The sequence below is a fragment of the Diceros bicornis genome, chromosome 4 (genome assembly GCF_020826845.1).
Source record: "Diceros bicornis minor isolate mBicDic1 chromosome 4, mDicBic1.mat.cur, whole genome shotgun sequence".
Classification (NCBI taxonomy): Eukaryota; Metazoa; Chordata; class Mammalia; order Perissodactyla; family Rhinocerotidae; genus Diceros; species Diceros bicornis.
Genome location: NC_080743.1, coordinates 26150345 through 26272240, shown reverse-complemented (window position 1 = coordinate 26272240; position 121896 = coordinate 26150345). Strand labels below are relative to the sequence as shown.

Below are 121896 nucleotides of genomic sequence, written 5' to 3'. Positions count from 1 at the left end.
TGAGCTTCAGTCCAGGGGTATGTGGCAGGCAGAAAGCTACATTTTGCTATAATTGAAAGACTTCATTTCATCTTTCCGGAACAGGCCAAGCAAGAAAAACATACCACAACTCACAATTCTATGTTTACAGTACTCTTTACCCAGAGTTTTCCAGTTTTGTCTAGGAGCAGTTGATAGATTACTTCATAGTTACATCCCAAATGAGATGGCATCATAATGCCTAGACCCATTAGAGAAAAACACATTAAAAATGCACATTTCCCAAAAATGAGTCAGTTGATTTTATTCATTTCACAATATGCATGATAATAAAAGGCCAAACACAAAGCTCTTTATAAAAAAGAGCAAAACATATTCCAGAAAAGTTAGACAAAGGCATGAGATGAATTTCAGTTAAATGGATCTATTTCTTTGTGAGCTTTGAGAACTTGTCCTAAACAATGAAAAGAGGCTGTTTTACATTATAATCATATCTAGAGATCATGCAGATGGAGAAGAAAAGTATTTTGCTTTAACTCTTAATTTCTACGAAGTGTTTTACAATCAATTTTAAAGATCCAAATCTATCCCTCTCTCTTCCATCAGTTTTTGTAGTAATTAAGAATTGTACCCGTACAATAGCACAGCAATCAGGGAAGAGAGAGGTAGACAATGCAGCCATCCTCTTATAAGGAAACCCCCCAAATATTTTAGGGCATGAAACACAATCCTTTTGTTATCCAAAAGTAATTAGTTGCAGAGTACAAAAACATTTTGGAGCAGAATGCACACAAACGTGAAAATCATAAGCAGCCCAAACCGAGTATATTAAGTAATTTCTTAAAGAAATGCATGTGTTCTCTGTACTTTATAAAATTATTCTCACAGATTTTGAATCCAAGATTATACAATAGAAAATATTTAAATGTTTTACATTTAATATAAAAATTATTAGCAAATAAAAAAGACACGGAAGAAGAAATTGTAGAGAATACATTAATTTTCAGGATGCCCTGAGGGTGACATGTCCTAAGTACCCTGCTCCTGTTCTACGCAAAGGCCAAAGGCAGGCACTTTCTCAGGGTTCATCACTGTTGTTAAGAGAAAACCAGATGAAGGAAGACTCAAGCAAGCTGGGACAGGAAGTAAAAATTAAGCCAAGAAGGAATTCTGCCAAGCACAATGCACCCTGCCTAAAAATATTTAAGAACATAAAATGAAAGACAGTGCTGAATATACATCAAGGAAATTTACATGGATGAGTTGATGGTCTGGGCGCTAAATATCAAAACAGGAAGTTAGTTAAAACAAGTGTGCAAATAAGTAACGGGGACTGGGGGAGAGAGAAGAAAGGACATCTAATCTCCAAGGGAAAAACTACAAGGTAGAGAATCAATAATTTCATGTCCCCCATTCCACCCTCAAAGTGTACTTCTTACAACTCAATAAGTTAAAGACCAATTATTCACAAAACTTTAGTTCAGTGTCAACACTTTTTTACCTGTTTAACTCAGGGCTAAACACTGAGTTGCTTTATTTAATAAGACATTTGGTTATAGTTAGTCAAAATTATTACCCATTCTTCATCTTTATAACTTAGGAAATTTTAGTTCTTATTTAAAGCCCTGGGGCATACTTTTAAAATTATTTTCTCTTCAGGTCAACACTTATCTAAGCACGTCTGCAAACGTTCTGTAACAGGCACAGGGAGAGTACTGAGCAAATTTTCCTCAACAATGAGACAGCTCCGTTTTAAGGACTGACATCCTTCCAGCTCAGGAGGAAGTGTTTCCAGGTAATTACCAATGAGCTCCAGATGAGTAAGGTTCGACAGCTCACCCACGTGAGGGGACAAACTCATCAGGCTATTTTTCCCCAAAAGTAAACACTGCAGCTTTTTGCACTGAAACAGCCCATCTGGTAGCATCTCAATCTGGAAAGGGAAAAAAAGACGCCAGTCAAACTGGTTTTTGATGACCTATGATAATACATTTACTTCTTTATACCCCTACCTTTTTCCAAAATCATTTCTGGACATTTACAGGGATACATATAACAATGATGATAAATTTCAAGTAGACGGAAAAGATAAAGGAAAAATAAGGACATCCTGACGTGGAGTCAGGATTGAGGCTACCGTGAACTTCCAACCCTTGTTATATATGGGTGGGGAAAAAATTTGGCTCTAAACATTCTAAGGAGCAATTCTCAAAGAAAACCTAATCAGTTACATACTCACTGACCTAAAGATAAAAAACAAACCAGTAAGTCAGGAGAATCATAATTATTCTTGAATGCTAGATCAGAAATAAATTGCTCTCAAGAGTCCTCATAAAGAGTTTACTGTGTAATGTAATGAGCAACATCCTCAAAAAACATCCTGAGAACAGACGCAAGGCTATTTCTTAGGGTTTCACAGTGTACACTGAAAACTTCATTCTGTTGAAAAAAAAAGTTGAGAGAGCAGAGACAAGAAGATATGATAATATATACATGTACATTTCATTCTCCTCTACATACTCACTCATAAATATTCACACTTCTTGCTCTGTGACAGCTTTGATTAAATCATATAACAGAGAAATAATTTTAAATATGATAAATAGCCTACAATTAGGTCAACTTCTAGAGCTGCGCAACTGAACTGTCTGGTGGGTAGGTTGCATGTGAATTTCTCAGGGAGCCACAGTGCATATATGAAATAGGGTTTATTGGTGAAAGACATCCAGAGAAGAGTTGAACATGCGCAATGCCCTCAACTCTTATCATGCCACTGAGAGGTGAGCTTGAGCCAGGCAGAGCTCGACTGCACACACCCTACCCTATAATACTCCACATATTTATACAGGCCAGGACAGGGCATCTATGTAACTATAAAACAATGTAGGTTCCTTGGTTCAGGAAGTGCCCTTGTTAGAAACAGAGATGAAAGGGACACCCTGGAGCTCAGCCTGCTCCCTCTGATGGGCAGCCCCACCGAGACAGCTCTCTACTGAAACTTCCAGGGCCATCCAGAACTATCTCCTCAAAAGGATAAATATTCTCTATACAAACCAAAAAAATGGCCAAATTGCATTAAAAAATGCTCATTATGTTGGAAGCTCCGCTCTCCTCCATTACCCACACATATACTCAGTCCTGAATATCCTTGAAAATAAATCTAATGATCACTGTTAGTCAGATGGGCATTCAATATAGATCATCATTGTCCACCAAAATACTAGGTATAAGCAAAGGAAAAATATCTACCCTTTTATTTCATTCCCTTCTCAAGAATGCAGATGCAAAACCACACATATGTAGATTTCAATATAGTGATATGGCAGAGAGATGAGAAAAAGAAGAAATGTAACCCCTTTCTAAAGCGACTCATTCTAGTCAGAGACATCTGCAGCTAAGGAGTAGGGTCAGTGATGGACAAGTAGAGGAAACAATCAGTCCTGTGCAATGCACTCTGGGTTGAGGGTGCCTATTGGTGCCTAAGCAACAACTTAGGCAAACTGGCTGAAAAGACAGAAGGCTCGGCTCGTCTGTAGTCAGTAAAGGCATGCCGAGTGGCCCTTTTTGTTGCCAGGCTTCCAGCTAGGTGTTGGGGATAAAGTGCTGAGCAAGACAGACGGGTCTTTAAGAACTATAGTCTAACACAGGGTTTCTCAACCTTGGCACTGTTGACATTCTGGGTGGGATAATTCCTTTTGCTGGGGTGTCCTGTGCATTCTAGGATGTAGCAGCATCCCTGGCCTCTTACTAGATGCCAGTGCCACACCCCTCCCCAGCTGCGACAACTAACAATGTCTCCAGATAAATGTCTCCTAGGGGGCAAAACTGCCTCCATTTGAGAAGCACTGGTCTAACGGGAGAGAGAAATACGAAACAATTACACAAAGAATTAGTCTGGAATGGGTGCGTGAAGAAGAGTGTCCTGACCAGAGCTGCATTAGAGAATCCCTCCTCTCCCTTCTTCACTCAGCTTCCAGATCCCCAGCAAGTACCTTGCTTAATAGGATGGATTTTCTATTGGGTGAACACCCTGAAGCCATTGCCCTCACTCTCCTTCTGTCTGGCTATCAGCATTATCACGTTCTCACCAATCTTCTTTCAAATCTCTGAATTTGTGATTTTAGCAACCACTCAGCCCTTAGTGCAGGAGACGGATTCCACAAGGCAATGGGAGTGACCCTCTGGGGCCAGGCCCTGGGGCCAGAGGCTATATGGCCCCTCAACTGTCTTGCTGTCATGAAAGTGAGTCAAGGGCTGGGTTAGTGGTACCACTTCCTGAGTGCCAAGAGTCCATCTCAGGGGCCTTCTCTCAGCATCAGCACCCAGCTAAGGCACAGGACCCTAACTACCTACTTGAATTCAATTTTGCTAAAGGCAGCTGGGGAGCTATGTTAGCGACTCAAGACTTTCCTTCAACTCAGCAATTTTATCCTGAAAAATCTACTTACACCTTTAAAACTAGTTTGCCCTGAAGCTTACAAGAACACCAAACACATTTTGCCTGGACCAATAAATTTTACAAACGTGTTCAGATAGAATTTATTTATACTAAATTCATTTAGCATGCTCTTTCTCAGACTTTATAATGCGTGAGCCAGAAAGGAAAAAAATTACCCTGTGGACCACTGATTTCTTCTCAAAAATCAAAAGAAATGTTTATAGACTATCAAGGAGAGGATAAGCTTCATAAACAGAAAGGTTTTATAGAGTAAACCATAATATATAAATATAATAAACTACAAAACCTGAGAAAAAATAGAAAAACTAATGGCTACATTATTACTCTATCCTAAAATTCCCTGGGACCCAAATATCTTCAACAAAATGTACCGGACCCCAGAACATCCAAGGAAGGATGGTTCTTTTCCTATATCTAAGGCTGACACTAATAATTAAATGCTCCACTGTTTCCCAGAGGCTGGGATCTTACTTCAGATTCCTTCTCAACGCCAGATTGCCTTCATTTCTGGCCACTGATACATGCTATCTCAGGATATGCTAACCAAATCCATAAAATCCAATCACTTCAAGAAACAAAGGTGAATATTTCTATTTCTAAGTAGTGATGTCAAAAACAACAAGCACTGCCACATAAATGATCTTCAGAAGGAACGTCTACGTTATTCACCTTCTGGCTAGAAATCTTTGCGTTCATAAAAGAACTGCATTAAATGCAGACATGTAGCATTAAATGCAGAAATGTAGAAGTCTGAGGACCTTGGAGTGGCTTTTAAGATTTGAGTGAAGCTATTAAAATCTCCCCCTTTCCTTGGGCTTCTCCACCACATTCAATACCATCAGAATCTAAATACACTTTGGCACTGGGATAGAGATGGCTGCTGCCTCTTCCTCTCCCATCTTCCACACCCATCCACAGACACCACTGCATCCCATGTAACATCATTTGGATTGATGCATCTGAGATGCAGCAGAAAGAACACTAGCACAGGAGTTGGAACACTTGGGTTCCATCCCAGATCCATCAATAGGAAGCTTCAGATCTCATGTAAATCACTCTGAGCCTCAGTTTTAGTATCAGTAAAATGAGTGCAGTGGACTAGAGCAGAGGTTGGCAAAGTTTTTCTCTAAAGGAGCAGAATAGTAAATATTCTAGGCTTTGTGGGCCAAGAGGCAAAACTGAAAATATTATGTAGGTACTTATATAACAAGAGAGAAAAAATTTCACACATTTTTAAGTGATGAAATTCAAAATACAATAACAATTGAGTACAATTTTTTGTAGTATAGGCTCACTAATGAGAACAATGGAATTTATTCATGAACGCTGAGATTTGAATTTCATATAATTTTCATGTGTGACAAAATATTATTATTCTTTTGATTTTTTTTTTCCATCAACCATTTAAAAATTTAAAAACCATTCTTAGCTAAGACTGTGGGTGAATTTGGCTCCCAGGTTGTAGTTTGCCAATCTCTGGACTAGATGGCTCATAGTGTCCCTTTCAAATATAGGAGTCTTTGTCTCTTGTTTTTAATCTATATTCCTACTTCTAAATCATAACTGATTAAACCTTTCCATGGGGTTTTGTTTCTTGATTGTCCCCTCCCAACCCCTCTATGTGCTATAATCAGAGTCTCCTATGAAGGTACCAGTTCAGGCTAACTAGTACCTTCAAGCTCAAGTCTGTCTCATCCCAGCTACTAGTCAATGAATCAAACATGAACTTGACTGGCAGACTTCAAGGCAGTGTCCATTCTGACCCACCTTGCTAAACGCTCTCATCTCATTACATCTGGGCAGGCCTGCTGCAATCCTCTGCGCATGACCTCTCTCCTCTTCTATTTCCCTAATCCAGTGTTCTCAGGAACACTCCTTTCAAGAATTACTATGAAAAAGAGTGTCTTGTTCAAATACATCTGGCAAACGTTGCATACCATATCTCCCTCTTGGAAAAGCACGAGGTACATTCATATATTAAGGGCTCTGAGGAATCCTGCTGCAAAAATATGATAAAAAGAAATGTTTAATGTTTTTTATAATAACACCTAGTACTATTCTGGGGAAGAAACTCTGGAGTGCGCTCTCAGTGAAGGTCCGTCATTTAGGGGACTGTCCAATATCTTCGATGTCTAGAGAATTCCCTACCCTATCTTGGCGGGACTCTTGGTGGGAAGCAGAGCCCACTTCCCACTAGGGGAATTGACAACACCAGAGTCTTGTGTTCCCAGCTCCCTTACGGCTCCGGTGTGGGCATTCATGAGCTCTGCCAATCAGGTGCTCAGACTTGGACTTTGAATTGGGGCTAGGGTCACAAAGAAGCAGAAACTAGGAAGAGCCTATTTTGTGGGAGGGCAAGGGCTGCAGCAGCAGCAGCATCAAGTTTTCAGAGGCAGCATGGGTGCCCAGAGCTGTTTGGTCAGCTGCAGGGCATCCTCACCACTTTGCTTTTGTGCAATGATTTTCGCTCTGGCCCTCTTTGTTATGTAACTTTGTGCTTGATTGTTTCCCAGGCTTGATTCTGCATGCACCCTTTTCAGTGATACTACAGACGCACATGTCCTTTCAATCAATGTCTTTTCTGCTTAACCCCAGAGTCAGTATTTGTTGCCTCCATCTATGAACTCTGATACACTGCCCTAGCTTTTAGAAGAGTCTTTAAAACGTACTCTTTCGAAATCTTTACAAATCTCTATTCCAAATGGACAAATCAATTCACATTTCTGCACATATGCCTATCTAAATATGTATGCATCCAACTTTATGTTTTACTTTCTAATTTTTAAATATATTTTGGTGTACCTCATAGAATCATGAGCATCTCAAGGTTAGAAGGAACTTTGAAATTATTTAAATACCTACATGAAATATGAATTCCTGATTCCCTTTAACAACATTCCTACCAAGTGGTTGACAATCTATATCTGAACAGTTTTATTAATAAGAAAATCACTTCTCCCTTCTCAAATGTTCATTCAATCTTTGGATAGAGCTTTGGAAAAGATGAGAAATCTTCTGCTTATCCTAGTTCTAACACTTATGGCTACTCCCACTAAGCTTTCTGTTTTATTTAAGTCTTCCAAATATTTGAAGACCAATATCGTGGACTATTCTCTCTCCCTTCCCTTCCCAATACTTCCCATCATTAGGCTAAACTGTTGTATAGAGAGGAACTTTTCATTTCTCTGGTCACTGTCTTCTGAGTTAAGTTCCAGTTTCTCCATATCCTTATTAAATAAGTCTCTTTATAGTTCTGAGGATTCCTTACCCATTCAAAGGTATCATGGTCATCATTATGGCTCTGAGGATGCTTACCTACTTCTTATTATCAGATTTCTGAGACAACTCAGACAAAGATATCATTCTACTGTGGCCATAAACTACCTTCAGCATAAGACTTTTCACGTGCTACAAGAATCCTCCCTTATTCAAGGTAGGATGTATCTGATACTCACACCTAGTCTCTCTTTCAGACACAGTCAAGGAGTCAATAAACTTGGTGTCAAAAGTACCAATGGTCTTAAGGTTTCATTATATTAAAGTAGAAAAAAAATTAACCTGTTTATAAATTAAAATAATTCATGGCCAGCTAACAATTTAATAAGCTCTGACATTCAAAAATTCATGTAGTGATTTAACTGTATAACAACTTGGTGGAACCAATGCCTTTCAAAATAATTATTTATACTTTTTATTATAGATTTAACAATGGAAAAATGTCACCAAAATATTAGTATTAATCAACTGCATAACTAAACGACACTAATGATAAATCTCTAGACCTGTAGTTTTCAAAGCATGTCACCAGACCAGCAGCATCAGCTTCACGTGGGACGTTGTAGAACTGCAAACCATCAGATCCTACACCAGACTCAATCAATCAGAAACCTTAGGAATGGGGTCCAGAAATCTGGGTTTTAACAAGTCCTTCAGGTAATTCTGTTGTATACTGCTAATCTAGATCAATCCTAAAGGAGTTTTGAAACTTCATAATCTTTTAAGACCTGAAGACTTCTCATCTATCTTAGAATGACATCTATCCTTTTATATATGAGTATAGTCTTCAGAGTTCTACAAATCAGCATGAATTTTGCTCTCATTCCCCAACTTTCTGGTATTTCTCCAACAATCCACGGTTTTTGAAAACAATATCTGCAGATTAATATGTTTATTAGCCAACACCATGCTCATAGCTATATGCAGCATGAAATATAAATTACAAAAAGTCTAGAGGATAATACATTTTTGGGTGGGGTAGAAGAAAATAGTCCCCACGTTCAATTAAAGGAAGATCACTTTCATCTTTTAGCAGACCTGATTTCTGACAGGTTTCTTTTCTTTTTCCCATATGGACATTATCCTCACTCTCTTGCCCTTTCAGTTAGCATAAATTTTTCCTTTTTCCTTCTCCCTCACATTTTAACCTAGGAAACTACTCATTTATTTTGTTTTTTCTTGTTTCAGTGAAGTTAAGTTTTCCTTAACTTGGCTTTACTGTTGCAAATTATGGTTCATTTTTAAAGCATGGATGCTGGAAAAAGCTTCTAAGAAGACCTAGTGTTGCATTATAGAACCAGGCCTTTCATTTTGAATTGTCCTTCTAGACATGCATGCAGATTTCACGTCCTTCTTACCGCATCACAAAAAAGATTTATAAATAATTCATGATCCCACTATTTTTAACAAAAAGTTCTTCTCCTATGACAGATTTGGAAAGCTTAAAAGTTTTAAAAAACGTTCTAAGTACTTAAGCCCTCCCCCAAAATGAAAAGTAAGCTCTGTCACAACTAATTAACTAGTTTAAAACACTTCAACTGTGATGTTTCTGTAGAAAATGGGGAAAGAGACAAAGAAAACATTTGTTGAGCAACTACTGCGTGCCAGGAACTGTGCTAAATGCTTATATATTTTTTCATAAAATCTCCATGACAACTTGTAAGTTAGATGCTCAGTGTTTTGGTAATTTGTTCATGGTCACATGTCTAGTAAGCGGTGGTCAGGCTAGGCTCAGAGGATGCTTACTATGATTTAAGTACATTTTCTTTACCTACATTACACACTGCAACAGCAGATGTTCAAAGACTGGCTGAAAGGGAAGGGAAGAATGGATTTACTTACATTGTTGTTGGTCACAGCAAAGTACTGCAAATTACTCAGATACTGGATTTCTTCTGGAATGAAGGTCAGGTGGTTATAGCTTAGATCCAAATAATGTAGTTTGGTGCATAGGAAAAGCTGCAGGGGCAGATTCTCAATATTATTATGGTCCAAAGAGAGCTGCTCTAGATTAGATAATGCCCCAATTTGGGCAGGAATATAAGCAATGTTATTGTGCCACAACTTTAAGCAGGAAAGATTCTGAAGATGCTGAAAGCTAATGATCTCTTCCACAGTTTTAAGATTATTTTCTTTTAGGTCTAACTCATGCAAATTGTTCAGGCTGAAAATGGAGTGTGGAATGCGTTCCAGGTCGCAGCTGATCAGCTCTAGGCTTTTTAGATTGACCATCTTTTTCAAATTGTTCAACACAACCAGTTTGCTTCCCTCATTATCGAGGGACAACTTCTGCAGGGAAGGCAGGAGGTCTGTAATGACTTGTGGGATCCGGGAGAGGCTGCTCTTCAAGTAAAGGGTCCTCAGGTTTTTTAAGTTTTGAAAGCCCTCCAACTGCAGGGTACTCAACTGCTCAGGTAGAACACAGCCCGACAGATAAAGTTCCTTGAGATTCTTCAGGTGAAATACCCAGCGTGGAATTTTCCCCATTTCAGTAAATTTTAGGCAGAGGATTTTTAAATTCTCCTCTAGAAAGGCTAGTGCAGGATGGTCTACCACCAGAGATGAATGGTACACATGAAGCTCCTTGAGGTTGACCAGCTGGGAGACTGTTGGGGGCAGCTTGACCTCAGGGATAAGCTCCAGGCTTAGCACTTCGATTTCAGTTAGCTCAAAGACGTTGTCTGGAAGACCGTTTAGCATAAAAAGATGCAGTTCTATCTTGTCCTGGGAATTTTTCACAAGCTTACTTTTCAGTTTCTCAACCGTCCATTCGTTATTGAGGTTGATCTGTTTCAGTTTGTTCTCACTGACCTCTGACAGGAATATGGAGAAGCGTTTGGAATAAAGAGGATCATACTGATCAGCCAGATGGAGGATGAAGGCGAAGTCATTCTTGACGTCAGGAATATCACTGTAGTTGCTTTTTTCTCTCAACGCCTCAAAGGAATATTGCTTCAGGGAACTCCTGAGCATCCACCACAAGCTGTAGGAGGAGGTGAGACCATAAAGTATAACCAAAATGACATAAAACGAAGCCAGGACCTTAAAGATTTCTGCCAAGGAGTAGACACACTGGTAGCGTTTATATCCTGTAAAAGCCTGCACATCAACTGAACAGTCAATTTCAAGAGTGATGTAGGTTAAAAAATACGGAACATAAGTTATGATGAGGACAAACAAAATGACTTTGACTATAATCTGTTTCAGATACACTCTATAAATGATGTCCTTCTGCTCCACGTGCATGCGGAACCTTTTCACTTTTTCAAAGATGGCTTTGGCCTGTTCGCCCTCCTTCTTGTCCAGGACACTGGAAGTTGGGCTTTCTATGCCAGCTGACTCCAAGCCAGGCTGTGGGTAGGGTAAGGACTGCTTCCTGGAATCAACATCGGCTGAACACCCTGAGGAGGAAAGTAAAACCTTGGACTTGGAGAGTGTCAGGGGCCTCACGGACTGCTCGGCCACCGTTTCTGACAGGGCGCGGGTGGTCCATGGAGAATCGAAGCACTTGTGTAGGATGGCCACAAAATGCTCCAGCCTGGAACTGGTACTGGGGTAGTGAAGCCAAAAGTTGCTGCAGGCTGCAAAGATGAGCGTGTGCAAGAGCACCAGGTAGGGGAAAAACTTCGCAAACCAATGGAGCTGTTTCTCGTAACAGACAGCATCAATGTAGGAGTACTGCTGGCGGTGGAGGTCATTCTGGATTCTGACCGGCAGAGGAAGCGGTGTCCCAGGATCAGAGGACATGTTCACGCTGGCTTTCAGGATGTCCCAAGGCACGGCGCAGTGATTGTCGAATTCCACCTTACATGGAAGACAGCACAGAACCCTGCTCTGCGTCAGCTGGAGTGCTCCAGCCAGCACGGCCACCAGCAGCATGATCAGGGTGATATAATACCAGAAGACGTCCCACCACGGCTTGAGGATGTGATAAGATGACTGGGCGTCTGCTAAACATTTTAGCTCTGTTAGCGTAATCATGACTTTCCCTTATTGGAGTATAGAAACTGGAAGAGGAAAATAAAAGAAAAACCACTGAAGGAAGTACCCAAAGAAAGCATTAACTCGAATGCCTTACAAGCATAGCCTTCCAAGGATGACTTAGCTCAGGGGCCAGACCTGGGAGGTGGGGCTGAGCAAGGGATAGAAGTCTTCTGGTTCATTTATTCAGCCTTAAAGAAGTCAACTGTTTATAAAATTGTTAATTAGTAAAATCCAGACCACCTATAAGAAGGCACAGAGTAAGACAGATAAAAAGAAATATTTGGATCTAATAACATATCTGGTAAGAAAAAAGAAGAAAAAGAATCACAGTAGCATGGTCATTTTTTGCTGGTGATCCAGCTCCAACCTATCACCAAGGGCTTCTCTTGCACTTTCTTGAGCCTGAAATCTTATCATCTTTCCTGGGTCTGATATCCTAGCACAGGTAGCACCCCTAGAAAGACGTTTTTGCTCTCATTATTCCTCCTGGGGACTGGTATCCTGCCTTGCACCCTAGAATCCCATTATAGAGGCCCTGCTACCTGTTAATAAGTGTCTTCTTTCTGGCTGGTCAGCCCCAACATGTTCCTGACCATCTGACCCTGAACCCTATACCTTCATGCTCTCCCACTTGTTAGGGCATTCCATGATGCCTGGTTTTAACTGCTGGACTGGAGCACCACTTTCTGCCTGCATCCTCTCTGGGCATCACAATCATATAATATGGATTCAACTTCCTCTTAGGACCTGCAGGTTTGATTATATAATGCCTCAGGGCTTCCCTCCTTTACTTTAGTGGTCTACTTCTAACTCTCAACTCTTCCCTTCTGCCTCACCCCACTGCAGTTAACCATAATTGTGTGTCAAGACAAGACAAAAACCAAAAACAAGAGGACTAGATGAGACAAATAGAAACTCTTGGACTTAGACCTCTAAATACCATAAACATGATGGAAGGAGGGATGGTGGGAAACATTGCTGGATGAACACATGAAAAATACCTAGGGATCTTAGTTGACGTGAATATATCCTTTCAGCTAATTGTGTGATAGCTATTATATTAAGTATGGCTATAATATGACTATAATCTGTGGCCATCTTAATATATGAACCCAGATAAAGAGGCAACAGTCCTTTTGCGCCTGCCTGGTGAGATCACATCTGGAACCCAATGCTCAGCCACAGGTTAAAAACTCAGTGGGCAACAAAATAATCAGGAGCTACTTGTCTACAAACCATTTCCTATGGAAGAACACAGGTAATTGATGATGATATTCAGCTGAGATCAAAGATGACCAGGGGAACCTGAGACTTTAACTTTACGTTTTTGTGTGACTACTTCTTGGATGAAAGAATAAGTGGCTTTGTTCCAGAAGCAGAACTAGGTGGGTGAACATTTTAGAAAGTCATATTTTGATTCAATTTGTGGTGGAACATCCATAGAACTGGCCACTCTGTAAAACAGTTCAGGCTGTCTCCCTACCAGGGTCTAGATGAATAAGATGACCATCTGTTAGGGATGTTGCAAAGGAATTCCTCGTAATGAACAAAGAGCGTGAACCAGATCATCTCTAAGGGCTCTCCTAGTTCAAAGCTTATGGCTTCATTTGTCCTCTCAAATGTCTTGAGAATTAAATTCACTTAAGATATGCAACTGAAATTGTGGGAGAAGGTAAACTCAAACAGCTCTAACAATGATAAGTATGTTTGACAGAAAGTGAATATTTATTCAACAAAGAACACAAGTCAACTGTGACAAAAATAATGTACTTTAAATATTTATACTTACTATAATGAAAAAAATGATTCCAGTAAGTAGATTATGTTTCAATCAGGAGGCCTACACCTTTTGAAATTTCTTAGACACACCATCTCTGTGTTGGTCTTCATTCTATGAGAAAGCATAGGTATCTTGAAATAGCTGCAGTCATGTAAACAAACAAAAATTGGAGACACTGTCTTCAGAGACCCTCTCCATCATAAGACATGATACGACACACAGATTTTTATAAGATCAGTTCACTTTTCACACTGGGGCACATTCTGGCGAAGCTAATATACAGGACCCCACCCAGGTATCAGATCATACTCAGTCCCTGAACTCCCTTAAACTATAGAAAAATTTCTACAGAAATTTAGATGTAACATATTTTAAAATCCCGTATCTACAACACTTAGATGAACACTTAGCTTTTACATTTACATATGTTAATTTCTCTCATTTAGTCCTCATATACAGTTGGTCTAATTTGCATTTATCAGATGGCCTGTCAAACCATGTAATTTCTACACCCTAATTTAAAACCACACATCTATTCAAATAAGGCTCAGTGCTCTTAAAATTTAGCCTACCGATTTCACTAGAAATAGTTACAAGTTAATAACTTTTTAAGATGGCTCAGAAATATGGCTGAAAAATCTCTGAAATTATAGTATTATTGAATGTAGGTACCCTTTATGTTAGGTTTTTTTTTTTTACCTTGTAGGTTAATAAAAGCCATTCTTAGCATCTACTTCAAACAATCATTAGCAATAGTTTAAACTACACACATATCAATCAACTGGAAATGTGAGAACATTCTAAAACATAAAAAAAATTTTTAAATAGGGTGTGAAAAATTTTTAGTGCCTATGTAACCTCCGAAAAGTTGCTGGGAAGGTTTATATATTTGCCCTAAAGACATAATCCTGTTTTGGTTTATTAAGTACCTGAAATCCAGCTCAGAGTACCGACCCCAAATTGTATTTAAGATATTTTTAGCAATAATCTTGTGACCTTGTCATTTTCAAAGGTCAAAAAGTTGGGCATGTCTGAAATCTACTTTGGATTTACCAATCCATGTGTAAAGTCTCCTTTATAATTACTAAGCAGTATCAAGTTATTTTGCAGGCCAGAAAGCATAGTTAGTGTGTATGACAACTCAGCTGTATGCTAATTCACACTTAGTACCACTGGAGAATGAGTTTCTCACTCACATTTCATTTTTAAAAGGTTTATAACATATAATACACAACTGCATTTATGTTCAGCAAGCAGGATAAAGACATTTGACGTGCAGAACATTTTACATATTCTTCCACTACATTGCATCTGTAATGTGCCAGAAAAGAACTTATTGCATAATTCCAGAATGCTATTCAGCCATTGTGATACTTCTTGTATACAATAGTTTCCTTTAAATATTGCAAATACGTTTTCTACTTTAAATGCAGTATTTCTATGAAAGAAGAGAGACGCAAACCTCCAACTATAGTAATAACTAAAATAATCACAATGAGAAACTACTACAACTAATCTGTTAGAGAACCACAACTGACTACAGGTTTGTCATATTTATTTATTTATTTTTATTTATTTATTTTTTTGTGAGGAAGATCAGCCCTGTGCTAACATCCGCCAATCCTCCTCTTTTTTTTTGGCTGAGGAAGACTGGCCCTGGGCTAACATCCATGCCCATCTTCCTCCACTTTATATGGGATGCCGCCACAGCATGGCTTGCCAAGCGGTGCGTCGGTGTGCACCCGGGATCCAAACCAGCGAACCCTGGGCCGCCGTAGCGGAGCGCATGCACTTAACCGCTGGCGCCACCGGGCCGGCCCCGCGTCGTATTTATTTTAATTGAAAATTATTTGTAAAGAACTTTTCCTGTTTCCTTTCTTAAGAATTATAAACTTTTCCTCTAATCACCCAATTCAGATTTCCTTTGATGAGTTCCTTGTCAATAAAAGAGCAAATAAAAATCTATTATTATTAATAATCTAATATCTGTTTTCCTACTTTCAAAGCACTTTCAATTATATTAATTTGTTTCATACTTACAAATAGCCATTGGGATAAATATTATTCTTCACAGTTTATAAACATGAAAAATAAGGCAGGCCCAAAGAAATTACATTGTCTAAGGTGACAAAACCAGCAAGAAATAGTTATAACTAGAACCTAGGTCCTCAGACTCAAATCTCAAGGCTTGTCCCCACCAGACCACACTGTCTCATTCAAACTGTGGGAGATCAAGATTTGGCCACCCTGAAATCTATCTCTTTACCTTGGTTGTTTTCTCTGAGGACATTTGACCTCCCCCACTAACTGCCTAAAGAATTTGACATAGTAACTCCTTCCTGGAACAGATCTTCTATCTGATGGCTGTAATATAATGTAAAATAGATGTTACAATAGAAAAGGCACCAACAAGCCCATCTTATCAGAAGTTCTGTCTCCGGCCACATTCTCTGGATGGCCCTGCAAGGAGTTGTCAGACAGACATTTACATTTATAAGGGAAATCTCCATTTGTAAAGGTATCTCCCTCTCTGTATCGGGAAAAGGGGGGATGACCTCATTCCTAGAAACTTATCAATGTGGAAGGTGAGGCCTTAAATCTGCATAATAACCTTACTCTTGTTTACTGTGCTTTAGTGGTAATCTCCTGTAACTGACTCCCCCCACCCCCAACATCCTCCTTTGTCATTGGCTGAACATGGTATTTAAGACAAGAATTTCTGCTATTGTGTTGAGAAACGCAGTGTCCCTGCTTTCTCCCATGTATACATGTTATTAAACTTGGTATTATTTTCTCCTGCTAACCTGTCTTGTTAATTATTTGGCCAGCCATAAGAACCTTAAGGAAAAGGGCAGAGGGAGATTCTCCCTCTCTCCTGACAAATCCAATTAACTATACCAGTCTCAGTTCTCTCAAAAGCTAAAGAAAAAGCTGAATACTTAACTCTCTTCCCCAACTGCAATGGACTGAATGTTTGTGTCCCCTCAAAATACATATATTGAAACCTAACCCCCAATGTGATAGGGTTAGGAGGTGAGGCCTTTGGGAGGTAATGAGGCGATGAAGGTGGAGCCCTCGTGAATGGGATTGAAGGAAGTAAAAATTATATTAAAAATTAAAAAGTTACTACCTTAGAGACAGGCACCTCCACACCCTAAGGATTCCTGGTATAAGGGGGAACGTTTATCGATCCTGACTGACTCTATTCCTGGAAAACTCGCCCTAAACTGTTCGGGGAAAAATTGAGAACAAGAGAGTGCTCCAGAGGGATAAGTTTGGGAGGGTCGGGGTGGAGGGGGTCCAGATAGGGACGCGTGTGTGTAACCTGATAATCGCTTCGCGCCATAGCAATTCGCGCCATAAAATGTAACTGTTTAAATGTTTAAATTAACCAATCACATGGAACCGCGCCAGCTTTTCCCTCTTTGTGCTTCCGAACCCTATATAAGAATTTGCCCTTTAAGGTCCGGGGTCGACTCCTCTGTCTCCTGCGAGAGATACGTGTCGACCCGGAGCTCCGCTTAATAAACCTCTTGCGTTTGCATCAAGCTCGGTCTTCTGTGTCTGTGGGCCTGCGCCTTCCCGAGACTGGAGTTGGGGTTTCCTTTTTGGGATCCTACAGGATTAGTGCTTTTATAGAAGGGATTCCAGAGAACTCTCTTGTCCCCTTCCACCATGTGAGGATACAGCAAGAAGATGGCTGTCTACGAACTAGGAAGCGAGCACTCATCAGACACTGAATGAGCCTTGTTCTTGGACTTCCCAGCCTCTAGAACTGTGAGAAATAAATGTTTGTTAAGTCACTCAGTCTGTGGTAGTTTGTTATAGCAGCCCGAATGGACTAAGATATCAACTTACCCCAACATCTGCATTATAACTAGGTTCTATTATAATCTTTTGAAACACAAGGATGCAAATGTACAGTTTTCGGCAATGTCTCCAGTTACCTATTATATAATCTACATTCTCAGCTAAATATTTTTCTACTAAACATTTTCCACTAAACATGTCTAAGACAATATATAAATACAAAGCATCTGGATTTAATGATGTATGAAAAGTCTCAAGCATTCCTATATATTAAATGATGTTAATTTTTCTAATTGAAGTGTTTAACTGGAGAGCTAGAGCATAGCTGCCCTTTGTCATTACAAAATTTAATACTGTTTGTGTCTCTAGGAAATTTTTTCCAGACCACATTTTTGCAAACAATGAAGACTCAATCCAAATCAGATCTCTATTTCAAAATATACGAATGCACTAAATCAGTTCAAAGAAACAATGTTAAGAGTAAAGGATTTTATGGTCCTAATCCTATTCCTTTAGCTTTTCAACCTCATTAAAAAATCATAAAAGCTTTTCAAAACACATGAATTCATTTGACAATCTCACACCAAAGTCTCTAAGACTGGAACAACAATGCTCGGTTAGGCGTCTTTACTTCTCACTAGTCCTTATTTTACTTTGAAAGCATTTCCAAAACAACCAGTGAAAAAATAAACAAATGATGATCAGATGGTATTTAGAGTCATTATATGCTAAGAATTGGACATAACTTCAAAGATCCCTGTCTCTGACCCCAGGCAGGGATATAGCCAAACAATTCAAAATGGGGTTTCTCTACACTGCTTTAGCTGAAAATTGATCTCAAAAGTCACCTTATATCCAAAATGTTTAGTACTACTTCTCATCAAGATGTTTCTTGGGTCTAACGTATAACAAAATTTAAATTCATCTCTTTGAGTTCTCTCTCTGGGAAACAATGCATCAGTATCCCTGATTAATTTGCTCCTTTTCTTTATACTAAATAATCCCTTGAACCACTCTTCAGAGATCTGATGACCAGCATTTAGCATTTCTCAAGTACCTAAATGATCCCTAGCAAGACACTTGGTTTGCCAGTTTATGTCCGTTACCAGCTAAATCCAGGCCCCACTCCCACAGAGCAATTCAGTTGATCCAGGTGAAGCCAGAACTTTTGTTCTTCCAAATCTCCCCAGGAGGAGAAAGCTCACAACATACATTGGCAAAAAAATATCTGGGAAAGTGCCTACCGTTTAAGTCTTCTTGAAGTTTCACTGGATGTCTAGAGGGCTACCCACCTCCACAGATGACAAAGTAACAGCTACCATCTCCTACATGGACCCCTCAGAGATGCAGGTACGTGAGGCAATAGGACAGTGAGTCACTGAGCTACGTATAAAGATTTGCAGGATGGGGGGCCGGCCCCGTGGCTTAGCGGTTGAGTGCACGCGCTCTGCTACTGGCCGCCCGGGTTCGGATCCTGGGCACGCACCAATGCACCGCTTCTCCGGCCATGCTGAGGCCGCGTCCCACATACAGCAACTAGAAGGATGTGCAACTACGACATACAACTATCTACTGGGGCTTTGGGGAGAAAATGGGAAAAAAAGGAGGAGGATTGGCAATAGATGTTAGCTCAGGGCCGGTCCTCCTCAGCAAAAAGAGGAGGATTGGCATGGCTGTTAGCTCAGGGCTGACCTTCCTCATAACAACAACAACAACAACAACAACAACAAAAGATTTGCAGGATGGACTGAGGAGGAGGGATTAGAACCAAGTGGGCCAGTTGAAAGGCTATTTCAATCATGGGGGCCAGAAATAATAAGGGTAAATTTTAATGCATTTGAAAAGAAAGCAAAGAATAAAATAGTCACTATAAATGAAAATTCACACCACTGAGCAACATCAGATCGAGTCCATGGAGAAGCAGGAGTCAAATGGATTGAGAGTTTGATCCTTTGCTATTATAAATATCTTCCACAACTTCTAGCATATGGTGCACAATAAATATTTGTACAAGAAATAACTGAATGTACAAAAATGCATGAGGTAAAAAAAAGATGTTCAGATGTTTCAGCAGAGTGATCTAAGGTGATAGAGCCTTCCCCAGAGCAGGCTACAACTCAGCAGCATATAGATGGGAAGAATTTTGGCTAACTATTCTGCATACTCCAACCCCTAATGGCTTAAAAAAAATACACGTTTATTTCTCACGATTCTGTGGGTGGTTCTTTTACTTCATGGTGTTGGCTAACACAAAGATGACTGGAAGGTCCAAAATGTTCTCATTTATCAGGCTGGTAGTTGGTGCTGACTGCTGGCTGGTAACTTCCTGCGAGACTTCTTGTGGCTGTTTGAGCGTCCTCACAGAGCATAGTGGCTGGATTCTAAGATGGTGCCTTCTGAGCACAGAGGTGAAAACTGCAAACTGCAGCCCTTTAATGGCAGAGCCCTCAAAGCTATACAGTGTCACATCCATCACATTCTATCAGTCAAAGGAGTCATACAGCCAGCCCAGATTCAAGGTGGGGGATGCAAATGCTACCTCTCAACGGGAGAAGTAGAAAAGAATGTGCAGCCATGTTTAAGCCTCCACTGTCTACTCTCTGCCCACAAACAGTTTACATTCCTCCCACATGCAAAGCACACTCAGCCTCTCCCAAGCCTCCCAAAAGTTTCATCCCACTATGGCATCAAGTTCAGGCTGGAAGACCAGGATCTGGTCTTCTAAATCAGGTCCAGGATGCTGTGGGACACTATCTTTAAGATTCTTAGAAGCCTTTCTATCTAGTTGAGAAGATCTAGGAGGCACCGCCTTGAGTCTTTTTGAAGTCTTAATACAGGGTCTGACAGCTGTGTTTTGGCTTTTCTTTTTACCTTGAGATCAAATTTTACTGGCAGTAGTGCTCTGGATCTGATCTTTAGACCTGAGGCCATTTCTTACTTTGAGTACCTTTTGCTGGGTAGGAACGCTGGTAATGAGAAACGGTTTTATTTAAGACTCTAGAAAATTCTGGATTGGAAATATTTCCTCTAAAGCCTATTTAAAATTGGAACAGTTTCTTCTTTAATTCATGTTTCTCTTTTAAAACTTTGATCATAGGTGGTTAAAAAAAGAAGTCAATTGGCATTCCAATATTCTGCTGGAAAATCTCCTAAGCTAGATCCACAAATTCATTGGGTTCATTTTCTATCTTCCATGTTACTGCAGGTGTCAGTCTTGTCAATTTTTCTGTCAGTATATCCTCCAATAGCAATTTCCTCACTGCCCTTCCAGCCATATTAATAATCTTCTTACTACCCTTCAGGCCTTTACTACAACCTGGTCCCAAAGCCAATGCTAAATGTTATGTTACGGCAGCCCCTCACTTCTAGGTACCATTTTTTGTTTTGGTTCTTTATTGCTATGTAACAAACCATCCCAAAACTTAGCAGCTAAAAAATAACCATTCATCATTTTTCGTGATTCTGTGGGATAATGAGACAGTTCTGTTTCACATGGTGTTGGCTAGAAGATCCAAAATGCCTTAATCACAGGGCTGGCACTTGGGCTGGCTGCTGGCGTGGAGCTCAGCTTGGGCTAATGACCAGGGGCCTGCCACTCCTCCATATGGCTTTTAGGCTTCCTCACAGCAAGGTGGCTAAGTTCTAAGAAGGAACATTTCCACCACACGAAAAGCAGAAGCTAAAAATCTCTTTAAAGTCCAGCCTTAGAAAGTACTCCATGCCATTTCTGCCACATCTGATTGGTCAAAAAAGGTAACAGGGCCAGCCTAGATTCAAAGGGAAGGGGAACAGACTCCACTCCTTGATGGGAAGAATCACAAAGTATTTGCAGCCATCTTTAATCCCCCACAGGAAGTCATGAGCATCTAAGCAGTCAATAGTGCCATAGATATGAATCAATTCTTTGAGAGAATGAATTTAGTGAGTAAAAAATAGAATCTTTCTCCCCTAGATGATATATCAGATGAGGAAGGACTTTCCGACAAGGAAGAGTAAAGGGGGATAGAGAAGCAGGGTGAGTGAGGTAAAGCAGAAGCATGGTATTTCTGGAGCACAGAAATCAAAGAGTTTCAAGGAAAGAGTCTGACATCATAGTCAAATCACACAGAAAAACCAAAGGAGAACAGAGACATGCAACTACCATTCTGTGGCTTCTCACCTAAAGCTGCAGAGTGGTAATGGGTCTGTGAAACAATCATAAACAATGTTCTAAATATTAGGAAAATTACCCCAATCATCTGAAGCCCTAGGGGAAAGTTACTACATATGAAAATTAAAACCATGGGAACAAGTCTAGAAATCCTAATTAAATCTGAGTTGTTCTGAACTTTAAGGAACATTGCTTCACTTTTCTTTGTTTCTGACGGTTATGGAATACATCATGTATTCAATTTAGATGGTAATTGTCTTTTTAGGAAAAGACCTCTTAATTCTTTGATGCTTTTAGTAAGCTACCAAATTATCTAGAATACACTTAAAATAAAAGAAGTTGCAACCCTATTATTATAATATTAACACTCAAGCATAAGCCACCACTGATTGCATAATTTTTAGGGAAAATGTGTAAACAGAAGGCAACCTTAAACCCTTCTCCACCACCCTCATTATTTATAAAAATATTTTCCTGACTCCTTCCCACCACCCCACAGTAGGCAAGCCATAAAGTAGAGCCAAACTCAGTTCCTTTGCAGTCTCTCATGAATCACATGTGGTCTGCTTTCAAATGCCTGGCTGATAGCAAAGATCATCATTATATTTGTTTTTCCTAATTCTTCCATAAGTGATCTATCTTTCACAAGAGCAGAATCATATGGATTATTTAACCCAGGAAGAAACCATAGAGATCAGAGTCCAACTCTTTACAAATAAGGAAACTAAAGTTCAGAGGTGTTCAGTAGCTTCTCTAGGGTCACAGGGTAGTAGAGCATGGAATTATGGCCATGTTTCCTAATTTGAAAAGAACTGGAAAGTTTGTAGCCGTGATTCTGGTCAGCTAGCCTAATTAACAGGCCTTCCTAATAAAATAAAACTGAATTTTGGAACATGAAGTCGCAAATACAGTCCAGAACATTTCTATGTTATAATTTTTTAAAACTATAAATCAAAATGAGATTTTTTAGCTCTTGGACAGACAAACCACTGTACTCTAGAAATACTTAAAAAAATATGATTAAGCCACTAGTCTTAACTCTTTCTCTAAAGTTAACATTTATATGCACTCAGTTACGGAGGCTAGGACTACAAAGGCACACCAAGGAAATATGAAGCCTTGTCTCAGCTTTCACTGGATGTACAATCCTACTATGGAGAGAAGACATGCATAGCTGGAAGTTAGCACCAACATGTCATACTGTTACTTTAGTGCCAAAGTGAGCGGGATAATGGCTAAACCTAATAAATACTACATTTGGTTCTATGCAAACAAAATACTCAAAGAGAATGTACAGTAGCCATTTCTCAAAAAGAGGTCAGGATTTCCATCTGTTCATGCAACAAATATCTAGAATGCCTACTATGTGCCAAGTAGTTAGGGAAATATAAATGTGCAAGATAGACAAGATCCCTGCTCTCAGGAACCTCACTGGGTAGTAAGGGAAGAGAGATAATAACCAAATATACAAAGACAATAAAATCAGAAACGCTATGAAGAACATAAAGCTACTTTAGATTGGATAGTGAGGGAAGGCCTTGTTAGAGGCCTCCATTAGAATGAAGATATAAATGGAACCAGCCATGTGATGATCTTGGGAAAGATCATTTCAGGCAGAAGGAGCAAGAAGCTTAGGATGCATGAGGATCAGAAAGGAGGCCACTTGGCTGGAATGTCAGAAGCCTGGGGAAAGTAGAAGAGTGACAGAAGGCCTGTAGCCAAGATAAAGAATTTGGTCCAGGAATGATGGAAAAACCACTGAGGAGTCATAAGTAGAGGAGTAGCTGATGTGTTACTAGCTTTTAAGAATTACAGTCAACTCAATGAATCAGCAGGGAAATGTAGATATCCTCAAGGAGTCAAAGGATCTACGTCTTCATCTATAAAAAGAAGAGTGTTCAGAATACAGTAGGGAACAGATCCACTCTCCTCACCACTACTCCACATCGACTATAGGTTCAGAGCTGAGTGACACACGTAAAGACAAACATTGTATTCACAACACTAGAGAGTCATGCTACTTAATACATTAGTGTACAAAAAATCACTCATTACGTCAGTCAAAAGCTCTGCCACAGAGCTAACTTAAGATTAATTGTCCACAACTAAAAAAGAAGAATGATGTTAGCAGGAACCAAGCCCAATAGGGCTTGCTTATTCCTGACTTACCTACTCTAGGAAAGCACGGCCATCTTTTACTTATGGAAACATGGCAAACCAATTCTATGCATTAAAAATGCTAACTTAAACAAAAATCAGAAAAATAGACATGGAGTCATGAAGTCTAAGTCTCTCACAGACATTTCTTATATTCCTTAGATCTTTAATGTTAAAAAAAACTAAGTATCAAACATTTACACACATAATTTCCTACATACAAAACCAACAAAGGACCGGAAGATGAAATATACACAAATTTAATTTTCTGTTTAATGACTGGTTTAAAAACATCAAAAAGATTTTACTCAAAACATCTGTAAGAATATCAATCTCTTTTTACATACTAAATATTCAGTATTTATTTGCCCCAAGCTACCAATCTAATAGTAATTATCTTTACCATGTGTTCACAATTCAGAATGTTAATCTTACCCTATGAATGCTGGACAACCGGAAACTCTGCAATTAGTTTTTATTTGAAAAATTCCTAAAGAGAAATCATAAACATATTGTTATATTTTCTGCATCACAGGACTGCAAGACAATTTAGCCACTTTTGTGGTTCTAAAATTTCCAACATCTATGATAACTTTATGAAACATACAAAAAATATTTTAAAGTGAGTATTGTTTAACCAGACCACCTTGTGACCTCTCACAAAAGGTATTAGCTGATACCCAGGGTAAGAAACAAATCACTGTCACAGTTACACATTTAATCTCATCACCATGGTAATTTACAAGGCATAAAATATGAACATTAAGTTTTTGTGTTGTTTTTTTTTTTTTGGTGAGGAAGATCGGCCCTGAGCTAACATCTGTTGCCCATCTTCCTCTTTTTGCTGAGGAAGATTGGCTCTGAACGAACATCTGTGCCCATTTTCCTCTATTTTGTATATGGGACGCCGCCACAGCATGGCTTGATGAGCAGTGTGTTGGTCTGTGCCCAGGATTTGAACCTGCGAACCCTGGGCCGCTGAAGCTGAGTGCTCACATTTAACCACTACGCCACCGGGCTGGCCCCAAACATTAAATTTTAAATGATGAATAAGATCAGCACTACATCTGAGGCACCACTTGTTTTATAAATAAAAGACAGAAAAACCCACTGAAAATATCTATGCTTCTTATAGAAAATAGGGAAATGGGGAAAAAAAGACTTAATATTTGGGATTGTTTTCTCTTCCCAGTCTCTCCCGTCCCTGCACCCCTTTCTCTTGTGGTTTGTTAGTTTTACACAATTATGCCATTGTAAAATTCGATGGCATGATACTGAGATCTCCTTTTGCCTCATCATTCATCACAGGCTTTCTTGATGTTGTTATACTTTCTCTAAACATCTCTTTTGATGGAAGCATAACAGTTCATACATGGATATGTCATAGTTTACAAAATCATTTCCCTATTGAATTTTAGAATTTCCCTTTTCATTACTAATACTGCTGTAAACACCTCTGCACTCTGTTCATATGGTTTCCTTTGCATAGACTTCCAAAAGTGAGAGTAATGGGTCAAAGAGCATGAACAGTTTAAGGCTTCTGATATACAACATCAAATTATTTCCCAAGGTGGTTATACTAATTTTCTTTCCTATAAACAATATACGAGTAGCACCCTGGCCAGATGTAGAAATCATCATTAAAAAAAAAATCTTTGCTAATTCCATACATGAAAAATGATCTCATTGTTGCTTTGTTTTGCAATTGTTTGACTGAGTTGAGTTGAATGCTTTCCAACATGTTTTATTAAAGAGTTTCATTCCTCTTTCCTATTTAACATTTACCTAAACCAGAGGAATATTTTGCTGAGAAGTCATAAATGTAGAACTTAAGGAAAGCTCTCTCGTAATGACAACCTGTCATCTCAGAGTGAAGCCATTGCTGTCAAATTAAAAAACAACAAAATGTAGCTCAGTTTCTTTATCCAGGCTAAAACCAAATCTCTCAAACTAATATTAGAAACCACAGCAAAAGTTATCGCCTTTCTTCCACCCCAGCAGCAAACAAAACCACAGGTTGGAAGAATGCATTGTGACAATACTAAATAGTAACATTTCTTAGAATAAATAGTGCACATTAGGCAGGATAAAAACAGGACAGGATGGTCACAGCAATTCTGACAGACCCAGGGGCTGAGTTGGCGGCAGTGGGTTCTCCAGCTTGCTACGCTAATAAGTGTTATAAAACTGGCATTACCTACTCCCTCAAAAACATTTTCTTTCCCTGGCAGCAAAAGACAAGACGTGTATTTTCATTTAAAAAGTCAATTCCAAGTCAATACCTAAAAAAAATGTATTCTGGAAGATTTGGAGATGACAAGAGGAACAGAGAACAGAGAATTCCCTTTCTCAAATAAGAGCTCCTTTCAGAAGGTTCCCAGTGAGCGATTTATAAGGGAAAACTCCCAAGTGACTGTGGATTAAGGAACAATAAGGGGCAATCAGCTTTCTGATAGAAAAACAAAAGGCCCCAAGGCTTTTACTTTGAAAATTGAGAAATGTGTTATTTCCTTCTGGTCAGAAGAGATAGTGAATTGACAAAACAAACTCCTTTGTAGTAAAGCAAGAGCTACTGTAAAATTTTGGAGTCTGAGAATGGCTTTCCATTTGGGTGAATTTGTCTTTTAGAGATAGTTAATTAAATCTTAAAAGTTTCCTTCCTTCCAAGAAGTCAAGAACGTCAGCACAGTCACTTGATCTCATTTTGCAGGTCAGATACTGCAAGAACCACTACAAGATCACACTTACGCATCCTGTCTTGTGCAATTCCATAAGTTTTAGGCTTTAGGTTACATAAAATCAAAACATCCTATTCCATCAATTTGAAAAGTTCAAACTCTGAATACCAGATGTACTTAAAAGAGGGACATGTCACTTCACCATCTGTGTCACCCAGGATCACCTCCATGAATCACCTCCATGAGCCACCCTGACCTCCACAGGCTGAATTCACTGCTCTTCGATCTGTGTTCCTGCAACACTTTACTAACAGTTCTCTCAAATTATTTTATAGTATATAATAAGCTATTGCCTCAAGTTCCTTGAGGGCTGGGGCAGCATCTCATTTATTTATATCCCTGAGATTTATCCCAGTGTCTCTTTCTAGGGCTAGATTAAGATCTTGGATATTATGGCAGTTTCCATGTACTGATTCATCAAAGAGGTGTTTAAAACATCTCTGAAACTTAACCAGATTAAACAAAAATAGTCCTATCAGAACTTTTCTCAGGGAGAGCACAGAAAGTGGGTAGAGGGCAAGATGAGTCTGATTGCTATCTTTCTTCTGGTCAGCTGAGATCCTGGGACCTGGCAGAAGGGGGAAGTGGAGGGACTCTTTGGCTACCCACTTCTCTTGCATCGAGTGCTTGGCTTCTCCTCTTAAAAAAGTTGTGAACAAATATTTAAAGACTAACAGTCTGAAGTGACATCAAATCCTTAGCCTGCCTAGAGTAACAAGTTATAAGCCCACCTAGAGTGCCCCCATTTCTCATTCCTGCCCCTATCTGCACCATAAATATTTAGTAAATAATTATTGAGTGAACAGATAATATCAGAGTTAGGAACCAAGGGTATGGAGGGGGAGGCCTAGCTCTCTGAAAAATCTATGAACACAATTGGTGCACTCGAACGATGAGTTTGGAAGGGTGACAAAGCAAAGTGGTGGAGACAGAGCCTTAGGCATTTCCATCACCCCATGACAAGTGCAGAGATTCAGAAGCAGAGGCTAAGCCTTCATCCTTCAGGAAGAAAGAGGAAAAATTTATACTTGCCAACTTACCCACCAAACATGACATCTCACAAATCTCAATGGAGAACTGCTGTCAAATTCAGTATGACTGGCTGCATCATAAAGAGGGTGAGTCATTTTGAATCAGTGATGGATCACTGGATAAATGCCACAGCAGCCCTAAAAGACCTTAATATTTTATCAAATTATGATTTCACAATTCTTCTTTTGTACAAGTTAACAGTATAATGCAACAGGAATAATGCCAGGATCAGTGGAAGTATCAAGTTATCACTCAAATAAGGATGGTGTCTATCATGTCCTGTTCACCTTCCCCCAAGACCATGGGCTCTAGGAAGGCATGGACATTTCTTGTCTCCCCAGGGCCAGCCACATTTTAGATGCTCCATAAGGACTGTAATTCCACATCCTGTGAGCTATGATCAAGCTGACAACATTGCAAGTCCTTGGATGGTTTCAATCTCGTAAAATCAATAACTTCTGACAGTGAAGACTGTAAAGAGTGCTACATCTGGTATAACATATTCTTAATCCGGTGACAAAAATCCAATTAGCATGCATTGAAAACCAGCCTAGTGTTTAGATTCAGCTAATTTCTGATCATAAAATACAAAGGTTTAATGTTCACCAAGTATTAAATGATCATTAAACACAAAAGATGTTTAAAATGAACACTGCTACCCACTTGCCCCCAAATCAAGTAGTTGCTCCATACCTCGTGCTTCCTCAGCATTAAGAGAGTGCTGATGGTTCTATTATACTTCATTAAACTGCATCACAAATAGCTAGTTAGATGCCTCCCTGCCTCTCACTTCCAGCTCTTAGAAGAGTGCAGTGTACAGGACAGGATCTAACACAAAAGAGATTTCAATAATTATCTGTTGAATGGAAAACGGTGGTGGGAGATGGAAAGAAGGCTACCATTTACTGTGTGCTTAGTGAGGTACTCATTACGATCTCAACTCTAACGGTGAGAAAGCGGAGGATTAGAGAAACTAAGAAACTTGCTCAAGCTCACAAAGCAAACCCAGAATTCATACCAGCTCTGACTAAGAGCCATCTGCTATACCGCCTCTCCACTGAGCTATATAAAAAGGAGTTTTATATAGAATGTGACATCTCTCTTTACAAAAAAATCTACAATCTATTTTTTAGAGAAACGAAAAGATACAATCTAAAAAAATCAGATCTGTATTGTTTTTCTAGCTCATTGCTCAGTATTCCATCTAGTAAAACAGAATCAACAAGTGCTCCTCCATCCTGCCTGCCTTAATTACGTAATTAAGATGGACATGATAGATAGCCAGAGCATGGGTGCATCCTGCTGGCACAACCTCCTAGAGAAACATTTACCCACCAATTTAATGACATGAGGAATAACTGAAGTTTAATTTGTACTTAAATAATGTTTTACATGGCCTTTCTTCCTGCCTTCTTACTAAAATGTGGTTAAAATAAATTAATACCACGTCATCTAAATATGACCTTCTTTCTGAATGACTTAATAAACAAGTATCACATGCCTTCAATACGTTAGTTATTTTCAATATGTTAGTTACTTTGTTAGGCCTACTTCTCATCCTAAGACTCTTATCAATATTTGAGAGACCTGGAACGGAGTGCAGCATTTACCACATGCTTGATCTTAGATAAGCTAAGTATCAATTTTCTCATCTGTAAAATAGAGATAATAATGGAGTTATTTGTAACTACAAATCAAACGCTTAGCACAGCAGCAGGTACAAAGTCAGTGCTCAAAAATGGTGATTTATTAACAGAGTAGTAGCTTTATCTAAAATTAATCCTTTAAAGGTTGGCTTTCTCTTTTCTCTGTAAAGAGAAACCAGATTGGATGTTAGGAGGTTTGGTTCTCCACCTACGTTAGTGATTTCCATGCTAGATTTTGCCGTATATCACATAACTCCAGTTATGAGAACGTGTTATGAAATATAAATGTAACTTACCTTAATTATTTAATATATGGCCCACAGGGAAGATAAAGTATTTTGAAGCCAAAACAGTACACAGTGATGCAAAATTTACAAAAAGTTAACTTGTGCAAGTAACCTCCACTTTTTGATGCAACGCCTGTCTTCCCAATCAAGATTCATGCTGCAGACAAGACAGATACAGCCAGTCTCACTCAAGCAAAGGCCATGCTTTAAAATCTATAATCATAGTTGCATAACAATGCAAATGTACTTAATGCCACAGAAACGTGCACATAAAAATGGATGAAATGGTGAATTTTATGTTACGTATGTTTTACCACACAAAAACATCTATAATCGTGTGAAACAGGAAAACTGTTCTGACTGCCTTAAAATAAACATAAATGGATTACACAAATTAAATATACAGGGAACCCCAAGGTACTAGAAAACATGCCAACACACAAATATATAATTTTACTGTGACAAATTTGCTTTGTCCATAATTCTCAGGTTATTATAATAAATACTAAATATTTAATTATCAATTTTGTTTGTTACCTTGAGGCAGAGCAGCTATTTCTCTTACCAAATTAGCTCTCATTTGATACAGATTGCTATCTTTATCCACTTGTGCCTTGGATGGACATTTCCACCCCACATATCCAGAGACCAAGGAAGACTTTGAATTAGAAGGATTTGGGTGGGAGAGATATGATCCAACTAATTTGTTCAAAAAATGCATAGATCATCTTTTACACTAAATAAATAGCTATATATGAAGCTAACAATTCAAAAATCTTATATTGACTATCTAGGAAAGCACACATGTGAGATCTTTTTTTTTCTTCCTAAAGTAACCATTGAAGCACCCACATATTTACAAAAATCACTAATAACTTTAGATGGATTTGAAAAGTATTTGATCCTCCTGTTAATCTTCTTTTATTAAGAGGTCAATGTAGCAGAAGGCATCAAGCCTAATAGGGTACGTAACGAGGGCTGGAGAGACAGGGCAGAGTGGAGTGTAGGGTTGGGAGTGGAGGTTGGGGGAGGTGTTGGTGATAATGTGGAGGGATTTTGTGTGTGTGTGTATTGGAAAGTGGTTGAGAGAGCAGTTATAATCCTTTGTTGTGACCTGCTTGGTCTCTGGAAATGCCCATCCAAGGCACGAGTGGATAAAGATAGTGATCTATATCAAATGAGAGCTAATTTAATAAGAGAAGTAGATGCTCTGCCTCTCTACAGGGCTATAATAGAGGAGGATGAGAGGAATGTAATAATGTGATTGGATGCTTAAATGAAGAAAAGTAACCAACAAAGTGGCATAGAGAAGAGCCAAGCCCATGAGGCAGCATTGCCTAACAGAAAGAACCCCCAATTAGGTACCAGGAGACCCAATTTCTACTCCCTACTTTATATCTAACTGACAGTATAATGTTGGGCAAGTCATTTCATCTCACTTGACCTGACTTTGCTCACTTGTCATGTTAGAGAGAGAGCCAAATGATCGATAGACCCTCCACTTCCAGCATTCCTTTATCCTATGAGTTGATTAATTGCAGCTGAAGCTAGGGGATACCTAATCTGAAGACTCCTCTGGAGTGGTGAGAATTGAACAGAACTTGAAAAAAAAAAAGTGATAGGACCAGGAAAAGCATTAACTCAAAGATGATTGGTGTATGTTTTCTTAGAGAGCACACTGAGGGTCTACAATTGGCAACTAATAAATTGGTCTTGCTAAAAAGAGAGTAAAAGTGGATCATAGCAAGAAAAGGTGGTCATCAGGTCAAGCATATAATGAAAGCACTGATTTTAATTGAAGGTAGAAAGGTAACTGGGAACTGTGGAAGGGTCCTAATACTACCCACCCCTTAAGCACTGGGGTTCACCAGAATTCAGTGCCTGGCCAGTAGCTTCTCTGCTCATGCATATGCTCTCCTCGGGTGACATCTTCTATTCTTAAGATCATCTACCACCTCTCTGTAGATGATTCCCTACATGGCAAGCCCAGCACCCTAACCCTAAGCCTCAGAATAATCTCCCTAACATCTTCCCAGCTATACACTGAAATGTGTGGAAGCAACTCAAACTCAGCATGTCCCAAACTGAATCTGCCATTTCTTCTCACACCCACACCAAATCTGCTGTTCCTGGGACCCTGAATGTTGACAGCAATATTAAGACTGAAAGCTGAATGATGTTGAAGGTTGATAGCAACATCAAGAGCTCAGGCACCGACCCCCAAAACACTCTTTTCCTCTACTCCTCAAATCAACTGGTTCTTTTCTTAAACTACCCCCTTCTTCTGCATCCCTGCTACCTCTGCCTTGGGGTCGAGCCTGCCTCATCTTTAGGGAGGAGAACTGAAATCTCGTCCTCTCTTGCCCTCCTCAGTCCGTTTCCATATTGCAGCCAGAGAGCCGTTTCTAAAACGTATCACTTCCTGATTTGTTTTTTTGTTATTATGAAGACAAAATAATGTCTCAGGGATGGGTAGGGGAGGCTCGGCAATGGAACATGATGGAAATGAGTGCTATATAGCTTCTCTTGCTGTTTTACTGGCTCTTGCTATTCCCTTCCCAGGAGTGCTGGGGTCTGACCCTGAAAAGCTGGGCAGACTGGATTACCTACTCTGGGATCACTGTGATCATCACTCACTTGAGAGTAGCTGGAATAGCAAGAAAGGATGCTTCACCATGTGCCTCACTGCGGGCACTCACTCAGCCTCACGGGCTAGGCGATGGCCACTTCTAACTGAGCTCATGCTGCCTGTGTTACAGTTTGGACTACTGCTGCGAGGGGAAGGGAGTCTTAAAGCCTCTAGCTCTGTTTCTATCTACATTTTACTGGTGTCTGTGTTCTCAGATACCAGGCACTTTTACAGTTTTCTTCTACTTCCTGGTCAGCAGCAGTCATTGCTATGCCAGTCAATTCTGGGAATATGGAGTGATTGCTCCTCCTGCTAAAGTACTGCCCTGTAAATGTTCTGGAGCTGCTTTAGGTAAGTGCAAACTGCCCAGGTTTATTTATTTTTATATCTCTGTTCCCCTCACCCTAGGGGCCTTGTTGCTGAATATGAAGCCTTGTTGCTCCACTCACCCCACAGCATAAGAGGTTGTGGCTGGTTTTCCATGGTCTCAGCATGGATAATGTGCACTGAACCGAGTCTCAGGCCTGCCTCCACTACCATCTTCATGGGCTAAAGCAAATCACTCACTTAGTCCAGGCCTGTGTGTCCTCGGCTTTCAAATATGGACAATCACACTGGCCCTAAGAGTTGATATTAGTGGTAAAAGAAATATTGTGGAAGCACTTTGAAATCATTGAAGTGGCATGTAAATGTAAAGGGGAACTCATAAAATAAGCCAATTCTTTTGCCAGTATTTTAAGAGGATGCCTTTGGCCTTGGAACATTATCTTAAATTGAAACAAAACCACCCATGAAGTGAGCTTTATTTACACCACTTTGGTTCCAAGGAAACAAAACAGCAAGCGTTGCAAGGTCATTGACACCTCCTAACATTTAAGTCCTACTACAAAGTCAAAAGGAACTTTTCAAAGAGGCCCAGGGGTCCAGGTAGAAATACGTGGCCCAAACGCGGAACTGCAGTCATCTCTTTCACTGTGAGAAGACAACAACCTGAGTAGGAAATTCTTCTCTAAATCTACCTTGTAATAATGGACCAATAATGGACCATTTACATTCGACTGAGGATTAAAAGAAAAAAAACAACACCTGCGACCCCTGGCTCATGGTGCCAATGAAGCGCAGCCGTGCCTGTCTGCCCAACCTGGAGAAGGCCTTTTAAAACATTCCAGTCAGCCAACGCTGCTTAGCAATTCTGGCTCCTATTTTCTCTGGAATAAGGTGTGGGAGGTGAAGCATTGGGCAACAGCACTAAGAGAGAAATAGTCAGTTTTGAAAGAACAAGCTCTCATGTCATCTATGTTTCAGGTAAAAAGTCCACTTTTACCTTGGTGCTAAATCAATGCTTCATATTTGCAACTTGGTTAATGGCTGCTGCTGGTCAAAACCACGGATTTCCATTTGCTCCTCTGCCGGAGCAGAAAAATGTCTGGTTTACATTTAGGGTAAACATAATGAGATGTCTTTTGTCTGACACTACTTGCTCTGACATCAACTGGGTGTCCTATAATGCCATCCTGTTCTGACACTAACTACCGGAGTTCGCATCAGACTCCATAGGTTTAAGGGCTCAGTCCCACAAGACTGCCCCCACTTCAAACGCAGTTGCAAGTGTCAGGTACCCAGACTACCCACATTTCTGCCCAACTTGATTACAAATGCAGGGGCTCCCACAACCCCCTCCTCAAGTTCGATAATTCATTAGAACAGCTCACAGAACTCAGGAAAACACTTGACTTATGTTTAGTGGTTTATTGCAAAGGATACAACTCGGGAAGAGCCAAACGGAAGGGATGCATACGGCAAGGTATCTGGGGCATGGGAAGGCAGGTGTGGAACTTCCACGCCCTCTCTGAGTATGCCACTCTCCCAGAACCTGGACGTGTTCGCTAACATGTCCTAACACCTCTGTTGTTTAGGGATGTTTATGGAAGTTTCATTATATAGGCATGATTGATTAAATCACTGGCCATTGGAGATCGAAAATCTCTCACTCCTCTTCCCTTCACAGAGGTCAGGGGTAAACTGAAAGTTCCAGCTCTCTAATCACTTGATTGGTTCCTCTGGCCACCAGCCCCAGTCCTGAAGCTCTCTAGGGGCCCACCAAGAGTCACCTCATTAGTAGAAACTCAGGTATGGTTGAAAAGGGCTCAATTTGAGTAACCAAAGATGCTCCTATCAGGAAATTCCAAAGGTTTTAGGAACTCTGTGCCAGGAACCAGGGACAAAGACCAAACGTATATTTCTTATTATACCACACATAGCATCACACTGCATAAAAACAGTCTTATATGAGGGTTAATTCTTATACCAAATAGTTGCAATTTGAAACAGTGCGAAGTGGTTCACTTAGAAGGTCAAGCTCAACTTCAAGGCCCAAACAGGGCAATCATTGAAGCCACTGACATCCTGAGTCAATGACTTACAGAAGTTACTTCCTAAGGGACACCCTCCCCTGACCACTCTGACCAGGCCCTTCACAACATGTTCTTTTACTGCTCTCTCTCTTGTGTTCATAGCACTCACCACACACCTTCATGTATTTGTTCAATTAAAGATTTATTTCTCTCCCACTAAACCAGAAGCTCTAGGAGGTCTAGTCTATGTGTATCATGCTCATCATTGTATCCCCAGGGCTTAGCAGGCAGAAGCTATTAAATACTAAATGAACAGGTAAAAGAATTAAAATTAGACCCCCTTGTTTGGAGCAAAGACCACAGCAACTTCTTATAATCGCCACATCATCTTTCGTCACTTCACCAAATTCCACATGACATGCAAAGGCCCCTGAATCCTTTAGCAGATAAAACTCCATTTGAGCCCTATCAGCAGAGAAGAGAGATTTAGCTCAGCCACGCATTAAGAATAATTTGAGGCAGTTTTGGGTCTACTGAAGTGAGAGAGTAAGGTCAGGCTTCTAAAGCAATTTACAAGTAACTAACAGGAATTAGGTAGAATGCCCACATTCCAAAGAAAGTGACAGGTGGGGTTTCTGTACATTGGGTTGGTTTTGGGCTTCAGAATTCAGCAGGGTTCTACACCTTCACTTGGTATTACCAAAGGGGAGAAACAATGTTCTCTCTGGGAATTTTAGAGTTTTGATGGCTTCCCAGGAGACAAAAGCCACATTCTCCATCTGGAAGTTTAACACATGACTTCTAAATCAGGGTGGGGTTTTGTCTGGCTCAGTGACAAATTCAGCTACACAACATGCATAATCTCCAGTCAGTGACCTAAGTTTCTCCTTTGTGCACAGCAAATGAATCTATGGTTATTTCTTAGCTACCAAACTTGAAAGGCGGAAAGACTGCGCCAAGAAAGCTAACAGTGTATTTTTTTTCCTGTCTCCTTTTTTTTCTCTTACCCACATACAAGAAATAATGTTTTCTATTTATATATGACACCACCATCTGTTTTTGTTGTGGGAAGTTTTATCTACTCAAGGAAGGCAACAACTTAGTCACTGTTAGTTGAACAGAGGTAGAAATGAAGAGAGCCCTATGTGCCACCAACTTGTGTCATGGCTAGAGATGGGGCACCAAGGGAGACCATTTGAGGAATGTCATATCTTGCATACACTCTGATACTAGGTGTACTCGACAATCATGACCTTGCTTCTCCTGGGTGCAAAGCATTGTCCCAGATGCTGAAGAGGATAGAAAGGTGTCAAACTCAGACCTGACCCTCAAAAGGAGCTTATGCTTGGTGAAATAAAGCATGAATACAATTGTTATAAACCAGTGTGACCTCAACAAAATAAATAAAATAAAATTTAAAAAGCATGAATACAAGAAAGATCAAACAAATGCATCAAACAGCTGCATTTTAAGGCAGTATACACCAAAGAAATAATAGTCACTGCACAGCAGTTATGAGTTCAACTAATAAAGATACATAGGATTTATATAGGTGGAACGTGAAGGGATAAGGGGTAAAAGAGAGGAGGATTAACAATAGGGCATAAGGGGGCCGGCCCGGTGGCACAGCGGTTAAGTGCGCATGCTCTGCTACGGCGGCCTGGGGTTTGCAGGTTCGAATCCTGGGCCCGCACCGATGCACCGCTTGTCAAGCCATGCTCTGGCGGTGTCCCATATAAAGTAGAGGAAGATGGGCACGGATGTTAGCCCAGGGCGAATCTTCCTCAGCAAAAAAAGAGGATGATTGGCATCGGATGTTAGCTCCGGGCTGATCTTCCTCACATTAAAAAAAAAAAAAAAAAAATAGGACATAAGATATTTTATGTGGAGGAATGGAGGAACAAATAAAGAAGGGAGGAGGAAGCCAAGGTGAATTTAAGGAGTTACTGAAGAGACATATATGGATGGAGCGGAATTTTTGAGACAGAAATAACAGAGGATAAGAGTGGAAAGTAGATTAGGGTCAAATATTAAAGAAAGTCTCAAGTGCCAAGCTAAGAATTTTTCAACACATAGTTCAGGCCTAGCATATAACAGCCACCTGAGAAATGACTGGTTTGGGGTAAAAAATATCACTTTTAGAATTCAAAGCTAAATCTTTTTATGAGAGCAGAAAGGAATTTAGACTTAATCATATGAGCAGTAGGGAATCACTAACAGTATCTAAGCAGGAGAATGATGGAAAAAATACATTTAAGGGCATATTAGTGTACATTAGGAGAATTAATTTGAAAGCATCAGGCAGAGAAGAATTCATTGGAGGGGGTTTGAGAACGAGAACAGCAAGCTTAATGCTATATTAGGTTACGTATCAGATCACCTTGTAAAATAAAACATAAGTGGACTTCAAAATCAAAATCTCAAGTAGAAAAACAGGTATGCTTAAAAAAATTAAACTTTCAGATTAGTCAGTAAAATGATGCAACTGGACAAAACAATTAGATTTTGAGGTAGCAGACTTTTCCTGAAACTCTTAATTGATATTTTAAAAAGAGAAATGGATTTGATTAGTTTTCTTTACACTAGAGGTACCCAAATACTTTGGTGAAATTAGGTGCTTAGGAGTAAAGATATCACTTTTAGAATTAGTAGCCAAATATTTTGTGCAATGCTATAATGCACAAGAACAGTCACTTAAAACACACAATACGGTGCCAGATATACTAGTGGCATGTTAAACACACCCTAGACAACCCATCAGCTTAAGAATATACTGGGCCCTTCTTTTGGAAAAATCATTAGGCATTGTCCCTCACCATGCAATCAAATCTCTGTTAAAAAATTAAGTTACAATTACAGTACTGTAATTATGGACCAACATTTCATTTGTTTCGCAACCGGTACCTAATCAGTTTTGTAGATGATTTCCCCACAAGGTAACTTAATTAAATTCAGAGCCAAAGAATTTTTTTTTAAAGAGTTTTCCTTATGCAACTGATTTACCAGTTTAGGCATCAGAAATCTTATTTCCATAAAAATTATTACATGAGCTAAATCTAAATCAAACCAAAATGCTTTTATCCATTATAAAACAATATTTTTCTCTCATAAACACTTTATTTAAATATTTCTCAGCAACAGGCTTGTGTGGACAAACCAGGAAGTGAAACCAAATACAAGCACATTGTGAAAGCAGAGTAAAATGAAAGAATACATTTGGAATTAGCTGAGGCACTATTAAAATTTCATTTAAAAATCCATTCCCTTGGAAACATCAATTTAATTAAAGCAGTAATAAGAGAAATTTCAAAAGCATGAGTCTCCATTTTGTCGTTTGGCAATTTCTCCAATCTTCTATGCAAATATCTTTTCCTGTAGCCAGGCTGGCTCATCTGAAATGTGAGCACTCACCCAGCCTGCCTGGTGAATGAACAATAGGGTTAAGCTATCATTTTCATGCTAGTAAATCTACTCTGTAACAAAACAATCACAATCTTTAATGACTTGCTTTGGAGAAATGTTCCTTTTGCTTCTAAGGTAACAAGCAAATCCCATTTCTCCTAACTGTTTGCTGGGGTTACTGTCATTCCCTTTATTGACTGTAAACTATGAACTCCCTGAAAACAGGAACTGGGTTTTACTGTTTTAATCAAAAACTTGTTTGTTTTCTAACTGAGTTTGAAGACTCATTGACCCAGGCATAGTAAGAGTTATAAGTACCTAATGATAACTGTTATTGTCCAAGGACAGTGTTATCAAACAAGACTTGTTACAGTTTATATTTTCCTTCTAAGATGGATACTGAGCAGAATCATAATTCCTGCACTCCACCACCATATCCCTTATTCCTAGGAGGTGGCCTGGGGGAAAGGGGGTTAGAAGACACCCAGGCAAAAATAAAATCAATTTTCATTTACTGATTATTATTCTTTATTCTTTTTAATTTTAAGCAGAATTTGAGTAAACTTAATGTTATACATAATGCAATGTTTTTATGGACATTTCTTAGTAATCTAAGCAAATAAGGTAGTTCCTGATCTATGACTTCAGCAAGTGATCAGGCACCTCCCATCAGACACTGCACAAACACAATGCAAATGCGGAAATCAGGGCTACTCTGCAGACAAGCAGACACACTGCTGCTACACATGAGAATGAAATTTAAAAGCAAAAAAAATTACGAATAAATATAAGTAGTGACAGATAAATCCATTGGCATGTATATTCGTGTGTATAAACATATTGTGTGTGTGAATGTGTGCATAATAGTATGAAAATTATGTGGGTAGTGAATTTAATAAACATTTGAGAGCCTACTCTGTGCAAGACCTGAGTCACTACTAAGAAAGCGAGGCAATTCTATTGCCATTGCGTAAAAAGGTTGAAGAACCTGCCTAGGGGTCTAAGCTTGTCTTTGGACCCAAAGAAGAAGTCAGTACCGAGGGAGGCCAGTCCCCTAGTGAGTCTGCTTCTCTCTGGTCACCTCATTTTCTTCCTGTTACTCTCACTCCCTGTACCAAATGCTATAATTCACTACAGCACCTGATACTTTATACTTGTATTCATTGGATTCTCTTGATGGGGGAATTGACTGAACATTTGCTATGATGTGGGCTATATAGGACAAGAAAGAAAAATAATCAGTAAATGAGAATTCATTTTATTTTTGTATCTCATCTTATATCTACCCTTAAAACACTCATAAAAGGAAGATGGGAAAATATATACCAAGTGAATAGGGAACAAGAAAAAATATATATCAAGGATTAAACAGTATAGGTGAAACAACAATGAGATATCTGCATAATGCTTTAAAGTTTATGGAGCGCTTTTTCCCATAAGTTACTTAAATCAGGCACTTGACTTTATGATAAGGATACAAGCTCAGGGAGAAAAAATAAGCTGCCTAAGCCACATGTCTAGTGAAGAAGAGCTTGATCTCATAACTGATGCCAAACATTGTGTTCTCCCCACCATCCGCAGCTGCCTGTCACAGAGGTCAACAGTTATAGTTCAGGGAATGGAGAAAGCAGCGTGGGTGATGTACATCTGAGCCTTTAGGGATATGCAAGAGCTGAATCAGAAAGAACTCCAGTTGGGGAAGGGCAAGAGCAGAGAGGTCTGGAGTGAGGAAGAGCAATGAGGCAGCAGGTCCCAATGAGGAAAGAATCTTCATAGCCAGAGGGAGATGACTTCACTAATGGTGAGGTAGCGAGGACATTCAGGACTTAAGATTCCAGAATGAAGAGTATGGCTTGACTTGACTCATAAGAGAATCATTATAGATTCTAAAACAGAATTTCCTAAAACAAGCAATGTTTTAGGAAAGGTAAGCTGGTGGGACATGGGAGATACACTGGAGAAGGGAGGGGAGACAGAATGAAGGCAAGGGAACCAGGTAGGATCCTACTGCAGTAATTCAATAACTAAGCACATAGCGAAGACCCGAATAGGGGAGTGTCAGTGAAAATGACCAGGAATGAAGGAATTTAACTAGTACTAACAGGTAAAATCTGACAAGCATTGGCTGATGGGAGAGATGGGAAAAGGAAAGAGGAATTAAAGTTGAGCTGGTGAAAGACTTTATCATAAAGTGCTAGTTAATATTCCAATATTCATTGGAAGACCAATGAGCAATCCGGTGAATTCTGCTCTTTCACTTTGAACCAAGGGTAATTTATTAACATAATTAAGGTTTTATACCTTTATTAAGCATTTGGCATGGCTAAATTTTGACTGAGTATTGCTCTTGAGAGTGAACCCAGTGAGAAAGCTGAAGCAGATGAGGTGAAAAGGCCATTTAGGTTCAGATCATTAAGAGACTTGGGTACCACGCTACGGAATCAACGAAGATTTTATGCAAGCGAGTGACATGATCTGGTCGAATTTTAAATTTAGAAATTTAGAATTTGGTGTTTTGGTAGCAGCATGGAGAATTCTTTAGAAGGGGGAAATGTACACTGTGGGTAGTAGACCAGATTACCAGTCCAAGGGATAAAACAAGAAGGCTTGAACTAAGATGAGACCAGATGTGAGGAGAAATGGGGGCAAACACTTTTAAGTACCATCACTCGTAAGCACTTTCAAGCAGGAACTCTGCTAAATAGCTTGTGGATGTGGATTCTAGGATTACTCAGGTATGGATCAGAAGGACGTGGTGGCAGATTAGATGTAAATGACAGCCAAGGCTCAAGAACGAGTGACCACCCTAGTTTTGGGCAGAGGGTCAACGGTGAAAATTGGTCAGTGGAGGAGGCTGATGACACGTGGTCTTGAAAACACCTGAGTCCATCTCCTAGACAAAGGAATTCACTTAGTACCTTCCTTTCCAAGTATTTCCATTTAAAGATGAAACGATTTAATTTTTTATGAAGGCAATCAAGTTGACTAAGATATAAAGTCTTTATGTTATAAAACACACACTCACATACACACAAAACACCTCTTTGAATGGCTTCTACTTGTCTGCCCAACTGGAGGTAAACAGGTTTGGAAGCAAAGACATTTTGTTTTTAAATAACTTCCAGCCCCCATTGTAAGTGCTTATTGCCTTCCTGATCATGAACTGCCAACTCTCTAACAAAATATGAAAGGGCATATTCTTCATTTTACTTCAGTGTAAAGAAGCTGCTACCTCTTGCACACTACTTCACCTTTAATTTGTGCTCTAAACTTACTAGTTGTAGAACCAGTGAATATATTTAGCTTATCAACAGAGTCAATGGAAACATGAAGGACTTTCACATGTTGTATGTTTTGTATTTTTATAAATATCAATCTTTTCTTTCCTAGCTTTGATAGAGCTGGAAAACGTATCCTTGGGGAATTTAATTCTGAAGAATTCTTCCTGTTTTGTTTTTTCCTACATAATTTACCTCTGGTTAATGTACTATATAATTATTTTGTCTATTTTCTGTATCTACCCACTAGGCAGTAAGCTCCAAGAGCACAGGGCTTTTATCTGTAGGGTGCACTGATGTATCCCCAGCACTTAGTCCAGATAGTAGGGGCTTAATAAATAATTGTTGAGTGAATAAATCACAGTCCTGTGATTATTATACTTCAAAAACTTAACATGTGTTTTTCCTTAGCAATGATGACTCAATCTCCATGCTCCAACTTAACTTTGAACTAGGATTTCTATTTATATACCTTGAAGAAATGCTTTCAGGACCTACATCATAGTGGGATCCTGCAGGGCACTGACGGTTACTGGTGCAAAGGAATTAACACGGGGAAACTGCAGCCGAGCGTCAAAGCTTCCCAGGGGCCGGCCTGGTGGTGTAGTAGTTAAGTGAGTGTGCTCAGCTTCGGCAGCCCGGGGTTCGCAGGTTCAGATCCCAGGCGCCCACTGACGCACTGCTTGTCAAGCCATGCTGTGGCGGCGTCCCATATAAAGTAGAGGAAGATGGGCACGGATGTTAGCCCAGGGCCAGTCTTCCTCAGCAAAAAGAGGATTGGCATCGGAGGATGTTAGCTCAGGGCTAGCCTTCCTCACAAAAAAAACAAAAAAGAACAAAAGCTTCCCAGGGTCTCCATGTGACTTCTCTGTCTAGCTCTGCCTTATGAGGAGTCATGATGCTCCTCCTGCCCCTCCTATTCTGACTTCTGGTTTCCTGATCTCAATTCCTGTTTTTAGCATCTGTTTCAATTTAGACTTCCTTTTGGTATTCTGACCCCAGGTTACCTGAGTTTGACATCTGTTGTTTTCATTGCTTGACATTTTGATTTTTTTTTTTTTGTGGTTAAACCTAGAGGATGGTCTAAGTCTGTATTTTCACAGAGACCAGAGACTTACATAACTTAAAATTACAAGCCAGATATTACAGACTACTTTCCCCTCAAGGTTCTCAGTGTCCTTGCCTCTCTCCATTAGAAAACCTCATAATTTCCTCAACACCCTGTTTGATGGGATCATCACAACGACCACTTGCATTCCCTACTCAATATAAATTCTTTTTCTGGTCAACTGGATTTAGTTAGTATAAATCATTATACAAAGACAAGAAGAAACTATTACCATACTTCAAATTCACATTAAGAAGTAAATTAAAAGGGCGTCAAACATAGAAAAAAGAAATGTATTCTAAGTAATCCATGCTACAAACTTTCCATTTGATGTCTAGATATATGACAGGAAAAAATAGTGTGCGTGTGCACTCTGTGAAATGTAGTCAGTGTAGAATCCAGGCTATGCTTTTAGAGTCATTGGGTTGGGTCTCCTTTAATTCATGGGCCAACAATTCCAAATAAACCAATTGTATCAGCCAAGCGATGTTTAGAAAAGCCTCTTGTCATCTGCACAGGAGACAATTTACTTGACGGCACTCCTTTCTTGAGCAATGACTCAAATCAGCTAGACTGAACATAAATCTTAAGGGTACACAGCTGTCATATAACTCGAAGTAGCCCTCTGAGCAATAACTTGATTCATTTTTCCCTATTTGTACAACTGGTTCTGCAAAGAGGATTGTAATCCAACAAATGCATTTTCCCCCACTGTGACGAGAGAGCTTTTCAGTGTCCCAGGGAGGGCTCTTTTGGATTCCTTTGCCCTTACGGGTATGGCAAACTGCACATAGTGATTTCTTGATTTTATTTAATGAGAAACAGACATTTAAACTCAATAATCTCTGTGAATCAGTTACAAATAAGAGCTCTAAAATTAGTGAATAATATTTATTTATTTATTTTTTGGTGAGGAAGATTCTCCCTGAGCTAACATCTGTTGCCAATCTTTCTCTTTTTGCTTGGGGAAGATTGTTCCTGGGCTAACATCTGTGCCAATCTTCCTCTATTTTGTATGTGGGACGTCATCACAGCATGGCTTAATGAGTGGTGTGTAGGTCCACGCCAAGGACCTGAACCCGTGAACCCCGGGCCACCAAAGTGGAGTGCGCAAACTTAACCACTAGGCCACTGGGCCAGCCCCCAAAATCAGTGAATAATATTTTATCAAAGGGATTTTAGCATCACAGTTTGAGGGGCAGATAAGTACCAGACTGTCTACTGGGTATGGGCAACTTATTTATTTTCACTGTAACATTCCTTAATTATTGTTTTTAACTTTTTACTATGGAAAATTTAAAATATACACGAAGTAGAGAGTGGTATAATGAAGCCCATATGCCCATCACTCTGATACAATAATCATGATACCCACTCCCACTGGATAATTTGAAACAAATTCTAGATATATTTTGTCTTATTTCAGTATGTATCTCTAAAAGGTAAAGAGTTTTTAAAAAATATAACCCCAATATTATAATCATATCCAGTAGTGTGCTGGTAGAGATTTAACAGCCAGCTCTCTGGGGGGCAAAAACAAAGGCCCTGATTAGTAGTGTTTACCAATTTCCGTGGTGTAAATATTCCCACCATGACCAATTTCAAGCTACCAACACGAAGTCATTGAATACGGAGTTTTGAAGACACATGCAGCACACCATTATATAGTACTTTCACTATGCAGATACATTAGACATAACCTTAAGAGCAGAGATAATAGCAAATTATAGTAAAATAATTAGGAAATGATCAGTTTTGAGTATTTTAATACTTTAAAGTTTGTATAATTTAATTTAATGACTGTATTTAATAATTGGCTTGCAAAATTCCTGAAAATATAACAATTGGCTCTCATCAGCTCTAGCACACCACAGATTCACGTCCAAATAATTAATTTCTTAATATTACCAACTATCCAAATTTCTATGACATCTCTCTCTCTCCTTTTCTTCCTCCGCAAAAGAGATACATTTGAAGCAGGAAGGAAGAAGGAACTTTCCTTCAGAGCGCTACACCCAAGTGGTAGGCTTTCTAAATGGTTCAGTGCTGCTGTGTATAACTCAGTCTGCTGTTTCAGTCTGTTTCCAGGAGGTTAAATTAAATGCCATCATGGACATGTACCTTCATATTACCGGGGAATCACAGTAATGTCTGTTTTGCATTTACTGCCCATTCTCAGGCCCACAAGAGAAAGAGTTTGAAAAGAAGTAAGAGAGGGACTTGGCAGAAGGGGAAACATGTCCTTTCCAGTTAGACAATCATAAGTTGAAGGAGTGTTCCAGAAGGAGTTTCCTAAGATGTGAATACCCGTCTGTGCCTGATATGTCCCATCACTGAAATTCAGTTTGGAAAAAGCCCCCTTTAAATGTGCCTTCCAGAACTGAATGTCACACCAGATGTGGTAGGGCCTAAGTAGATGGTAAGGTGGGGTTGCTGCCATCTTTGATGGGGAAGCCAGGCTGCACTCGCATCTCCACCAGCTGACTATGCAGCTCATAGTCAAGTAAAACTCAAGTCCAGTCAATGAACCAGTGTCTACCAGTCCTCACCAGACTCCATAGTGTACATTTATGAACCCCCTCCCACCATCAAATCTGTTTCCAAATTGCCTTTCCAACATCATTTCCCATTATGCCTTTGAACAAACTCTTTATTCCAGAGATGCCAGCCTATCCACTGTCCAAAAAATGCATACAGTTTTAATATTTTAAACTTTTATTATGAAAAATTCCTAACACATACAAAAGTATAAATAATAGTACAAGGAACAAAAGTATAAATAATAGTACAAGGAAGCCCCATGTACCCTTCACCCAGCTTCAACAACTATCAATTCATATCACACCTATGCCCAGGATTATTTTGAAGCAAATCCTGGACATATCATTTCATCCACTATTATTTCAGTACTGCATACATTCTTTCCTGCACATCTCTGCTCAGACATTTCCCTTCCACCCCCTTCATCTTTCCAAATTCTATCTCATCCTGCAAGGCATGGCTCTCATTTCCTACATTTTTCCCACTGAACTTGTCACTTAGTCATATGTCTCCTTGGTCACCTCTCTTATTGCTATCCTGTTGTTCCTTACCTCTAAAATTGTACACTTATAAGGCCATTGGCCTAGAAAGCAGGAAACCTCTTTCACTACACATATAGTGCAATAATAAATGCTCAGTAGGGAAAGAACTAAAGAATAACAACTTGGTTTGTAAAGTTTACTAAAATTTGGTACAACAATTTTACATAGCATATTGACCAAATTCCTTGCATGGGAAATGTCTCATGGTATAGAACGGAGTATGCTGACACAGTATGACGGGGCAGAAAGAACACGACATGGAGTTAAAAGACCTGGCTTCTCGTCCTAGCCCTTCTGTTTGTGTGTTATTTTGGGTATACTGAGTGACTTCTCGGAGTTCAGTCATAAAATAGGGATTAACTGCAGCCATCCTCTCTCTTTCCCTCACTGGATAGTTAAATCAAATGTGATTATATATGTAAAGATGGCTTTGTAATTGATGTTTCTGATACACATCATTACCTGTAAAGGCAGAAATGATTGGCCATATGACTTGACAGCAAGGAAAACTATTGTTTTGGATCCTGAATCTAAGTGAAGAATAAATTTAAGCTCTCAACAGGGAAAATGAGAATGTGATAGACAGTATAGAGATGAAGTGGGATTCAGAAGCAACAAAACTAACCCTGGGAGGAATCTAAGAGCATACCTAGTTTCTTTCTGAGACCTCAAAAACCACTGCCTTATAATTAAAACAGAAAAATTGAAGGACCCCTAAAAAGAGATTGCAAAGGAAGCAAGGTACATTGTAAGCTATTTAAGAAAAAATGTTACATTAAGTAATTAAATGAAAAGGAAAATTCAACAACTGATTCCCTCCTTCAAATAAAACTGCAGAATTAGCCAATAAAATGGCTATAATTCTGAGTTTCTGCTCTCCTGGGACATTTTTAAAGCCTTTGCCTTCTCAACTTTGCATTCTGCTTTGCCAAAAACAAATCATTAATATCAAACTGCAAACATTTACCATATTACACTGAAAACTACTTAAATTACAATGGAATTGAAGTCTCTTCTTCTTCTAACAGAAAAGAGGATAGATGGCTTTATCAAGAAAATACTCTGCAAACCACACTGCAAGCTGTGTTAGTGTCCTGTGAGAGACAGGTTCAACCTATCTAAACGATCCATTGGAATATTAATATTATTATAAGTTTTCTTGCAAGTAAATGAAAATTACAAGGATTGGGGAAAAGGCTTAAATTTTATAAAACTGAATAGTCTAGGCCAACATAGAGAAAAGGGTTTTTCAACTTTGGACATTAATACAATTTAGCAATAGTTGGTAAAAACAACAGCTGCTAAATCTGGTAAATCCAAATGAGATTATTAGGTCAAAATCACAGAAATACACAGAGAACATTTCAAAATTCCCAGCACACTGACAACAAAGCACCAAAGCAGAATCTCATTAGGAAAGGAAACAGTTTGCTTAGAAAGAACTTTTTTAATAAGATTTCGCCATGTGTAACATCTCTGAGGACCTCACCAAAGAGAAAAAACAGGAATCAAAAGGGCAAACTGCAGAACAATAGTTTCCTTCCTCTATGCCCTTTCCCTCTCATCAACTCCCACTGCATACACCAGGCAACTCTGTGTATCCTCGCATCTCGTTCTCCACACACACACATAGACAGAGATTTTTAAAATCATGGCTTTTCAAAAATGAGATTATATTAGTAGAATAAACTTTGTCTTGTATAGATCGCTTTAAGACAAAGATTCTACCAGTCACTGATTCAGTTAGCTTCATGCACAACAGGAAAAGAAACAAAGGGGTTCTAAGACATCTAACGAATGAAAATGAGGATGTTAGACCATACAGACTTATGTTACTTTGAGTATTGTTACCCATGATGACCAATTATCATAAGAGGCTTTTCAAGGTTACAGTCTACATATCTCAAAATAAGCATTCAAATGTGAAGCACCATAATTTTTTTTACTTGTCTATTTGCTGAATAATTCAAGGTTGAATTTCATAGAATGTGAAGATTGAACAAATTCCAGGGTATAACAAAAACTTAGAGGCTTTTCTGATCTGGTCCTGGGACAGCTATAATTTCTTCTAATTTGTCTGTAGTGTCCCTATTCAATCAATAACTACACAAGCCTAATTTTTCAGCATTAAGTAATTTGCCTCTACTTTAAAAATAACAGGAAAAAGTCCATTTAAGCCTAGTTAACTGAAACAAATTAGAAATCATCAAAAGATAAATCAGGGGCCGGCCCCATGGCTTGGCGGTTAAGTGCGCGCGCTCCGCTACTGGCGGCCCGGGTTCGGATCCCGGGTGTGCACCGAGGCACCGCTTCTCCGGCCATGCTGAGGCCGCGTCCCACATACAGCAACTAGAAGGATGTGCAGCTATGACATACATATACTGGGGCTTTGGGGGGGAAAAATAAATAAATAAAATCTTTAAAAAAAAAAAAAGATAAATCAGGCGGAGCTTGCCCTAATAGTTCCTCCTAGGTAGAAAAGACAAGTCGAGGGTGAGGACACATAGGCCCTAATGAAATAGCTGATGTGAGGCTGAAGTAGTCAAATATGCTCAGTATATTATAACAGTCATGCAAGTTGATGCTCATCACAAGATAACCATATGTTAAATATTCTTCAAAGCCCTTTAAATCAATTAACTTATCTATGCTCCCAACAACTCCATGAAGTTATCTCCACTTCACAGATGAGGCAAGAGAGTTATGCGACTTACCTAAACCTGCACAACTAGTAAACTCTTAATAGTAAAACTAGCATGAATGTGAATAATCTTCAAAGAGATCTTTGAGGGGAATAAAAAGTAGCTTAGCTCAATGGAATGAACTGCAGACTAAACATGCATTCATTCATTCACTCACTCATTCAGTAATGAGTGCAGGGATAGAAGTCAACAAAACAACTGAGAATGAACTCTCATCCTACCTACCATCTGTCTTAACTTTAGCCAAGCTATGCAGTTGCTCAGAAAGCCAGCTTAGTTGTAAAAATGGAAATAATTCTACCTGGCCTACTTTCTACCTTCACATTGATGATAACATCAAATGCAATTGAAACTCCCTCTGCCCAGGAGGTATCAGAGAACAATCGCCCACGAAGGAGTAAACTCCTCACAAATACAACCTCTGTTCTCTCCACAAAACCTACTCAATGTGTTCACAGTTGTCAAGCCTTCTGGAAGACAATGAGCTGTCCTGAGTGGAGTGAATACCCGATTTCAGAAAATCTCTCCATTTGTTTTTCCCACAGAAATAAACACAACTTCTCCCAAGTCTTGCCTCATTTCCGGTCAGAAGACATTTATGTTTAAAAGCTGTCTTAGTTCATTTTAGCTGCTATAACAAACTACCATAGACTGGGTGGCATAATCAACAAACATTTCTCACAGTTCTAGAGGCTGAGAAGTCCAAATCAAAGTACCAGAAGATTCAGTGTCTTGTGAGAACTCGATTCCTGGTTCATAGATGGACCTCTTCCTGCTGTGTTCTCACGTGGCACAGCTGGAGGGGCAGGGGAGCTCTCTGGATTCTATTTTATAAGGGCATGAATTCCATTCATGAGGGCTTCACCCTCATGACCTAATTACCTCCCAAAGGCCCTGCCTCCTAATATCATCACCTTAGGGGTTAGGTTTCAACATATGAATTTTGGGGGGGGAAGACACAAATATTCAGTCTATAGCAGAAGCTATGATTTTTAAAGTTGTGCTAATATAATGTATATTCACTGGCCATCTGAAATTTGAGGATTTAGGGGACTCAATAAATAATCGGGAGAGAACTTAACCCATTCCTTCTGTGAAAAATGACTGAAAAGTTAGAAGATATAGTAAAACTTTTGGTAAGCATAGTTTGACTTAGGCAATTACCATGGGATCCTTGCAATGAAAGGAAATGGGAATATTTAATCCTATGACCTCTTTCTGAAATTTCTTTCATATTAGTCTCCTCTGCTCCATCCCCAATACCCTAGTTGGTCTCCCAATACGTTCTCCCTCATCTCTAATATATCTTCCATATAGCTGCTAGCGTCACTTCACAAAACAAATCTGATGTCACCTTCTGCTTCAAAACCTTCCTTGTGGCTCCTGGGATCCTCAGAATGGGAGGAGCTTCTCACACAGATGAAGCTGTGTGCTGTTTGTATGGTTAAAAATTTATCTCCAAGCCCACCCCAGGCAGAGAGCGAGCCAAAGTCAGCACTGGGCGTTCCAACTCCTACTCCAGGGCTCTTGGTCTTTCATTTATGCCACAAAAGGGAAAAGCTCACTCGTGGGAGGGCTACACTGAGTAGGTATTGAAAAAACTCAAAGTGCGAAGTTGATTCCAAGCATATTTTCACATCAGTTTAACAGTCATTACAGCAGATAATAAAACTGCCAAAATATGGGTTCATCAGGCAAAAAGAAAGGAGCTACGTGGCCAAAGAAACACGAATTCACAGGTAGAAGGAATTTCAGGCCCTCATGCCACAATGTAACAGGCACATGGAACATTCAGCTTCTTTAGCTCCAAAAATTTGATTCATGTCCCACGACTTTATATTCTACTTTTGTGTGTGTGAGGAAGATCAGCCCTGAGCTAACATCCACGCCAATCCTCCTTTTTTTTTTTTTTTTTGCTGAGGAAGACTGGCCCTGGGCTAACATCGAAGCCCATCTTCTTCCATTTTATATGGGATGCCACCACAGCATGGCCTGACGAGCGGTGCATCGGTGCAAGCCTGGGATCCGAACCCGGGTCGCCAGCAGCGGAGCGTGCGCACTTAACCACTATGCCATGGGGCCGGCCCGACGACTTTATATTCTAAAACATTGTACTAAACTATTTTACCCTGCATATGCCCCTTGACTATAAAAATATAAGCAATGCAAAACTTAAAATATAACAATAAACATAAAAATAGTTGTCTAGAAGATGGAATTGATTAACTGGAATATTTTATTTAATCTTTGATGATTTCATCAGGGGTGTCTAAGAATATGATACATAAAGATGTAATACACGAAAGAATGAACATGCATGTAGAAGGTTAGAAAACTACCTGTGGGCATCTTCTCCCAGATCTTATGGAAAACACTAATTTCCACAATATCTAGAAAATATTTCATTATAATTCTAAAACAAGCATAAAATAAGCATGTATTAGTATTTAACCACTTATTTAAAAAAATGTAATGGATGGGAGCAAATACTGCAAGCTATTAGTAATCAAGATAGATTTTTATTCAATTTTTAAAAAAATCTAATACAGGCTAAGCACCTTGAGGGAAGGAAAACCTAAGGTGGCAAATCTTCTCCACTGAAAAGTTAAGCTGAACAACACAAAATCAAGCAATAGGGTTAACGACTGGTAAAACTTAAAACTAGCCTAAGATTCTCTCCCATGTAATATGCTTTAGTAGATTTGTCTTTTGCAGTGGGTTGACTCTTTCTATGTCACTGATCTCTGTGCTACATCCTCTCCACCGGCTCCCACTACTCCTCCTTCACATCCACGACTCTGGGTAGTGAAAAGTCTGGTGAAGTGCAGGACAATGGGTACAGCAGAGCCGGAACCAGCCGGTAACTCTAGTGCCCACTCCCAGTTGGGCTGGTCCAGTTCTGCCACCAATAAAGAACAAGCCAAGCCTGAAAAACCTAGACCCCTTTTCAGCATTGTAAACCATGGAGGAGATGCTTATTATATCTGCTTTGTTCTCTATTTCTATGGTGCCCATCACTATAGTAACAAGGAACACAGATGGAAAAGTAGGCTAGAAATACCCCAAAATGGGGGTGGGGATAGGGAATATGGAGGAAAGGGCCTTTCACCGATTAAGAGAGACTAGGCTAGAATTTCTTCTATCAGAGGTGTCACGACATTAAGGGGCACTTCTAATGGAAAAAGTAGGTTTTCTTTGTCTTTAAGAGAGCAACAATAGAAAGCAGCCTAAAAATTCACTAAATATCGATATTTATAGGAGGTAGACTCGCTAGATTTTGGAGGTTTTAAAGCCAGATGTATTGTATTAGAAAATCTTGTATGCAAATAAAAACCATTACACAGCATCCAATTTTGGAAATCATGTGTGGATGATTACTACTTAAAATTTTGGGATTTTTATAGTACTAAAAGTTGAGACATTTGTTAAGGAAGTGTGGCTGGGAAGATAAGTTGATACACTGAATACTTTCCTGAAAGTGACAACTTTATCTTCCAAGTTTTGTATAAAATGTCCCAAGAGGAAATCACTGGGTGGGGTGATGGGAGTGACCGTTGTTTTACCCTAGGGAGTCACTGCCCCTGTTGAAATTGGGACAAAGTCTTTCCCATCTCCACCCCTCTGCTGTCTGTACATTCAGAGACCTTCAAAAGCACTATCAGTCCCTATCTGCCCTTTAAAGTCATGACACGCCCAAGTTTCATCGGTAAGAAAAATCTTGCCACTCCAAGATCTCCATTTTTTTTTCCTTTCCTGCTGTCAGCCTGAGTCCTCTTTGCTCATGATTTTCTAGGACATCTGGGATACTTGGGATGTTATTTATGTTGTTACTGGTCAGGAAATAGGAAAAGGAGCCATAGCAGCTACATAAGCTACTTGGGGAGGTTTTACTCGATGCAAATGAAAATGGTGCATATACACAAAAAGCAGATGCTTTATGGACTACAATTGTTTTAGAGAATTTAACACTCTAGCTACTTACAGATTTTAGTGGAAAAAAAAAATGGACAACTTTGTGGGAATCTTACGTCTCTGACTCAGCCACTAACTAATTGTGATACTGTGGACGATTTTTACTTTGCCTTTCTCAACTTTAATGTCTTATCAGAAAAAAGAAAGGAATGAAATAGAACAGGGATATGAACTTGAGGTGATCTAAGGATGATTTCAAGCCATGTTAAAATGTTATGCATATACGTATGTTATTATTATTATGGGAAAGACCTTCAATGATACCTATAATACAAAAAAGTTAAAAATCAATAGATACTCTCTAAGATCTCTTACACACAACTCTAGAATACCATGACTTGAATCAACTTACCCAAATAAACTCAAGGCCTTGAACTCAGACTCAGGTGAGTGTAATATTCAGGTCTTCTCAAAAGTCTCAGCCAGGGGATGCTGTCCCTGCCCATTCTATCTAATCCCCACCACCAACCTCTCTCTAGCCCTTTACCTTGTTTTATTTTTCCCATAGCACTTAGTACATGACATTATATCTTGCACTTGCTTATTGTCTATCTTCCCTCCTCTAGGATGTACGCTCCACATGAAAGGGTTTCATTTGTTTTCTTCTTTGTTGGATTTATTCCCAGTGCCTGGCACAAGGCCTGGCAAATATTAAGTGCTCAAAAAAAATCTGTTGAATGAATTAATTTTCTCTAACCCACAAAATGAAGCATGGCAGAACAAAAACTCAAATATATTATTTTTCTTTTTTAAAAATCTGGGGGCCTGCTGAGAGCCGTGCATTCTACTAAGCCCTTTACGAGCATATCTATCTTACCTAGTCTTCATCTGATCACTTTAAGGCAAGTTTTCCAATCCTTAGAGTTTTTTTATAAAATAACACATCTGGGAAAAGGCGCCAGGCTATACTGTAGAAAAAGTCACTTCATCAGATGCCAGATCAGCTGCTAATTTGTGAGGTTTGCTTAGACAAGCCACATATCCCCTCACAAACTGTCTCCACATTTGTGTCACGGGGATAATACTGGCCCCATCTACTGCAGGTCATCAGGAGAATAAATGTGAATGTAAATGCTTTAGTATGTTAGAAGTGATGTACAAACATATACTATAGTAAGTAATGCGGTAGGGGTCCAGATTTGCTATAAGCCCTTGGGAGAAGGCATGAGAGCAGGGGACATCTGTATGGTGTTCTTTCATTCAGGGCCAACAGCATCCAGGAACCAGAAGGACCCCAGTAAAGGTTCCCTGCTAACAGGATTGGTGGTCTAGTGATTACGATTTGGTGATCTCATTGTGGTGACCTGGGTTCGTTTTCTGGACAGGAAACCACACCACCCATCTGTCGGTTGTCATACTGTGGAGGCTGCCTATTGCTGTGATGCTGAAAGCTTTGCCACCAGTATTTCAAATACCAGCAGGGTCACCCATGGTGGACAGGTTTCAGTGGAGCTTCCAGACTAGACAGACGAGGAAGAAGGACCTGGCCATGCACTTCTGAAAAAATTGGCCACGAAAACCCCATGAAGAGCAGTGGAGAGTTGTCTGATATAGCACCAGAAGGTGAGATGATGGCACAAAAAGACGGGGCAGGGTTCCACTCTGACATAGGGTCACTAGGAGTTGGAATTAACTGGAAGGCACTAACAACAACAAACTCAATAGAATGATGGCCAGGCCCATCTCTTCTCCCTTCAGACTACATTACTCCGTAAAGAAAAAATGTCCCAAATCTAGCCTGGGACCAAACCTTTTTTGCATGCTGTAATTTACAACCTCCTCCTGGGAAGAAATTAGCTTTCTTGATAAAATGCTGAAGAAATTTTTTTCAATGGGATTAAAACTTGTTCTTAGAAACCAATCACCCACTGACACAGGTGACTGTCAGTCAAGCATCCAGTGATCTTTACTAACATTCTTTTTGTATCTAGTGTAACAATAGGTATAAAAAATTATGTAAAGTTTCTAACTGTTCTAGGAGAGTTTGATTGTGTGTTCTTAAAATGGATAATGGTATCAAATTAGCTTCCATTGGGTATATTTTAAAAAGTGATATGCTCTAACCATGCTCTTTCCCTTTTGAATATTCCCACCCACCAAGAGGAAATCTTTAAATTGGCCTATTAGGGGCCTTTTCTCTTAGAATTGATAGCTAATTTGACTGAAAAGTTTTCTTTAGCATCCAAACCAGTTGATCTTCAAACCAGGGTATGGGATTTGGGGACCCTTTTTTGGAGGGAGGGGTACTCTGGTAGAAGCTGTTTCCAGATCATCATTAACTCTTCTCTAAAAGTATCTGCTTCAAAACAGCTGATGTCCTGCTGATTCTTTCTAGCCATCTCCTTCTTTCCCTTTCACATTCATCCTTTTCCCACATTCCAAAAGAAAGGCAACCATCTCACTTCTCAGGAGTCTGCTTACAGTGCATTGCCTTGGGGAGTAGAAATCTCCAGGGCTTCAAGCAGAGGGCCATTTGAAACACCTGTAGGGTTATAGATGTTAAGATAGTAACTGACTTGCATGACTGAGAAATCCTTTTGAGAGTCAGGGGAAAGTATCCACTTTGCTTTGGACAACACTGGAGGAAGACCTTATCAAGTTGTTTTACAACAGAACACTGAAAATCATTTTTGTGATCAATCAGTAGGTAACTTTTGGCATATAACTCAGGAGTTTAAAAAATAAAGTGGAATTATATTGCCTTCGTTCCCAAATACTTATTTATATAGCAAGATTTCTTAAGCACTTACATTTAAAAAGAAGCATTTGATTTGATTATGAAGCCTATCTCATTTTAGCAATAAGTAATATTTATTTATGCATAAACTATTTTTAAGCCCCATGTATCTCACTGAGAGATGATTTTCTAACAAAATTTTACCTATGCTTAATAGTTATTCATCAAAATTCTAATATACTTGTTCTGGTCAACTGTATATTAGTAAAAATCATAATAAGTCAATCCAAAAGAAAGGTTATTTAACATTTAGAGCCTTACTGTCACAAGAACTTAAAAAAAATAGACAGATATAGTGTGTATATGTGTGTGTCACAAGAGTATGATAAGGTAATCAATGAGATTTTCAAACATAACAATGTTACACTGGGATTAAGTTTTATAGGCGAAGGGGAATGAAATGAATTCCACAAAGGAAACAACTATGTAAAATTCCCGGCTATTCTAGAAGAGCTTGTTCCTGTGTTTTTTAAATGGATGATATGGTAGATATGAAATCATATTGGTATTTAATTTAGCTCCCACTGGGTACACTAAAAAGAGTGATTTTTTTAAAAAATCAATATTTATATTATCAGAAATGTCATCTTTGCAACTATTTAAAATCATGCTGAAAAATTTTAGATAACTTTTAAAATGTATGGGGAGAGCACACGGTGTTTCAAAATCCTTTTTGGGGATACTGGAAGAAAAACATTCAGAGACACTGTTCTAAACTGCCTATAAGCCAAGAGCTTGTGTCGACCATCTAAAATTTTGACTTCTAGTAGAAAGACAAAGCCAGGATTATTTCAGAAAAGCGCAAAAGCTGTCTCAAGCATCCCCTGCAAGTTGCCAAATCCAGAACTCTGAACACAGTAAGTGTTCAATAAACACTAGCTCATTGACAAAATATTTTGGCCATTCAACTGATGTCTATTAACAGCATGTATACAATGTATCTTCCTGCTTCTAACCTTCAAGGAGATTGTTCAAATTTTAGTCAAATATCAGTCAAAAGTATGTTATTGAGGGGCCAGCCCGGTGGCGCAAGAGGTTAGGTGCACGTACTCCACTTCAGTGGCCCAGGGTTCACAGGTTCCGATCCTGGGCGCCCACTGACGCGCTGCTTGTCAAGCCATGCTGTGGCGGCATCCCATATAAAGTAGAGGAAGATGGGCATGGATGTTAGCTCAGGGCCAATCTTCTTCAGCAAAAAAAAAAAAAAAAAAAAGAGGATTGGCATCGGATGTTAGCTCAGGGCCAATCTTCCTCACACACAAAAAAAGTATGTTATTGAAACAAAGCCCTGGACTAGGTAATAAGTATGCTGAATTTTATTTGCTAATTCTCTCCCAGATATGTCTTTATTTAGTGCCCATAACATGCCAGATATGATGCCTGACCCAGGATGCCCAGGAGATGAACAAAATATTCTTTATCATGAAGGAGCACCTAGGGGGAGGCAGAGCCATTCTCCGGCATAGGTATTAAGATAGGTGTACAAGACTGGGAGGAGGGAATGAAGAGTCTTGGGGGTGGTAAGCAGAGGGAAAGCATCTGGAACGGTCTTTCAGAATAGGTATGCTTGAACTGAGTCTTGAGAGATGGGCAGGTGTTTGACAAGGGGATACAAGCACCCAGATAGAGAGAAGGAACAAAGCCATGGAGTGAAGCCACCTGGGTACCTAGTACCTTCCTCTCGGTATTGCAAATGGTTTAGGATGGCTGGTGTATGGGGGCGTGACTGCACGCTGTGTCCAGGTGCATGCATTGGTGATTTAGAAATGACAGGGTGGCGAGAGCTGAAGCTGGAGAGTTGTAGCAGCAGAGAAAGGAAGACTTTATTGTATGGCTCACCGAGGCATGCGGACTTGATCCTGTGTAAAGCAAGTCATTAAAGTCATGGGCAGAGATGACAGGAGATTTGCCTTTCAGAATGACTACTTTCCTGCAGTGTGGACAACAAATTTGGGGGTGGAACATAGGAAAGTCTACAAACTAAACTATAGGTGGAAAAGATTCAACACAGTAAAGAGGCTGTGGAGGGAGGGTGCTGATGGGAGGAACCTTGAGGATATGGCCGTTGGACAAATTGGATACCAATTATATAAGGAGCAGTTTGGGGGGAAGGAAGCGAAGAGAAGCCCAGAATGAATTCTAGGTTTCTCTGGGTTATGTTATTGGGTAAATACTATTGCTATTTGCAAAAATATGGAATCTAAAGATGAATAGTAAGTTTTGGGGAAAAGAAAGTATCTTCAGTCCACCAACTCGGGGCCTTGTTTGTTCTATGAGGCAGGTAGCACAGGTATTATCATTCCCATTTTATATTCAAAGGGGTAAAATTTTTTGCCCAATATCACATCAGCAGTTTGGGAAGCTTACTACACACCAGGCTTAAGAGCAGGTAAACAAGGGAGACATGGTTCATGCTTTCAGAGAACTTATATTCTGGTGGGGGCGAGGGGAATGGAAGATAAGCAAGCAAACAATGAACCAACTCTGAAAGGCTTTGATGGGGCAGGTGTGGAAGGCAAGGGTACTTTACCAAAGGTGGTCAGTTTCTAAACTCTGAGGTCACATTTGAGCTGAACTTTCATTGAGGAGAAGGAAGCAGTCCAGGCAGTCCAAATTCATAAGGGAAGAGCAGTCCAGGCAGAGAACAGCAATTGAGAAGTCCCTGAGGTAGGAACAAGGTTGGTGTGCCACTGAGGGAGGAATTCCAAAACCCAGAGCAAGTGGGAATGAGAGCCAGTCCCAGGTCCAGGGGCATTCCTGAGAAGGTGAAGATGAAAGACTTGTGGCACCTTAGGGCCATGCTGCATAGTAAATTCCCTTGGGGAAGCCTGGGAACCTGACCACCACGCACAACACTGTGCATCTGAGAAACTGCATCATGACTCACAAACACTTTTGGAAGACACATCATTGCTCAGTTGAGCACTGCCTATTTCGGCACTGAAAGAGGGCCAGGAACAAACTCATTTAGTTTTGCCTAGAGAGATGAACAGAATTCATCTTAAATTTATCCTCAGAGCAAGAAACAACCTGCAGTCCAACGGCAGGCAGCTCTGCCCCCAAGGCTCAGTCATGTCCTACCACGCTGCATAAAAGCAGGGCCTCCCCAGTTACCCTCCAAGGCTCTCAAAGGGATCAGAGAGGCAACATTTCCCCAAATGATCCCCCACTGGCTCAGCTGGACAGGACAAGGAGAAATGGCACCCCACTACCAGTGTGCTGAGCTGGGTTCCTGTCTATGCAAACCTGACAGCCTCAGAGGGACTGGATGTTGGGGCTGCCCAGTGGCCCTGAGATAGGGCATCTCGGGCACCTCAGTCCAGCCAGCATTCTGGAACACGCTGCCCACACCTCCCCTCCTATGGTCATTTCCTCTGCTGCTTTATGGGCTACATATTCTTCTGCCAGCAGTCTTTCATATGGCTCCCATTCAGCCAAATGGCTTCAAAGAGATCAGCCCTCCGACCCTCTCTGAAAACATCCTACTTTACAGCCAACTTTCTCAGATTCATCTGCTTGGTGTATCAAAAAAAGTATCTGTATTTAAAACTTGCCAAAATAGCATGAATAAATTATAAAAGAATTAAATTATTCCTGAATTATGTAGCCCCTTTCTGAATATCACTTTGATAAGTTATACATTATATACACTTATTTTAAAGATGGCTCCAAACATTACGAAATGCCTTCTTTGGAACGATGTTGGAAATCTATGGCATATTCTGATCCATGCCTAAGGGCAGGATCATCTCATGTCTGAGCTCATTTCAAACCACATTCCCACACTATCTCCTTACTTCAGCTCACTAGCCAATTTTTTGTTCCTAAGGTTGCCATTCAACCTCTGACCAGAAGACATCTGCACATGATTTCATAGCACCTGTGCGTCTCCTTCCTAACAACTTTCGCAGCAGCAATTTTTCATTTATTTGCAGTGATCAATTCACCTGTCTCCCTAGTAACCTGCAACCTCCATGGTGGCAGGGACCACATGCATTTTTGCTTACCATTATGTCCCCAGAACCTAGCACAGTGTCTGCCACACAGTAGGTGCTTAATAAATAGCTGCTGAAAAAATATATGATGAAATATATTCATTGGTGGAAATGTTTCAGCTTCTGAGAGTAGATCAGTCAAAAATCATTCAAATCAAGGCTGAAGAAGGTTAAGGCTGAGCTATTCTGTTTTTGATCAAAATACAGGAAAGGTTTTGCTGTTTTGGGGTTTAAACTGATTTTGGAGACAATTCTCAAAAAGTTTGACTAACAATTTAACAACACACATTTGGATATGTATGGGGATGACCAATTTTAAAACTTTTTTTAGGGCTGGCCCAGTGGCATAACGGTTAAGTTCACACGCTCCGCTTCGGCAGCCTGGGGTTCCCGGGTTTGGATCCTGGGCGTGGACCTATGCACTGCTCATCAAGACATGCTGCGGAGGCATCCCACATACAAAATAGAGGAAGATGGGCACAGATGTTAGCTCAGAGCTAACCTTCCTCAGCAAAAAAAGGAGGATTGGCAACGGATGTTAGCCGAGGGCCAATCTTCCTCACCAAAAAAAAACCCCACATTTTTTTAAATGGAAATAAAAGTTCATTTTCAGAGGTTGGCCCGGTGGCCTAGTGGTTAAGTTTGGAATGCTCCGCTTCGCTGGCGGGGTTCGGTTCCCAGGTGCAGACACACCACTCGTCAGCGGCCATGCTGCAGTGGCGACCCATGTACAAAATAGAGAAAGATTGGCAATGAATGTTAGCTCAGGGTCGACCTTCCTCAGCCAAAAAAAAAAAAAGAGTTCAGTTTCAAAAAGCTTCACCCAGATTAGGCCAAATTAAAAAAGAAAAGAAAAGCTACCATTTACTTTATTAGGCACTCTATACACATTGTTTCATTTAATCTTCATATCTGATTCTGCCCCCCAGTTTACAGATGAGGAAGCTGAGGGTGCAAGAGGCTAAGGATGCATACTGAATAAGTGGCAGAGCCAGGATTCACATCCAAGTCTATTTGATTCTAAGACATACATATTTTTTTTAATTTTATTGATTTATTTTTCCCCCAAAGCCCCAGTGGATAGTTCTATGTCATAGCTGCACATCCTTCTAGTTGCTGTATGTGGGACGTGGCTTCAGCATGGCCGGAGAAGCGGTGCATCGGTGCGCGCCTGGGCCGAGCCCTGGCCGCCAGTAGCGGAGGGTGCGCACTCAACCGCTAAGCCACGGGGCGGCCCAAGACGTATGTTTTTAACCTAAGCCATGTTTTAAGCTAAGAAATAAATGCCGACATGGAGTAATAATGTGTTGCTCCCTCTCATGAAAAGGTAGAAGACTACAGTCTGGTACCATTGGGGCAATTGCCCAAGTATTTAAAATAGGATTTGGATGCCAGTGATGTGGTAGCAAGGAAACTAGACAATTCACAAAAAAGGAATAAGGAGGAATATGAACTAATATTTACTGAAAGCTTGTTTTATGCTAGATATTGTATTAGATGCTTTAATGTTAATATTTCTTTTAATCCTAAGAATACTGCACGATAGATAATATTAGTCAAGAAAAAAGAGGTGTAGAATACCTGTGGTGCTTGGCTATTCCAATGTTCCTTCCCTGCTTTCTTCCCAAGGATGTGAACCTTCCACATTTTAGCTGGGCATAAGGTTCTCTGGAATAAGGACAAGATTCCCCAGCTAGGTGAGGTTGCATTACTAAATTCTGGCCAATGAGATGTAATAAGAAGTGTATGTCAGCCTCCAGGAAATTTCCTTAAGAGACCACGGGCCTTTTCCCTTCCTTCTTTCCTCCTTTCTACTACTTGGAACCTGGATGTGATGGTTGCAGCTCCATCTAGGACCGTGAGGTTGAGGCCCTCATCTGATGTATGGTGGATCTAAAAGGTGGAACCAGACTAGGTCTCAGAAGACTGTACAACCATAAAACCAGCCCTGGATTTTCTCTCTATAGACTTTTTTTTTTTAATATGAAAGAGAAACAAACATCAGTTTGTTTAAGCCATTTTTCTTTGTGGTCTCTGTACCTGGCAGCTAATCCTAACTCATCCAGCAACTCATCCAAAGTGATGCTACTGGGTTCAAACCCAGGCTCATCAGTCTGCAAAGCCCATGTTCTTAGGGAAAAGCCTGAAGAACTGCTGCTTATAATTTGCAGTAGATTTTGGGGGTGGAAGAGTGTAAAAATGCTGAAAAGGAATTTGACAAAAGAAAGGAAGGTTTGAATATGCTCTCAAATCTTCATACCTGAGAAACAATCAAAAGGAATATGCTACTCCACAGAAAGAATGTAGTCTCCATCACAGATGGGAGGAGGAAGATCTCAGTCACCTGCATGGAGCCCGGAACAGAAGAGAAATAGAGTCTGTGCAACTGGTAGCTTCTGTGACAGATGCTGTTGGCCGAAGAGTAGGCATTGTTGAATGGAGCCCTGGAAATGGCCACAGGATGAGAGAGACAAGAAGAAAGAATTACAAGGGACTCTGAAATCGAAGAGGCAGGAGATGAGGTTCAAAGATACAGAGTCTGGAAAAGGACAAGCAGAATCATGCGACCCATACCAAAGACAGCGTAAAGGCCAAAAAGACAAAAGGAAAGGTCAAGGTTGAAGCTCTGACAACTCATTTGTATTCATTTCCTTTACACAGGGTTCACAACAGCATTGAAGAAGTAAATTTAAATTGCGCTGCGATTGAGTAGAATCCTGAATGAGAGGCAGTTATAGAACAAGGAGTTTATTACCCACTGTTCAATTTCTAAGTGAACAGCAGTGATAAGAACTTAGCAGAGAGATTCAGTGATTGAAGTTAGGCCTAATTTTATTTAAGATCAATTTTAATGATGCAGAAAAGGAAAAATAAGTTGTTATGTCTGCCAAAGACATTATTTTAAACACTGGAAAAAAACCAAGTCATAATAAAGGTGTGTAAGAAGTTTAGAAAACATAGAAGGGAAATAAAGTAGGCAATAGCAATAAAGGAAAAGGCAGCAATATGAAAACAGACATGACAGAAATTAGAATGTATTTTTTGTTGATGTTGTTGTTAGTGCCATCGAGTAGATTCTGACTCGTAGCGACCCTGTGTACAACAGACCAGAACCCTGCCTAGTCTCTTTGCATCATCCGCTCACGTTCCTGGCGCTATATCAGCTAATGCTCCCTTGCTATTCATAGGGTTTTTATGGCCAGTTTTTTGGGAAGTGAGTGGCCAGGTCTTTCTTCCTAGTCTGTCTTAGTCTGGAAGCTCCCCTGAAATCTGTCCACCATGGGTGACCTTGCTGGTATTTGAAATACCAGTGTCATGGATTTCAGCATCAGGGCAACACGCATTCATCACAGTACAAGAACTGACAGACGGATGATGTGGTTACTTGATGGGGAAACGAATGGTGCAGTGGCGGTGAGAGCACCAAATCTTAACCACTAGACCACCAGGGCTGGCTAGAATGCATTTTACAATTGGTTAAATAAATTCGCTATAATTGCACCTTCCAAATTCCTTTTGAGTGGTTACAGGTCTGAATTGTTTGTGGAACATCCAGTACTCTCTGAGACAGGAAAGCAGTGAGGGACATGCTATATGGAAGGCAATGTAAACCATTCCACCAAGTCTGGAGTAACAGACAAATTCAGCATACATTCGTTTCTGGTAATATTGGTATATGCCAGAAGGATGCTGGAAAGGGGAAACAAAAAAAAAATTTGGAAATTCAACTTGAGAGACATTAAATAAGATTTGGGGATTAGGGCCGGCCCCGTGGCTTAGCGGTTAAGTGCACGCACTCCGCTGGTGGCAGCCCGGGTTTGGATCCCAGGCGCACACCGACGCACCGCTTCTCCGGCCATGCTGAGGCCGCGTCCCACATACAGCAACTAGAAGGATGTGCAGCTATGACATACAACTATCCACTGGGGCTTTGGGGGAAAAAAAATAAATAAATAAAATTATTAAAAAAAAAAGATCTGGGGATTAGATTAAATAGGCTATTTTTGTATGGGCAGTAAAAAGTCAAAAAGGAACATAAAATACGCAGATATTATCAAAAAAGAGTTGAAAATTTGAAAAAAAAACTTGTTTACAAACAAAAACTTTGGCTAAAGCAAGAATCTTCTAAATATTAAAATATTTTCCCCCTTCAAATTCAGAAAACAAAACAAAAAGAACACAAATTTCAGGCCACTGCAGGAAAATATCTAAAAAAACTTGGAAGACTAACAGAATATTATTCAGGGCTAAAGAGAAATGAGCTATCAAGCCATGAAAAGACATGGAGGAAACTTAAATGCATAATACCAAGTACAAGAAGCCAATCTGAAAAGGCTACAGACTACATGATTCCAACTACATGACATTCTGGAAAAAGCAAAACTATGGAAACAGTAAAAATATCAGTGGTTACCAGGGGTTGAGGTGAGGGTGGGATGAATAGGTGGAGCACAGAGGATTTTTAGGGCAGTTATGCTATGACATAATATCTTACTCTGATGATACTACAATGGTGGATACATGTTGTTATACATTTGCCCAAACCCACAGAATATACAACACCAAGAGTGAAACCTAATGTAAATTATGGACTTTGGGTGATAGTGTGTCAATGTAGGTTCATGGATTATAATAAATGTATCACTCTGGTGGGGAATACTGAAAATCTCTGCACTTTATGCTCAATTTTACTGTGAACCTAAACTGCTCTTAAAGTCTATTAAACAAACTTGGAAGACCTGGTATCCTTGGTATTCTTTCCAAGTTATACTTTTCATGAAATTAGTTATACTTTTCATGAAATTAATGTTGGTGCTTTCATTCTAAGGATTCTGAGGGGAATGGTGATATAGGGGAGTCTAAAAAAAGCAGATCTTAACGACTAGTCAAATGAAATCACTCCAAATGTGAAAATATTCATGTTAGGCTAGACATGTTGGAACACTTTTCCAATTGAAGACAAACACAAGTTTTGAAGAATAGTAAATTTAATTCTAACATATAGACTTTTATTTTTTTGCTAAAATAAAAACATTTTCTTTGGATAGTAGGTATAAGAAAAGGGCTATGACTCAAGTGTACACTCGGTGACAACTCGGCCCCCTTCACTACCTGAACTAAGTAATATCAGACGTGTTAGGGCTTATGTTCTTAAATCACACAGGCCCACTACCTGTAGGATTAGCTGTCATTTTGTATCCTCTTCAAGAGTGGGGCTGCTGATTAGCAAAGCCAGGGCCAAAAGAAAGTCACCTTGGCACCCACAACTCAAAGAGCATTTTGGGTTCCCAGGAGGTGTAACCTGAACACCTCGAGGGTGCTGGGATTGTTAAATTATACTGCCATTCGACGACTTTTGTGTGCTTCAACAGTCAGATAAAGGCACATGCCATTTAATTTTCTCATAGAAAGCAGTGAAAAAATTGTTTTAAGTTGGCTACATATTTGCAACTTAAAATTTTCATACCGATATCTTTTTATGGAGTTCTAAAAAAAGTTTTCAGTCAAGGCGAATTTATTCAAGGAAATTCACGCTTTAAAATTTAGGTTTGTCCTTTTCTTGGCGGGAGGCGAGGAGGGGGGGATGCTGGGAGGGAGTCTCTCTGACCGCAAAGAAAAGTATTGCACAAATGTCTTCTGACTAAAGGCAACCTATGGACTTTGGGAAGTCAGTTGAGGACACAGAGTAATGAGCCAACACGGAGCCTCCTCCCTCTGATCTCTCAGCACCTGCTCAGCTGCAGCCTAGGAGGAGGAAATTTCGCCTCTTCTTAAATGGGTATAGGTTTATACCCTATACCCCCCTCTCCCTCAAACAAACGAACGCCGACCTCATCATCAAATTGTAGGTGAACAATGAGTATCCAATAAGAATAAAATGTCAACAAAGCGCACCAGGGCCGGAGGCTAACAAGAGCGACCAAACGCGGGCGCCCTGGGGGGGAGGCGGTGAGGGGTGGGGGTCTGCTCTCCTAGGGGGGGCGAGACTCCAGCCTGGGAAACCTTTTCCCCGCAGAGCCGCGTGGACTCACACTCAGGTGCAGCACCGAGACTGCTGGGGTACAGAGGGGACCCCCTGGTCGCGGCCGCCCACTCCTCCTGCCCCGAATGACCCCAGCACCCAGGAGAGGTCCTCTCGGGGGTATCACTCCCTCTCCCACCGAGACAAGGAAGCAGCGAAGCCGCGACTCATCTTTCTGGCCGAGCTACCTGCCCGCAGGCCCGGCTCGCAGGTGAGCGCGGACAGGTAACCGCACCTGCTCGGCCAACCCCACCTGCTGCGTCCCCTTACCGGGTCCTCCGCCTCCACCACCTGGGTCGGCTCGGCTCCTGCTCGGGCAGCCAGGGCGCCCGGTTCCGACCTACGTGCGCGTGTGCAGCCCCGGGTGCGGCGCCGCTCCGGGCGCGCCGGCGGCGGCCCCGCGCCCGCACTTTCCCGGCTGCCGGCCGCTGCGGGCTCAGCGGGAAGCCCCAGCGCTGGCCGGCTCGCCGCCTCCGACCGGCTCCATTGTGACGCGGCGCGTTCGGCCGGCCAATCGCGGCGCGGCGGCGCGAACCGCTGACTAAGTTCGCGGGAGGAGGAGGAGCGGGCGGGGCGGAGGCAGGAGGCGCCGGGGCCGCGGGGTGGCGGTGGCAGAGGAGGAGGAGGAAGAGGGGAAAGAGGCTGCGGCCGCTTCGGTAGCTGCTCCTGCTGTTGATTTTGCAGCAGCCTTGGCCTGCGTGTTCGCCCAGCTTTGGGACCGCGGGGGCCGGTGACGCACCCGTCGCTGATGGAAACAAAGCGCAGCTGCCATCACCGGGAGCGCGCCATGTGGCCGCCCCAGCCCGCTCGCCTCAGCCTCCGGTCCGCAGGCAGCCGTGCATAGCTGCACATCTCGCGGGGGACTGCAAAGAGCGGGGCTGCTTTCCAGAGACGGGAGCGAGAGAGGCTTAGGGCTGTCCACCCGGCGCGCCCCGCAAGGGCGTTTGGAAGTACAGTATTTAGGTGTCGGGCCCCCGCCTTCTCACGTGTGTACCGGAGTAACTTGGTATTTACACATCGTGTGTTGGGCCCTAAGGGAAGGCTCGGGTGGAGCACGCGGGAACCCACTTCTTGCACACGCGGGTACCTTTCTTTACACTGCGTGCTTAGAAAGGCTGCAGGGCCGAGCCCCTGTGCGGGAGGGTTTACGGTTGTACCAAACTAAGCGGCTTAAGTTAGGTTTCTGGGCCTCCAATACCGTCCGTCTCTCTGAAATGCCCTTGTCTTCGAGATGGGGAGGGAACGACATGGTAGAGGGGTCGTCCTACACTCATACCAGCGTTTACGGCTAATAAACCGCTGGTCCACCCCATCTACTGCTTCACTTGTTTCCCTCTACAGTTAAGTGGCCCTGCGTTTGAAAAGTAGCAACGTGCTTTATGAAATAAACAAAAATTAATCCAAACCCAGGAATTTGTGTTTTTGTCATCGTCGTTCACCCCACCCCTTTCATCCCCGCCACAGATTTAACTCTTTTTGCTCAGGCTATCATCTCGCACACAATGATTCAATTAGGCAGCGTTTATAGCCCTGAGTTGCTATGGCAATCACATCCCCATTAAAAAAAATGTTTATACAGGGACCTCCCAAAGGAATAAAATGAAGGCTATAAAAGACTCAGCATATGAGGCATCCCATTGGTTTGTGTAAGTGAGAGTATGGAAAATGGCACTACTGAGTTATATGAGACCAAGTTGAGTCCCACAGAGACTGTTCAGGTTAGGACTACAATTTGAACTACCCTGAAAGGGAATGAGAAGACTTGTCTTTAGGACACTGCTCTATTCTTTCTTTGTCCACTCCATTCTGGGTTAACAGCTATCTTCTCCCTGTCTTGGAGGAAAGGCTGAAAGAGCATTCCTTCATTTGGTCATTTAACAAGTTTTTACTGAGCTTATGCGTGTGAGACACTGTGTATGTACAGATCTAATAAGCTAATTTAGATTTGAGTTTGATCCTCACACTGCTTAGCATGTGGAGAGGGAGATAAAAAATATACAGAATTTGAAACATGAAACAATATGTTTCATGAAAACATGCAACAGGGAAAAAAGTGAGTGCTATAAGAGATACTGATTGTAAAGTCATGACATTAAAAATGGAAAATGTCTAATTTTTCCTTCTGTATCTTTGAATGTTTGGAAGGGAATATTTTCTCCCCTTTCAAGTCCATGAACAGATAATCCATTCATTTATCACAGCAATATCACTACCTGTGTGACTTGGGGTAGTTACTTAACCTCCTTCGCAGTCAGTCTTTTCATCTATAAAATAATAGGTTATAAACTAGAAGATCTGTTAAGATTCCAATTCCAATGATGCTATGAATAAAAAAGTGACTTCCATACTTGGTAACCCAGGTCACCATTAGCAGGAAGTTAAATGATTAAGTTCATTAAAACTGTATTAGCTCTGGATTAATCTCAGATATGTAGCTTATAAAGGTGTTTATTTTATTTCAATTCTCATTAACAAAATCACCCTCCATGGTGACAACATTTATTACTGACACTAGAGAAACTGGGCTTCTGAATTTGTGATATTGCTTCCAGAAATAATCCTCGGAAACTGGAGCATCAAATAGATGTTTCTCTTGTTTCTTCTTCCTTCTGTGATGCTTCACATAAGCTCCTGCGTGCATTACAGTGAAGAGAAAGATGAATAATCTCTCCTGTTCTTGGAGAACTTTACCACCATGCACTTGATATGGGCCCATAAAGAAGACAGAGTAGTATGTATTTAGTAACTGGAAATTATTGGCATCCCAGGGTAGGCCTTATAATGAGAAATACAGATACCGTTTGGCTTTTAATGCCTGTGCCCAGTTTTCCCACTACGGTGTAATCTCTTTGAAAACAGGACCTGTGGAGTCTTGAAATATGTTCAGTCCTTACAGGAGTGCCTGTAAGGACTTTACCAATTTATTTTAGTAAAAGAAAATTCTAGAAGATTCAGTCACTATTTCCGTAGCCAAATTCATCAAAGTCTAAGATAGTGGTTAAAAATCCCGTCATAGATATTAAGCACTTATTATGTGCTCATCAGTGTGCTGGACATCATGGGCGATACGAAGAAGCATCAAACGTGCTGCTGTCCTCAGCAGCTCACAATTTAGATGAACATTTGGAAGAAATCAAGTGCTACTTATGCTCAAATGAAGAGATGGAACAATGCAGGTGGTAATAGTCAGAAAAAGCCTTATGAAGAAAGGGGAACTTTAAGTATTGAAAGGGAATCAGGATTTGGAAAGACTAAATCCTATACCTTTGCGTTACCTGCCCCAAATATTGTCTTAAAATGACCAATCCATGCTCAGGGCTCAGTCAGTCTCTTTCTGGTAAGCTAAAAATCTCTAGAAGAAGCAGAAGGAAAAACATTCTGTTTTCTATGACATCCCACTGAGTAGAAGAATAGTTAGTGGTAAGGTCTCTACATTCATATGACAAAGAGGATGACTATCAACAGCAAATGTGGCCAGTTCCTCTACCCAATGACACAAGCAAAGTCACAAATAATAGAAATAAAAGGATCACTACAATTTGGTCATCTGGTGGCTGAGTTCCATGACCCACAGGAAGTAATGAAATAACTCCTGGGTTTGGCAGGTCTCTTCTGAGCTGATTCGCTGAAAAAAAAAAAAATCTCTTGAGTGACATCATCGTTAAGCTATGCTCCATGTGGCTGCCTTGATAAGAGTTTAGTTTTCTCTGAATCTTGAGAAAATTTTTGTAATTAATGGAAGATAATATTATTCAATGTTAATTATTTTCCAATTCAGTATTTTAAAAATTACTTATGATAATGAAAAATCCTCTATTTCTTTAAATTAACTAAACATTAAATGTCTACAGTGTATAAAAGAAAGCACTGGGGATCTTACTGAGGTGAGGGAGAATACCAAGGTAAATATAATAGTTCATTTTCTTAAAGATATATACTCTATTGGGGGAGGTATATCCAGATAGCATAGAGCATCTTAGAGGGGAGGTGAGGTTTTGGGCCACGTTGGGTTGAAGGAGAATCATACTGAACATGGGTCTGAGGAAGTTTGGTTAACTTTAAGGTTCTAAATTGGAATATTATTTTTAAATATTGTCTCAGCATCATGGTTCAAGTTTGTTAGTTCTACCAAGATATCAGTTTGGAAGAAAAGAACAAAAGTTAGAAGTCACTCACGGTTTTGCATTTTCAGCAAGTTTGCCAGAATCTCCCTGTTTCAGCTGTGTATGATTGAGCACATTGTCACTGATGAAGAATTTTTATTTATTTTTGGCCAAACACTTCACTGTGTTTTCCTGATCTTTTCAATTTCCTGGTTGCAGAGGTTTAACATGAGCTTTCCTTGGGCCTGGGGAAAATTCTGAGAATGACCCCTGGGAATGAGCTCAGTGGTGAGAATTCTGAGTGCAAGATGAGTAGGATATTGCACATGTGTTTGGAATAAGGTAGCTTGACCTAGAAATCCAAATTGTAATTGTGCAAGGCTGGCTGTGTACTTCTGTGTGAGTCGATCCCTTGTCTTGGTCCCAGCCCGAAATATTCACGATTATTTACTCTGTCTTCTCACTATCCACTGTATTGGTTGCCCCCTCTTCCTTAATTATACACTGCCCCTTCCTCATGAGACAGGTGCTATAAAGGTGACCTTCCAGCCTCTTCTCCAAAGGAAAAACACCAATTCCTGCAGCGGGATGCCTGACATCTCCAGCTGATCTGTCTTCTGGGAAGTCGTCCAAATATTTCTTTGAAAGTTTCCCATGCATCCCATTTAAAGAATGTATGCTATCATCTGGGTCACATATTGGAATCCACCACATAGTAGCCAGCCAGTTATTGACTCTTGTCCCTTTCTTATCCATAAAAAGGAGGTGTCTTCTAAGAAAATATTTACAAGTGAAGCCAGGCTGAAGGCCCAGAATTAAAGCAGAGCTGGGGCTCCTCAGCTCCCGCAAAGTGGTCTAAAAAAAGCCGTGGGGCTGGCCGGTGGCGCAAGTGGTTAAGTGTGTGCGCTCCCCTTTGGTGGCCTGGGGTTGGCGGGTTCTCGGGCCCAGATCCTGGGTGCCTGCTGATGCACTGCTTGTCACACCATGCTGTGGTGGTGTCCCATATAAAGTAGAGGAAGACGGGCACGGATGTTAGCTCAGGGCCAATCTTCCTTGGCCAAAAAAAAAAAAAAAAAAGAGGAGGATTGGGATCGAATGTTAGCTCAGGGCTGATCTTCCTCGCAAAAATAAATAAATAAATAAATAAAATAAAAAAAGCCGTGACGAGTTCTGCTAGTGACTGAGACAGCGCTTGCTGGGATCCCTGTGAAGATTCAGTCTGTGTTCCCTGAACCATATTGAAATCTGGGCAAGAGGTTTCCTGGTGCTGTAAAAGCAGCTGGTTTCTGAAGGTCCTTGTAGTAAACCATTTTGCTTCTTTGGTTCGGAGTAACCTAGGTCCAATACCAGCTAGACCTTGATTTCCACTTCCCCTTTTTTTTTTTCCCTCAGCAGCTGTGTGTGTGTGTGTGTGTGTGTGTGGGTGTGTGTGTGTATGTGTGTGTGTGTGTGGGTGTTTCTTGGCCTAGTATAAGGCCATTTGTTAATTATAATACACATTGAATACTGGACTTCAATTCTCATCTAAACTGATTGCCTAAGAGTAGAAGCTGATATTTCTCTGTGGTTTAATAAGAATTTTTAAAAAATCAAAATAAGTTGTAAAAGAACAAGATTCAGAACATTTTAGAGCTGGGGAAGAAAGAGATATATGACAGAAAGAGCATTGGACTTGAAGTCTTGGGTTCTCCTGGGGGCACTTCTGGCCATGAGACCTAGGGCAAGCCACTAACAGTCTAGGCGGGAGTTTCTGTTTTTCCAATGTGTTTACTATATTTGTCCTGGACTAGATAAGAAAACAAGATAGGTAGAGTTCATATTTCAGAAGTCCCAGACTTAATTTCATTTCACTCATTCACTTATCATCCAGCAAATATTTATTCTGTGCCTATTATGTGCAAAACACTGTACTTGTTTCTGGGGATACAGTGGTCCATGTGATGGATGTGCCTGGGCCCTCGGAGGTCCATAGTCTCCCAGCATTCCTCCAGAGAATGTTAGGCTGGACGCAATCAATCGGTGAGGACTAACTAACCAAACTCCAGTCTGTCTCACAACACCATCCTCTGATTTTGTCTCCTAAATCCTGCATACCCAAATGCAGACATAGCTTCTAATTATCTGCTTATTCTTCTACTAACTTATTTCTGCAAACTTCTTTACATCCAATTCACTATCTCCACCAAACTGTTGTTTTGGGAGCATATAAGAGCAATAGGACACTTGCCCTCAAAAAGCTTAAAGTTTTTAAAACTTAAAAAAATAGAGACAAATATGTAGCCAGCTTTGTGAGCAAATATGGAGCCCAGTAGAATCTGCTAACACAGGATATTGACACGGCTCAGAGCCCACAGCCCAAATATGCTTTATAAGAGCTGAATATGAAAAAGGGCAGCAAAATAATAAGCAAGATGTTCTTTAACTCATTACAAAATTGAGGGGCAAAGGTAGTCAGGTCTTACATTGTTAGAGAGAGTGAGTTAAAATGGAGAAGACTTCTCAGAGAAATTGAGACATGCTGAGTGAATTAAAGAACTTAGGACTTCAAAGGAAGCCTGTTGTTTTAGTGAGTAGAACAGCTTTTGGTGTCTAACAAATGCCTTCGTGTAGATGGGGAAGTTGGCCACAGCTTGATTATAAGTAAGATGAAGGGGAAGCATACTGGAGGATGAAAACAGATATATAGGTGGATGGAAATTTTACAATATTATCTTCATCTTTGGGTGAACTTGATTGTCAAATAAAATTCCTGAATTTACTTAACTTACTTGCCAATTCAATAAGCATATATAATATTTGCCTCTTCAGGGTTCTTCAGGACAAAAAGAATGTGTGCATTCTGATAAAATATAATTGTAATACAAATAATTTCTATTTATAAACTACTTTATAGTTCATGCAAATCACTCAAATAATGTATTTTTTGTTTCTAAATGATATGCTCTTACCTCTATAGTCTGTGTACCTGAAAGCAATATCATCTGTTAGCAGTCCCTATCCTTGCTGAGTCACTCTATTAAACCTCCTGCAGCTCAGCTGTCATTCAGAGGCCCAATAGGTTGAAAGATGACATTTGCTTAACTGCAGATCCCTAACATCTTCTGGAGGAATACTGTGACACTGTGGACCTCAGGAGGGCAAAGGCCACATCCATCACATGGATTAGTGCATCTCCAGAAACTGGTACAGTGTTTTTCACATAGCAGGTACAGAAAAAACATTTGTCAAATGATGAATGAATAAATGAAATGAAATAATGGATGAATAGGTGAAATGAGTCTGAGACTTCTGAAATGCACATCTTCTCTATCTTGGATATTCCAGGGTCATCTCAGAATTTAACCTCTTTTTCAGGTCTCACAGTTTAACACGTTCTTACTCGATTGAAGAATCAACAAATTTAAAAGACTGGGATTTGGAGGTGGGAGGGAGTACATGGAGGTGATTAGAGAAGACAAGGGGTTGATATACAAGTGGCAACATTTGTCAAAGTTAGCTATAAAAATTTCTTATTACAAGATTACTGATTATATTTCTCATGGCTGAGGGTGTCTTCATCTCCTCCTTCTGGTAACAGATGTATATCTGTAGATATACATCTACATTGGCATTGGGCCATTTTTTCCAACTTGAGCATCTTGTGACTTTGAAGTGTCATAATATCTTGAGATTTCTTTGATAATTCTTGACCAGAAGATTGGCTTTGGAATGCTGGAAACCGTGGTGATTCATGTAAAATAACAAGAAAGTGTAAAGACATGAGTCAGAAAATCATCACTACTTTTACTAATAGCTACCTAAATATAACATAGTGACTAAAAGCCTGGATTCTGGAACAAGAATACATGGATTCAAATCTTGGCTTTGCCCTTACGAGCTGTTTGATTTTTGTCATTACTTAATTTTTCTGTGCCTTAGTTTTCCTGTTTGAAAAACGGGTTGTGGTGAGGAATAAATGAATAATATAGTTAGAGCAGTTCCAGGCACATAGTAAGTTCCATATTAATCTTAGCTCTTATCATGATCTTGGGTAAGTTACTTACTCAATCTGAGTTTAGAGTTTCCATGTATAAAATGAGAGGCTTAGACTAGATTATCTCTAAGGCCCTCCTGAACCTACTGTTTTCAAAGGAGGATAGTTAGTTTGTAAGTTTTTCTATATATGTGTGTGTGGTTAGAGATAGGGAGGCGGATGATTAGTTAGTAAATGCTTTCTTTGATTGATGGAAGAAGAAGCTACTGGGAGATTGAGGCAAGCTTCTTCACTAGGCTGTAAATTCCTTAAGAGTAAGAAGTATATCTTTTCCTCTTTGGTGTCCCAAGGCCTAACATGGTACCTGGGGAGAATGGGTGTCAATAAACTGTTAATGAATGTGGAATAAATGTCCTTGTGTCTTACGGTCTTCTGTTTCCAGGTCTGTGGGAATGGGAAAGCATGGTAACTGCTTCCTAAGCCTTTTCTAGCTTTAAAGCTACTTATACAAAATATTCAAAAAACATTAGTGCTCTCTACTGGAGATATTCATAGTGCAGGAATTTATAGTTGATTGGTTTTTTGATGACAGATTCTGGTCTGAGTTCAGAAGTCCTGCATTTTAGAAATAGGATATGGCAGATGGACACATTTTGCTGTGCTGCAAGTGCAGATTTAGGGTTATGGCATCGAGGATGACACGATTTGCACTCAAATGCCAAGTCTCATTTCTTTGCCTTATATTTCTGTCCTTCCTTCAGAGCACTTATATCTATATTTGTACAAATTTTGTATTCTTTCTCATTCATTGTAAATAAAAAGAGACGGACAGCATTAATGAAAATATCAATGTTAAGAAAGTGAAAAGGGAGGCCGGCCCGGTGGTGTAGTGGTTAAGCTCACAAGCTCACATGCTCTGCTTCAGCAGCCCAGAGTTCACGGGTTCGGATCCCGGGCGCAGACCTACACACTGCTCATCAAGCCATGCTGTGGCAGCATTCCACATACAAAATAGAGGAATACTGGCACAGATGTTAGCTCAGGGCCAATCTTCCTCACCGAAAAAGAAAGAAAGAAAGAAAGAAAGAGAGTGAAAAGACACTCTGCAGAATGGTAGAAAATATTTGCAAATCATGTATCTAATAAGGGATTGTTTCCAGAATGTTTAAAAACACAACTCCATAATAAAAAGACAAATAACCCAATTTTAAAATGGACAAAGTATTTGAATCGACATTTCTCCACACAGAAAAAGATATGCAAATGGACAATAAGCCCATGGAAAGATACTCAACATCATTAGTCATTAGGGAAACGCAAATCAAAACCACAAGCAGGTACTACTTCAAACTCATTAGGACGACGAAAATAAAGAGACAATGACAATCTCAGTGAGCATGTGGGGATACTGGAACCCTTATCACGTTGCTGGTGGGATTGTAAAATGGTGTATCCACTTTGAAAAACAGTCTGGCAGTTTCTCAAAATGTTGAACATAGAATTACTATATGATCCAGCAATTCTACTCCTACGTATATAGTCAAGAGAACTGAAAATATATGGCCACACAAAAACCTGTACATGAATGTTCAGAGCAGTATTATTGATAATAATCAAAAGGTAGAAACAGCCCAAATGTCCATCAACCAATGAATGGACAAACAAATTGTGGTATATCCATACAATGGAATACTTTTTAGCCATAAAAAGTGATGAGGTATCAATATATGCTGCACATAGGTAAACCTTGGAAACATTAGGCTAAGTGAAAGAAACCAGTCACAAAAGGCCTCATATTATATGATTCTATTTATATGAAAAGTCTAGAATAGGCAAATCCACACGCAAAAAGTGGTTGCCAGGGGTTGGAGGAGAAGGGGCAGAGAGCATCTGCTAATGGGTACAGGGTTTCTTTTTGGGGTAATGAAAACGTTCTGATATTAGATAGTGATGATGGTTGCACAACTCTGTGAATATACTAAAAAATACTGAATTGTACTCTTTAAAAAGGTGAATTTTGTGGTGAATTACATCTCAATGTAACTGCTATTGAACAAAATCAATGTCCTCTAAATATATCCAATTACAATAACCATCAGACAAAGAGTTTGCCATATAAAGATCTCCTGGAGAGTTAAGCCTGTCAAGTGATTTCTGTTTTGTTTTGAAACTAAAGAAATAATCTGAGATTGTGTTTGTGTAGTGCCAAAAGAACTGATGAAGAAGTGTAAAAAGCATTCTAACTGGTTATTTGGTTTTACTGAATTTAAACTTTTTGCCTTTTATTGGGCAAACTATTAGGTATGGTAATTTTTTAAAAACAAAAAGTATAAAAGAATGAATCCTGTATCAAGTATTCCCCAAACCGTGCATTTGGGGACTTATAATAAATGCTGGCCAAGGCTTAAGTATAATATGGGAGGGGGAACTTTATATATATATATATATTTCTCTTCATCTCTCTCAGTTTTTGTTTCATTTTTTTGGTGGTCTGTTGTTAGGTTCATATACATTTATAATTGTCATATCTTTCTGGTGGATTGATAGTTTTATCATTATAAAATGTCCCTCCAGATTTATTATTATTGTTGTTTGCATCTTATATCTTTTTCCATCCTTTTACTTTCCACCTAGCTGTAATTTTGACAATAAACTGTGTCTTCTATAGACAGCATGTAGTTGAATCCTTTTTTTTTTTCAACCCAGTCTGACAATTCTGTGCTTTTTGATTGGATTGTTTAGTCTATTCACGTTAGCTATTGATATAGTTGGATTTACACTTGCCATTTTAGTTATTGTTTTCCATATGCCTCAAGTCTTTTTTATTCATCTAGTTCTCCTTTACTGGTTTCTTTTGCATTAATTGAATATTTTCCAGTGTTGCATTTTAATTTCTTTAATGATTTTATCACTATATATATTTTAGTTATTTCCTTAGTGGTTGCTTTAGGGCTTACTATATACATCTTAACTTATCAGAAACAGCTTCAGAATTATACTAACTTAATTCCAATGAGATGTAGAAACATCATTCCCATACAGCTCTACTCTCTTTTCTCTCTTATTTTGGTATTATTGCTATATGTATTACCTCTCTATATATTATAAACCCAATAATACGTTGTTATAAGTATTACTTTACATAATTTTGTATATTTTAAAGAAACTGAGAGAAGAAAGAAGGCTAAGTATATATTTATAGCTTTTGTTGTATTAACTTTATTTATCATTTCAGATTCTCTTCATTCATTCCTCTGGATTCAAGTTAACATCTGGAGTTATTTCTCAGCCCAGTACAGCTTTGTTCCCACCCACCTCCTTGTGCTGTTATTGGCAAAGATATTGCATTTCTGTATGTTATAATCCCAACAGTACAGTTACATACATATTGTTTTATTCCTTTTAAATCAGTTAAGAGAAGAAAGGATAAGAAATATGCATTTATATTCTTCTATAATTACATAATTACCTTTACTGATTTTGTTTTTTTGTGTGTATGGATTCAAATTACTGTCTGGGGTCACTTGTTTTCAGCCTGAAGAATTTACCTTTTTTAATAAAGAACAGAAATTTATTTCTCACAGTTCTGGAGGCTGGAAACCTAGATCAGAGTGCCAGCGTAGTCCAGTTCTGGTGAGAGTCCTCTTCCAGGTTGTCGACTGCTACCCTCTCCTTGTATCTTCACATGGTGGAAAGAAAACTAGCTAGTTCTCTGGCCTTTTCTTGTCAGAGCACTAATCCCATTCATGAAGACTCCACCCTTCTGACCTAATTACCTCCCAAAGGTCCCACCTCCAAATACCACCACATTGGGATTGGGTTTCAACAAATGAATTTTGGGGGGAAACAAACATTCCGTCCATTGCATCTGGCATCCCTAAAATGGTCTCATTCTCGTGGTCCAAGTGGAGGCTGAAACTCTAACCATCACTCCCACCTTACAGGCTGATAGCAGGATAAGGGAATGTAGAAGAATGTACTCCCTGTGTACGTCTTCCAACTTCAATCTATATTTCCATGGCCAAACTTCAGGTAAGTGAACACACTCAGCTTCAAGGGAAATAGGGGAACATTATCTTTTAGTTGGGGAACAATATGTCATAATTTCTATTGATCTATTTTCAAATTCTCTAATTTTTTCTTCTGGCAGTTCAAATTTATTATTTGAGCCCATCTAGTAAAATTTTAAATTTCAGTTACTGCACTTTTCAACTCCAGAATTATCATTTGGTTCTTTTTAATAATTGCTATCTTTTTATTAATGTTCTCTATTTGATGTGACATTGTCATCATACTTTCCTTTACTTTTAAAATTATGGTTTCCTTCAGCTTTGAACATATTTATAATGGCTTCTTTGAAGTCTTTTTCTGATAAAACAGACTTCTGGACACTCTTACAGGCAGTTCTGTTACCTGCTTTTCTTCCAGCATATGGGTCATCTTTTCCTGATTCTTTTGTATGTCTCATAATATTTTTTGGAAACTGAACATTTTAGATAACATATTGTAGCAACTTTGGGTACTGGCTCCACCTCTCCTGTCCTCTGGGGCTTGATGTTATTAGCTCGTTTATTTGTTTAGGGACTGGTTGGATTATTTTAGTGAAGTCTCTTCCCCACCCTTGCCTCCCTCAATCCCCCCTCCAAATATGCACATGATGAATCCTCTGATGTTTTTCCTCAGGGGTGCATCCTTGGATATGCCCACAGCCACTCAGGGAGGACAGTGGTTTTGGTAGGGCTCTCTGTCTGTCTGGTTACCTGACCATACCCATTTGTGAAGCTCTACTAATTGCTGGTTGATTGCTCTATTGTTTGTAACAATACCCAGAGGAATAAATTGCTTCACACACTAATCCAATCAAATTCAGGCTCCTTTGAAGGGATAGTTCCTGACCTCAGTGTGTGAGGTTTATTCAGACTCTAGGAGGCCTCTTCCAGCTGTTTCTTTTCTCATTTTTCTCCAGCAACTAGTTGGCTTGCTGTTTAAGTAAGCCAATTGCCTCCTCCCAATTGCCTTTTGCCAAAATTTCTACTGTTTTGAAAGCACCATTTGGCTTGAACTTCATACTCTGTTGCAAATGAAGTTGGTTCCTTCGGGGAGAGATTTTGAGCTCTCTGTTCTCTGGCTTGCTTTTCCTTCCAGGCAAAATCTATGAGCTACAGTGCTGGTGCTGGGGGAAGGGACAATATCGCACTTCTTTCTAAGTGACACCCCAGCTTAAAAGCTGAGCACTCAGTGGATGTGGGGGCAACAGCTCCAGGTGTCCTTGGATTGTCCCCCTTGGCATGGAACCACTGCTCTGTGAGCTGAGGCAAGGGCAACTGGGACCTCAGCGTTCTACCAGGTGCAAGGTAAAGCCTTTGTCCCATGAGTGGGGCTTGGTGGAAGACTGGAGTTTCCACCTCTTGGCTGTGTTGGGGGAGGGGGAGAGTCCCCCTCCACCCTTTCCCTCAAGGTTCTTCTGGCTGGCCAAATAATTAAAAGACAGGTTAGCAGGAGAAAATAATACCACATTTAATAACATGTATACATGGGAGAGACCAGGGAAACTGAGTTTCTCAACAAAATGGCAGAGATTCTCGTCTTAAATACTGTCTTCCTCTAAAGACAAAGGAGGATGTTGGGAGTGGGTGGTGTTTTGGGATTTCAGAGGGGAAGAAGACAATTTACATGAAAAGGGAAATGTAAATGTTTGTCAGACAATGCTTTGCAGGGTCACCTTTAAAGAATGTGGCCGGAGAGACAGGCATTAAAGTAATCAAGAGTATGTACATTTAACTCTTCTTCTTCCGTCCTGATAAGAGTTTTTACAGATAAGGTCATCCCCTCCTCTTCCCACTACACAGAGGGAGATACCTTTACAAATGTAAATATTTGGTAAACAGAACTTTGTTAAGATTGGGCTTAGCGAGGACCCTGCCAGTCTGTCTACACCCAGAGTTAAATTCCTTTTTTTTTTTTTTTTTTTTTTGGGAGGAGATCAGCCCTGTGCTAACATCCGCCAATCCTCCTCTTTTTTTGCTGAGGAAGACGGCCCTGGGCTAACATCCGTGCCCATCTTCCTCCACTTTACACGGGACGCCGCCACAGCATGGCTTGCCAAGCAGTGCGTCGGTGCGCGCCCGGGATCCGAACCAGCGAACCCCGGGCCGCCGCAGCGGAGCGCGCGCACTTAACCGCTTGCGCCACACGGCCGGCCGGCCCAGAGTTAAATTCCTTTAGGCAGTTTGGGGGAGGTCAAATGTCCATCAGAGAAAATAATCACAGTAAATAGATATATTTCAGGGTGGACAAATCTTGATCTCCCACAGCTGCATTTGCCCAGACCTTTGCCTCAGCAACAAGTAGCTGGGGGCAGCATGAGGAATGCTGATGTCTTGTCCCTCCCAGGAAGATGGCCTTCCATTGGGAGCTGGTGGGGAGTCAGAACCTTGTATTCTTGGCTGTACCAGTCTGGAGTGAAGTTCTTATCTCATTGAGCTGGGAGTGGGAAGGGAGTGTGTGGGTCTTGGTTCAAATACCACAGATTCTTGCAGTTTTAGTAAATATTCTTTTTTTTTTTTAAAGATTTTATTTATTTATTTTTTTCCCCCAAAGCCCCAGCAGATAGTTGTATGTCATAGCTGCACATCCCTCCAGTTGCTGCATGTGGGACGCAGCCTCAGCACGGCCTGAGAAGCGGTGCGTCGGTGCACGCCCGGGATCCGAACCAGGGCCGCCAGCAGCGGAGCACGTGCACTTAACCGCTAAGCCATCGGGCCGGCCCAATAGTAAATATTCTTGAATAAATATTTCCTCATTTGCTGTATGCCTATAGGGCCATGTTCATTTTTGTACGCCCAAAGGACCAATCATTTTTTGTTTTTTTGAGGAAGATTGGCTCTGAGCTAACATCTGTTGCCAATCCTCCTCTTTTTGCTGAGGAAGATTAGCCCTGAACTACCATCGTGCCCATCTTCCTCTATTTTGTATATGGGACACCTGCCACAGATGGTTTGATGAGTGGTGTGTATGTCCGTTCCTGGGATTTGAACTTGTGAACCCCGGGCCGCCGAAGCGGACTGTTTGAACTTAACCACTACACCACTGGGACGATTTCAGGAAGGACCATTTTTAAATGGCTGTTTTAAAAATAATTTTCATCAGTTTTGCTGAGGAGTGAGTTTGAGTTGAACACTGTCATGCCAGAAGTGGAACCAGGAAGAGAAACTTTGATCTAGTGTAGATTAGCATTGTCATTAGCTAAGTGGTTAAAGTATCTTCAGTTGTGTTGACACAAAATAACCTATAACCATTATAGATAAGAGAGATAAGGTGAGTTTTACTTGAGCTGGGGTGAGGATTATAACTCAGGAAGGCAGTTTCCACAAAGGAAGAAATGGTTCCAGAGAAGCATGGTTTTCAGTACAGTCTGATACCTTTTTAGAATGAAGAACATACATTAAACACACCCAGGATACATATTCATCAAAGTTTCAAAAGGGTATTAGTTGCAAATTAGCAGGTCAATATGACCCTGATGTCAGGAAACGGATTAATGAGGGTGTTACTGATAGGATCTAGGGCGTTACCAATACTGGCATAGGAGGGGAAGTATGCATTCTTATCCTGAGACTGCATTCTTTACTTTAATGATTAAAGCAGATGTACAAAGTATGTTTGATAGGCCATAAGTCAGGCTTCTTTAGTTCAAGCTAAATCAGTTTTGACCCCATATACCTCAATATGTGAACATCTCTTGTCAATTTGTAATAATAATAATTTTCTTAGGTTAATATCCCAGAAGCAAAGCCTAAGATGGAAATTCCTGTACGTGATTTTGTTGAGAGTCCTCTTAGAAGAAAGCTTTAGAGAGGTGGTGACATGGGAGTACATAAGTTACCAAGCATCTCTTAAGGGAGGTGGTGTGAGCCCGTAGCAGACAGCACTCATAGCATCTTAGGCTGGATACTCTGTCCTTGCAGAGACTCAGAGTGAATTTTAATAGCAGCTGCTACAAGAATCTAAATCAACCTCATAAAATTAATTACAGTAATAATAAAAATAATATGACAGCTTTTTTTATTGGCCACTTTCTACCTTTTTAGGAACTTTACACTTACTATCTCTAATTCTCATGACAACACAGTGAGTTAAATATCATTCCTTCATTTCTACAGATGGAGAGATGAGACCGGACCTGGTCTAGGTCTCTCAGCCTGGTTCTAGAGCTTAGTCTCACACGCAGCCTGCCTGACTCCAAGGCCTGTCCTCTGTCCATTACCTACATAAAACCACCCAAAAAGAGGTAAAGAAGAGAAAAATGAAAGGACAATAAAGGAAAGGAAATGGAGAAGAGAGTAAAATAGTGAGCAAAAAGTAGGGGACTGCATGAGGGTGCCAAGGCAGGACCAACAATAGCCCCAGTGGCCATTCAGTAATACAAGCGCCCTTGGCTTTGGCCTAAACCTTCTGAAGTCAGTCTGTCAGAGCTCAAAAATGCTGAAATCTTTTGGTTAATATTATCCAGGGAGGGAGAATTTGGGGAACATTGTACATGGACCCATTTCCCACTCAATGTGCTTAAATTATTTGGTTTAGCAAGAAGTACAACTATTTCCATAAAGCAAGAATGCTGCATGGGAAATATTTTCCTTCAAGTTAATTGGCAGTGGAGAGACTTTAAGTGGTGCTACATACCCCCTAAGCCCATTGTGCTTCAAGTGCTAAATATTTACGTGCTACATGAACATCAGTTTAAATAGCACCCTGCAGTGATTTCTTCAGAAGGAGCTATATTTTTGTAAATGGAGTATGCACGCACTTGGTCTCTCTTTCATGAATGACAATATGATATTTCTTAATTAAAATAAAGTGAAGGAAGCATTATAGACTGAGCCATACTTGTTATTAGATGTGATAAATGCTTTCTTCTTTCATTGAGGATGTTTCATGAAGCAGATTGTAGAGACCATTTCAAAACCTTTGCTTTTTTAGATTAGGTTAAAGAGAAATTGCCATTCAGTAAGAATAAGATTCCACTGAAATTATAAATTAGGCACCTAACTAAACCTATCTATACCAGTGAACATGTAGTTGGAGTTAGAAATCAGTTTCTCACTTTGTCTTGGTAATTTAAAATACTTTAGCAGATAAGTAACTCTCTCAACAGCACCAGTGACTCCAATGGTGTCGCATTTGAATACCATAGAAATATTTGAGAATTGTGATTTTAATCACAAAACAATAACTCTACTATTCTCCTAAAACAAAAGTTATGATTTCAGACTCAGAAAAACCAGTGCACTCTGACAAGTTAATAACTCCAACAACAAAATTACAAAGACCTCATTGGCATATGAATATTATATGAGAGTTAAACAAAGACATTTGGGAAAAATTTAGATCTATTATATTAAAATGGAATACTTTCTAAAGTTTCCTCTAACATCTGCTTTTTCAGTGCCAGCCAAGATTGGTAATATGATTGAAGCATATTTTTAATCTCTTGGGTTTCACATTAAATTTGTCATGCCAGAATATTTTTTAGCAGATGACATTTCAATATTTTTTTAAGGTTTCTTAGAGCACTTTCTAGGATAGCTTAAAACTAAATTCTCCTTTGGGAATGATTCCTTATCTGTACCAGTAGAAATAGATTTGGAAATCACAGCTGGATTAAGCAGAACATGCAAAACAATGGTACTAATGATTGGTATCTGTTGCTAGATGACCACTTTTGATGTTTAATTTCTTACAAAATCAGACTGATTTGTAATTCATTATTATTTTGTTGTTATTTTGATTTTATGATGCAACTAGAACAATAGACAGTACTTTAGGACAATAACAATACAAGAGGATAATAACCTATACTTTGCATACACTAATTTTTAATATTTCTATTTGTTTTCTCTCAGATGTATTCCATTTGTAGCGAATTTTTATCTTCAGTGGCCCTATCTTCCCCTTCAATGCCCTACAACTCCAGACAAAGTCAACCTCTCAATGGAGGGGATCAGACCCTCTCCATGCTTTCATTCTTATTTCCCCTCTTGCTAACCTTTGGGACTCTGCCCCAATTAAATCAATTCAAGAAGTGTCAGTGGGTGATAACTTAATATTTGCTAAAATCAACAAACCGCCACAAAAAGTCATTAAGCATTTACTAAGTACTAGATGGAGTATATGTTTATATTCCATGTTGTATCTCACACACACACACACACACACACACACACACACACACCCTAGGCAGGCCTTTTCCATGAAAGATTGAAACGTAACAATGGCCCCATGATTCTGGATAAATCAAATATTATTATCTTCCTGACAATAGTATGTTTTCAGATATAGAATATAATAAACATTGTACAATACTCTTTTTCAAAGTTTACAGACATTGATGAATAAATGTGTAATTATTGGCTTACTAAGAAGAGATATATCCCATTTTAGTCAAAGTATTCATGTAGGAGCCAGAAACCCAGAAATATAAAACAGATTAATTAGAAGTGGTTATTTATTCTAAGCAAAGGTACTTCACAGGATTCTTTTAAAGTGTGAACTCTGATTTAAACATCATTGTTCATAATTAGATTTAAAAAATTCAATTTGTGCCCTAGCTTTAGAGGTATACCTGTTACCATTATAGCTGCGTAGATTTACCTGTCTGAGCTACTTCCTGAAAAATACAACCATTTGGGCAGACTGCTAAGTTTAGGTCAAATTACTTTTTAAAAAAAGATTCTCTTGGAACATTGAGGATAGAGAATAAGGAAGCAGAGGTAACTAATATTTATTTAATATTTAATTTTTGCAGACTCTTTGCTAAGTACTGTCTCTGTGTCCTATTTAGCGTCAGAACAGTTTTTGAGGTGAGAGTTCTTATCCTTACTTTGTAGATCAGGAACAGAGACCCACAAATAACCATGGCTGTACAGCTAGTAAAGACTGCAAAGAAGTTGACAATCCAGGTGCATAGGACTCCACAGTGCATGCTTTTTTTTTCTTAAACCATTTTATCAACCATAAAAAAAAAACAACTTAAAAAAACCCCTTGATTTTGGAAGGAAATAATAAATAAATATTTGTTGAGTACAGAGGACCAGATTGTTACAGTTCAACTACTTGTAAAATAACTTTTATTTTCTAGTTAGCTAGCTTTAAGGTAAAACAGTTTAGCCTCTTGAAAAACACTGAAAATTTACCATGCATGAAGAAAACAATTCATTGGACCAATTATAGCCTACTGGCGTATTAAATGCTCAATTTTTATGAGTAAGCCATGCCAAATATAGGGTCATTTTAGCCGTTGAAGTCTGTCTTTATGTAAATAGATGTCTGCTCTCATTGGTGCCATCCCCAGCAATACAGATGGGCTATTTGTTGCATGGTGCCAGCCAGGAGAAAGATCTTAGAGGACCACAGATTGGGCTGCTGTTTGAGTTGGAACTGAACCAACTACCATGTGATGACTCTAGTCATCTATTTTGATAGTCAGTTCTCTTCATTAGTGTTCCTTTTTGCTCTGAGGATTCAGCCCTCACTCAAAGGGTGGGTCCCTGAAAACATCTGGTTTCCCCCTTCCACATCACTGGCCTTGGATATTTTATTAATTTCAGTCCTAGTTGGCATTGTTTACTAGTTTCAAATACTCCTTAAATGCCATCAGTATAAACAATTCTTTGTTCTTTCTTCATAAAAAAAAATCACAGAGTTCAAAATCTCTGGCCCATTATGATGCTGTATTTTATTTCATTCTTGATGTAGAGTGAGCATAGCCAATCTCTCAGAATGTGGTGAAAGATATTTGTTGCATGACTACAGCATTTTTCTTGTATGATTTCATTCTCCATTGACTTTCCTTTAATCCACCCTGCCTACTCCTGGGACTCCTTCTATTGCTTCTCTCCAACTTTCAATTCTTCTTCAAAGTCATGGGTGTCACATCTATGCCACTTCAGAGGTTTCCTGTGTCCACATTCAAGTAATGCCTTTTACCACCCTTTTACCACTACGTGAGTATGGACCAAGAAGTTACTCAGGCAACTGAGGGATCTAGGCTCTAAAATGACTGGTTTATCCCTTTCTTGACCCACCCTACCTCCAGGGTAAAGGCTGGAAAAATACTCATTAGACACATGAAAGTTCTGAAATGGCACAGACGTGACACCTATTACGTTGAATGAATCCTCTATGCTAAAGAAAAGCATTAGAGCATCCTACCACATCCCAGTGTGGCAGCAGTACTGGACCCTGCCTCAGAGCCTGCAAGACCTAGAAGCCCCATGAGACATAGAAAATGACAGAACTTTGGGTGACACATCAGACGTCAGCACATATGCTGCCCTTTCTGATGCAAGCAACTATATTCTGGGTCTTGAGGTGGAGTCACTGGGATTCCTTCATTCCTTGTTTTACACCTTCATTCACTCAACAAATATTTATTGATTGCCTGCTATGTGCCAGGAATTCTGCTGGGAACTAGGAATAAGCTCATAATCCTTTTCTTGGCATCATGATGCTCTTTCTCCTTATCTCCTCACAAATCATAATGGTACCACTAAGTATTTGCCAAGCATTTGTGATGTGCTAGGCAGGCGGTGGTTATTTACAGAAGTATCTCTCATCAACATCATAATCTTGCATGATAGATGCTAATGTTCCCATTTTATAACTGAGGAAACTGAGCCTCAGAAAAACTAGTTGATCTTCTTAGTCAGAGGTGGAGCCTGGATGCTGTGGACCCTAGTTCTGTTGGACTCCAAACTCAGCTATACTACACTTCATTTTCTCAGTAGGTGGTAGAAAACCCTCCCGGGCAGAGAGTTAAAGGGCTCGGTGTGCGAGACCTGACACATCTCACGGCCCTTTGGAGCAGCTCCAGCTCTTGTCCAACCAGGACGAAGGTCAGGCTTCCTTCCCTCTCCGGGGTTTTGGCAACTGAAGGCTCTTCTCCAGAAACCAGTTTTTTTCTCTTTTGTCTATTGCCAAATGTTGTCAAGTAGCCCAGTTAGCAGATTCAACATTTTTTTTCTCTTTATAGCACTTCTCACCTTTGTATCAACAAATTGAAAGTCATTTGTTCTCACCTGTCTTTCCTTTTCCTAAAGTACACTTAGCCTTCTTCTATATGTGATTTAAGTTTTTCTGTGTCATTTCCTGGATCGGTTGAATGGTTTTATTCCTGGTGAATGTGTATGCATTAAATTATCAATTGTCCCAGAAACTTCTACGCGGCTGGGTCAAGGCTGGTCTCTTCTACTTAGGAGCAATTAATTTTGGGCAAATTATCTTGTATATGGTATGGTATATCTTGTATACCAGTATGTGTCTCAATTTCCTCATTTGTAAAAGGCATTAGTCCCTACCTTATAGGATTGTTGTAAGAATCAAATAAAATAATGGAATACTTCACACAGTGACTGGACCTTAATAAGATATTAACAAATGTTAACTCATTATTATCGAGACTTAGTAGATCATGTCAGTTACTTTCATCAGAATAGGCTCCTAGGAGGGGCTAGAATCTAACAGCCCACAGGGACCTGGAACCTTGTGCATGTGCTTGGCTGGAGATTTAAGCTGTCGGGTAAGCACACTTTCCGAGGGAGGGCTGCAGTCAGGTTCAGCCAGGTAAATAGTTGGCACCAGAAATGATATTAAAGTAGCAGAGAGTTCTGGCATTTGAGCAAGACACAGCAATAAAGACTTAAGGAAGATTTGTCAAGGCTCAGTTTGAAGGCTCAGTTCCCTAGGCTGATTTCTAGGACAGGCCTCCAATCCTTTGGAAGTGACCTTTGAAAGAAATCCTGGGAAGGAACGGGAATATAGGCAAGTAGTCAAGAACTTGGGGGTGGGCAGAAGCTAACTGTAAGCTATGGAGGTAGATGCCAAAACTTGGGAATGCAGTGAAGGCCCAGATATCAGAAGTGGGGCCTAGTGCCAGAGTCAGATTCAGAACAAGGGGTGCAACATGGAGCTCTGGGATGGGGGTGCTGGGGCAGTCCCAGGCCAGGCATAGGAACCCAACCAGCTGGTGAGGACCTGGATTCAGATCCAGTGATTCTGGGTCGGGAGAAATGTAGAGATGAGGAACCAGGCTGAGCTGGATCCTTTATAAATATATTTCACTAGTTTATACTATTAGATTTATAAACTCTGAGAGTTATAAATAGCAGCGTATATGTAGGTCTCTTGATGTGGAGCTTAATTAATATCTTATTCTGCTACTACTGTGAAGGGTAGTAGAGAGAATGAAAAATAGATGTGAAGGTGATTTTTAAGTGTTCTTTTAAAGCTTTTTAAATGTAAGGCATTGTGCCTGTTATCTATAGTCATACTTTTTCATGATAGCAATGCAAATTTCTATTTAAGTTCTTGTTTTCCTTCATAATTTAGCCTGAATAATATTTCCATTATAATAAATACAACCAGCATATTAAATAAACATAGTTTGAGGGATGTAATAAGAAAAGCAATTTTATTTTTGCCTCCCACTGTCACTTTAAAGTGTATTCAGTAAGATAGATGTTTTTCCTGCTGCTGGATAAAAGCTCAAGGGGACTTAATGACAGAAAGTCTCACTTTAACTTGCAAAACAGAGCTTGATTCAGAAATTAGCATGTCTAGTCTAAATTGTAATTTTTACTTAAAGGTAAGACTTCCTTCCCCTTTCATTCCCCCTCCTATCCCCAGCTGCTTCCTAGCAACCTTGGCAGGGAGGGACTGTGGATTGCTCCTCCCACCTAAGCAGCCTCAGGTCTCTCCTAAATATTATACTATTAAGTATAGAGCTCAAGGAGAGACAAGGGGAAAGGAACCAGAAGGTTCTTACTTGGCTGGTACTGTCATTCTATCCCTTTACTCTCTGGAATAGCTGATGTTTAAAGCTGACTTTTTCTCTCTGGAACCATCCTGGATTCTTTCACAGCTTACCTGGTGGGCCCCTCTGACCTCAACTCCCACAAGATGGGCAGTGCCCTGTCATTCTACTGGCTACTGGTACTCCCTCTTAGCTTCTAGATTTCCATTGGTCCAGCCCAAGCCCAGACTCTGTTGGGGCCTCTTGCCCTCTGGCCAAAGCCCTGGTTGAGCAGGTGGAATCCTTTTCAAAATGATTCCAGGATGAGATTATACCAGCTATCATTCTCTGTTGATGAGCCAACAGCAGCAAATCTCTTAGATATCTCTGTCCTGACCCTCAGACCAACAGCCACAGCATTCCACTGCAGCCTGAAGACTTGTGTCACAACCGAGCCTAGCATGTTCCCACAACTGCAGGGAGCACGGGCTAGGTCTCCCAGTCTCCACAAAGGTTTCCTCACCTCATTTGAAGATGCACAAAGCTCTTTTCAATAGGTAAAATTTCCCTATAATTCCATCTTCTCAGTCTACTCTCAACCTTTTATATCATCCAAATGGGTGAGGGGTTTTATTTATTTATTTTTTGTGAGGAAGATCAGCCCTGAACTAACATTCACGCTAACCCTCCTCTTTTTGCTGAGCAAGACCAGCTCTGAGCTAACATCTATTGCCAATCTTCCTCCTTTTTTTTTCTCTCCAAAGCCCCAGTAGATAGTTGTGTTTATAGTTGCACATCCTTCCAGTTGCTGTATGTGGAATGTGGCCTCAGCATGGCAGGAGAAGCAGTGCCTCGTGCGCTCCCAGGATCCCAACCCAGGCTGCCAGTAGTGGAGCGCACGCACTTAACCCCTAAGCCACGGGGCCAGCCCTGGGTGAGGGGTTTTAAAGGTACCAAAACTGGTTCTCATAATTTTATTTGAAAATTTGTGTATGGCGGGGCATCTCATTTTGGAATTAAATATCTGTTGTATCTTGCTGCATGAGACAAAAATTTCCAATGTGATATCCTATCATATAAACAAAAAGCGTGTCCATCAAAAAAGCTTTTCAAGTATTTGTGCTTAGGTATAGTTTTAAGTGCAAATATAAGGTCATTTAACTCCTATATGGAATCACTGTAATTACACAATTTGTATTTTATACCCTGTACACGAGCATGTATTTTTATTCTACCAAAACAGTGAACACACTGCACAAAACTAACTCTGCTGTTTTTATTTCACTTCTCGATATGCTCACATTCCTTCAACATTCTCTACCTTTGTCTTACTGATGACTAACGAAGGACTAAAAAGAAAAGAAACTACAGTTTGTCCCGTTTTGCCCTTTCCTTCTCTGTACTCATTTGCAGAGTTACGTGGTTGGCTAGGAAAGGGAAGTCGTGTTTCTTAGAATGCATCGCCTTCTTTCTGCATTTGATGCAAGTTCTCATTCGAATGAAAGCGTGACCTCTCAAAGCTGTCAAAGCCACGCCAGTTGGGGGAGCTGATAGCGCATGCGCAGCCCTTGAGGCTCTCCGCAGCCCTGAGGTTCTGCTCCCCAGGAGGCAGAGGGCGTGGCCTCAGGCGCTCACACGCACCTGCCAAGGCCCCAGGCCTCAGGTACAGGAAGGCAAGCTTCCTCCCTGAAATCAGAAACTTAGGGTCTGTCAAGATGCAGATGATTTGAATGGGATACCACCCGGGAATACTGGGTGATGTTGACTTTTGCCCTCCTGCCCTTGACCCCGGCCACCCTCTTCCGTCTCCCCTTGCCACAGACAGGAAACTGTCCCCTGCAGATACCACCTGCCCCTGAGTCCACAGAAACCACAGTCTCTGACACCCTGAACTGCCCAGTGCCTCCCGGCCAAGGTAGGTTGGGCATTTTGGCCCTGCCTTTTCCGAAGTCCACAACTATGCAGTACCCACTGGGGCTTGGCGGGATTCCAGCCCTGTAGCCTTGGAGAAAGGTTCCCGGAATATCTGTCTCCACACGCCACAGGGAGGACCTAGCTGGAGGTTGAAGCAAGGGAATGGTCAGGCATGCGCTGAGGGCTGAGGGCTCTCAGAGGACAGTGGGAATGGGCCAAGACGAAGCCACGACCACCCTTTCTGCCTCCACTGATACATCACCACTATCATCGCTCTTACGGCTTTACTTTTAAATTTACTAGATTTTAAGCTCTTAGAGCGTAAGGACATGTACCTATTTTTCATTAAATTTCTGGTGCCTAGCATTGTTTGAACTATCGAGGAAGCTCAATCAATGTTTATTAAACTAAATTAAAGAGATATGGATTTCTGCTTGGACTGTGTTGATAATTGGTTGAGCAGCTTAGGAACACAGTATTCCTGTTTCCCAGGCTCCTTATTAGTAAAATGGGGAAACCACCGTTAGACTAATTAATAAAGATGAAAACTACTAAAAATGACTTAACCACTCTTAAGACAATTGGTTTATAGATGCTAGTCGTTAACTCTATTACGCCCTGTCTCTCCCAGTACCATCTCCACAGATGTGCTGTCAAAGTGACCCAGAATCACAGATTTTGCTCGATGTATTGGATGGGGGTGAATGCTGTGTTCCTCTATAGGACTTATTTATTTCACAGTCCTTGACAAGGCTTTATTCATTATGTGGTTAAAAAGTAAGAAGTTAACCCAAGGGAACTTCTGAATTGAATTACACATTTTATTAGCCGTGAAAGGTCGTAGAGTGACATCAGAAGTGGTAGGAAAAGCCCATAGTCTATTTTTGAAATATCTTTTTATTAAAAAAAAACCCTGAGGATCAAAGACCTGAAGGTGAGACCTGAAACTATAAAACACATAGAAGAAAATATAGGCAACACACTATTTGACATTGGTTTTAAAGGAATCTTTTTGGATGACATGCCTACCCAGACTAGGGAAACTAAAGAAAAAATAAACAAGTGGGACTTTATCAGATTAAAGAGCTTTTATAAGACAAATGAAACCAGAATCAAGATGAACAGACAACCAACCAGCTGGGAGAGAATATTTGCAAAACATACATCTGACAAGGGGTTGATCTCCATAATATATAAAGAACTCACACAACTGAACAACAAAAAAACAAACAACCCGATCAAAAAATGGGCAGAGGAAATGAACAGACACTTCTCCAAGGAAGATATACAGATGGCCAATAGGCACATGAAAAGATGCTCAACATCACTAATCATCAGGGAAATGCAAATCAAAACAACACTAAGATACCACCTCACGCCCATTAGAATGGCTATAATCACCAAGACAAAAAACAACGAATGTTGGAGAGGATGTGGAGAAACAGGAACCCTCATACACAGCTGGTGGGAATGCAAATTGGTGCAGCCTCTATGGCAAACGGTATGGAGATTCCTCAAAGAATTAAAAATAGAGATGCCCTATGATCCAGCCATCCCACTACTGGGAATCTATCCAACGCACCTGAAATCAACAATCCAAAGAGGCTTATGCACCCCTATGTTCATTGCAGCATTATTCACCATAGCCAAGAAGTGGAAGCAACCTAAGTGTCCCTCGACTGACGATTGGATTAAGAAAATGTGGTATATATATACAATGGAATACTACTCAGCCATAAAAAAAGACAAAATCGTCCCATTTGCAACAACATGGATGGGCCTGGAGCGTATTATGTTAAGTGAAATAAGCCAGAAAGAGAAAGACAAACACTGTATGATCTCACTCATATGTGGAGTATAAACCAACACATGGACAGAGAAAACTGGACTGTGGTTACCAGGGGCAGTGGGGGTGGGCACAAGGGGTGAAGGGAGTCATATATATGGTGGTGGACAAACAAAAATGTACAACCCAAAATTTCACAATGTTAGAAACCATTAAAACATCAATAAAAAAAAAAAAGACAAAAAAAAAAAAAACCCCTGAAAAACCAAGAGACTCCCAGTCTGTTGTTCATTTATGCTTCTATGAAATATGCCCATCCGGTTCAGCATATGTCAATGTATTTTTTATCTAGTGTTGTGTAAAAAACTGCCTCAAAACTTACCAGCTTAAAACAGCAAATATTTATTGTCACAGTTTCTGTGGCTCAGGAATCGGTGAGAGGCTTAGGAGATGATGGTTGTTCAAAGAATCTCATGTGACTTCAGTTAAGGCGTCTGCCCGGGCTGGAGTCATCTGAGTCTCTACGGGGTCTGGAGGATCTGTTTGGCTGTTGGCTGGAGGGTTCAGTTACTTTCCACATGAGGAACTCCATAGGACTGCTTAAGACACGGCTTCCTGCAGAGTGAGTGAAAGAGAAGGAGAGAGAGAGAGGGAAGAAAGAGAGGGAGAAAGAAGGGAGAGAGAGAGAGAGAACAATTTCCCAAACAGAAGGGTTAATCCTTTATAATCTAATTTTGGAAGTATTATACCATCACTTCTGCCATATGCTCTTGGTCACACAGACCAACCCTGGTACAGAATGAGAGTGGACTACACAAACATCTGAATACCAGGAGGTAGGGATCACTGGGGATTGTAGGAAGCTGATTCACCTCCTCCTCTACTCTTACCTCCTCCTATGACCTCCATTGCAGTGTCAGCCCAAAGTCCAGAGTCTCATCATTTAAATCAGTTCCAGGCGTTGATGAGGCTCCTTGGGTGTATTTTTTAGGTACAGCAACCTGAGTACAGTTCCTCTGGATCTGTACATTTGTGAACTAAACAGACAAGTATCTGTCCCTCTCAAAATACCCAATAAATAACAGTGTGAAAGGTACAGGATAACTGCTATAGACATTCCTGTACAAAAAGGGGGAAATGGGAATCACTATTCAGAGCAATTATGAAATCCAGTCACACATGTGTTGGAAGTTCCTTGACTCTAGGCTTGGGAATAATTCTTTATGGTTCTCAGTGCCTTTCTCTGGGCTCTGGGCCTTGTCCTCTGAGTAACCTTTCCTTTTTCATGAAAGATAGCATGTGTTTGCAGCTGAGTAGTTTTCCCAGCCTGCTCCCTTCCAGTGGAATTTGCTAGTCCAAAGGCCGCTTTTCATTTTGTGCTGTTTCTGTCTCTTTCAGGCCAAGCTGGTAACGTTTCTGAATGTATAATTCTTTTAAAAACATTGTGGGTTTTCTGTGAATCTTTTTTAGTCGTACTGTAACATAAAAGGCACACCTACAAATCCTTTCAATGTAGCCCCATCTCTACCTTGGGTTTTTGCTGAGAAGGCTGAGGGACTGTACCCTTAAGCTTTCCAGAAGCCCTATAGTTAGATTGAAAGCATCTGTGATACACACTGTAAATCTCCTCAGAGGGCCTTTGTCTGACTAGATTGTACTCTGAGGAACCACCTTTGATGTTCCTGAGGTCTAAGCAAAAGATTTTTCAGTCACATCCTTGGCTTCATCTTTGACCCGTTTTTTCCTGGCAATGCCCTTAATTTCTTCCTTGCTTGGAAGCCATTTCTTAATTTTAGCATCATTTGCCATCTTGAGAAGACAAGAATTTTCAAAATCATTGATTCCTGGCTTCTCTTTGTTTAACAATTCTTCCTTTAGTTTATTTCTCTCCTCTTGCGTTCTACTATAAGTAGCAAAAAGAAACCAGGTGGCGCTTTTAATGCTCTTGTTGGAAATCTCTACAAAACCCAGTTCAGTAGGTACCTTTTCTACTTTTCATACAACTACTTATACCACTGTTGCTAAACTGACTACCATTAAAATGCGAAGCTCTTCTTGATTCTAGGTTCCAGTAACATTTACAGGCATACCTCAAAGATATTGCGGGTTTGATTCCAGACCACTGCAATAAAGCAAATATTACAATAAAGCGAGTCACACAAATTTTTTGGTTTCCCAGTGCATATAAAAATTGTGTTTACACTATACTGTAGTCTAATAAGTGTCCGATAGCATTATGTCCAAAAAAAACATGTACATACCTTAATTAAAAAATACTTTATTGCTAAAAAATGCTAACCATCATCTGAGCCTTCAGTGAGTCATAATATTTTGCTGGTGGAGGGTCTGTAAAAAACGCAGTATCTGTGAAGCACAATAAAGAAAAGCACAATAGAACAGAAGTGCCTGTACTTCACTCTCTTGTAAGTCCTCACTCACTGCCTTATCAAAGACTATGAGGTGTCCCTTAAGAGCTCCTTCAAGGCACTTGAGGCTTTCATTAATGCTGTCTTTAGTGCCCACTGCTGATTCCCAAGTCACTCCCACATTTTAGATTTTTGTTATTGAAGCACCCCATTTCCAGATACCAAAATCTATACTACTTATCTATTGTGTAATAGATTACTTCCAAATGTAACAGCTTTAAATAACAAATATAATCTCACAGTTTCCGAGGGGCAGGAAGCTTGGAGCAGCTTAGCTGGGTGGTTCTGACTCAAGCCCTCTCACGTGGTTGTAGTTGAGCTGTCAACAGGGCTGCAGTCTTTGGAGGCCTGCGTGGGGTTGGGGTTCCTTTTCCAAACTCATGCACATGGCTGCTGGCAAGAGACTTCAGTTCCTCCTCACGTGGGTCTCTCCACAGGGCTGCTCATGACATGGCTTCTCCTGGAGTAAGTGATTCAGGACAGAAAAAGCACATTGCCAAGGAGGAAACTGCAGATTTTTTATACTCGAACTCAGAAGCGTATACCATCCATTCTGTTCTATCCAAATCGTTAGAAATTAGTCATTAAAACTAACGTACACTCGAGGGGAAGGGAATTAAGCTTTATCTCTTGAAGGGAGGAGATTCAAAGAATTTGTAGGTGTACTTTCAAAACCACCACAGGCAACATGCTGACTGAGGAAGATAGTTTTAATTTCTTTGTTTCCCAGTTGTCTGATTTTAAAATACAAAATATCTTAAAGTAACCCCATCCCCTAAAAAAGAAGGCTTAAGTAGTACTAGCTATATGAAGGCATTAAAGGAATTGGTCATTAAATTTCACAATCTAGCTTAGGCAAAGAGAAAAGGAAAAAGAAATCTTGCATGTGTGTCTAATTTATAAAACACTGACATCAATGAATTGTGCATATTCTTGCTTTAGCAGTGAATATGGGCAACTCCTACTGATGGCTTTATCTTGTGGCTTCTTTTTTTCAGATTGTGGTTAAATAATATGTGGTCAAAGGGTTTTCATGACCCACCTTGTCATTATAAATAAATACTTCCTCTTTGTCGACTTCTAGTTAACTTTGAACAATCAGTCTATTCCAACTTAAATAAATCTTTTATAGAGAAAATTCGTGAACTTGAAAAAGATATATAAAAAATGATATAAAAGCCACAATTAAATATTATTATGATGTAGCATAGATGTGATATAGTTGTACCTCTTAGAGAGGTAGAGCATTGTTATAGAACCTTGGTAATTGTAATTTTCACTCGCATTTTTTATTTTTCTACATAGATGCAGAGCAGGGTAGTGTCAGTCCAATAAATAGGTAGCATTTAATGATCATAAAGGTTGGAATAGTTCTAGAACAGTTCTGTCATCATACATTGTTCTGGTAGGAACTGGAGTTCACTGGAAGAATGGAGGATAGGAGAAAGGAGCTTATTCCAGTATCCCCTAATGCATCTACATGGGCTGTTTGAATTGAGCGTTCAACATCAGGTCCTAAAGAAGGAAAAGAGGGCTATTTATTAAGTACAGTCAACAAACTGGGAAAAATATTTTCACCGATTACCTCTTTTTCATAATTTACCCTCCTTGGCCCGGGGCAGAAAACTGTACAGGATTTGGAATGATTGCAACCAGTGTTGAAGGTGGCTGCTAGTATTTCTCTTACAGCCCTGAGTGGCCATAGATCTCAAAGCCTTGGAAATCAGCGTATTCTGCACCTCACAAGGCCCTCTTGTGGCCAAAGTTCCATTTCCTTATAGAATTTCTCCTCTGCTCACAGATTCCTCTTTCAGATTTACATCAAAAATAAAGGATTAGGGCCTGCCCCGTGGCTTAGCGGTTAAGTGCGCGCACTCTGCTGCTGGCGGCGGGGGTTTGGGTCCCCAGCCCCCGCAGATGCACCACTTCTCTGGCTATGCTGAGGCCGCGTCCCACATATAGCAACTAGAAGGATGTGCAGCTATGACATACAACTATCTACTGGGGCTTTGGGGGAAAAATAAATAAATAAAATTAAAATAACTGTTTTTTAAAAAAAAAAAAAATAAAAATAAAGGATTATTTCTCACTGCTTACTTACTCCTACCACCAACTCATTAGAAGCAGGAACCTAATTATTACGGGAATTCAACAGTTGTAGGAATCAAGACATAGCTGTCAGCACTGACTGGCTGGATTGTTACTGTTGCTCTCTTACTGTACCTGGAGTCCATAAAAGAATTCAAGGCTTATTCTCTTTTCTTTTTTTCCTCAATGCATAATAATTATAAGAAATCCGCCTATATGTATGTTGATAAAATTATAATCTTATAGGAAATAATAATAATAATAATAAAAATGTCAATAATTCTCACGAATCATTCAATTATCATGATATTGGGGTATATGGAACAACCTACAGCTATCAGAAGTAAATAATTGTCATTAGAAAAGTAAAGATATCTGATGTTGATTTGTAATGGTAATGAAAGAGGAACTTCGTAAGCATCATACTTAAAAATATGTAATGTGCTCCCTTGCCAATAGGTTTCTATGATTATCATAGCAGATGCTACATATCATCATTAATATTTTGCCAAATAAAAAATTTTTTATGAACTCATACTTTCCACTGTAGAACTATAATAAACAAAAGTAAAGAAATTCTTTTTTCCTGTTTTCTTATATTTTCATTTTTTTAATTAAAAAAATTAGAATTAAGTACTATGACAATTCAGAAAAAAATGAACAAATTATAAGTGTTCAGCTCAGGAAACTGTCACAAAGTAAACTCACCTGTGTAATCACCATCCAGGCCAAGAGACAGAGCATTATCTTCATTCCTCTCTCGATGAATACCTCCTTCCTTCTTTCCCAGGAATATATATTACCCTGATGTCTAGCATCATTTTGGCTGTTTTAAAACTTTATATGAAAGGTATCACACAGCATGTATTCCTTAGTGTTGGCTTCTTTTGCTCAGTATTATATTTGTGTGAGTCATCTATGATGTGGTGAGCTACAGTTCTTTAATATTAATTGCTACATAGTATTCCATGTTATGTATATATCCTATATAATTATTTATTTAATGTTGGTAAACATTTGAATTATTTCCAATTTAGGGCTACTAGCAATAATGATATTATGGACATTCTTGAGCATGTCTTTAGGTGCACATATGCATGCATTTCTCTTGACTATAAATCTAGGAGGGCAGGGCTGGCTTCATGGGCATGCAACTTGTACAGTTGCACAGGTCCCTTGCTCACAAGGGCCTTGCGCTTGGTTTAATGCTCTGCTATTGCTGTCTTAAAATTCTTAATAATTTTGTCTTGAAACGTGCGTTTTGCACTTGAAGTCTGATGGGATAATAAGCATGTGCATAAGCAGAAGAGAAAGGCACAACATGTATGTTTGCAGTTCCTCACGGCTTCATTTGCATATGACCAAATGCCCCACAGGCACAGAATTCTGGTGGATTTACTGTTCATGGGGGTTTAACAAGACTCAAAACAAGTTTAAGATAAGTGTATTACATCTACAGACTGAGTAAGCAGGGCACTGACAGCCTTGAGAGGTAGAGAATATTGATGGAATGTGAATATATTGATAAGTGAAATAAAAATAGCAGAGTTAGTTTTGTGCAGTGTTTCCACTGTTTTGCTGGAATAAAATACATGTGCGTGTACAGGGTATAAAATACAAATTGTGTAATTACGGTGATTCCATATGAGTTAAATGCCCTTGTATTTGCACTTAAAACTGGCATTGCACAATACAGAGATCAATGGTAAAATTCATGCTAATAATTTAAAATTTTAATTTTTCTTTACTTAGAATGATGTTAAAGAGCAAATAAATGATATCATGACAAGTTGCGAGAGAGACTGGAAGAAAACTAACAATTTTTATGTTTTTGTACCTTTAACAGCACTTTTTTCCTGCTATTTGAACAACATGTCCCGCATTTTTATTTTGCATTAGACCCACAAATTATATAGCTGGCCCTGCTACATAAGGTCATAGAGTAGACATGACTATTTTAGTAAATAGTTTTTCAAAGTGGTTGTACTAATTTACACTCCATGTGAAGAGGATAAAGTTTCCTGTTGTGTCATAAACTTATCAGCAAGTGATATAATCAGTCGTTTTAATTCTAGATATTCTGAGGGGTGTGTTGCATTTCCCCGATGATCAATGAGATCGAGAGCCTTTCCATATGTTTATTAGCCATGTGGATATTTTCTTTTGTGAAGAGTCTATTTAAGAGAACCATTTTTAAATTGATTTATTTGTCTTTTTCATATCAATTAGCAGGATTCTTCATATATTCTGAATGTGCACTCAGATTTTCTGGGTTGAAAATGTCTTCTTCCACTTTGTATTACCTTTATAGAGTTTTTTAATGAACTTAAATTCATAATTTCAATCTAGTCCAATCAATTAATCTTTCTTTGGTGGTTTTTGCTTTTTGGGTCATGTTTTAGATATCTTTCCCTACCCCCAAACCCTGATATTCTCCCATGATATCTTCTGGAAGCTTTATTGTTTTACCTTTCACATTTAAGTCTACAATCCACCTGGAATTGATTTTTATTTATAGTGTGAGGCAGAGTTAATGTTCATTTTTTTCCACATCAGTATTTAATTAACCTTGCACCAGCCTTTCCCAGATGCTCTGATGTTAACTTTTTTTTTTTGCTGAGGAAGATTCGCTCTGAGCTAACATCCATTGCCAATCTTCCTCTATTTTGTATGTGAGCTGCTATGACAGCATGGCCACCGATAGACAGTGGTGTAGGGACATGGCCAGGGAACTGAACGTGGGCCACTGAAGCAGAGTGCGCCGAACTTAACCACTAGGTCAGTGGGGCTGGCTGTGTGCTACCTTTTTAACAAAACAAAGGTTCATGTGTATGTGGGTCCGCTTTCTGTGCCCTCTGTTTTGGTCCATTGTTGTATTTGTCTCTTCTTGTTCCAATCCCATCTTACCAAGCTATCTTAGTTACTGTAGCTTTATAGTAGATGATTCTTGATATCTGATGCAGTACATCCTACCAGTTGTTCTTCAAAGTGTCTTGGCTACTCTTGGCCCTTTCAAATCTCAGAATCCATTTGAAAATTAACATATGTGCACAAATCTGCTGTGGTTTTTATTGGGATTGCAATTACTTTGCAGATCACATTAGGCTTTCATCTTTACAATTTTGAGGCTTTCAATCCCTGAATATAGTATATATAATTTTCTTTAATTTCTCTCTATACTGTGTTATAATGTTTCCATGTAGATATCTTGAACATTAAAAAAATAAATTTAATTAAATAAAATAATTAATTATATTAATTTTATTCCTAGGTATTTGATGTTTATTTATGTCAATATAAGTAATGTCTTTTAAATTTTAGTTTTCCAATTTTCACAGACACGTACACATATAATGTATTGTAAATAGAAATACAATTGAGTTTTGTAATATTGACCTTGTGTATGTCACCTATAGTTTTCTGTTATTTTATGTATATTTTTATGTCAGTTGTAAATGATGACAAATTTCCAATTATTGATCATTTTATTTCTTTTTCTTGATTTATTTTACTGGCTGGGATCTCCAAATGTGTGGAATAGAAGTGATTATATTGGGTATTCTTATCTCATTTTTATTCTTGAAGGATCCACTTTTGGCATTGAATCATTAGGTATGATGTTTACTATAGTTGTTTGTAGGTACCTTTTGGAAATGAAGGAAGAGCTTCTCTATAGTTTGCTGTATTATATTAAATTATGAATATTGAAATTTCTGCATTATTGAGATAATTATATGGGTTTCTCTTTTATTTTGTTAATGTGAAGGATTATATTAACGGATTTAAAAATGTTAACCAATTTTTCATTCTTTGAATAATCTCAAATTAGTTGTCATACATTATCCTTTGATACATTATTGTATTCATTTAGCTCTTATTTTGTATGGGATATTTGCATCAATGATCATCAATAGGAAAGCCCTATAGTTTTCCTTTCCTGTAGTTTATTTGGTAGAGTTTTTTTTTTGGTAATCTTTGGGCTGGAGAATTCATGAAAAATATTTTATAGATTCAATTCCTTTAATTGTTATACACTATTTATATTTTCTATTTCTTCTTTTGTCAGTTCTAGAAAGTTAGGTTTTTCTGAAAAAAGTATTGATTTGCATCTAAATTTTCAAATTTATTTGAATATTCTTTTTGATACTTCTCTCTTATGGTATGTCTAATGACTTTATGATCCATATTGATGCCACCTTGTAAATTCCCAATATTATTTATTTTGTACTTTCTTTTTTTTGATCAGTCTTGCCAGGGATCAATCAGTATTTTTATACATTTCAGAAATGTTTTAGGCATTGTTCATCTTCTTTACTGTATGCTTATTTTTCCATTTTATTAGTTACTCTTCTTTTTCCCCCTGTAATTTCTTTGGGTTTAATTTGCTATTCTTTTTCTAACTTTTGGAGTTGAGCTTAGCTCATTGATTTTTGACCTTTTTCTCCCTCTAACATATGCACTTTAAGGCTATAAAAGTGTGGCTCTAGCTGCATCCTAAAAGTTTTGGTATTGACTGTTTTCATTATCACTCAGTTCAAAATATTTTATAAATTTTGTTGCAATTTCCTTATTGGCTCATGAGTTATTTATAAAATGTATTTTTAAATTTCCAAACGTGAGGATTTTCACTTTATCTTTACACTATTGATTTCTAGCTTAATTCCATTGTGGTGAGATAATATACTCTGCATGATTGCAATTTTTGAAATTCGTGACTTATTTATGGCCTGGCAAACGTTCGAAAAAGGACAACTGTTGTTTGGTGCAGTGTTTCGTATATCAATTAGGTCATTATTATGGTGTTGTTCAAAAGTTCTCTAGACTTACTAATATTTTTGTCTGATTATTCTAGTTAATGAAAAAGGAATACTAAAATTTCCCACTATCCTTATGGATTTATGTATTTCTCCTCAAGTTTGATTAATTTTTGCTCTCTATGTTTTGAGGCTATATTATTATTAGATGCTTACAGATTTAGAATTATTATAGTTTCTAGGTGAACTGAATTTTTTATCATTAAATGGCCCTTTTTATATATAGAATTGCTTTCTCTCTTGAAGCCTACTTTCAGATTTTAATATAGCTATACGAGTTTTATTTTGGTTAGAGTTTTTATCATTTTAATTTCAACTTTTCTTTATTCTTATATTTTAGAATGTATCTTTCATGAAAAGAATATTGTTGGTTCTTTTTAAAATTTTATTATCCAGTCTGACAATCTTTTTTTTGAAGCACTTAATCCATTTATATTTAATATAATTTCTGATATATTTAGATTAAAGTCTTCCATCTTATTATTTTCTTTCTAATTTTCCCATCTAACTATGTTTTTTTCCTCCTATGTTACCACTTTTGTGGATTGATTTTTTTTTTATATTCACCTCTTCCTATTAGATTGGGTATTAGGCATTCTTTTCATGTTTTTTTGGTATTAATCTAGGGATTATAACGACATTTTTGCTTATTAAAATTTAAAATAATACTTTTTCCTATTAGTGGGCAATTCAAAGAACAGAACATTTGAATTCCATTTACTTTCTCTCCCAATTTAAATGTTATTTTGTTGTGATTTTAATTTTCTACGTAATTTAAACTCAGAGATGGTATTTTAAGTGTTTACGTTTTTAATTGTGGTAAAATATGCATAACATAAAATTTACCATCTCACTCACTTTAAGTGTACAGTTCAGTGGTATCGAGTGGGAATTCTTCATCCACTATCTCCTCAAATATTATTTCTGCCTCATTCTCTCATTTCTTTTCCCCTGAAACTCTAAGTTACATTAAACATCACTGTATTCCCTTTATCTCTTATATAATTTACTATATTTTCATCATTTTGCCTCTCCATGATTTATTCTGGCTTTTTTCTCATGACCTATTTTCCTCCTCAAAAATTCCCTCTTCAGCGATAAGATACAGTCTTCTAATCTTCCCCTAACTTATCCATTGAGTTCTTAATTCCATGATTTTATATTATTTTAAATTCTAGAATTTTAATGTGATTCTTTTTTTCCTTATAACGGTTTTTTATTGTGGCAAAATATACATAACATACAATTTGCCATTTTAACAATTTATTATGTGTGCAGTTCAGTGGCATTAAGTACATTCATATTGTTGTACTACTGTCACCATCATCCATCTCCAGAAGTTTTTCGTGTTCCAAAACTGAAACTTCATACCCATTAAACAATGACTCCCTGTTCCCCCTTCCCCCGAGCCCCTAGCAAACACCATTTCACTTTCTATCTCTGATTTTGACTAATATAGGTACCTCATATAAGGGGAATCATACAATATTTGTCCATTTGTGACCGGCTTATTTCACTTGGCATAGTATCTTCAGGGTTCATCTGTGTTGTATCATGTGTCCAAATTTCCTTTCTTTTCAGAGATCCTTTAAAGAAAGCTTTCTAGTTCTCTGAAAGCCTTCTCAATCTTTAAAAAAAGTTACCTTAACTATACGAATGATAACTTTTAAAAAGTACATATTCGATCATTCATTATCTGTATTTCCTTTGGGTTTTTCTTATTTGGTATTTCTTTGTCTTGCCTCATCACATGGCTTGTTACTTTTGATAGAGTATTAGACTTTGAATATGGCGTTAGAAAATTATCGAGATTGTTAGAGGTTTAGGATAATGTCATCTTCTTCCAGAGAGGGTTTATGTTTGCAAACCCAGACATCTAATCAAATTGATGTATTCAAAGCTGAACATCTGTCTCTGCAAGGTCTGTCTCATTCTGAAATTACCTTACTCCTATTGTAGGGTCCTGTGGGATTCCAACAAAAAGCCTATGGGCTATCAGTATCCTCAATCCTTGGCAGGTCCCGAACCCCAATTTTGTCCTACTAACCATGTGAATTTGTTTACGTCTTGGCTCAGCTTCTCAGCCTCTCACTTGTCTCTACTGAACTGGCAGATATCCCCAGGGGAAAAGCAGCCCCAACTGCCTGGTTTAACTGTCTGGGTTTCTTCTCCCAGAATTTGACCATCTAATTTTTCTTTACCTTTTTTACCGTTCTGATGCCTTGAGACACATATTTGCATGGTTTTCCCCACCTCTTTTAGTTGTTCTCAGTGGGAAGCTTGGTTGGATTACTTTGTCATTGCTAGAAGTGGAAGACAAGACTAATGTGCTTTACTCTTTCATTGACTGTCCCAAATATGCCCTGCTCTGCATAAAGTAACACATCTTTATAACAAACATGCAATTCTGATTTTGAGCAAGAGAAGACTAATGAACAAATTAATGAATTTTGGGGAGTTTCACAATTTGTTCCTATGGAAAACTCTTTATTTACTTAACTAATTGCCTCTGCCATGCTTATGACACTTTGTAAATAAATGTATTTTAATTGTACAGATATGTCTGAGTTATTTCTATTCCACTTGGAGTTCAAGGCTTGACACAAATGCCATTTCTACCACGAAATCTTTTTTGATATCCCAAGGCAAAATAGTTGCTTCCTCTTTAGGACCTCCATATTTGTATAGTTGAAAAATTATACTGTAACATTGTATCTTATCTAAATCTATTTTATTTCCACTATAGGATTTAAACTCTTGGGAAGAAGAAATTGTGTCTCACCACAATATATATACTCCAAAACACCTAACATAATATTTTGCATATAATAAGAGCTTAATATATATTTGCAAAATAAATGGAAAGATGAATGAATAAATAAGGATGCTGGAGTGCAGTGAAAGGAATGTTGATTGGAATAAGAAGAGCTAGGTTTATGTGCTGTCTCTGCCCTGGGCAAGTGTTTTAAATGTTTTCTCTGTATCCTCATTTGTAACATCGGAATAAATGCCTATCTCAAAGAGTTTTGAGACTTAACAACATAATTTATCTTAATGTGCATTGTATAGCAATATACAAATATAAGGTGGCCATTTATATTTTAAAAACTTGTAGGAGGAGGAAAATATATGCTTGTAAAGGCATAAAATATCTTTAGAAGAAAACACAAGAAACTGTAGCAGGGGAAGTGGGTGCTGGGGAGATGGGATAGGAATTTGACTTTTAACATTGAATTTTGAACCATATGAACATTTTAACTATGAAAAGTAAAACAAACTAGAATTTAAGAAAAATACAATGCATTGTTATTATTTCATTTTGTATCAGAGAACTTGACTCTGGAAAAACACTTTTTGTGCTGATAGTAATGGTCAAGATTTAAATAATAAAGGTTTAAATAATTTGTGAATTAACTACTTTGCTTCTACTTATTCATTAGAAGTTCTTACTTTTAACATTTTTACTCTAGCTCAGAGCCTGGAGCATATCTTGATTATTTCTTAAACTCATTATATAGTTTAGGTTTGTTACATTATTACATAACTAGATTTGGAAGGGTTGAAAAGCTAGACATTTCTGGAATGTGAGGTTCCTTGTCATTTAGTACAATTTAGAAAGGTTTCCTGCTACAAATAGAGAGCTCTTTTTTTAGGGCATCCAGCAGGGAAGTGCAGCTACTCATGTATCCTTGGTGAGGAATATTGTCCTCTTGGGCTGACCTGGCAGCACTGGTAGGGATACAGGTGACTTAATGAGAGAGGATGGGGCCCTCAATCAACTTAATCTACCTGTCAACCTTGGTGATAAATGGAGTGACATGTGGCAGACAGATGGCCTTTACCTCCAGAATTTCTGCAGTGGTTTTCTGAGTCAATTTTTCAGTCATTTAAAATATTTCTTCATGTCCAGGAACCTTTCCTAGCCTTTGCTTTTATCTACGTTCTGACCATTTCCAATTTCACTAGAAGATCAGGGAAGGCAGATTGGGATCTGAAATCCAATCCAAAGAAATACTGCTCTCTTTAGATGGTTCTTGTTGAGCTTTAGTGGAGGGGGGGATTGAAATTAGTCTACATCCTAGGCTGAGGATGGAGGCTGGCTCTGGAGCTCATTTATCTATATCTTTCCCAGGTTGGAAGGAATTTAAAAAATTTAACTTCATTTTGTCTCCAGCTATTGTAAAATGATTTCTGATTTTTTCTTTTTTCTTTTTTTTTTTTACTTTTCATATTCTCCTTTTCAAACTCTCCATCTTCACTAAATTCAATTCATGATGTTTTAAAGTAAACTCAAAAAGACTTTGGGAGGAATATTTTCTACTCACAATTTGTTTAGGTGTCCTAGTTTCTTAATCATCTCTCTCAAGAGACAAAAGTTTTTTTTCTTTCAAAATCTGTTATGTTACTCTTGAGAGGTAAATGGGATGTTTGCCCAAAGCCCTGCAGTTTCCAAATTTGAACACCAAAAATAAGTCACTACTGGCATTACATTAACAAAGGATTTGTAGTTACCATTAAGCTGCAGGTAATAAGAACTTGTTTAGCTTCAGCTTGATTAAGAAACTGAGCAAGTCATTATACATTCATAACTTTTTGTTCTGTTGCTCAATGTAAAATATAGTATGAACCAATTTTCTAGGTGTTTCAGTTACACATGCTTATGATTTCGTGTGGTTTGTTACAGAGCAATAGGTTACTAAAACAACAGGCAATAATAACTATTAATTTTCTCATGATCCTGCAATTTGGGCAGGGCTCGGCAGAGATGGCTTACCTCTGCTCCATATGGTGCTGGCTGGGGTAGTTCACTTGGAGCTGGAAGATCTACAAGCTTCACTTACACGTCTGGTGCCTCACCTGGGGTGGCTGGATCAGCTGGGGTCTGGTTGGGCTTCTCTTTTTTTCCTTCAAAATCTCTTATTATTTATATCTCTCTAAATAATAGAGAGAACCCTGGGGCTTCTCTCTATACACATGGTGTCTCCCTGTCTGTCTGTCTGTCTGTCTATCTATCTATCTATCTATCTATCTTTCTACCTACCTATCCATCCATCCATATATTCATCCATCCCTCTGTTGATCCAAGTGGTTGCTCTCTCTAATATGGTAGTGGAACTTCTTTTTAAGGCTGCTACCTTCCAAGAGAATAAAAACAGGAAATACCATGTTTCTTAAGGCCTAGGCCTGGAGCTGTCAGTCACTTCTGCCATATATTTTTTGGCAAAACAAGTCACAAGAACAGCCCAGATTCAAAGGGAGGAGAAATAGAATCTACTTCTTCAAGATGAAGTGGCATGGGTATGCAGAGAGGAGAGGATGGAGGCCATTTTTGGAAACAATTTGCCGTATCAAGACAGCAAGACTTGGGGATAGCCCGGTGGCACAGAGGTTAAGTGCATGCGCTCCACTTAGGTGGCCGGGGTTGGCATGTTCGGATCCCGGGCGCACACTGACGCACCGCTTGTCAAGCCATGCTGTGGTGGCATCCCGTATAAAGTAGAGGAAGATGGACACAGATGTTAGTCCAGGGCCAGTCTTCCTCAGCAAAAAGAAGAAGATTGGCATTGGATGTTAGCTCAGGGCTGGTCTTCCTCACCAAAAAAAAAAAAAAAAAAAGACAGCAAGACTGATCCATTAAGATATCTCTTTGATGAGTCCCTTTACTCCTAAAAAAGAATTGGTTCATTCTCCTGAAATGTGTCCTTTTATGGAATCTGACCTTTTAATCTTTTTCTGATTATCATCAATATGCACAGAAGGTTTTCTGTACTTTTTACATTACAAATTCGATGTTTGTTTGCCTTCCTTATCACATTTTTTGTAACAACTACACATATTTTCATGAACACCACATGCACACACACGTACAGACATACACACAAATGGTTTCTGAAAACACGTAAATAAGGAGAACAGGCTAGTGGTTACCAGAGGAGAAGAGGGTGAGGAGATGGTGAAAGAGATAAAGGGACACACGTGTATGGTGACAGGGAAAAGTAGACTACTGGTGGTGAACATGATGCAGTCCACATAGAAACTGAAATATGATAACGTACACCTGAAATTTACACGTTATAAGCCAATATGACCTCAATAAAATAACAATAATAAAAAAATGGTTTCTGCAGTAAGACAGATCTAAGTTTTTTTTTTTTTTTTGTGAGGAAGATTAGCCCTGAGCTAACGTCTGTTGCCAATCCTCCTCTTTTTGCTGAGGAGGATTGGCCCTGGGCTAATATCCGTGCCCGTCTTCCTCTACTTTATATGGGACACTGCCACAGCATGGCTTGACAAGCAGTGTGTCCGTCCGCATCTGGGATCCGAACCTGCGAACCCCGGGCTGCCAAAGCGGAGTGTGCAAACTTAACTGCCATGCCATCAAGCTGGCCCCTAGGTTTTAATCTCAGGTTTCATCACACATTAGCTGTATGGCTTTGGGCAAGCTAGTAAAACTCCATGATTCTCAGTTTCCTCACGTGTAAATCGGATTGATAGAAATATCTATTTTATGGCATAGTTCTGATGTTTAAATGAGATGGGCAGTATCTGATATACAAGCCTTCAATCATTATTAACTATTATCATATCTTCTCTTAGGATTTCAAAGTCATTTATAAAATCATGTTTATTTTCACTCTTATTTTTCAAGGCTTCCTGTAGTTTAAGCAACCACATGAATGATAGTGCTGTTTGCTGAGGTGGGAAAGACTGGAACAAATATGTGTTTTGGGAGAAATAATTTTGTGGGTAAGAAATGATCCCAGAGGCTATTAAGATGATATATGAGCATATACTCAACAATGCATATATATATTTATATACACATGCATATATTTAAATGTATACAGATACATAGCAAGACATGCAGACCCAGAGAGAGAGCATACGAATGAGAGCGAGAGCAAGAGAGGGGGGAAATAATTTTGGAAAAATTATCCCAACTGATGATGGATGACTAAGGATTATTCATAACTCTTTGCTCTTGAAGGCAGAGATTTTACCTTATTCATCTTTCTGTTCTCCATAACACACACCACTATCACTCTCATGTGGTAGCGTATTCATACAATTTTTTAATGAATTGTATTAACACATTCCCTGTAGAGTTAGCTTGAGAAATAATCTGGAAACAATTTTTAGAGCTCCTCAGAATTCCACAGATTCAGTTATACCCAGGTCATATCATGCCTTTCATTTGCTGAATGTTCTAAACGCCTTTCTTTGCTTTCTTAATATTGTATAGAACAAGGAAGAACTTAAAATGTGAGCATTCTCTTTGTTTTCTAAGACCAATAACTTCTATTAGAATTTAAACAAATATGTTTTGTTATTTATTAACATTCAATACTAATTAACATTTATAATTCATAAAACATTTTCATCATCATTACAGAATTTGATAAAAATAAACCCTTGAGGTATCATCATTATGCCCCTATGACAGATGAGGAAACATGCTCAGAGAGTTGGAGCATGCAGCTAGTGTGTGGCAGAGCTAGGACTCAAGCACGTCTTCCACCTCCACAATCTGTGCAATGATGAGAGGTTTGATAGAAGAAGGGGCTTTGGGGATGTATAGGAATTTAATTTATTCCTCATTCCTATTACCATGAATAATTTGAAATGATTCTATTTAAAAATTTCTAATCAAAATATTTCGGTAACATCTTTTGAAAATGCACCATCTGTGATTCCTCAGCAACTTTTTATGGCGTATCTGTGGTTTATTTTAAATATACAGGTTATTAACTCATAATCAAAGTGAACTACAATGCTAGTCAAGGAAATTCACCAACAGATAAATCTATCATTAAAAAAAAGATTTTCAAAAGTTGTTCTTTTGGCTAGCTAGTAATAGGATTTTTGAAATTATAGTTATTCCAATTATAGCAACCTGATACTTAACATATCAGGTTGAGACTGCAATATTGTCTTTACTCATAAGCACTTATGTAATTAGACACACAGAAAATCACATTAAAGAGACCTTTTTCTCCCTTCAGCAATGGACACCCATGGTACAAAGCTGGAATAAAGCGATTTGATCTATTTTTTCTTCCATAATTATTTAAAAATATAAACCTAGCTTCTAGCCAACAAGGCCTAACTTGAGATGGAGTGGGAGGCTATTAATGTTAAGCAAACGTAGGTTCAATCCTGGTTCTCAGAATGTGTTTTCACGACGCAGGGAATTACATTCGGTGTGAAAGCAAGCTGGATTTTTCCAACTGAGCAGAAATGTGCCCTGCATTTTAGAGAGCAAAAAATAAACCCAGAGACTCTCACTCAAATTAAGGAAGCATATACCATTTGTCATTGCAAAGAAGAATTCAAAATATTTTCTAACTCTGATTCTTACTTTTTGACCTATGGGTTTGTCTTGACATGAGTGCAGGCACGTTTGGCCGTTCCATTAACCTACAGCCACCAGCACATAAAGAAATATAAAAACTGCTTTCTTCGTAGTGGGAACTGGCCCTTCTCCCATGGAGATAGTTGCAATGTGTAAAAATTTCAAGGCCCTTTGAGCTCCGCAGCCTGGGATGGACTGGCCATCTGTGCCGGGCTGGGATGATAATAACCACAGGAAACAATGCACATACGCAACTAGCGGGCTGGGACAATAGCCAGGGGGCTCATTGCACGTATGCCACTGATAACCATTTGTACATGGGAACAATAAATGCTTGCTCTGTAAACTCTGTAACTGCTTATATAAACTGCTGGAAACCAGGCCTGGTGAGAGTTCCACCTGTGGAAGGGACGCCTTGCCCAGGACCTGTGATTCCCGCCCAGCGGTGTCGATTGACAGGACTCTCCCTGCAGTGGGGCGTGGATGTTGTGAGTAATTGATTTATTGTGAGTAATTGATTTATTGTGAAGTAATTGATCTGATGTGTTCTCTTTTCGGTCAACCTGATGTTTCTCTTTCTGGTTGATTTGTGTCATTTCCCTTCAGTCGATCTGGTGTTTCCCTTTCCGATTGATCTGATGTTTTTCCCTCTTATTATATGACCTATTCGAATCTGCCGCTATCTCAGCGATCTGGTGTTTCCCTTTCCGATGGAGCTGGTGTTTTTCCCTCTTATTATTTGACCTATTTGGATCTGTTTGCGGACTATCGCCTTTACTATCCTCTATATAATAAAATATACCTTCAGTCCATTTGTTTGGAGTGGAAAATTTCTTTTACGTCTCCTATTGAATCCCCCAAACCTCTCATAACAGGGTTATTTAAAATATATGATTTTTGGGCCGGCCCGGTGGCTTGGTGGTTAAGTGCATGAGCTCCGATGCTGGTGGCCTGGGTTCAGATCCCGGGCGCGCACCGAGGCACCACTTCTCCGTTCATCCTGAGGCCGAGTCCCACATACAGCAACTAGAAGGATGTGCAGCTATGACATACAACTATCTACTGGGGCTTTGGGGGGAAAAAATAAATAAATAAAATCTAAAAAAAAAAAAGAAAAAAAAATAAAATCTATGATTTTTTTAGTTGCTTTTCATTTTGATTACTAGCTTAATTATTGTAGCCAAAGATACAGTCTCTATGATTTCAACCCTTTGAAATTTGTTGAGAATTGATTTTGAGGCTCTGTTATTATATGCATAAAATCTTAGAAATATTATATCTTTTTAATGAATCAAAACATTTATCACTGTGAAATAACCCTCTTTATCTCCTTGCTTTTCTCCTACCCTATCTTCTCCTCTCCTGTTTCTCGTTTCCTCCTCTCTCTTCCCTCTACTCCTTCCACAGTCTGTAGTATAATGCTTAAGACACGGCAAAAGAAGTTGCCTATTAACTTACAAAAAAAATTAATACAATTGCTCTGGAAGAAAATATAATGATTTACAAGAACCAGCTCAATCTCATGAAAAAAAAAATACCAGCTTTTTTTTTTTTAATTTTTTGTTTATTGCAGTAACATTGGTTTATAACATTGTAAAAACTTCAGGTGTACATCATTATACTTCTATTTCTGCATAGATTACATCATGTTCACCACCAAAATACTCATTACAACCCATCACCACACACATGTACTGAATTATCCCTTTCACCCTCCTCCCTCCCCCCTTCCCCTCTGGTAACCACCAATCCAATCTCTGTCCCTATGTGTTTGTTTATTGTTGTTATTATCTACTACTTAATGAAGGAAATCATACAGTATTTGACCTTCTCCCTCTGACTTATTTCACTTTGCATTATACCCTCAATGTCCATCCATGTTGCCACAAATGGTTGGATTTCATCGTTTCTTATGGCTGAGTAGTATTCCATTGTGTATATATACCACATCTTCTTTATCCATTCGTCCCCTGATGGGCACTTAGGTTGCTTCCAAGTCTTGGCTATTGTGAATAATGCTGCAATGAACACAGGGGTGCATGTACCTTTACAAATTGGTGTTTTCAAGTTCTTTGGATAAATACCCAGCAGTGGAATAGCTGGATCATATGGTAGTTCTATGCTTGATTTTTTGAGGAATCTCTATACTGTTTTCCATAGTGGCTGCACCGATTTGCACTCCCACCAGCAGTGTATGAGAGTTCCCTTCTCTCCACATCCTCTCCAACACATGTTGTTTCCTGTCTTGTTAATTATAGTCATTCTGACGGGCGTGAGGTGATATCTCATTGTAGTTTTGATTTGCATTTCCCTGATAGTTAATGATTTTGAACATCTTTTCATGTGTCTGTTGGCCATCTGTATATCTTCTTTGGAGAAATGTCTGTTCAGGTCTTTTGCCCATTTTTTAATTGGGTTGTTAGATTTTTGTTGTTGAGATGGATGAGTTCTTTATATATTTTGGAGATTAAGCCCTTATCCGATGAATGGTTTGCAAATATCTTCTCCCAATTGTTAGGTTGTCTTTTCGTTTTGTTGATGGTTTCCTTTGCTGTGCAGAAGCTTTTTAGTTTGATGTAGTCCCATTTGTTTATTTTTTCTATTGTTTCTCTTGCCTGCTCAGACATGGTGTTTGAGAAGATGTTGCTAAGACCGATGTCGAAGAGCGTACTGCCTATGTTTTCTTCTAGAAGTTTCACAGTTTCAGGTCTTACATTCAAGTATTTAATCCATTTGGAGTTAATTTTTGTGTATGGTGCAAGGTAAGGGTCTACTTTCATTTTTTTGCATGTGGCTATCCAGTTTTCCCAACACCATTTGTTGAAGAGACTTTCTTTTCCCCATTGTATGTTCTTGGCTCCTTTGTCAAAGATTAGCTGTCCATAGATGTGTGGGTTTATTTCTGGGCTTTTGATTCTATTCCATTGATCTGTGTGTCTGTTTTTGTGCCAGTACCATGCTGTTTTGGTTACTATAGCTTTGTAGTATATTTTGAAATCAGGGAGTGTGATACCTCCAGCTTTGTTCTTTTTTCTCGGGATTCCTTTAGCTATTCGGGGTCTTTTGTTGTTCCATATAAATTTTAGGATTCTTTGTTCTATTTCTGTGAAAAATGTTGTTGGAACTTTGATAGGGATTGCATTGAATCTATAGATTGCTTTAGGAAGTATGGACATCTTAACTATGTTAATTCTTCCAATCCAAGAGCATGGAATATCTTTCCATTTCTTTGTGTCTTCTTCAATTTCTTTCAGAAATATTTTATAGTTTTCGGTGTACAGATCTTTCACCTCTTTGATTAAGTTTATTCCTAGGTATTTTATTCTTTTTGTTGCAATTGTAAATGGGATGGTATTCTGAATTTCTCTTTCTGCTACTTCGTTGTTAGTGTACAGAAATGCAACTGATTTTTGTGTGTTGATTTTGTATCCTGCAACTTTACCATATTCGTTTATTACTTCTAAAAGTTTTCTGGTGGATTATTTAGGGTTTTCTATAAATAAAATCATGTCATCTGCAAATAGTGACAGTTTCACTTCTTCCTTTCCAATTTGGATCCCTTTTATTTCTTTCTCTTGCCTGATTGCTCTGGCTAGGACTTCCAGTACTATGTTAAATAGGAGTGGTGAGAGTGGGCATCCTTGTCTGGTTCCTGTTCTTAGAGGGATAGCTTTCAGTTTTTCACCATTGAGGATGATGTTAGCTGTGGGTTTGTCATATATGGTCTTTAAAAAAATACCTGCTTTTATCTCATATGAATCCACATGATGGGTACATTCACGTAGTAGGAACTCGCTGATAGGACTGGTTTGCCATGACACACAGCTTTCTTTGTGGTGGACCATATGTCTGCTAATCACACAATATCTTCACTTTCAATATGGCAGGAGAAACCACTTTGTATGATCTGTCCTAACATGACAATTTTTCTGTTCATTTGTTCTAGGTTTTTCCATCCCACAGCAGGTTCAGTATTATACTGAACTTTACTCTTGGTGAATGAATTCTTCCCTAGCACTAAAATGCAGTGACATGGAATTGTGGTTTCAATACTAGCTAATGGACTGGCTACTGCCCTAGATGCTGTTGTTGCTAGGATTGTCTTTCTGAACAGCTACTGATTAAAGAAGTTCCTCTCTTACTAACAATAGCAAACACACATCTATTGAGCCCTCAGCCTGTGCCAGGCACTATAAAATTATATTTCATAGAGGTAGTTCCTGGATTGTTATGATAGTTCTGTCTAAACTTTCAAGAAAGGACCTAAATTAGATGACACGAATAGTCATTGCTCAAAGGAAGCTAAACAGTCCTGTCATTTGTATATTCTTAACAGCTTGCAAAACACTTTCGCAGACTTATTTAATTCTCACGATGGCTTCGGGGGTAGGTATTATAATTGAGATCTTACAGTAGAAGGAATTGAAGTTTAGAGATGTTAAGTGACTTGTCCAAGGTCCCTTTAATGGTGGCAGAGTAGGGTACTGGGGCATAGTGGAAAGAACAAGGTGTCAGAGAGATTCGAATTCAAGTTCCACCATCTCTACCATTTCCCAGCTCTGTGATCTTGGACAGGTTCCTTAAATATATTTGAACCAGTTTCCTCATCTGCCTTGGCTTTGTTGCACGGTTGCTGTTAGGATTGAATGAGCTAATGGGTGTAGAAGTGTCTGTAACCTGAAAAGTGTGTGTGAGTGTTAGTTACATTGTTTAACCTTTGGGGAGGAGAGGGCAGATGGCACAGTGTTGTAGACTACAGCATGTCAAGTCAGATGGAACTAGTTCTAACTAACGTGTGCTGCATGAACTTGAGCGTGTTACTTGAGTTTTCTGGGTCTCTGTCTCCTTAGTTGTAAAATATGGTATCATAATACAACCTTGTGGAGCTGTGAGTATTGGCCAGCATGACAGAGGTGAAGCACGGAGCACAGCACCAAGCTCTCAGGAGGCACTCGGTGAACATCAGGGCTCCTCTCTCTGGCTCTCAGCCTGGTGCTGGTGTTGGGACTACACTGTCTCCTTAGAGATAACTGAGTGATTTAGCCTGGCAGAGAAGAGCTGTAATGGACTATGCAGGTCATTCTATGGATGACGAATCTGAGACCCAGTGAGGTGAACTGACTTACCCAGGGAAGTTTAACCCAATTCCGATTTCAACTCCAGTAGTCTTTTTTTTAACAATAGTACAGTAACCTCCATAATAGCATTATTTGTACCTGTCCCCACCTTGTCAAAGTGATTTTTATTAAGGACGCATTAGTCTATGGAGATAGCATTGCTAGAGTAGTTGAATCAAACATAAATTGTTCTACATCACAAATAGCCAGGTGTAGGACTATGCATAGAAAGGTTTCTCTGTGTATCTTGGGCTATTCTCTGTAACAGAACCACAGGGACTATTTGGTCTCTGTGCCTGGTATTTAGATGTGTGCTCCCTTGGAAACAAGTCACATATTTTTAACGTCTACATTTTACTTGATTTCAAATTTCCTGTTGCTATTACTCCAGAGACTGACTTAGTTGTGTTGGCTGAAAGATGTAGTGGAAATAGCCTAGCACAGAGGCATCAAGAGACCCAGATTCTAGTTCTGCATTTGGTATTAACTCGCTGTTAGACCTTGTTGGAAACATATCTACTACCTCTCTCATAGCTTGAAAGATCTTGAAGTGAGTGAAATATTTCTAACTGTATTGGTTACCTATTGTGCTATAAAAAATTGCTGCAAACTTAGTGGCTTTAAACAACACAAATTTATTTTCTTATAGTTCTGGAGATCAGAAGTCCAAAATGGGTCTCATGGGGGCTAAAATTAAGATGTTAGCTCCTTCTGGAAGTTCACAGGAGAATCCACTTCCTTGCCCTTTTCAGCTTCCAGAGGCTGCCTATATTCCTTGGCGCATGGCCCCTTCCTGGCATCACTCCCACCTCTTGCTTCCATTATCACATCTCCTCGTCCTCTCTTTGACTCTTCCAGTGTCTCTCTTATAAGTACCCTTGTGATTACATTGGACCTACCTGAATAATCTGGGATACTCTTCCCTTCTCAAGATCCTTGACTAGGTCACATCTGCAAAGTCCGTTTTGCCATATAAGGAAACATTCAGAGGTTTTAGAGATTAGGATATATCTGGGGGGCCATTATTCAGCTTACCTCAGTAACGAAATTGGTCAGTGATAGAGGACTGGGGAATGGGGTAGGAAAGAATGAACTTGTTTTTGGTAGCTTCATTAATATCTTCAAATTGTGAGCAGATGGCAGAGAATATAGTGCATGAACCTCAGAGTCATGTAGACCTAGAATAAAATCCCCCGCTATACCAGTTGCTAGCTGTGTGGACTTAGGCAAATAACATAACCTCTCTGAGTCTCTGCTTCCTTATCTGTAAAATGGGAAAAATAATATGGATTTTTTGGTGTGAGGATTAAATGAGATAACGTATGTCCAGCCATTAGCACCATGACTAGTACAGGTCAAGGTCTCAGTAAATGAGGCTTCAACACTTCTAAAGCCCAGGCCTTGCATCTAATTCAGTGTATGACCTCAGGCAAGTTTCCCATTTCTTTTGTTTTTAAAAAGTGGACCTTGGGTGCAGATTTAAGTTCACTGTACCCCTCAGTACTAGTCTCTGCAAGGTATCACTTTTGTTTAATTAAATTTAGTTAAATTTTAACTCCTATCTCTTTTCCTCTGGTTCCCATTCCCATTTCCTCCACTGTCTTCTCAACAAACGCTCTCTAACGTGCTCGCTACATGTCTTTGGCTTCATACATCTTCTTTCAAAATATACACTATTGTGTAATAGACGTATATTTTTTAGTTAAATGTTATGTATCATACTACACAATGTGTCTATTCCTTACTTTTTCTCACTCCTGGTTGCGTTGTTCAAGATTTGTCCTTCCCACGGGCCAGCCCCACGGCCAAGTGGTTAAAGCTCTGCGTGCTCTGCTTTGGCGGCCCAGGTTCACGGGTTTGGATCCCAGGCGTGGACCTACTCCACTCATCAGCTATGCTGTGGTGGTGACCCATATGCAAAATAGAGGGAGATTGGCACAGATGTTAGTTCAGGGCGAATCTTCCTCACCAAAAAAACAAAACAAACAAACAAACAAACAAACAAATAGGATTTGTCCTTCCCAGCACGTTAGTTAACCACTCTGGTGACAGGCATCTGCCCCCTACTACAGGTGAATATCTGTTTACATGCACCTTTGTAGACTTGGGCAAGAGTTTCTCTGGGATCTACACACAAATAGTTGGAAGTAGGGTCATGTGGTAAGTGTTGATAGATTGCTCTCTAGGAAAGCTGCACCATTTCTTCTTCCACCAGTAGAATGAGTGTTCCTGTTCACTACTTTTTTGCTAACACTTGGTGTTTTCCCACTCTGATTTTGCCATCTGATGGGTATAAAGTGGTACCATTTATTTTTTAATTTCTTTGAGCACTAGTAGAGGTAAGCACAGCTTTAGAAACTTGCTAGTTTTCAGGTTTTTCCATTCTGTGGATACAAATAATATATATAATTTATATGGCTATAAATCCTTTGCTCATTTCTTTGTCAGCTTAACTAGCTTTTACTTCTTTCTGTTTATTAGTTTATTGGTGGCCTTTGAATGTTTTAGGTGTTACTTCTTTGTTGGGGTTAGATATTTCCAATTTCTTCTCCAAATCTGTCCTTCTTTTGTTAATGTTATCTATGGTATATATTCTAGATATATCCAAATATAGATATCATGTCAATTAGAGGTGCTATAACTATTTTTGTCCAATCACCTATATATTAAAGTTGGGGGGTTTCTTTGATAAAAAGAAAATCAACAATTTTCCTCCGTATGATGTGTGATTTTGGGATCTTATTAAAAATTTCCTTCCCACCCCAAGATAGAAAAGATGACCTCCTATATTTTCTTCTATGGGCTTTATATATTCCTTTGTACTTTCAGTTCCTTAATCCTTCTAAGCTCACCTTTGTGTGGTGTGAAGTAGAGATCCAACTTAATTATTTCCCATGTAATGACCAGTTTTCTTAATACCATCTCACAAGCGACACATCCTTTCTCCACTTATTTGTAGTAAGTTTCCATATGCACATGGACCTATTTTTGAACTCAATATTTAACTCCATTGGTCTATTTGTCTGTCCCTATATGAGTACCATGTATTTTAAAAAATTACTATGGATATATAATATGTCTTTATTTCTAATAGGCAGGTCCTCCTCTTTTCTATACTTAAAGAATAATTTTAGGTATCCATGAACTTTTATTGTTCCACATTCTAAATTTGTTGAGGTTCCCCAAAAGTTCTATTGTAATTTTGATTGGAATTCAATGAAAATGACATATGTAATCTTTGATTCTTGGCACTGGGTGAGACATAAAGAGTAATGTCTATATATACTAGAGAGCTATTTCCAGCATTAACTACAAATTATTGAGGGATAAATAGTGCATTTGTGTATAGGAACTGGGAATTATTTTTGAAATATAAACTGAGGCTTTTTGCTTAACCTGCAATGACAACAAAAGGTGCAGTGTTGTGAGGATGTTTCTATAGTCATAAAATTATAGCATTTGAGTAGCTCTTTATGAAGTCCTTTCGTGTACAGACACAATTGCAAACAGAAAACAGAAGCTCTCAACTTCAGAGATTCTGTCCGTCTGATCTTTTCTACATAATGTGAGCCCTGTGGGCTATCAAGTTCTTTCTTTTTTTTTGAGCTAACATCTGTTGCCAATCTTCCTCTTTTTACTTGAGGAAGATTAGCCCTGAGCTAACATCTGTGCCAATCTTCCTCTATTTTGTATGTGGGTCGCCACCACAGCATGGCCACTGATGAGGTGTAGGTGTGGGCCTGAGAACCGAACCCAGGCCACCCAAGTGGAGCATGCCGAACTTAACCATTAGGCCATGGGGCCGGCCCCCTCAAGTTCTTTCTGATGTGTTTTTAGTCCAAAGCCTTAATTCTGGAGCAAGAGATTAAAAGTACACTTTTTGGGTTGTGTACCTACAGGTATTTAAACACTTTTTTCACTCTGGAGGCACAATTATTTAACTATTACCATGGTACACAAACTCTTTGACTATCTCACAGAGAGAGGTCTCTATCTCTAGGTGCAAATATTCTGAAAAATGAGACCATGGAGAGGTGCCAGCCAGAAGATATTTTGCTCTATTCTAAATAGAGTTGGCCTGGCATAAAATTTTGCAGTAGACCCATCTGCCTTCAGGGCCCATCTTCTGTATGGATCTGTGTCCCTTTTCCGCTTAGCTGCTCACTCTCCCATTCCTCATGTTCTTGATCTTTCCTGCCCTTGTCAATTGGCTCTCAGGAAGTAATCTGAAATTCATGCAGACCAAGGTGCACATGATCCATGAGGTGTAATGGCTTGCTCTCCCAGCGATATTTGCATTAGAACAGAAATCTCACTCTCAAACTAAAGATATGGATTTGCAAGGTGGGCAGTGATCCCTCTGAAACCCTCAAATTGTAACTCACATTCCATTTATGCACAATCTCAGCTTTAGAACTAAGGAAAGGATGTCAGTAAAAACAAAAAACCTGGCTGGCTATACTTGCCATTAATTTAAAAAACGTACTGTTACCACGTTGCCTCTAGTGACTACAAAACTCAGCGTAATTTCTGTCCTGTCCCTCCAGCCCCTACAGGCTGGCTTTGCTGTGAGACTCTCCGTGAACGGTGTGAAGGTAGTCTCCCCTCTCCACTCTCTTGTTCTCCAGGCCCTCTGCAGGAGAAGGAGGAGCACAGAGGAGAGTCCCAGGAAGGCTGTGTGACCCACTGGAGCACATCCAAAGCCCATTTAAGACGTGGGAACTCTGAGCATCATCTTGTTTGATTTGCCCTAGGTAATTACCATTGCCTGTAAAAATACTTCATCTAAAACGTGTCTAGCATTCTCAAAGGAAAATATGGTTTTAGTCAGCCTTTCTGAAAGTAACCAGTCACAGAAGAGGTTTATTCCAGCTAAACTAGTAAATTCAGAAGAAATATTGCTTCACTCCTATAGCAGTTCAACTGTAAGGAATATGATAATTGTCTTGGTTGGATTTTACTCAAAATGATTTGACTTAAGCTTTGAAAAAAGGCTTAGGTCAACAATTAGTCAGCACCTCATTTCTGCCAAGTGTGGGCTGAATTTTCCAAAGCCATGGGGATTGGAAAGAGCCCATGGGCAAAAAGAAGCGAGGGGTCACGCTGAGTTCAGCTCAGGATTCGGGGCGTGCTTTCCAAAACTCTGCCGTTCCAGGCTGCTCATGGATTAAGAGGGGCAAAATGATTAACCAAACTGTACATATGTGTGTGTATTAGGGACACAGTCAACCATTTCAAAAATGCCCTGACCGACAAGAATGCATTTCTCAACTGCAGACATGAGGAAAGTGGTCACACTGAACAGCAGATTCTGGACATGTACTGCTTGCCTAAGGTGTAAGTCCCAACAAGGCAATTGTGGAGCTAAGTAACTTCTAGTCCATCCCTTCTTAGTTACTTGCAAACCCTTAAAGACAGAGACAATGGCTTACTTGTTTTGACTCCCTAACATGCCACACCATGCCCAGCACATAGTAAATGCTTAATTAATATGTTAAATGATGGGATAACATCAGCAGACTAAGGCATGGGAGCTGCAACTGACTATGCTAGGAAGCCCCTCAGTCTGGAAGGATGTACAGACATAAGTTCATTGGAAAAAAACCTTCTAACTTATAGCCGATCACTTCCGTGCTTAGAAACCAGAGTGTGCAAAACACATAAAGCCATGTTTATCAGACAGCTAGCTATCGCCTAGCATGGGAGCCAAAGCAAGGTCATTATTTAGGACAGAGTGGAGAGTGGAAACTGGAAAGAGATGGGAATGTCTGGGGCCTAAGGGCAGAGGAAAGAGAAGGAGGTACTTTAGAGGAAAAAGGGATTAGAATATGTTAGAAATCATAAGAGACGGTTCTATCCTAGTGGATATTCAGAATTCTGGGCCTGCTAGATTTAGAGAACAGGCAGACTTTCTGGATTTAGGGAAGTCCAGCAAGCAGTAAGCAAATGGTCTTGTTTTTAATCAAACATTCAATAAGATGCAGGCAGATATCCAGTACTTCATCGGCATTAAGCAGTAGGAACGGTACGGGGAACAATGAAATCCACAGACAACACATCAAACTTTCACTGTGTAGGGGCCGGCCCCGTGCCTTAGCGGTTGAGTGCGCGCACTCCACTGCTGGCGGCCCGGGTTCGGATCCCAGGCGCGCACCCACGCACCGCCTCTCCGGCCATGCTGAGGCCGCGTCCCACATACAGCAACAAGAAGGATGGGCAGCTATGACATACAACTATCTACTGGGGCTTTGGGGGAAAATAAATAAATAAATAAAATTATAAAAAAAAAAAAAACTTTCACTGTGCTAATACTTCACCACTTTTTCCCAGTAGACACTGACAAGGAAGTGCTTGTCTTGAGTGTTCCTGCCCTTCTTTTCTACCACCTCTGCTCCTGTGATGAGAGAAACGGGTTAAAGGAGTTTGAAGTGGAAAGCAAAGGGCTTAGGGGGCTCATACCTGGATAATAAACCTCTAGGGAAAAAATCAGAATCAGATGTGATTGGGCAAGGATGGGATTCTCTGTCTCCTTCACCTCTTTGTTCTTCCCACTCTCCAGTTGGTGAGGGTCTTTGAGTATGGCCACTCAGCTGTTATGTGATGAAAGGTGGTCATCGCTCCTGGGGGAATTATGTGTGGATGAGCCCCACTTGAACACCGTAAGGACACATCCGTGCCTTCACACGTTTCAGTCAGTCATTGTTGTCCTGGGCCTAATATGGACCCACATGCATTGCACCTCTGGTCTTGATCTCACTTGTGTAAAGTGGCAGTCATTGCTTCCTGGGGTCTTGACTACTCCTTGGTCCCCAGGCTTCAGAAACCCACATCTTTTCTTGTTTTTGTCCCCTCCCCCTCCACCCAGAGGAAGTCCTTTTTCTGTGCTGGGGAAAGCCTCTCTACCTTGCTTGCTTCTTCCAAGACACTCTGCTTCTAAATTCCCTTTTCCTTTTTTCTCTCCTCCACAAATCTTCTAAATTTTCTAATGGGTTAGGCTTTGTGAAATAAAACCTTGAAATTGTTGCTTTCAGCCCTGCTACAGACCTTTCCAGAAGCAATAAAACACAGAGCCAGCTTCCTGTTTGAAAGAGGGAGAGGAAAGGAGAAAACTTTGGGGAAAAATAAAAGGAAACATAAATTAAAGGCTTAAAATATATTTTTCCAAGTATGTATGTATTTGTAGGTACTCTAATCCCAAATCATCATCATAACATAAAGAAATAAAACTTTGGGTACTTGAAGGGGAGATATTTATAGACAGATGGGACTTAGGGGCCCCTCACATGCTGCCACATATGCAGTTCTCCCCGAGTGAGTATGGAACTACCCCTGAGTACAATATCCTGGAATATTTGGTTTGGCGATTACATTTTTCCTGTCATTTCCCATAAGGTTGATCTCTATTTATTTTTGACTTCCTCCCATCCCTTTTAATTTTACTAATAGCAGATTCTGATGGATCAGACTTTAAAATTTTTTTCATTCTATCATCTTTGGCTTATTTGCCCTGAATCTCTTCTTACAAACTTTACAAAAAGTTTGTAAACTTCCTACAAACTTGCTTCCTTATAAAATTTATTAAAAACCTCTCTCTCCCTCCCTCCCTGCCTCCATCTCTCTCTCTCTCTCTCTCCTCCTCCCCGTCTTTTGTCCTCTCTTTCAAGTTTGAAGGACACTTCAGCTCTTTATTAAGAAGACCCTCTGCTGCCCTCTTGTGGATATCTGCTGATAAGCAGGCAAGCTCCTCAAAGCTAATAAAACTGGCTGTCAAAATGGTTAAGGGAATTGCGATTATCATCTGGCTCCCACCAATGGGCTCCTTGTAGGTGGCTTCCTCCTCTAGCCAGGACTCTGACCCCAAGTCACAGCTACAGTAGTTTTTTTTATTTAATTAGATTCAGCTAGTTTCCTGTTGCGGTAGCATATGGATCGTTTTTCCTAACTTGGAACGGAA

The 121896-nt window shown here is 39.5% G+C and overlaps 1 protein-coding gene across 3 annotated transcripts; it reads right to left on the bottom strand.

Annotated features, from left to right (window-relative positions):
• Positions 1–267: 267 nt before the first annotated feature.
• LRRC8B (leucine rich repeat containing 8 VRAC subunit B) lies at positions 268–65474 on the bottom strand. Of its 3 annotated transcripts, XM_058538472.1 has the most exons (5): positions 64851–64993; positions 24031–24085; positions 13488–13589; positions 9557–11721; positions 268–1912 (listed from the first exon to the last, which is right to left on the bottom strand). In XM_058538472.1, exons 4-5 carry the CDS (start codon positions 11693–11695, stop codon positions 1640–1642), a joined length of 2412 nt encoding a protein of 803 aa, XP_058394455.1. In that variant the 5' UTR covers positions 11696–11721; positions 13488–13589; positions 24031–24085; positions 64851–64993; the 3' UTR covers positions 268–1639. The 3 variants fall into 3 exon arrangements, with proteins under 3 accessions (XP_058394455.1, XP_058394457.1, XP_058394456.1); XM_058538474.1 differs by lacking the exons at positions 24031–24085; positions 64851–64993 and adding an exon at positions 65320–65474; XM_058538473.1 differs by lacking the exon at positions 24031–24085.
• Positions 65475–121896: the final 56422 nt, after the last annotated feature.

Excerpts from the sequence above, each read along its gene's own strand:
- LRRC8B (XM_058538474.1), bottom strand. The coding sequence starts at position 11,695 with ATGATTACGCTAACAGAGCTAAAATGTTTAGCAGACGCCCAGTCATCT. Across the intron at positions 1,913-9,556 it reads TTGCTGTGACCAACAACAAT|ATTGAGATGCTACCAGATGG; the intron begins GTAAGTAAATCC and ends TTCCCTTTCCAG.